The following is a 144,179-nucleotide window of genomic DNA, read 5'->3' on the forward strand; positions in this document are numbered from 1 at the left end:
TATCAACCAAGGAATACAAATTCGAACTACGAGGTACTGCCAGAAAACTTAAGTTTTAAAAACTTAAACGTAATGTCACCTTTGTCCTGAAACCAATCGTTTTTTTGGTAGGTGGTGAGTAAACATATATACACGCAGTCCGTAATACAAAGCCTTACCTTGTCGCGCTCCTGCTGATGCACACTTATGGAATTACACTTTTAATAATCATTACCTAGTTTTTAAAGCTTAAAAATATAGAAATCATTTTAGCAATGAAAATTTTATACAGGGAAACTCTTTATACGAGTGAGCCCTGAGAACATGTTAGTTGTAACAGTGCCCAGTAGTTCTAGTTACTTTCAGATTCTAAACCCAGGAGTTTTAAAATTTGTGATCCATGAACCATCTGAGTAAAAAGTGTCAACACTGATAAAAGTTGAAGTCTAAATTACCAGATTTTTATAATACACAGTTAATATGACAATTGATCAGCACTATCAACCTCAAAGACCTGTGATAATGACATATGAAAGCAGCCTAAACTGTATGCTTATTTGGGATCAGATATCTAGGAGGGTCACTATGTAAAGTAGATAAAAATCAGAATAAAAATCTGTTTTATGACTGGGATCTCTAAGGCCGCTATGTTGGCAGGTGGAAAACAAACACACCATTCACGGATGACCTAGCTCATCTTTCAAAAGGTAAAATATATATAATAACGCTGCTAAATAGTAGGTAACATTCGTTTCCTACATGCTATTAAAGAAAGTGCTTCCGAAACCACTTTTTTTATCCCACCCGTAAAATATGAGCAATGATTATTTACTTTTAAACAAAAATTACATAAATTCCTTTTTGGAGATAAAACTTCTGATAATAAAACATTTAAAATTTTATTAATCTTTATTAATGCTACTTCAGCCATATAGATGTGTTTGCTATGGATAAACTAAGATCGTGGTCTTATTATCAAGGGCAAATTCAGAATTAGTTGTCATAAATGAATATATTTTTTCAAAAATTAGTTTCTTATGGTTTACAATGCATGATATGGAAAGTTTAATATGTTAGATAATTTATCACTTGTCTAAGCTAGAGAAAATTGAATAATTAATAGTAATCTATAATGGTTCAATAGTTTTTCTTCTATAGATCTATCTTGAGTTTTAAGTTGTAAAATCAATAAAAACAATAGTTTTGCTAGGGTTTTATAGATAAGTTGACTCGTTTTGCTTCCCCAACCCCTATGGAGCAGCTTTCAGAACTGTTTGAAGACCCAGAAAATCCTACATGGTCTATGAAATGACACTGACACACACACGTTAGTATGATATCAAACAGACTACACTCAGATTCTGGAAGGAGTTTCCATGCAGGCAGATGTAAGGTCTCATTGCAAGGAAAGTATCTTTGGTCCTAAAAAGGACAGGAGATTTAGCCTCTGCCATTGTCTTGTGGAAGATGACTTAGGAAAACACCAGGGAATTCACGAGATCATTTTAAAGAAATGCATTTTGCAGGAAAGGCAATTTTTGGTTATTTTTAAAATTTAATTTTGTTTGGATTTTATACAAGCTCTCAAATAACGAGTGATTACATCAATAAGACAACTGTAGACAAAGAAAGAAGGCACGGTAGCTGTGCAGGAGTTTTTGGAATGTGCTGGGGAAGCCCAAGTCTAGCACATTGCTTGCAGCTCCAGTCACATGACTCCAAGGATGTTAGCAGAGGCCTTTTTAATTATATTCAGCTTTAAGGTGAGTGCTTTTCTAATAACTTATTAGAAAATCAATAACTGCATCAGAACTCATTGTTACCACAGTGGTTCCTTATCACCATGTATTTCATTGCTGACCTTGTTTTCTGTTCACAGGTGGTGGTGGTGACCATCTTGGTCCAATAAGTTGCTAATTTAGAAGTAAGCAGAATACACGTATATCAACACCCAGTACTAACCGTATTTTCTAACTCTATCCTAGCTATTGGCATTGCCAGCTTTTTAGCTTCTACATGACGTTCTGTGCTAAATGACTTGATGACTAAAGGGGAAGCTGGGATACTGAAAATAGATGTTACTGACAACATAGGATCAATTCAGAAACATGAAAATGGAAAACTTGGTAAATTCATGATGAGATTTATTCAGTAATCAATTTAGATTTTCTAGGAACTTGACCATGATTGCAAGTTCTTATATATTTTGAGCCCCACTTAGAAATGAATCTTTAAATATACCTTTATAACTGCACACTGGTTTTTCTTTTTTTCTGTTTTGTTTGTTTTGGCTGTGCCACAAAGCTTGCAGGATTTTAGTTCCCTGACCAGGGATTGAACCCATGCCCTCTGCAGTGAAAGCATGGAGTTGTAATCACTGGACTGCCAGGGGATTCCCAGAATTGCACAGTGTTGTCCTAAAGAAACATCTTACTTCAAGGATCAAAATACCTGTAATGTCTGAGGATTGACATATAATTAAATGACATTCCCAATCTAATTTGCTAAGAAGTCCAGGGTATGAGGTATTTAACCTTATTCTGCCATCTGAGAATCTACACCAGGTTCTGACCACACTATGCCTGTTTTTCCATTTACAAAATGCATGTGTGGAGAGGTGATTGCTCTGTATTTCATTAAAAAAATGGCCTCAGTATAACCATGTTTTATTTTAAGTGCACTAGAAACAGAATAAGTCTTTGCCACTTCCTGAACACCGAATTAGCAAGCTGCTTTCATGCAGTGACCTGTGTAAGGACAGTTTCATTGGTATCTATGCTTTCCTGTCCCACAGTGTTGACAGAGTGGCTACAAAGAAACATTAGACACTCAATATCTTGTAATAGCCTATAATGGAAATTAGTCTAGATTAATTAATCTAGGTTATAATGGAAAAAACCTAGTCACTGTGCTGTACACCTAAAACTAACACATGTAAATCAACTATACTTCAATTTAAACTAGACAGATTCAAAGAGTTGAGAACACATTATATACTAGAGAGTAACCCTGGGTCTTCTGCCTTCTAATATAAGGTCCACCTCATACTGATCTGGGGTGGCCTCAGCCTGCTGCAGGTTGGAGCGGGCCTTGGGTTTCCAGCCAGAAATTAAGGCCGGGTCACAGTGGTGAGAGCACCGGAGCCTATCCACTAGGCCAGTGGTCAGTGACCAGGCCACTGGCCCTTTGGCTTTCCACAGATGGAAAGTGGTGAAGCAAGTGAAGTTTTTATTAGGAGGAAGAGAATACAGTACATGTGGATAGACAAGGGGTTGACTCACGAGTCCCTGAGTTGTACCCTGGTGGCAGTCTGAATTACTTCTGTGGGGCACTTCTGGGTTTCCTTTGGCCAATCATTTTAATTTGCCTGGTTCACAATCCATATTTGGTACTTTTCAGGATCAAGGCTGTATATTGAACTAACACCCAAAAAAGATGTCCTTTTCATTATAGGGGACTGGAATGCAAAAGTAGGAAATCAAGAAACATCTGGAGTAACAGGCAAATTTGGCCTTGGAGTACAGAATGAAGCAGGGCAAAGGCTAATAGAGTTCTGCCAAGAGAACACACTGGTTATAGCAAACACCGTCTTCCAGCAACACAAGAGAAGACACTACACATGGACATCACCAGATGGTCGACACCGAAATCAGATTGATTATATTCTTTGCAGCCACAGATGGAGAAGCTCTACACAGTCAGCAAAAAAAAGACCAGGAGCTGACTGTGGCTCAGATCATGAACTCCTTATTGCCAAATTCAGACTGAAATTGAAGAAAGTGGAGAAAACCACTAGACCATTCAGGTATGACCTAAATCAAATCCCTTATGATTATACAGCGGAAGTGAGAAATAGATTTAAGGGACTAGATCTGATAGAGTGCCTGATGAACTATGGATAGAGGTTCGTGACGTTGTACAAGAGACAGAAATCAAGACTCTCCCCAAGAAAAAGAAATGCAAAAAAGCAAAATGGCTGTCTGAGGAGGCCTTACAAATAGCTGTGAAAAGATGGGAAGCAAAAAGCAAAGAAGAAAAGGAAAGATATACCCATTTGAATGCAGAGTTCCAAAGAATAGCAAGGAGAGAGAAGAAAGCCTTTCTCAGCGATCAGTGCAAAGAAATAGAGGAAAACAATAGAATGGGAAAGACTAGAGATCTCTTCAAGAAAATTAGAGATACCAAGGGGACATTTCATGCAAAGATGGGCTCGATAAAGGACAGAAATGGTATGGACCTAACGGAAGCAGAAGATATTAAGAAGAGGTGGCAAGAATACACAGAAGAACTGTACAAAAAGATCTTCACGACCAAGATAATCACAATGGTATGATCACTCACCTACAGCCAGACATCCTGGAATATGAAGTCAAGTGGGCCTTAGAAAGCATCACTACAAACAAAGCTAGTGGAGGTGATGGAATTCCAGTTGAGCTACTTCAAATCCTGAAAGATGATGCTGTGAAAGTGCTGTACTCAATATGCCAGCAAATATGAAAAACTCAGCAGTGGCCACAGGACTGGAAAAGGTCAGTTTTCATGCCAATCCCAAAGAAAGGCAATGCCAAAGAATGCTTAAATTACCGCACAATTGCACTCATCTCACACTAGTAAAGTAATGCTCAAAATTCTCCAAGCCAGGCTTCAGCAATATGTGAACCGTGAACTTCCTGATGTTCAAGCTGGTTTTCGAAAAGGCAGAGGAACCAGACATCAAATTGCCAACATCTGCTGGATCATGGAAAAAGCAAGAGAGTTCCAGAAAAACATCTATTTCTGCTTTATTGACTATGCCAAAGCCTTTGACTGTGTGGATCACAATACACTATGGAAAATTCTGAAAGAGATGGGCATACCAGACCACCTGACCTGCCTCTTGAGAAACCTGTATGCAGGTCAGGAAGCAACAGTTAGAACTGGACATGGAACAACAGACTGGTTCCAAATAAGAAAAGGAGTATGTCAAGACTGTATATGTCACCATGCTTATTTAACTTCTATGCAGAGTACATCATGAGAAACGCTGGGCTGGAGGAAGCACAAGCTGGAATCAAGATTGCTGGGAGAAATATCAATCACCTCAGATATGCAGATGACACCACCCTTATGGCAGAAAGTGAAGAGGAACTAAAAAGCCTCTTGATGAAAGTGAAAGAGGAGAGGGAAAAAGTTGGCTAAAAGCTCAACATTGAGAAAACAAAGATCATGGCATCCGGTCCCATCACTTCATGGCAGATAGATGGGGAAACAGTGGCTGACTTTATTTTTCTGGGCTCCAAAATCACTGTAGATGGTGACTGCAGCAATGAAATTAAAAGATGCTTACTCCTTGGAAGGAAAGTTATGACCAACCTAGACAGCATATTGAAAAGCAGAGATAGTACTTTGCCAACAAAGGTCCGTCTAGTCAAGGCTATGGTTTTTCCAGTAGTCATGTATGGATGTGAGAGTTGGACTGTGAAGAAAGCTGAGCGCCAAAGAATTGATGGTTTTGAACTGTGGTGTTGGAGAAGACTCTTGAGAGTTCCTTGGACTGCAAGGAAATCCAACCAGTCCATCCTAAAGGATATCAGTCCTCAATATTCATTGGAAGGACTGATGCTGAAGCTGAAACTCCAATATTTGGCCACCTTATGGGAAGAACTGACTCACTGGAAAAGACCCTGATGCTGGGAAAGATTGAAGGCGGGAGGAGAAGGGGACAACAGAGGATGAGATCGTTGGGTGGCATCACCAACTCAATGGACATTGAGTTTGAGTAAACTCCAGGAGTTGGTGATGGACAGGGAGGCCTGGCGTGCTGCAGTCCATGGGGTCGCAAAGAGTCGGACACAACTGAGCAATTGAACTGAACTGAGGATCCTCCCATGTGTTCACACGCATCTCTTAGCCAAGATGGATTCTACTGAAGAGGCCTGTGGGTAGCCTGTCATTAGTTAGCATCACTCCCCTTTGACCTCCAGGGGGAGCCTTTTTGCGCATATGTGGTCACCGAGGCCTCCTGACTTTGAGAATGTGAAATATGTGGTCTGGTCAGGGATCAGTCTCCTCCTTTAATTGTCCTACTCTTCTTGTCTTGGGAGTTTGGGGCCACAGGGAATGAATCTCCAATTGCTTTACCGTGTGTGTGTGTGTGTGTGTGTGTGTGTGTGTGTGTGTGTATAACATCTACTTCTTGCCTCAAAACTATGTAGAATAGCATGAGTCTAGGAAATTGTCTTTTCTTATATATCTCCATGCACTCCTTACGGTCAGGATCTTCTCCCCATGAGGATAAGCGATGTGAAGGAAGACAGTGCTGGAATGATTAATTTTCTTTGACTTAAAATTTAATATATGTTTGAAAAGTTAAGCTGCTACCTACATTTGGTAATGTTACAATCTTCTAATAGTGGTTTATCATGGCTGAGATACTATTTGTGTGTACACCTAAGAGCATCAGTAACATCCTTTTATAAAATTTCACTGTAGGGGTGATGTTACAGACCTTTGTTCTTAAAGCAGTAAGTGCCTTTGGTCCACATTTCCCTGGTTATGTGCTGTGTACATCTGTCTGCCTATCAAAGCTTATCTTGACTGAGAGTGACATGTCCAGGAGTAGAAAGATGGTAATAAAGATGCAAAGGGCAACCTGAGTCCCAATAAAGCAAGGTGAAGTGCTTTAACTATGGAGCTTGTTGAAGCAAGTGCTTCAACTTGAGACCCTCTGAAGCTTTCAGAATGCTTTACACACATCAAGTGTGTGCAGGTGTGTGTCTGCCTTACTTCAGTGGGTTAGGGTGTGAGATGCACTTTCCCTACAGTCATGTGGAGTTGTTGCAAACCTAAACTGGAAAAGAAAAGGGTGAGCCTACAAGAAGTTACTCTGATTTGTATAAATGTGGTCTTCATTACTGTATTACGTATTAGAGGTTTCTAAAAGTTGTCAAAATCTTGGCCATTAATTAATGTTGGACCCTTTGAGTTCAGTAGCTCAGTCCCTCATCACTGGAGGATCGTGGAGTTTGTACACGTGTGTGATGTGGGTCTGTGTTTACATTGCTTCTGGTCCTTGTATGGTTCACCTGAGCTCACCTGTGAGTTGGTGTTACACTGCCCCAGACTGAAAGCATGAACTGCCCTAGAGATTTAGATCCTAATGTTTATTCTTTGCCACATGCTGGTTACAAAGTCATAACCTGAAATGAAAAGATAGTAAATAGATGAAATAGCTTTTTTTGTTATTGTTGCAAGTTCAGTTGGCATCTGATCATTTGGATGCTGCTGCTGCTAAGTCGCTTCAGTCGTGTCTGACTCTGTGAGACCCCATAGATGGCAGCCCACCAGGCTCCGCCGTCCCTGGGATTCTCCAGGCAAGAACACTGGAGTGGGTTGCCATTTCTTTCTCCAATGCATGAAAGTGAAAAGTGAAAGTTAAGTCACTCAGTCGTGTCTGACTTTTAGCGACCCCATGGACTGCAGCCCACCAGGCTCCTCCATCCTTGGGATTTTCCAGTCAAGAGTACTGGAGTGGGGTGCCATCACCTCCGAAACATTTGGATAGATTAGTTAAAAATCCATATATCTTGGTAATTTGGACATATGACCATATCTTAGTGTTTAAATGACAGCAGTGTTTAAGATATAATCCAACATATCGACAAACTCATCAGCTCTCATTAGAAGGTCTTCAAGACTCTTATCTGAAGGTTTGTTCTGTAATAAGAAAACGTTAGTTTTCAGTTCAGTCGCTCTGTTCGAATTAGTTTGTCAGTTCAGTTGCTCAGTCGTGTCCGACTTTGCAACCCCATGAATCACAGCATGTGAGGCCTCCCTGTCCATCATCAACTCCCGGAGTTCACTCAAACTCATGTCCATTGAGTCGGTGATGCCATCCAGCCATCTCATCCTCTGTTGTCCCCTTCTCCTCCTGCCCCCAATCCCTCCCAGCATCAGGGTCTTTTCCAATGAGTCAACTCTTCGCATGAGGTGGCCAAAGTATTGGAGTTTCAGCTTCAGCATCAGTCCTTCCAGTGAACACCCAGGACTTATCTTTATGATGGACTTGTTGAATCTCCTTGCAGTTCAAGGGACTCTCAAGAGTCTTCTCCAACACCACAGTTCAGAAGCATCAATTCTTCAGTGCTCAGCTTTCTTCACAGTCCAACTCTCACATCCATACATGACCACTGGAAAAACCACAGCCTTGACTAGACGAACCTTTGTTGGCAAAGTAATGTCTCTGCTTTTGAATATGCTAACTAGGTTGGTCGTTACTTTCCTTCCAAGGAGTAAGCGTTTTTTAATTTCATTGCTGCAATCACCATCTGCAGTGATTTTGGAGCCCCCCAAAAATAAAGTCTGACACTGTTTCCACTGTTTAGGAGTAGCTAAATTTGTGCATTGAATTTATGAACAAAAAGTTTTTAAGTTTTTAACAAAAACTTAAAAGAGTAGTGTGCAAAGAGTAGTGTTGTTATTAACTAGATAATTTGAATTGCAAAACTATTTTCACGTGGAATGTTTGTTTTTAAGTTGATAGGTTTGCTTAATAGAAGTGTTAATTTAACTTTTCTTGTTTCCGTTATCACAATTTGTAAAACCTGATAGGAATAGTGGAGCAGGGGCTGAGGTTCTTTCTACTTGTATTAATTTTAAAGGATACCTATTCAATTCTTGATCACGTGCAGAGGTGCCTGCTATGTCTGTGACGCAACACTGGTGTGGCCGTAGACAGCGAGCCTAGTAGCCGCCGGGGACATCACTCCTTCGTCCATCATCCCCGCTCCCTTAAGTGGTGAAGGGGCAGAAAACAGACTCGCCTCGGGGTAACCCGAGCTCGAACCCAGCACGCAAGTCCTGGCTTCCTGAGCAGCTTTCTTAACACAGGCTCATACTCCTGTCCCTTCTCATTTGTTTGATGAGAAATGAGGCTTTCTTTAAAGGCAAGTTTTGAGAGTCCCAATGAAAAACAGGTGTGAAGTTTTTTTTTTTTTTTTTCAATAGAAATGGTTCCGGAGAGTGTGTATTTGCATAATGCCTGCAGGCCGCTCACCTGAGCCTCTTGTTGATCCTGTGGAAGAGAGAGGTTAGGCTTTTCTACTTGCAGACAAGCCAGCTCGCCCGGAGGGATGCGTGCCTTTGTTCAGGCTGGGTGACACGGAGCGCGGGGGTGACTGCCTGCCTGCCAAGCACGTGTGGCTCTGCCGTGCGGCGCGAATCAGGACGGCTGCTCCAAGAGCACCGCGAAGCCGCGCGGAGGGTGGGGGCGCCGGGGGGCGGCAGGAACCGGGCCCGCAGGGCCCCCAGCCCTTGAACCCCGCGGAGGGAAGGGACTGGCCAACTGACTCAAGATGTATTGGCTTTCATATTCTCCAACTGCACTTTTCAACCTGGAAAGGGCAGAAACACCCTGCAGAGATTGAGGAGGGTGAGAAGGAGCCGCTTTCCGAGTTGGACAGTGCAGCCGCCCAAGCGGATCACCGACGGGGCTGGGGTGTCTCCGCCCGCGGCCTGCCACCAGGCGGGCCCTGCTGCGGACGCCGGGGAGAGGGCTGCGCCTGAAGGGCCGGCGGTCAGGTCCGAGCACTCATTGAGTGGTGCGCGCCCGCGGCCTGTAGCCGCCTGCTCTCCTGCCTCTGCCTCATCCCCTCAGGTGCGGGGAGAATCCCAGTCTGCGCTGCGCCTCCGGCTCCGGAGACCCCACGGCCTGAGGCCTTGAGCCCCGCTCGCCCCGGGCGGCTGGACCACCTCCTCCCGGCTTGCCTGCTCTCCCAAGGTGGGTGTTGGCACTGCCCTAGTCGCCGTGCTGGCTGGCCTTGTGCCAAGCACATGTGAAACGTCATTTATTTGTCTAGTGGCCGCACTGTGTCTCCCTTGCTGCACGCAGACTTTTCTCTAGGTGCAGTGAGGGGGCTACTCTCCCTTGCGGTCGCTGGCTTCTCTCTCATCGGGAGGCTTGTGGGGAGCCTGGGTTCTGGGGCGCTTGGGCTTCAGCAGTTGTGGTGCGTGGGCTCAGTTGTCCCTCGGCGTGTGGAACCGTCCGCATCCCTTGCACTAGCAGGTGGATTCTTAACCTTTAGCTACCAGGGAAGTCCGAAAAGCACTTTTTTTTTTTTTAAACAGTTGGACTATAAATGGTGCCTAAGTCCCGTCTTTGTTTTAGGGGTCTGGGGTTCATTCCGTGCTTTTCCTTTGGGTACTGAATTCTGCATTCAGTTAGGAAACATCCCATTCAAGTTACTTCTCGTCCCCCGACCTCGCTGCCCTTCTGTTTCCGCCTGGAATGCTTCAAGTGAAAGTGAAGTCGCTCAGTCCTGCCCGACTCTTTGCGACCCCATGGATAGTAGCCTGCCCCAAGCTCCTCCGTCTATGGGATTTTCAAGGCAAGAGTACTGGAGTGGGTTGCCATTTCCTTCTCCAGGGAATCTTACCAACCCAGGGAACAAACCCAGGTCTCTCACACTGTAGACAGATGCTTTACTGTCTGAGCCACCAGGGAAGTCAAATGACGCTTCAATCAGCTACTTCTTTGTTCCTTGATCTGGAAGGACCAGCGTTATCCTTAGATTTGTTGTTGGGAAGTTAATGTACTCCAGGAAAGCGTCATGTGACCTTTAGGACCCATTCAAGCACGGACCCCAAAGTGATTCATGGTCCACATTTTGCTGGTTATCAGACCACAGGTCAACAGGGTAGGGTGTGTGCAAAAGGATGTTTGTACCCAGGCACCCTGAAGAGACAGGGAAGGAGCCAAATGAACAAATCAGCTCAGAGTCCAAAGCATATTCCTAGACGGCTTAGGACCAGAAGTTTTGGACTCCTTTCCTTCCCCCCGCCCCCCCCCCCCCCCAGTTTTAAACATTGTGTTAGAATATACAGAACATAAAATACACCATCTTCAGTTCAGTTGCTCAGGTGTGTCCGACTCCTTGCAACCTCATGAATTGCAGCACGCCAGGCCTCCCTGTCCATCACCAACTCCTGGAGTTCACTCAGACTCACGTCCATCAAGTCAATGATGCCATCCAGCCATCTCATCCTCTGTCGTCCCCTTCTCCTCCTGCCCCCAACCCCTCCCAGCATCAGAGTCTTTTCCAATGAGTCAACTCTTTGCATGAGTTGGCCAAAGTACTGGAGTTTCAGCTTTAGCATCATTCCTTCCAAAGAAATCCCAGGGCTGATCTCCTTCAGAATGGACATGTTGGATCTCCTTGCAGTCCAAGGGACTCACAAGAGTCTTCTCCAACACCACAGATCAAAAGCATCAATTCTTGGGCGCTCAGCTTTCTTCACAGTCCAACTCGCACATCCATACATGACCATAGGAAAAACCATGGCCTTGACTAGATAGACCTTTGTTGGCAAAGTAATGTCTCTGCTTTTCAATATGCTGTCTAGGTTGGTCATAACTTTCCTTCCAAGGAGTAAGCATCCTTTAATTTCATGGCTGCAGTCACCATCTGCAGTTAAGTTTACAGTTTGGTGGCATTAAATACTTCTACATTGTCACCACCATCCATCCACAGAACATTGTAAAAAAATATTTGTTTTATGGGTTGATGGGACTTTTAAAACCTTTTATTTGTTTGACTGAGTTGGGTCTTAGTTGTGGCATATGGGGTCTTGGTTTTCCTTGCGGCAAGTGGGATACCTGACCGGGGACTAAACCTGGGTTCGCTGCACGGGGAGCACAGAGTCTTAGCCATTGGACCTCCAGGCAAGTTGCCAGAACACTTTTATCTTCCCAAATTGAAATGCTGCCTCTATTCAACAGTGACTCCCAAATCTCACCTCCCCCAGCCCCTAGACCCCAGCATTCTGGTTTTTGTCTCTGTGTGATTTTTGCCTACTCTAGGGATCTCCTTTACATGGAGTCATTCAGCGCTAGTCCTTTTATGAGTGGCTTATTTTACTGAGCACAGTCCTCCAGATTCATCCATGTTGTGGTGTGTGTCAGAGTGTCCTTCCTCTTCAAGGCTGAATGATATTCCATTGTATGTGTTTCCATTTTCTGTTTACCCGTTCTTCCATGAACAAGGTGGCCGTGAACATGGGTGCCCAAAGGCCTCACGCATCTGCTTTCACTTAATGCTCAGGGCATATGGGCCAGTGAGGGTCAGCTGTGATGTGCACGTGATGAGGGAAGGGCAAGCTGCGCCTGGTGCAAGATGAGCCGTGAGTCCCTTCTTGGTGTTTTTCTGTACTTTACAAATTTTCTAAAATTTCACTCAGTTCTTTAAAAATACAAGGGGTGTGTCATCTAACAGTGTTACCAGTTGGAAAATGTGATTAAATCCAATTGACCCGCTCATAAGTGAGATCAGAGTGTCTGTCTGTGTCTGACTGACTTCACTTAGCATGGTGCCCTCAGGTCCATCCATGTTGTCACAAATGGCAAGAGTTTATTCTTTTTTATGGCTGAGTAGTATTCCTTTGTATGTATATGTGTTTATATAAATATATTAATGAAAATTATCTGTATATAATTATACTAGGCCTGTTAGTATTTTCTTTATATATGTAGAGGCTCCCGTGTTGGGTGCATAAATAGTACTTCTTGTTTAGTTGCTAAGTCGTGTCTGACCTGTAGCCCTCCAGGCTCCTCTGTCCATGGAATTCCCAGGCAAGAATACTGGAGTGGGTTGCCATTTCCTCCTCCAGCATAAATATTTACAAATGTTATATCCTCTTGTGGATTGACCCCTTAATCATTGTGTGATGCCCTTTGTGTCTCTTATCACAGACTTTGTTTTTAAAGTCTATTTGGTTTTAAAGCATAGCTGTTGCAGCTTTCTTTTGGTTTCCAATTGTGTGGAACATCTTTTTCTACCCCTTCATTTTCAGCCTATATGTGTTCTTACATCTGATGTGTAGATAGCATAGAGATGGGTCTTGTTTTTTTTTTAATCCATCAGCCACTGTATTTTTTTTTTTTTCAGTCAGTCTGTCTGTTGATTAGAAAATTTAACCAATTTAAATTTAAAGTTATTATTGATGGGTATATATACATTCCCATTTTGTTACCTGGTTTCTGACTGTTTTGTAGTTTCTCTGCTTCTTCTTACTCTCTCCCTTGTGGTTTGATGTGTTCTTAGATTCCTTTCTACTATGTATATGTTGTAGTTAAGAGTTATTTTTACTACTTTAGTTTCTTAACCTTCATGTTAGCTTTTATAAGTGATAAATCCATGTTTTGCCTTCTTATACAGTTCATGGGGTTCTCACAGCTGGTATACTGGAGTGTTTTGCCATTCCCTTCTCCAGTGGATCATATTTTGTCAGAACTCTTCACTATGACCCATCCATCTTGGGTGGCCCTAAATGGCATGGCTCATAATTTCGAGTTATGCATGAACTTGGGCGAACTCTGGGAGATGGTGAGGGACATGGAAGCCTGGTGTGCTGCAGTCCATGGGGTCCTGAAGAGTTGGACATGACTTGGTGACTGAACAACAACAACAATCCACTACCTTTACCTTTTTCAGTGAGAATTAGACTTCCATATATTTTCTTTTTACTAATTAGAGCTTAAAATCATTCTTGTCACATTTCTTGTAAGGCTGGTTTACTTGTGATGAACTCCATTACTTTTTGCTTGTCTGGAAAAGTCTTTATCTCTCTTTCAGTTCTGAATGATAACTTTGCCAAGAGAGTGTTATTGGTTGGAAATGTTTTCTTTCAGCACTTTGAATATATTGTTCTACTCCTTACTGGCCTGCAAAGTTTCTGCTGAAAATACTGCTGATGGTATTATGGAGCTTCTCTTGTATATAAGTTGTTTTTCTCTTGCTGCTTTTTTTGAAGTATAGAATTACAATATTACATTAATTTCAAGTGTACAACATAGTGAATACATATTTTTATAGATTATATACCATTAAAAATTATTACAAAGTAATGATTATAATTCCCTGTGTTGTACAATATATCCTTGCTGGTTATGAATTTTATACACAGTAGTTTCTGTAACTTAGTCCCATCCTGCTAACATGCTCCTTCCCATTTCCCTCTCCCCAGAGGTAACTACTAGTTTGTTTTTTCTATCTGTGAGTCTGTTTTGGTTTTGATATATATATTCATTAGTTTTATATTCCAGAAATAAATATCATTATAGTATTTGTCTTTCTCCATCTGATTTATTTCACTAAGTGTATTTTCTAGGTCCTCCCGCATTGCTGCAAATGGCAGTGACTCCTTTTTTTCTTATGACTGAGTAATATTCCATTGTGTGTGTGTGTAGTAATATCCCATTGTGTGTGTGTGTACAGTAATATTCCATTGTATGTGTGTAGTAATATTCCATTGTGTGTGTAGTAATATTCCATTATGTGTGTGCATAGTAATATCCCATTGTGTGTGTGCATAGTAATATCGTATTATGTGTGTGCGTAGTGATATCCCATTGTGTATATGTGTAGTGATATCCCATTATGTGTGTGTGTAGTAATATTCCATTGTGTGTGTAGTAATATCCCATTGTGTGTGTGCATAGTAATATCCCATTGTGTGTGTGCATAGTAATATCCCATTGTGTGTGTGCATAGTAATATCCCATTGTGTGTGTGCATAGTGATATCCCATTGTGTGTGTGCATAGTAATATCCCATTGTGTGTGTGCATAGTAATATCCCATTGTGTGTGTGCGTAGTAATATCCCATTATGTGTGTGCATAGTGATATCCCATTATGTGTGTGCGTAGTGATATCCCATTGTGTGTATGTGTAGTAATATCCCATTGTGTGTATGTGTAGTACTAGTCCATTGTGTGTGTGTGTGTGTGTGTGTAGTAATACCCCATTGTGTGTATGTATAGTAATATCCCATTGTGTGTATGTGTAGTAATATCCCATTGTGTGTATGTATAGTAATATCCCATTGTGTGTATGTGTAGTAATATCCCATTGTGTGTATGTATGGTAATATTCCATTGTGTGTGTGTGTGTGTGTGTAGTAATATCCCATTGTGTGTGTGTGTAGTAGTATTCCATTCTGTGTGGTATTTGCAGTGCTTCCCTGGTAGTTGCTTCAGTTTATATTCAGTTCATGTGGGTGGGCTTGTATGAAGACCGTGATTTGGTTCTGGAGCAGTAACACAGACCCTCGGTTTGCCATGAAACACGTGTGGGCATGCTTGATGCAATTGCTGGATCCACTAGAAGCAACACTTGTGTGGAGAGAGCTCTTCCCCCGGCACACTAGCTTGGGATCAAGAGGGTTCAACTCAAGAAATGTTTCCTTACAAAGCTCCCTGGGAAAGGGAATGTGGAAAACAGTGCTTGCTTCCTGGAGGGGGGACCATTCCTTAGGAAACTGTCTGGTAAGGCAAGTTCTCAATCCCTGAAAGTTATCTTTTTATGAAGATCCTGAAGAAAATAAGATAAATGAGGAAACATGGAAAAGGAACTTGTGTGTTGACCTGGGAGGTCTTTGGGATAAGAAATATATAGCAAGTTGATGTCAGAGGCAGAAAGGAATAGGTGTGGTGTTGGAAGAAAAAGTTAATCACCAAATAGTATTTCTGCCCATCAGGAAACACTTTTTGAAGGTTACCTGATATTAAGTTAGGATCTTAGTACCAGCATTTTCCAGACATCTTTGTGACTCACCAAAAGACGTCACTGCCAGTCTTTGGCTGCTCTAAAACTGAGACGCTACATAACCACTGATTGGTGGATAGGGTCTCCTTGTCGGCTGCAAGGCTGGTTCTTCTGAGGTGTTGCAGGCTCTGGGGCTGGCAACATGTGTCACTGCACTCCCCAGCTGGTCAGCCAGGTATGTTCCCCTGCATCTCTGACCCCACCCCTGAGTCAACGCAGAGCATGGATCCAGCCTTAGTCCCTGCCTCCCCAGCTGCCCCTCACAGCTGTGGGGTCACTCTAGAAGCACTGCTCGTGTCCCTCCCAATGGGAAGGGCTGTCTGTAGCCCAGCGTGTCAGGGAGGGTGTCGTGCAGTGCCTCATGCTGCTAAAGCATATGTGCTGTTTCTTCCAGGAATTGCTACTTGCTGCCATCACCTTGTCATTTGTAATTTACTGCATGAGTGGATCTTGATGTATTTATCATTGACAGTACTGAATGTATAAGTGTTATTGGAAAATTTTCAAACCAGGGTGTATTTTCAAAAAGCTGCATGGTTAGTTTTTCAGAAAAGCTGTTTCATATTGACTTCCAAAGAAGGTTCTGGACCTAAGACACAACCACCTCCTGTCAAATATGAGTGCAGTTTGTCATTTGAAATGCCCTACTGCCTACTTCAGTCTGAGCCCATTTTGCCCTCTGTAAAGTGGGGCTACTGGTGCTTGCCTGTGAAGAATGTGTGAGCATCAAGGGAACAAACCTGGCACACGAGAGGCACTTGGTAAACATTAGAGGCGTTTCATCCTGAGGGTACGTTTATCTCTGCTGATTGTTAACACACATGCTCTCCGATATTTAGAACCAGCTGGAAAATATTAAAAGCAAAGAAAGAGTTTTTATTCTTTGATATATAAAAACCAAGAAGACTTTCATGGGTATACAACATAGTTTTTTTTGTCTTTTTCTTTTTTTTAAGAAGAAAATTGCAGAAATATAGACTTGGGTAGAAAAATACACTCAAGCAGCTGCTCAAGACAATTTGTAACTCCTAAAATTATGAACAATAGCACACAAATCTCAGTATAAGCCTTTTTTTTCCTTAAAAAAATTATTCACATTTGTTTAAAAACTTAAGATACGGTAAGAAATATAACTTTCCTTCTTGGTAACACACCTTGTTTTTTGAGAAGATATTCAGTGACCAGCAATAACTTAGTGATAGAAACTTTGCCTTAGAGTTTTGGTTCTATGACACGTGTCATAGTAAAAGAAATACTTCCTACTCCTGGGGCCCCCAAATGCTCATACAGGTCATTGGAGCCCATAAACTTGGGGGTCCTAGACCTCAGAGGGGGAGCATCCTTGGTCTTCCCTGTATTTTAAGACCAAAACAAACAGTGATCCTGGCATACAAATAACAAAAACAAAGGTGCAGGAGACCACAGCTACTCAGTAAAAGCTATTTATGTCCAATAAATAGTTTCTAAGAGAAAAATAATTTTCTTTTCACTTAATGAATTCAGGAGAAATAAAAACATTGTGATACACGGTTTGACATCTGTTCTCAAACTGACATCCATAAAGTCAGTTCTGCCACTGACCAGCAGGGGGTGCTAGACCACAGGAGAAGCAGCTGCGTAGTTTCCCAAAGGTCAACCTACAAAAATACATCTACCTGTATTTACATGGAAACTTTTTTGGGTGAAAGTTTAGTTTTCAAAGGATAAGCGTAACATTTTCTCCTCAACACTGGGTTCAAGCAAAAAATACATATAAAATTTGGATGAAACATGAATAAACCTTTAAGATTACTAAATATGTAAATATTGATCGAATATCAAAGGGAAGTGACAATGAATTTACTCTGTGTTAAAAATCTTTACATTTCATGTGCCTTGTTATTTAAAAGGAAAGATGCAGAACGCATACATCTGAATGGCTGAGACCTCTCAGAGGCCTGAGTGACATGTGGCTGGCTTGGCCACCATTCCTCATGGAAACATGTCAAAACCACCCTCAGAGTCACAGTCCTAGGAACAGAGTGGTGTTTATCTCAGAGTAGATAATGGCTTTTGATCACAGATGGTGAGCTGCACCTTCCACTCTCTTCCAAAGTTAAATTCACCTTCAAGGGTCTCACAAAGTTGCCCACAAGGTGAGTCCCCCGCCACGACCACCATGACCACTTCACATGGGTTCTCTCTTCCCAGCGAGGTGTGGGAGTTCAACACCCACTTGGCTATTTGAGACAGGACTACAAACTGTGAAATTCTGAAATTCATCCTCTGCAGTCATGCTTAGTACAGGTTTGGGTGCACTTGCTCTTAAATTCCGGTCTCTGCCTTCTTGCCACATTCTGTCTTCACAGCCTTCTGGCCCATCAGCAGGATCAGTGCAAGTCGGCAGGAAGCACAGTGAAAACATGACGACTATTTACTGGGTTGGCCAAAAAGTTTCTTTGGGCTTTCTCATAGCATCTTACAGAAAAACCCGAATGAGATTTTTTGCCAACCCAATACAAAAGTAATTTAAAGGCTTCATTTTAAAAAAAGTATGTTTTTAAAATTTAAAAATGAAATATTTTCTGCACTTAGGTCATTTCTACCACTTCACAAAGGTGCTGGACCCTGCACCTGGGCCAGTATAGACTGTGCACGTGTGTGTATTTTATGTTCTATGGAGAAACTCTATAAAGTTTTTTTCTATTCATGAATTGAAAGAAAGAATAGGGTTATGGATGAAAAGGGAGGGATAAGTAAAAACAACAAATAGGAGGAGTGAAGTATACAATTTTTTCTTATTTTAAAATTGGAATAGAATTTTAGAAGTGTTTCTCCTTGGTAAACTGAGCTGTCTGGTTCCTGGCCCTACAGGGTGACCGCTGGCCCATGCTCCTCCACCCCTCCCGGGGGCAGGGCCAGGCTGTGGCGGGGGTCAGAGCGGAGGGAGCTGAGAAGCCTCTGGACGCTGCCCTCCCGCCCGGGGCTGTGTAGGCTGGGCGCCAGGCCTGCACCGTTGACGCGCGCGAGGCTGCCTGGAGGCGGCCTGGGGGCCAGCCGGGGCTCCAGCACGCCCTCGAGGACCACGTCAGCCTCCTCGTCGCTCTCCATCTCGTCCGGGGGCAAGTTCTGCAGGACATGGGCCGCGGGCAGGCTGTGGCGGCTGGCCGTGCTGTCCGAGGAGCGGCCGGAGCTGCCTGAGGCACGGCTGCCCCGCACCACGTTGTTCCTCTGGTTGGCAGGCTTGACCGTCACGATGAGGTTGTGGCTGTTGGCGATCATCATGTCCGTGACCTGGTCCAGTGTCTTCCCGGCCACCTCAATCCCGTTCACCTCCAGGACCTCGTCATCCACGGCCAGAAGCCCGGTGCTCTCGGCGAGGCCGCCAGGCACCATGCGGGAGATGAAGACGCCAGGCACCTTCTCTAGCCCCTGCGGGGCCACACGCACACTCGTGCCGTCACGAATGTAGAAGCCCAGCGGCTTCTGGCAGCCGTGCCGGTACAGCCTCACGCGGCGGTGCGTCTCAGGGAGGATGTCCACGTCGATGATGGAGGACACTGGGCGGAAGTCGTGCGGCAGGCCGATGTGCAGGTGTGTGCGCCGGCGGGGGCCATCTTCCCGCAGGGCCAGTGGGCGCCGCCGCCTGGACAGCGAGCCCGCCCCAAAGCTGCAGTGCTCAGCCTCTTCTGGAAAAGCACAGAGAGGACAGTGAGAGCACAGATCGGGGGCAGCGGGGAAGCACAAGTCAGGCTGTGCTGAACACTCAGAGCGTCAGGTAAGTCCTGACTTTCTGCAGCTCGCCTCCCACCACCTCTCTGATGTGTGATCCCAGGAAGTCTGAGACGGTGAGCAAATCAAATGGTGTAAAGAACTAACTAAAACACAGAACTCCCACACATGCCTTGGAGCTGAATCATCAATTCATTTTGTCACACGTCAGCTTTTGGGAGAGTCTCGGCTTCTTGGATGACATGCAGGCTACTAGCTTCACTAGTGGTTTTGATGAGCCCACAGCAATCCTGCCATCGGCCAAACTGGCCCAACAATATTCACCAGGCAAATGTTGGATGCCAAGTTCAAGCACAATCACCTCCCTAAATTCAGCTCTACAGGCAACCAACAGAATGGTTGAAAGGTTAAGACAATTAACAATAGATGCAAGGTTTAAACGTGCCTGACTGGATTCTGCAGTGACAGTGGAGCAGGGACACCAGGAATGGCCCCCCACCTGGACAGCAATGGCAGGGGCAGAGTCTGTCTGATGTAACTAATTTGGAACTTGAGAGTCTGTTGAAGGCTCAACTTCCAAGGGAAGAGCTGGATGCTAATTGCAGTCAATTCTGGGTAATTTCAACTCTTAGTGCAGTAGCAGCTACCTAGGCCACCCCCAGCACCCTGGCAGGCAGCTGTGCACTGATCCTGGAGCAGTTTGTGGGACCTGTCCTCCAAACATCAGGTATCTGCTCTGACTACTGATTGATCCTTCTCATCACAAAGGTGTAGACGGGTGGGTGGCTTTTGCTGCACCTCCCTGTGTTGTTGCAAGCCCCTCCCCTTCCACCTGAAGGAACATTCCAGAGAGTAAGAGGACTGGCACCCTTTCTCTCCCTTCATTTTTCACCTTTTCCCATTTTGGGAGCCAAAGCTTAAAGTCCAGGACATTGAAAACAGCTGCATATATAGGGAAAGTTAGAAAGTGACTGTGCATGCTCAAGGAAAGGCTCAGAAAGGACCTTAGAAGACCTTAAGTTCACACTTTAATGCTGATACTCAGCACAAAGACAGTCTACAACAATTAAAAAAAAATAAGAAAAGCAACCATAGCAAATCCTGGGGAAGGGGTACAATCTAATTTCCAGAGCTACCACATTATGAATCCCCATTGTTCAACAACAACAGACAATCACAAAACCTACAAAGAAACAAGAGTATGCCCCAACTCAAAGGAAAATCATAATAGAAACGGTCCCTGAAACAACCTGATGGCAGATTTACTAGACAAAGACTTTAAAACAATGGCCTAAGACATGATTAAAAATAAACAAAAAGATATAGAGCAAATCAACAAAACCATGTGTGAACAAAATGGAAATATCAAGAGAGAGACAGAAAACCTAAAAGGAAACTAAATTGAAATTCTGGAGATGAAATTACAATAATGGAAAGTAGTGAATGGGGGATTCCAAGGCAGATTTGAGCAGGCAGAAGAAGGAATTAGTGAACTTGACAGGACAGTAGAAATTATCCTTTCTGAGGAAAAACAACAAAAGGTTAAAGAAAAGTGAACAGAGCCTAAGCAATCACCAGGACATCATTAAGCAAACTGACATGTAGTTTGTGAAACACTCAGAAGGAGAAGCAGAGAAGGCAATGGCAACCTACTCCAGTACTTTTGCCTGGAGAATCCCATGGACGGAGGAGCCTGGTAGGCTATAGTCCATGGGGTCGCTAAGAGTCAGACACAACTGAGCGACTTCACTTTCACTTTTCACTTTCATGCATTGGAGAAGGAAATGGCAACCCGCTCCAGTGTTCTTGCCTGGAGAATCCCAGGGATGGAGGAGCCTGGTGGGCTGCCGTTTATGGGGTCGCACAGAGTCGGACATGACTGATGCGACTTAGCAGCAGCAGCAGCAGGAGAAGAGAAAAGGGTGGAGGGACTATTTGAAGAAATAATGGCTAAAAAGTCCCAAATGTGATGAAATGTGCAAATGTAAAAGCCCATGCTCAACGAACTCTAAGAAGAAGTCAAAGAGACCCAAGATGACAATATAATCAAACTTAATTAAGACAATGTAATTTTACATGCTCCAGAACCCAGAAGCAGTAATATGAAAGGAGGCTGGGGCAGACCCACCTGTTGATCTCAGAGAGTCTCCTGGGTAGGTAGAAGGCGACTGCAGATCACCCTAGGGACACAGGTGCTGGTGGCAGCCATTTAGGGGAACTCATTCTGTCACATGGACTCTAGCACTGGAAAGTGCCATCTTTGACTTCTCCCTCTAGCTTATTAGCTTCAGGACCCAGCCCATCCCCTGCCCAAGTCTGAAGGCACCAGCACTGGAACTGGGCAGGGACACAGCCCCACCTACCAGCATGCAGGTTGCCTAAAGACCCCCTGAGTCCACAGCTACTCCTGCAAACACCTTCTCCACCAGAAGGCCCTGGCACCACACACTGGAGCTACAGCCAGTGTTCCCCTAGGAACACTGCAGCTAGAGACTCCAGGACCTAGCTTTGCTCACCAATGAGCCTCAGAGCCCCCTGAGCCCTGGCCACCAGCAGAGAGACACCAGCCCCAGGAACACCACAACCAGAGACTCCAGGACCCAGCTTCACCCACCAGTGGGTGGACACTGGCCATAGGATTACTGCAGCTTGCCTTATCAGCTCTCAGGCAATCAGCAAGCTGGCCACAGTCTCAGGATATCTCAGGATCCAGCCGTCAACAACCCCTCCCCCCACCCCCCAACAGTGGGATGAAACCTGCTATGAAACCCCAATGGCCTTTCGGTGAGAGGCCTCAGGACCTGGCTTCAACCACCAGTGAGCCAGAACTAACCCCTGGACCCCCGGTCCCCAGAATCACTCACCTTAAAGCCAACAGCAGCTCTGAGATACCTTAGAATCCTCAGCCAGCTGCCCAAGGAGAAAGTCCCATTCACCAGCAGGCCGGTATCAGCTTTGGGATACTGGAGAACCTATCCACCAACAGGCCAACACTAGATCCAGGAAATCTGGTTCTGCAGCCATCCACCCTGGAACGAGGCTCCACCCAACAGTGAGCACTAGACCTGCAGGCAGGCAGGGTTCTGCAGCCAGCTGCCCTGTGACCTGGCTCTGCCACCCAGAGGCCAGTGGTCTCCACCCACAGTAGAGCCTGGCAAACCAGCAGACAGGGCCAGCTGCACCTACCAGACTGCCCATAGGGTCATCCTGCTGCAACAGAAGGGCCCACAAGCCCTCATGCAGCATATAGCTCTGGTGACCAGAGAGGTGTGTGCTGCGAGGAGCATGACATCTCCTAAAAAAGGCTGCTTCTCTAAGATCAGGAAATGTAACCAACATATGAGATACACAGAAATAAAAACAGCAAATTAGGCAAAATGAGGCAATAGAGGAACAGATTCCAAAAAAAAAAAAAAAAAAAAAAAAAACCCATAAGAACCAAGAGAAATAGAGATAAGCAATTTACCTGGTAAATAGCTTATGGTAATGATCATCAAGGTAATCAAAGAACTTGGGAGAAGAATGGATGAGCAGATTGAAAAGTTAGAAATTCTAAACAAAGAGCAAGAAAATATAAAGAATGATCAGAGACATATAATAACTAAAATGAAAATACGCTAGAAGGAATCAACAGCAGATTAAATGATACAGGTCTGGATCAGCGAGCTGGTAGACAGAGCAGTGGAAATCAGAGTAGTGCAAGCTGAACAGAAAAAAATAAGATGAGGATAGTTTAAGAGGTCTCTAGGATAATATCAACTGTACTAAGATTTGCATCAAAGGGGTCCCAGAAATAGAAAAAGGGGCTGAAAATACATTTAGGATATACTAGCTGAAAACTTCCCTAACCTGGGAAAGGAAGCAGACATCCAGGTCCAGGAAGTAGAAAGCCCACGCAGGATCAATCCAAAGAGGACCACACCAAGATAATTTGTAATTAAAATGGCAGAAATTAAGATAAAGAGAATATTCATGGCAGAGAATATTAATGGCAGCATTAATATTAAAGGCAAAAACAAAAGCAACACACAAGGGGTTTTTCAGCAGAAACTCGGCAAGCCAGAAGGGAGTGGCACCATATATTTAAAGTGATGAAAGGGAAAAACCTACAACCAAGAATATTCTACTTAGCAAGGTTCTCATTCAGATCTGATGGAAATCAAAAGTTTTACAGCTAGGCAAAAGCTAAAAGAGTTCAGCACCATGAAACCAGCCTTACAAGAAATGTTAAAAGGACTTCTTAAAGCAAACAAGAAAAAACTACAACTCGAAACATGAAAACTATGAAAGGAAGAAAGCTCACCAGTAAAACCAAATATATAGGAAAGATAGTAAACCTACCACATACAATGGTAGTAGGAAAGTTAAAAGACAAAAGTAGTACATCATCTGTATCTGCAATAGGTAGTTAAAGGATAGAAAAACAAAAAATATGTAAAATGTGATGTCAAACAGTAATTGTGGGGGGAGGGGAGTAAAACTGCAGTTGTTTAAATGTGTTTGGAATTGCGAGATCAACAACTTATCATCCCTCATGGTAACCACAAACCAAAAACCTGTAATACAAACAAAAGAAAAAGTTTTCCAAACATAACACTAAAGATACTATCAAAAGACAAGGGAACAAAAAAAGAAAGGATAAAAAAAGAGCTACAAAGCAACTCAAAATTAACTAAAATGACAATATGTACCTATTAATAATTACTTTCAATGTAAATGGACTAAATCCTCCAATCAAAAGATACAGAATGGCTGAATGCCTACAAAAACAAGAGCCATGTATATGTTGCAGGAGACTCACTTCATATCTAAAAACACACGAAAGGGGATAGGCAAAATTTATTCCATGCAAACGGAAATGGAAATAAAGCCAAGATAAGAATACTAGACAAAATCGATGTTAAGACAGACTGTAACAAGTAACAAAGAACGACATTAAGTAATGATCAAGGTATCACCCAAGTAAAACTATATAATAGTTGTAGATATATACATACTCAACACAGTAGCACCTAAATACAGAAAGCAAATGTTAACAGACACAAAGGGAGAAACCAACAGCAGCACAGTAATAGTGAGGGTCTTTAACATCCCACAAACACCAGCAAGGGCTTCCCTGGTGCCTCAGTGGTAAAGAATCCGCCTGCCAGTGCAGGAAATGTGGGTTCAGTCCCTGGGTTGGGAAGACCTGCTGGAGAAGGAAATGGCAACCCACTCCAGTATTCCTGCCTGGGAAGTCCCATGGACAGAGGAGCCTGGCAGGCTGCAGTCTATGGGGTTGCAAAGAGTCAGACACAGCTGAGAAACTAAACAACAACAACATAAACAGATCAGACAGAAATCATTAAGGAAACTGGTCTTAGATGACACATTAGATTACACGGACTTATAGAATTCCACCCAAAAGCACCAGAATATGCATTCTTTTCAAGTGCACATGGATAGATCACATGCTGGGCCATAAAATAAGTCTTGGTGAATTTTAAAACATTGAAATCATGTCAAGCATCTTTTCCAACCACTATGCTATGAGACTACAAAACCAACTACAAGAAAAAAAAAAAAAACTGCAAAAGACAAAAGCATGTAGAGGCTAAACAATATACTACTAAAGAACCAATGGATCTTGAGTAAGATGAAATAAAAAAATATTTGGAGACAAATGAAAATAAAAACACACTGATCCAAAATCTATGGGACACAGCAAACGTAAGAAGAGTTTACAGTAATACAAGCCTACCTAAGGAAACAAGAAACATCTCAGACAACCTAATCTTTCACACAAGGGAACTAGAAAAAGAACAAACAAAACCCAAAGTTAGTAGAAGGAAATAAATCATAAAGATCAGCAGAAATAAATGAAATAGAGACTTAAAAAATAGAACAGATGAAACTAGGAGCTGGTCCTCTGAAAAGATAAATAAAATTGATGAATTTTTAGCAAGACTCATCAAGAAAAAGCTATCAAAAAAGACAATTATAGGCCAATATCTCTGATGAGCATAGATACAAATATTCTCAACAAAATGTTAGCAAACTGAATCCAACAATATATTAAAAAGATCATACACCACGATTACACAGGATGAATCCAGGGAAGCAAGTATGGTTCCACACTCAAAGATCAGTCAATGTGATATAGCATTTTCACAAATTTGAAGGATAAAAATCATAGGATCATCTCAATAGATCCAGAAAAAGCTTTTGACAGAATTCAACATCTATTTATGATAAAAACTCTCCACAGTGGGCATAGAGGGAACATACCTAAAGATAAGAAAGGTTGGACCTTGTTTTCATCACCAGTCACAGCCACAACTGGGTGTTGTTTTTGCTTTGGCTCCATCTTTTCATTCTTTTGGCGTTATTTCTCCACTGATCTCCAGTAGCATACTGGGTACCTACCGACCTGGAGAGTTCATCTTTCACTGTCCTATCTTTTTTGCCTTTTCATACTGTTTATGGGGTTCTGAAGGCAGGAATACTGAAGTGGTTTGCCATTCCCTTCTCCAGTGGATCGCATTCTGTCAGAACTCTCCATCATGACCTGTCTGTCTTGGGTGGCCTTACACGGCATGGCTCATAGTTTCACTGCGTTAGACAAGGCTGTGGATGTGACTGGTGATGGAAGTTGCATAGGAACCTGGAATGTTAGGTCCGTGAATCAAGGCAAATTGGAAGTGGCCAAACAGGAGAATGGCAAGAATGAATGTCAAAATTCTAGGAATCAGCAAACTAAAATGGACTGGAATGGGTGATTTTAACTCAGATGACCATTATATCTACTATTGTGGGCAAGAATCCCTTAGAAGAGATGGAGGAACCATCATAGTCAACAAGAGAGTCCGAAATGCAGTACTTGGATGCAGTCTCAAAAATGACAGAATAATCTCTGTTCGTTTCCAAGACAAATCATTCAATATCATGGTAATCCAAGTCCATGCCCCAACCAGTAATGCTGAAGAAGTTGAAGTTGAACAGTTCTATGAAGACCTACAAGACCTTCTAGAATTAACACCCAAAAAAGATGTCCTTTTCATTATAGGGGACTGGAATGCAAAAGTAGGAAGTCAAGAAACACCTGGAGTAACAGGCAAATTTAGCCTTGGAGTACAAAACAAAGCTGGTCAAAGGCTAACAGAGTTTTGCCAAGAGAATGTACTGGTCATAGCAAACACCCTCTTCCAACAACACAGAGAAGACTCTACACATGGACATCACCAGATGGTCAACACTGAAATCACATTGATTATATTCTTTGCAGCCACAGATGGGGAAGCTCTATAGAGTCAGCAAAAACAAGACTGGGAGCTGACTGTGGCTCAGATCATGAACTCCTTATTGCCAAATTCGGACTTAAATTGAAGAAACTAGGGAATACCACTAGACCATTCAGGTATGACCTAAATCAAATCTCTAATGATTATTCAGTGAAAGTGAAAAATAGATTTAAGGGACTAGATCTGATAGAGTGCCTGATGAACTATGCACAGAGATTCGTGACATTGTACAGGAGATAGGGAGCAAGACCATCCTCAAGAAAGAGAAATGCAAAAAAGCAAAATGGCTGTCTGAGGAGGCCTTACAAATAGCTGTGAAAAGAAGAGAAGTGACAAGCAAAGGAAAGATATATCCATTTGAATGCTGAGTTCCAAAGAAGAGCAAGGAGAGATAAGAAAGCCTTCGTCAGTGATCAGTGCAAAGACATAGAGGAAAACAATAGAATGGGAAAGACTAGAGATCTCTTCAAGAAAATTAGAGATACCAAGGGAACATTTCATGCAAAGATGGGCTCAATAAAGTACAGAAATGGTATGGACAGAAGCAGAGGATATTAAGAAGAGGTGGCAAGAATACACAGAAGAACTGTACAAAAAAGAGCTTCATGACCAAGATAATCACGATGGTGTGATCACTCACCTAGAGCCAGACATCCTGGAATGTGAAGTCAAGTGGGCCTTAGGAAGCATCACTACGAACAAAGCTAGTGGAGGTGATGGAATTCCAGTTGAGCTGTTTCAAATCCTGAAAGATGATGCTGTGAAAGTGCTGCACTTAATATGCCAGCAAAGTTGGAAAACTCAGCAGTGGCCACAGGACTGGAAAAGGTCAGTTTTCATTCCAATCTCTAAGAAAGGCAATGCCAAAGAGTGCTCAAACTACCGCACATTTGCACTCATCTCAGATGCTAGCAAAGTAATGCTCAAAATTCTCCAAGACAGGCTTGAATAATATGTGAATCGTGAACTTCCAGATGTTCAAGCTGGTTTTAGAAAAGGCAGAGGAACCAGAGATCGAATTGCCAACACCTGGTGGATCATTGAAAAAGCAAGAGAGTTCCAGAAAAACATCTATATGTGCTTTATTGACTATGTCAAAGCCTTTGACCGTGTGGATCACAATAAACTGTGGAAAATTCTGAAAGAGATGGGAATACCAGGCCACCTGACCTGCTCCTTGAGAAACCTGTATGCAGGTCAGGAAGCAACAGTTCAAGCTGGACATGGAACAACAGACTGGTTCCAAATAGGAAAAGGAGTATGTAAAGGCTGAATATTGTCACTGTGCTTATTTAACTTCTATGCAGAGTACATCATGAGAAATGCTGGGCTGGATGAAGTGCAAGCTGGAATCAAGATTGCTGGGAGAAATATCAATAACCTCATATATGCAGATGACACTACCCTTATGGCAGAAAGTGAAGAAGAACTAAAGAGCCTCTTGATGAAAGTGAAAGAGGAGAGTGAAAAGTTACCTTAAAGCTCAACATTCAGAAAACAAAGATCATGGCATCCAGTCCTGTCACTTCATGGCAAATAGATGGAGAAACAGTGGAAACAGTGGCAGACTTTGTTTTTTGGGGCTCCCAAATCACTGCAAATGGTGACTGCAGCCATGAAATAAAGACACTTACTCCTTGGAAGAAAAGGTATGATCAACCTAGACAGCATATTAAAAAGCAGAGACATTATTTTGCCAACAAAGGTCTGTCTAGTTAAGGCTATGGTTTTTCCAGTAGTCTTGTATGGATGTGAGAGTTGGACTATAAAGAAAGTTGGTGCCAAAGAATTGATGGTTTTGAACTGTGGTGTTGGAGAAGACTCTTGAGAGTCCCTTGAGCTGCAAGGAAATCCAACCAGTCCATCCTAAAGGAAATCAGTCCTGAATGTTCATTGGAAGGACTGATGCTGAAGCTGAAACTCCAATACTTTGGCCACCTGATGCAAAAAGCTGACTCATTTGAAAAGACGCTGATGCTAGGAAAGATTGAAGGCAGGAGAAGGGGACAACAGAGGATGAGATGGTTGGATGGCATCACTGACTCGATGAACATGAGTTTGGGTAAACTCCGGGAGTTGGTGATGGACAGGGGGGCCTGGCGTGCTACAGTCCATGGGGTTGCAAAGAGTTGGACATGAGTGAGCGATTGAACTGAACTGAAGAAAGGTCATATAGGATAAGCCCACACCTAACATCATACTCAACAGTGAAATGCTCAAAGCACTTTCCCTAAGATGAGGAAGAAAACAAGATTGCCAACTTTCACCAGTTATATTCAACATTGTATTAGATGTCCTAAGCAGAGCAGACAAGAAAAAGCAAAAAGAGGAATCCAAATTGGAAAGAAATAAAACTGTCACTATTTAAAGATAACATGCTCCTATACATAGAAAATCCTAAAGATGCCACCAAAAACCTACTAGGCCTCATCAATTAATTCAATAAGGTTGCAGCATACAAAATTAATATTCAAAATGTTTCATTTCTATATATTAAGAATGAACTATCAGAAAGAGAAGTTAAGCAAACAGTCTCATTTATAGTCATATCAAAAGAGAATAAATTACATAGGAATAAATCCCAGGAGGTAAACGACCTGTGCTTGGAAAACTAGAAGACACTAACGGAAGGAGTTGATGATGACACAGATAGAAGGAAACATACGCTGTCGACTGAAGAGTCATCATAATACTGTGAAAATAACCGTGCTGCTCAGGGCAATCTACAGATGTAATGCAATCCCTGTCAAAATACCCATGAGACTTTCCACAGAACTACAACAAGTAATTAAAAAATATGTATGGAAACACAGAGAACCTGAATAGCCAAAACAATCTTGAGAAGAACAGAGCTGAAGGTAACACGCTCCCTGAGTCCAGGCTATTATAAAGCTATACTAACCAAAACCATATGGTACTGGCACAAAACAGACACAGATCAATGAGACAATAAAAAGCCCTTAAATAAAGTGTGGGAGGCAGGTGGCTGTGGCCTTGCCAGGCCGTGCTGGACCTCAGCACCCAGACACCTCACGCCTACAGGCCACACTTCCACCCACCCACTCCCCTCCGTTCTTGTAACTGCTCAAGTTGGGAAGCTCCAGACAAATGTAGAAACCAAGGCACATTCTGCCCGCCTGACAGAAAGCCCCTGCCCTGGTGCTCAGAGGGGTGTCCTCAGCTTTTCCTGCCGATTAGGCTAGGCCTGCGGGGAGGAGAGGGCCTCTCCAGGCGCCCCGCCTGCCGTCCAATAAGCCGGGTCCACTGTCCTCCGTCTTGTGCTGCTGACTCAGTTTCTCCAGACACAAGCTGAGGCGGTCTGCTTTCCTCCTAGCAGAGTTAACATCATGGAGAGAAGGAAGAGCTGAGGAATGAGTGTGGTTGCTGTCAGGATCACAGGAGAGCCCCCGTGACTGCTGCATGGTCACCGGAGGAGCACCCAGACCCACAGCACAGCAAGTGGTGCAAGCAGACTGCTGGCTTCTGCGTAAAAGAATTCTACAAATGAAAGGGATTCCAGACAGAAATGAGAGCGCGGAGGGGAACGGTGGGGAGGGTGAGTGGCCCAAGAACGTCCTTCTACCTTTCGGTGACGCGTACCCCACGGGTTGAGAAGCTCACACGGAGACTTTAATTAACCGTCACCCAGCTGCGTGCAAATACTGCCTCCAGTCTGAGCTTGTCCAGGGTAGCTAAGGCCAAGCAGCTCCCCTGCCCATGATTAAGCAGACATGGGAGCCTCCCGGAAGAGCTGCACTGCTGGATCAAACACAAGTCAGAACGAGTCTATTCTTAGAGACACTGGAAACGTCAACATTTAAAAAGTCTGCCACATAAGCTGAAAAACAAAATGTGCCACATATTGCAAAGGAATCTGAAACTCCTGCAGTTTTCTTTCCTCACTAGCTTTGTCCTGAAGCCTCAAGACCTGTCTCCTTAGACTGTTTTCCCTCAGTGCCCCTGATAAACTCAGTTCCTGCAGCGATCAGAACTCCCTGGAGGGTCCCCCCACCCCCAACCCCAGGCACTCAGCTCTCTCCACTCCCAGCTCTGATTCGCTGGGCTGCAGGAACTCAGATGCCACTTCCAGATGCTCCGTCTTGGCCCCCACCACCCCACCCCCTGTTTTCCTCAAAGGAAGCTGTCCTGTTAGCCCCCATCTCCCCCAAGAGTGCAGCCCCCGGGCTTGCTGAGCCCCTGTGGGGGAAGCATGGTGGGACGGCTCCAGGGGCACCCGAGGGCCACATACTGATCCTGCGCCAGGCATCGGTTTGGCATCATGGTGCTTTTATCAGGTCTGGTTCCAGAATCAAAGGAAGTTTAAAGAGGATTTTAAAGAAATGACTCAAAATAAATGCAGAGTCAGGCATAGGGCAGTGAGTCCTAAAGACCTCCCAGCAGTAAACTGCTCTAAGGATCAAGGAACGCATGGCTCGGGAGCCGAAAGCCAGCCTGGCACCTGCCAGTCTGTGGCCATATGTCCCTTCCTGCACCGCAATGGTTCAGCTGGTTCCGGAACCAAGATCTTGGGTGGGGCTGGGGTTGGGCTCAGGCCAGTCAGGGCCCCTCTTGGAGCTGTGGTCCTAGGACCCTTCCTAGAGGTAAACCTGCATTTCAGTTCTCTCTGGGAGGAAGGGGCTGCTTTAGGGTGTGGCACCTCCCGACGGCAGACACAGCTGTTCTAGCAGGGGGTGCACAGGCTCTGGGGGGCTTGCCGTGGACACTCAGCACATGTCTAAGCATCTCTGCTAATCATCCCAGGAGGGAAGCCCTGGTAGCCCTGGGTCACTGGGCCATCTTGGGGACGAAGGGATGCAGGTGCACTGTCTGTGCCATCTGCAGAGACCCCCGCAGACCAGTGTCAGGAGCCTGGAAGGAGAGCACAGGAAGCAGGGCTGAGGGCTGCTCACAGGGCTCCCGGGGCGCGGCCTTCTCAGAGGCTGTGAGCGCCACGTCCAGATCAGGGAGGGGCCCTGAACTGTGTCCGTGAACTAGAGTCGGCTTCTGGGGCTTGTGCTTCTCAGGTGACAACATCTGTTTTGACCAGCACAGAGGTGTCTTGTGTGCTTGTGTTCTGCTCCCAGTTGCTTGACTTTTCTTTTTTTTTTTCCCCTCTCCTCTTTCCACGAAAGATGCTAGTTGCCTACCTGCCCCCTGCCCCCGCCCACCCCCCTGCAACTTCAGCAGGACAGGCTCTGTCAACCCCGAGGCTGGCTCTCGGTTGACCAAACTGCAGATGGTGGTCAGCAGGTCTCAGGCAGTGGCCTCCACCTACGTCGGGGCCAGGGACTAACCAGCTTCCTAGCCTCTCTGCCTCCCACATAGGTTGGGTTGTGGGACGGCCAGCAGCCTCCTCCCCCAACCCCAAAAACTGACTGAGTGACAAAGCTTCCTTATAATCACACCTGTGGATCCACCCTTTTTGATAAACTCTAAGAATCTTTGGTCCCTTATTATTAGCAGTACTCACTTATAACCACCTCGCGGCAGAGTAGCACCTCGGGTCCTACATCTGCCAAGCAGGTGACGGGCCTGGAAGCTGCCCTGGGGTGCTCAGGTGAGCATCAGCCGCAGGCAGGTGGGCTGAGACACACCCGTCAGCTAGGTGTGCAGACAGCCAAAGAAACCTGAAAACAGGTGGGCCACAGGTGCCCATCGAGAGCTGGGAAGGTGGGAAGGAGCACCTCCAACTCGTACGGCGGTGGTTGCAGCGGGGAGGCTGGAGCACCAGTTGGGAGAAACCCTCCCTAACAAGCTCTCCAGTCCTCCAGCCCGGCTTCCCTGAATTTAAAACATGTTCTTTCAAAGTAAACTCCTCTCATGTGAGCTTCAGAAAGGCTGGGCACTTGACAACAAGCTTTCTTTTGACGAAAAACAAAACAAAACAAAGTAAGTCATTCCTGGGTGTCTGAGGGCTCAGGCCTCTTAAATGGCCCAGTGCCGTTGGCCCTCCATGTCTGTGGGTTCTGCATCCGCATCCTCTTCAGTCCTCAGTTCAACCAAATCCGTGGACGTGAGACTGCGGATACAGAGGGTCAACTGTTCTAGTTTCCCCCTGGGTACTGTTTTCGGTAACTTTGACATAGAATTCTTTAGGCCACTCCCCACCCCAAATCCAGGGCATGGAGCGTGTGTTGCTGGCCCTGACAAGGAGACACAAGGAAGGAATCAGCAGGATAGGGTTTAAATTTTCCTTCGAAAGACCCCAAAGCCATAACCCACTGCTCGGTCACCACTGTCGCTGTATCTTCTTCCCATGAGAACTGTCTCAGGCCGTGCCTGCCTGCTCCCCTGTGAATCCCTTGAGCAGGTGAGCATGGACGCAGCTAGAGGGTATCCCCACCCCAGGAGGATATTTCCACACCACCCTCCTCCCCTGCAAAATCTCTAAGACAGAGGAGCTTGCAGGCCCCCACACCTGCCCCAGTCCATGGAGAGGTGTCAGCACGGAGCGCCAAGCGGCACTGCCCAGCTGTGTGTTTCACCAGCCCGTGTTCCTTCCCTGAGCGTTTGCCTTAAACAGTATTGTGTGCTTTCTTGAGATAACATTCACATAACATAAAATTCACCATGTAAACCAATTTAAAAATTTATAATCCTGGGGATGTTTAGTAAATTCACAATGTTATGGAAACATCACCACTATCTAATTCCAGAGCATTTTCATTACCCCAGAAAAAAACACCATTCAAGACAACCTCCTCCCTCCAGCCCCAAGCAAATGCTCGTCTACTGTCTGTCTCTGTCGTCTGGACACTTCATATAAGTGGACTCATACAGTATGTGGCCTTCTGTGTCTGACGTCTTTCAGTGAGCTTTATATTTTCAAGTTAATTTCTTATCTACAGCTGAATAATATTCCGCTGTACAGATGGACCACATTTTTTAAATTCATGCATCCTTGATGGACACTTGGCTTGTCTCCACTTTGGGCCTTTGTGAACTGTGCTGTGTGAATGTTCTTGTGTGGACACACGTGCTCATTTCTCTCGGGTAGATAGCTAGGAGTGACATTGCTGGGTCATATGGTAACCAGAATTTCAACTTTTTGAGGAATCGCTGAACTATTTTCCGTGGTGGCCATGCTATTTTATATTCCTGTCGGCAGGGCGTGAAGGCTCTAGTTTCTCCACATTTGTTTCTCGTTGTCTTCATCTTTTCATGTGCTTATTGGCATCTGAATATCTTCTCTGGAGAAATGTCTGTTCAGATACTTTGCCTTTTTGTCATTGGTGAGGATTTTCTTTCTATTCTAGATACAAATATAAGGTATATGACTTGAAAATATTCTATTCTGTCGGTTTTCATTTTCTTGATAGTGTCCCCTGATACACAGAAGTTTTACATTTTGATGAATTCCAGTTTATCTATTTTTCCTTCTGTTGGGTGTGCTTTTGGTATTATATTTAGGAAGCCATCGCCTAACCCAGGGTCATGTCCCTGTGCATTTCTAAGTAAAGCAGCAAACAAAAGTAGCTATGGCCCTGGTTCTAAAAAACAGAAACATAAATAACACCGTGTGTGGGGGATCTGGTCTTAGGAGCTCTTTTCTGTCTGCCCTGCAGAAGAGGCCCAACACAAAATACCATGCGTTAATAGAAGTTGCTGGAACCAGCATGATGAGAATATGAGCAATGAAACCACACAATGCATTGAGTCCTGATTTGAAAAGTGAAGCACGGCGTTCCCTCCCAGTTTCCCAGCCTCGTGTGAGGGTGACGCATGCCAGGAGGCTGAACAAGTTTACCAGGAAGACAAGACTCAGACCATCGTCCGTGTTTTCTGTTAAAAATTTCCTCAAACAGATGAATCTTGAAAGAACCTCAAAGTGAAAATAAACTCAACTCTGAAACACTTTTCTCTGCCAAGAGGAAGCCATGCCCAAGTTCTGCGAGACGTTTGATCCACTCCCCAAAGAGTCGGCTGAGATGCTGTCAAAGCCCACTGTGAGCAGTGCTAGGTCCTGCGTGGCCAGTTCTGGGCAGCACCCAAGATTCTCCACCGAGATTCAGGGTCTAGATTGCTGGTGGGACCTCTGAGGTCAATGACCAGTGAAGCTTTATGGCTTCAGGACATGGAAGAAGCCAGGCTGAGGCCCAGCTGGGTCACTGTAGCCCACGGAGTGGTTTGCTCCTTCTGAGCCACCCTCGACCTCCACTGGGCTCCAGAGCAAGAAAGCAAAGGCGCATGGAGCCAGGAAGTCTGAACCACCCTCTCCAACCCACTCCAGGTGCTCAGGGCCCAGCCTCAGGCCCACAGACACAGGCAGGTCAGGGGGCCAGGAGCCACTTGGGTAACTTTCCTGAGGCCTGGAGAGGCCATGTCAGCTGGGATCACCCTTTCCCGGAGTCCGAGTTGGCTAAGAGCGTCCCACCCCTTCTCCTCAGTCCTCAGGGCTCCCGAGGCCCAGGGCACCTCCCTCTGAGGCTAGATGCAGACGCCACTAGGTACAGGACCCCGGTGCTCGCCTGCACACTGCTCCGGAGGTGGCAGGAGCGAAGACAGCGTCAGGAAGACTCACTCCCTCCTGCTGGTTCGTTCATTCAGTCCATGTACAGAGAAAGTGCTCGGCACCTGTCGGGAGCCAACACTAAACAGATTGGATCAAGTGGATTAAATACACAAAACAGAAAGAAAACGCCCCGACATTCCTGCTCCTTCCTAGTAAATGTCTCGTGCAAACTTTCCCAGGCTGTTTCGTGCACCTTACATGTATCTGTGTGGGGAGGTTCTCCAGAGACATGGAGCTGGTAGCACATGTGGACACAGACAGGAGAGGAGATTCATGGTGGTGTTTATGGAGGCCGGGCATCCCCCTGTCTGAGGGCAGGAAAGGCAGACCCTCCAGCCCCAGAAGAGAGGACCCCCTGGTTCACCTTTGCCCTCATTTGGTCGTCTGGCCGGTGGGGTGGTGGAGACTGGCCCCAGCCAGTCCCCAGTTCAGATGCCCATCTCTCCTGGAGACATGAGCACAGACACAGCCTCTCTGGGCGTCACTCACGGCAGTCAAGCTGACATGTACGATTAACCATAGAGACACAAATGCAGAAAATACACTGAGTAACACTTGATGTTTTGAGCGGAATGGGGAGCTGTGTTGGCTGCCAGGTGGAGCTGCTGTGCAAAGCGCCACAGGCAGTTTATTCTCAGTCCTGGGGCTGCAGCTGCACTTGGTGCTGCGTGCTGGACTCCTGTGAGGCCTCTTCACAGTGGAGGGCGTACCCTGGTGGCTCTCTTCTTCCTAGAAGGACACAGGTCCCCTCCCGTGACCTCATTTAACCTTAATTGCCTCCTGAAGACCCTCAGGTTGGGGTTAGGGCTTCGACGTGCGGCTCTGGGACAGAGTTGGGTCTGTGCTGCGTGTGCGCGGTTCACGGCCAGCTCTTTTCATTTACTGTATCTTCAGCGCCATCCGTGTGGGACAGGTCTTTGTCACTCTGCAATGTCTAGTGCACACTGCAGGGATAGGCCTCCGTACCCATGTTACCCCCCAACTGCTCTCTGTGGGGGCCCCCCACAGGCCCCCACTCTACGTGCCTCTCCGTGGGCTCTTCCTGGAAGTGAGGCTGCTGAGCTTTGGGTCAACACGCGTGGTGAGCCGCCCCAGGCCCGCTTCTGTGATGTCGCTGCAGGCAGCATCTCTAAATCCAGTGACCCTAACTGGCCATGAGCCCCAGCAACACACCGTGATGTCTTTCTGGTCAGAGAACAGGAAATCCTAAGCGGTTTTCTGAAGGAGGGGCTTTGGGAGGAGAGGAGAGGTTGGGTTTGTGGTGAGGATCAGCCTGGAAGATAGAGGAGGATGGGTCCTCTGGGGACACTCCTGCTGCTGACTCCAGGGCCTGCAGTGTAGACCAGGTACATGGGAGGGGCTGGGGGCCAGTGCTCTGCTGCTCCAAGAGGGCGTTGATCTAAGACAGAAGGGGCAGGGAACACAGTTCGGGGTATCCAGCATGGCTTCCTTGAATGTCATCCCCCAAGCCAAGCTGCAGAGGCTGCCAGGAGGGCGCGCTCTCTCCTTCCTCGGCCCCAGCCCCCTCCCACCTGGGGGGCCATGTCAACTCCAAACAGCCTGAAGGTTGCAGGCCATTTGCTCCTCTTGGGAAGAAGAGGGAGGAGGACAACCCGCCTGGGCAGATGGTTAATAAAGAACATGCCGAGTCAAGGGAAACACAGAGCCAACCGCCCGATTTCTTACATATTTGCAGAAGCCACAAAGGGGGACAGATCACAAAGCACCAATCGGAACTCGCCGTTCCCGCCTCAGGCCCATGTGGGAGGACTTCTTGCCAAGCCTCCCGGCCTTGTGCCCACAGCCTAGCCCACAGGGAGGGCCTGGCAGGAGGGCTGCAGTCATATTTTTGACTAGAGGGGAACATTTTTACTTGGTTACTCTGGGATCTGAAATCACTCAGGTGCGTCTCGGGGCTGCTGCCTCAGACACATGCGAGGCCAGGGCAGGTGAAGTCATCTTTCTCAGCTAGGCGCGCACGCCCCAACCTGCAGCAACATGCCTCCCGCCCCCTGGCCGTCGCGGGAGAACAGTTCTTCCTTGCCAGGACTGTGTCCTGCCTTCCATGGGTCACAGGCCTCAGTGTCACTGCAGAAGGGCTAACGGTGGGGCCCTGATGAATGCCCTGCTCCCTCTCCCCGGGTCCCCAGGCAGGTCTTGTCCGGAGCCTCCTGCCTCCGGGCCTGAGGTGCTGACCTCAGACAAGAAGCTCAGCTGAAGACTCAGCACCGTGCCCTCCTACAGTGTGGTTAAGCCACAGCTCCAGCTCAGCAACCGGGGAGCAGGCTGTGAGCAGCCGTTCTGTGGACCCATCGCTTCACGAAGCATCAGGAGATGGAGCTGGTGTCTCTCCCAAGAGGCACACTTTCAGAAGCCTGGAACCAGGGGCCCCGATGCCAGCCCTGCCCTCCGCCCTCACCTCCTCCGCCCTCACCTCCAGCTGGGGCTGCTGTGCTGGCTCGTGGCCCAGACACCACACCCCAAGACTAACAGTCGTGAAAGACCCTGGGTCTCGTCTCACCAGCCCCAGCACACTGGGTTGGGGGCTAAGCCTGATTCAGGCCCTCCACTTCATGGACATCGACCCCAGGAAGAGCTGTCCCCATCTCCCGCTCTCTCACATTTAGTCGTTTTTATGAAATAGGCAAGAGGTCAGATGAAATGAAACGTGAACCTTCAATTTCCAAGGAAAACACAGGGCCTCTCAGGAGTCTGTCTGAGGAGTAGGACGGGACTGCCAGGGGCAGAACGGGGTTGGACACTTCTGAAAAGCCAGCTCTCCAACCCACGTTGGAGCCGGTGGGTTGCCACCAGCTCATGGTGGGCTCCTGGTTCAGCTGCAGAGCAGAGGGTGTGGGAAGAGTATCAGGACTGAATCAGAGAGAAAGGGCCGTGTTCCATGGCTCCCTTGCCTCCGAGCGGCCACTTAAAGCCTCAGGGGTCGCCGGCCCCACCAGGAGGAGTGGAGCCATCCACGTGTCCACCCTTCCTGCCGGGGGCTGTGACTCAGCCTGTACTTACAGGACGCTACAGCGGGTACCAGAGGGGACAACTGTAATTCAAACAGCTGAAAATAACTGTTGGCAGAAAAGCCCATACTTAGAGCAGACCTCCTTCAGCAATTCCCACAGCTGGGCCCGACAGCAGAGGAGGGCACAGATGTGCCAGAGCGCGGCCGGGCAGGGGGTACAGGCCCTTGCCCCTGCCCTCAGCTGGCCCAGCTCTGCGCCCTCCAGGCACTGTGAGCCTCACAGCACCCGCCAGCTGAGTGCACACACACGGCAGCAGCCCTTTTTCAGCAGAGGCCGCTGGGCACTGCGTGATGCCAACAGGCAGATGTCTGTCTCGTGAGCCCACGGCAAAGGCCACCGATGCCACCCAGGTGCCTCACCAGCAGCCCCTGAGGATGAATACCCGCAAGCAGACGCAGGACCCTGCACACACTCAGGCCTGCCCTCCCCGGGTCCTCTACTCCATACACCCTGAAGACTCTGCAGAAGACACAACTTCACAGGGACCCTCAGTCCAAGAATCCAGAGCAGAGTCGAAGACCAGCTCGTGTTATATACGTGGCAGAGGCTCAAAGTCAAGTGAAACACCTGCTTCAAGAAGACGCTTTCACTGCTGGCTGAGCCATGTTCGGGGCGGCCCTCGAGAGCAGCGCGCCCAGCTGTGCAGCGTCACTGAGCATGTTCGGGGCGGCCCTCGAGAGCAGCGCGCCCAGCTGTGCAGCGTCACTGAGCATGTTCGGGGCGGCCCTCGAGAGCAGCGCGCCCAGCTGTGCAGCGTCACTGAGCATGTTCGGGGCGGCCCTCGAGAGCAGCGCGCCCAGCTGTGCAGCGTCACTGAGCATGTTCGGGGCGGCCCTCGAGAGCAGCGCGCCCAGCTGTGCAGCGTCACTGAGCATGTTCGGGGCGGCCCTCGAGAGCAGCGCGCCCAGCTGTGCAGCGTCACTGAGCATGTTCGGGGCGGCCCTCGAGAGCAGCGCGCCCAGCTGTGCAGCGTCACTGAGCATGTTCGGGGCGGCCCTCGAGAGCAGCGCGCCCAGCTGTGCAGCGTCACTGAGCATGTTCGGGGCGGCCCTCGAGAGCAGCGCGCCCAGCTGTGCAGCGTCACTGAGCATGTTCGGGGCGGCCCTCGAGAGCAGCGCGCTCAGCTGTGCAGCATCACTGAGCATGTCCGGGGCGGCCCTCGAGAGCAGCGCGCCCAGCTGTGCGCCGTCACTGCCGCCTAATTCCAGAGCACTGTCATCACCCCAGAAGCAAGCCCCAAGGCCTTCGCTGCTCCCCACCCCCACCCGAGGCTGCGACTTTGCTCATTTATCAATCACCCCAGAGTCTGTCTGTGCAAATATGAGCAGGTATGAACACAGACTCTTACCCGCTGCTCAATGTAACATCGTGTGCATACAATTCTGCACCCTGTGTTTTCTCCTCAGTACATCTTGAGGACCCAGATTTTAAGAGCTGAATAGGCCATCTTCCTGCTGTTTCTGAAGAGCTGCCTGGTACCCCGGCAACAAGCCAGGTCAGCAGAGGGGCTGGACAGTAGGGGCATCCAAGACGGAAAAACCATGGCAGCCAGGAACCACAGTGTGCATCCTTTTTGCATTCCAGAGGAATTTGTGGTCTGTCCAGGGACACTTTCTGATGCCGCCTTTAGGCCCATGGAAACTGCAGCCTGTGGGCCAGGCTTGTGCAAGTGCCCAGCTCCTCTGCTGACCGCCCCAGAGAGCCACAGCCTCCTTCACTCGCAGCTCCAGCTGTGGGAGGAGACGCAGAGACACCTGAACCTCTGAGAAGCCACATGACCTCTCTGGGACTCAGGTTTGTCCTTTGTAAAGGAGGGACAGGTCACCCCCCTCAGAGAGACCACGGACTCGAGGACGCCAGGCTTGCCTGTGAGGCTCCGCAGCCCCGGGAGTCTTCCCCGGGCCCTGCAGCCCATACGAAAAAACCAGCTCCTTTTGCAGGAAACAGGGCTCATTGAGTTCCTGCTGTGACAACAGCCCTGAACCTGACGCCTGACTCCTGGTGAGACACACACAGTCTCTGCAGCTCCCTCACCCCTGTCCTCGGGACGCCAGGACCCCTGCCAGTCAGTTACCACGGGGCCTGGCAGAGTGTCTGCAGAGCGACCCCAGCAGCTCACAGCACTCGAGGTTAACTGGTCTGCGGCACCAGTGGATGAGGAATTAAAAAGTAACAAAGGTGAGGAGGACGTATTTTAGTTTCAGAAGCACCTCACGATACAGCGTGGTCGGCAGGGATCTCCCAAGGGGCCTGAGGAGTACCCAGGGCCACAGGATCTGGAAACCTCCTCATGCAAAGCCCGGGGAGCTGCCGCACCGAGTGCAGGGTCCCCTCACCTTCTGAATTACGGCAATTCCACTGATTCTGCCCGCGCAGGAGATCCATCAGTGTGTGCTAAGTGTGACCACGTGCCTCAACAATGAGGGCCGCCAGAAAGCTGCTGGAGAGATGGTTTGGGGGTTCTCTTCTTCACGCTGACAAACCCTGAATCTAAACTTCAGTCTCAGATTCTGCCCTCTGATGGTCCTGAGCATCAGAAACATGCATCTGGTGTTTTCAGTGTCAACTGCACAAAGAAATTTCATTCACTAAAAGATGCTTAAAGAGACTGGGGTGGCTCCAAGGTCAAAGGCTTACTAGCTGCAGGTGGGAGCCACGCGGGCTTGGCCGTCACCTGGCTCCCCTCTCCTGAGTCTGGGAGGCGGAAGGAGGAAGGTTTGCAGGGAGGCAGACAGGCAGCACAGCTGTTGGCCGAGGGGTCCCGGTGTCTCAGGGGACTCTACTCCCAACACGCAAACACATGTCATGACACAGATTGCACTTGCCAGCTCACTGGGGTCCCAGCAAGAGGAAGACCAGTTAGGGCACTCGACCCTCTGAGTCACTGCTGATGATGCCCTGACATGTCCAGAGTTGCTGAGACTCCACATGCAGCTGAAGTCAAAGAAGCACAGCTCCCACTGCCGGCCTCCAGGCCGGGACAGTCAGTGCAGGGGAACCAGGGGGAGGGTCGGCTGCAGACACAGGCCCCAGGAAGGCGTGGGATCTCTGCAGGGACGTGACGACTCCAACTAGCAAGTGACGGTTATTTCCTAAGTGATTTACTGTTTGAAAAAGTGTAATCCCTCACCTTGGATTAGAAATTCTAACAGGACTGTAGATGTTTATCAGCTATAAATGTGCCCCATGGGCATTTTATAGGGATTTATACTTATATGGACAGAGGTACTTTTTGGCATTTGATTTAACTCCCTAAAACACACTATTTTTAATGGGTGCAGTTCCAGCTGGGAGACGAAAAGGTTTAGGAGGTGGGTGGTGTTTGCACATCAGTGTGAATGTGCTGAGTGCTCCTGACCCGTATGCTCAAAAATGGGTAAAATGGTCAGTGTGGTGTTGCCTATGCTTCCTCACAATGAAACAGCCTTCGATGTGGGTAGTGTCAGGACTCTCTCTCCTCTGTAGGCTGACAAGGCGCAGCTTTCCGGGGCACCTCCCTCCCTCTGTGGTTCTCGAGGGATGGGGAGTGTGGCGGGCGGGCTGGGGGCATGGCCTGCCCTGGTGTCCCCACAGAAGACAAGGCAGGAGTGAGCAGCTCCAGTGCCAACTGTCAGTATCGCCCTCATGTCTGCCTGCACCTGTTAAACGCTACGAGATAGCTCGGGTTTATGAGACCCCGGGTGCAGGTGGAGTCTAATGGAGACGCGGCTCTGGGCTGAATCACTTTTCCACCGGAGAGGGTGGAAAGTATAGAGAAAAGGGCAAAAACAGGAAGACAGATCACTATGCAAGAGGAAATCCAAATCTTGCTTACGTCTCTGGAAAAGAGAAAAGTTCACGATGGAAATGTTAATCTCTGGACTCCAAACCAGCACAGGTAAACCATTCCCATGAGAAGCACCTTGCGCTGAGGTCCCACTGAAGTTGCTGCTGCTGCTAAGTCGCTTCAGTCATGTCCGACTCTGTGTGACCCCATAGACGGCAGCCCACCAGGCTCCCCTGTCCCTGGGATTTTCCAGGCAAGAACACTGGAGTGGGTTGCCATTTCTTTCTCCAATGCATGAAAGTGAAAAGTGAAAGTGAAGTCGCTCAGTCGTGCCTGACTCTTCGCGACCCCATGGACTGCAGCCTACCAGGCTCCTCCGTCCATGGGATTTTCCAGGCAAGAGTACTGGAGTGGGGTGCCATCACCTTCTCCGCCCACTGAAGTTGACTGTATTCTAAATAAGGGCTCTCCTGGCGACAGGAAGACAACATGGTCGTGAGGTGGGGGCCCACCTCTGTTCCAGCTCCCAAGGCTGGGGCTTCCTCTGACTGCCGACAGTCACATGTCACACCCATCACAGTGAAATGCCTGGATGTCACCCCTGTACATCCTTTGTTGAAAGGTGCCAGATAAGCCCTCACCAGGGGCTATTATAAATAGATTCCAAACAATTTCAGTTGACAATTATGTTTGGAAGCTTTGACCTTTTCTGAAGCTTCAGTTTCATCATACACAGAATGAGAACAATCATATAGCCTGGTTTGTTGTGAGAGTCACATGATAGCTGGAAAGTCCTTGGTCAACAGCAAACTGTTAAATGAGCATTTGTTATGAGAGTAGAAGGGATAGGTGCATTCTGGGGCCATGAACACGAGGCGCTAGAGGAGCAGCTCTGACCTTCACCCGGGGGTCCTGGCTGCAACTGGGACAAGCATCTCACAAGCCCCTCCCCTCCCTGGGGCGCTGATGCCAGTGGTCTCCGGACCACATGGGAGCTACTTCTAAGGGCTCCCTGAGCGGGCAGATAACAGACAAGGATCTTAGGCAGGAATGGACATTAAAGGGAAACAAGCAGGCTGTGATGGAGTCGGCCAATGACACAAACATACAGAAGGCACAGTGTGAGATGCCCATGAGACACGCCTTGATGCACCGTAATACAAACGTGACGAGGATCCCTGAGGTTGCTGTGGGGCTGGGCGGTGCGTCAGGGGCCAGTCCTGCCTCTAAGCTGTGGAACCAGTAGGGAGTGATGGGCAGGGAGCCAGCCTGGCCCAGTGCAGCCAGAGAGAAAGAGGAGGGGGCAAGACAGGCAGAAGGCTGAGAAACAGTCTGCAGTGCGGGGAACCAGGCCAGAGTTTGGGAAGGAAGGAGAAGGAAAAGGTAAAAAGGAGCAAGCAAGCATCTCCAGAGCTGAGAGCTCAGGCCTGGAGGAAGGCGGCACAGGAAGGCTTCATCCCAGGCTTGGGGCCACTCTTTGAAAGCAGGGCTTCCTTTCCTCGGCTGCTGCCTGTTCACAGCGGTTCCCTCCTCCTCACTGGTGAGCCCCACTGAGGCTGCATCACTGTGGATGGGTGGGCTGAAGACACACCCTCTGGATTTCCACCTGCCTCCGGTCTCCACAGCTGTCCTCTGCCACGAGAAGCCATTTAAACAGAAATGGCCTGTCGCAAGAACACCCTTAGTGTCTCTGTGTGGGGCAGTTTCATGGGAGCTGCTCTGGGGCACAGCCTTCTCCCTGGGGGCGCCTATGGAGCCCCCACCAAGTGCAGCTTCTCCTCCAGCTGTCTTCATTCTCGTCCCGAAAGATTTCCCTCCAAATGCAGTGGCATTTAATTGGATTCAAAGCGATTACTAACAGGAATGAAAACAGCTTCCTCAGCTCACTGACCGTGAGAACACAGGCAGGTGTAGACTAGATGGGTAAGAAAGAAGATTTAAGTTTCCAGTATCCTGGAGCTTTTTTCCAACAAAAATGCATCAAATAGAAAACGCTTAAGATCTTTAAACAGTTAAGATGAATACTCATCAACTATTTCTCACCTAAACAAAAGATGTTTTAGCCAGCCACTGTTTTTTTTCCCTGCTCTGGGTCTTCGCTGTTTTGCTTGGCTTTTTTCTTGTTGTGTCAAGCAGAGGCTACGCTTCGTTTCGGGGCAGGGACTTCTCACTGGGATGGCTTCTCTTGTTGTGGAGCACAGGCTCTAGGTGCGTGGGCACAGTACTTGCAGCATGTGAGTTCTAGGGAGCTAGTGCTTCAGTAGTTGTGGCTCTTGGGCTTAGCTGCTCCATGGCATGTGGGATCTTCCTGGACCAGGGATCAAGCCCACGTCTCATGTGTTGGCAGGCAGATTCTTATCCACTGCACTACCAGGGAAATCCCTGTTTTAACCAGCCACTTTATAAACAAGGACACTCCACCAGTTCACAGAGCATCTGCTTAAACCTCCCCATGGTTCTGCATCAGCCTTGGCACAACCTGCACAGTCTGCGGGACCCGGCCACTTTCTGGAGCTGCAGTGGCCCCGCGACCTGCCCCCCAAAGGACAAACAGGACCAACCTGCTTGCCACAGCGCTAGAGACTCAGCAAGTCCAGAAAGGAACGGCCATATTCGCCGGCCTGAATGCTAGGTGGGCCCCGGGGCTCTGCCTCCGTGGGAGGTGCCCCAGCGCCAGGCATACAGGGGAGGCTGGCGGTGCAGTCATAGAGTCTATAGGCAGGGCTGTTCCAGAAGGCCAAAGAATCTCTCCCTTCTAAAAATGGGCAATGGCACATAACCCTAACCCACTCTGGAAACAGAAACACAGCCCTGTTATGTTACCAGAGGAGTCTGCTGCTTTCTGTTTAGACAGCTTTTTACAAACAGAAATCCTGCTCACACTGGCAACTTGACAACCAGGATTATCAGCTCAAACATGAAAAGAAAGCCCCAACCGTGCTTCTGTTTTTGGGCCTTATTTCCCATCAGACTGGAAATCCTTGAGCTCATGCTCACTGAAGAACCAGCTTAAACACACGTGTTAATTGTTGCAAACGACCCACTCGGACCAGAGAGGAAAACAACACCGTGACCACATTCAGCCCCATGACCCTCCGGCCCCTGTGGAAGCACGCTGCTTCAGCAGGTACCGGCCCCCTGCACGACCTCTCCCCTGGAGCCCTGTCCTGAAGGTCCCCCCGGGAGACCTGGCTGGGAGGGGCTCCCTGAACTGGGGGGTGTGGTCAGGCTGGAGTCCCCCGTGGCCCCAGGTGGTGCTGTCTTACCCAAGGGCAGCCCCTCACCCCACAGCGCTGCTAGACCCTTGCTGGCCTCACTGCAGCGTTCAGGAGGGTCAATTCAAAGCTCACGAGTTTTCATGCCACATAAGAACAGTCTTCAAAGGTGTGTTTTAAAAGACCCAATTCAAACGTCATTTTAATGCCCTGCTAAAGAGAGGCCCACTGGTGTAAATACACTTTAGTTAAAAATATGCCTTTTAATCCAGCAAGAACATTTCTACCAATTAATCCTGAATCTGACATGTATATAAAAGGTACAACACAGTTTACTATAGTGAAAAATTGGAACAGTTTAAATTAATATGGGATTAGTCACAGTTTGTTACATTCATACAATTGCTATGTCTGTTAAAAAGATGGTAAATACTATGTAATCTACAAGGAGTCAAAAATGTGATGCTAGACTAAAATAACCTCTGTAGTATGTGTATTATGACCCTGTTTATATAAAACTGTATCCGACTAGTTGTATCTACACCAAGGGGTCTGGAGGCGCCTCACCAAACTACTGACAGTGGTCGCCTCAGGCTGGTGGAGTTATTTCCATGTTGTTTGAATTTTCTTTTACAAATATGTTATAAATAGTAAAAAAATTTTAAACGTTTCTTTTTAAAGTAATTAATTTTTGGTTGACCTGGGCCTTTGTTGCTGTGCAAGGGCTTTCTCTAGTTGTGGCGAGCTGGGGCTACTCTTCGCTGCTGCACAGACTTCTCATTATGGTGGCGTCTCTTGCGGAGCACAGGCTTGAGGTGCTCGGACTTCGGGAGTTGCAGCCCAGGGGCTCAGAAGCTGTGGCTCGCAGGCTCGAGGCACAGGCTCAGAAGCTGTGTCACACGGGCTTTAGTTGCCTGTGGCATCTGGGATCTTCCTGAACCAGGCATTGAACCTGTGTCCCCTACGTTGGCAGGTGGATTCTTATACTGGACCACCAGGGACATCCCAGAAAAAAAGTAAAGCAAAACATTTTTTAAAACAAATGTTTTACAGAGGATTTAATGACCTAGGATATGTTTGTGATGTGTAAATATTTTTAGAAGAATCCAAATTATTAATATACTATGGGCTTGAAAGCATTGAAAAGTATATATGACTAGCAAGTAAATAAGAAAGGAGCAGATTCCAATTCCATCTGTGTAAACGCTCACTGTTTATACAGGGTGTCTGTGGGGTGGTCAGAGAACAGGCTCAGCCAGCTGTGTCTCCCTCCCTCCCAAAGGCCCAACTGGAGGAGAGGCTGCAGTGACACGGATGGAGGCAGCGCGTCCAGGAGATGGGGCGGCCCTGGCTGTCTGACGGCGCCTCCAGAGTGGCCAGCCTCCCCAGGACAAGCCCTGGACTCTTCTGGACAGTGCGTGGCTCGGGCTCTGTTTGCTTTTTAATGAGCTGCGTCAGCACATTCTCTCCCACATCCACTCCCACTCCAGGGTGAACACGGGGTTCAGGCGTTTTGTTTTCTGCACGTTCCCATGGTAGAGCAGTGGGAGAATTTTTGTCCTTTTTTATAATTAGAAAATAAAAGGAAATTCTCCAAACACGTAAACGTCCAGAAATCAGTGACAAAAAAGTAAATGTGTCTTGTGAAACATCTCCCATAGCAGAGGGTGTTTACCTGCAGGTTCTACGCCTGTTCCAAAAAGTGTGGCCACAGAGAGGAAGTGAATTCAGTGAAATTACATCTTTACCCTACCCTCAACACACAGCCTCAAAACCTTAGGCAGTATCTTAGGAAACAGAATAAAATGAGGAAAAAAATACAGAAATTCAGTTGTGGCAACTTAAAAGGTTACACCCACTGAATGCTTTCTGCTCAGCAGTGAACCCCTAACTCCAAAACCAAACACACCTCCTGCTACTTAATGCAGAATCCAAGAAAAGCATTTATAAAGCAGAAATTATAGATTCTGCCAGTATCTGTAACCAAATTTGCAACCAACTTATTTTGAAGAACACCTCTTAATTACTTTTTCTGGCAACTCACTTAAGTGACATCACAAGCAAATACCTTTACCTTCCTACTCTACCCCCAATCATACAGTTTCTGATAACCAAAAAAGTTTTAAAATGTATCTTCCTCATTCTAGGAACCCAAAAGAATGCCAGAATGCCAAGAGCAGTTAACAGACACATGCAAATGACCCATATTTATGTTTATTTTAAAAGTAAATAGTTGCTGAGAGTCCTCTAATTATGCTGGGAATCTTTTGGTATACTTAAGTCATCAAGCCTCCCCTGGCACTGTGGGAGGCCCCTTATCCCAGGGGCAGAGAGCCACTGAGATTCCATTAGGGCCCCTCCTCTGGTCGTGGTCTGGGGCCTGAAGGGTACAGGCCCATCTCATAGATGATAAGAACACAGGGGTCGCTAGTACTGGGAGGTTTTATTTTGTGGGTAAGTGGTGACAAGTGAGTGTCTGTACTTCCTGTTTATTCTGCTGAAAATAGAGACACTCCCAGTGCCTTTGCTGGTCTCCTCCTGCATTCCCTCCGCCTTGGGCCAGTCTCCCGCTGTTCTCACAGGCCCGGGGAGGACAGGAGTGTGTGTGTGGGGGGGGCGAGGGTGGGGTGGAGTGTGCCGGGAGAGAGCAGATTTTGACCAGATTTGGATTCCTCCACTGTGAGTACTTCATTCTGGGGACTGCTGTTCTTCTTAAGTGGGCAAAGCATTAAAGTGAAAGCTACAGTGACATCTCTTACCCTTCCACGGGGAAAACCTGCACAGCTTGTAACAGTAGACAGCCCTGGCAGAGGAGGGATAGTGTAGTAAATGCAGAAGGAAAGGAACCTGCAGATGTGAAGGCTATGGGCGTGGGTTTCATCTATGGTCAGCGAGCTAGATCCCAGGGGCCACAAATAAGCGTTCACGCGCTGCAACTAAGTGTCCCGCATGTCACAACTGAGATGCGGCACAGATAAAGGTGCATTTATACCTTAGAAAAGACACATGCCACTGAGTAAAAGACAACCCTCAGAATAGGAAATCCCTCTGAATGAGGGATTAATATCCAGATAAATAGAGAACCAAAACTCCACAACCGGAAACAACCCACCCAGTGCAAAATGAGCAAAAGACTTGAATAGATATCTCTCCAAAGAAGGCATATGAATGATGATTAAGCAAGTGAAAAGATGGTCAACATCACTAATAATGGGAAACACTAATCAAAACTACAGTGAGCTGCCAGCTCATATGCATCAGGATGGCTATTACCCCCAAACCAGAAACAGGTGTTGGTGTGCATGTGGAGAGACCGGAACCCCTACTCCCTGTTGGTGGGAATGTAAAATAGAACAGCCACTGTGGAAAACAGTATGGGGCTTCCTCAGAAAAATAAAAAATACAGTTACCATGTGACCTAGCAATTCCACTTCTAGGTTCATACTTGGGAATTGAAAGCAGGGTCTTGAAGAGCTTTTTGTCTCTCATGTTCACAGCAGCATTATTCACAATAGCTTAACGTGGAAGAAACCCACGTGTTCGTCAATGGATGAGTGGAAAAGCAAAATGTGGTAGCCATAGAATGTACTATTATTCAGCCTTGAAGGAACAGTAAATTGTGACATAGGTTACAGCATGGATGAAGTCTGGAGGACATTTTGCTCAGTCACTGAAATAAGCCAGTACACAAGGACACATACTGTCTAACATCACTTCTATGAGATACTCAGAGTTGTCAATATCATAGAGGCAAAAAGTGGTGGTTGCCAGGTTTGAGGGAGGGGAGATGGGGAGTCAGTGTTTAACAGGTAGAGTGATTCAGTTTTATGAGATGAAGTTACCGGGGCGGATGGTGGTGGGTGCTGCCCAACAGCAGGAGCATATTTAATTAGCCAGTGAGCTGAACACTTACATGGTCCCAACGCGAAACTATTCTTTTTATAATTGTATTTGTTTATTTGGCTCTGCTGAGTCTCTGTGGCTGTGCTGGCTTTTCTCTAGTTGTGGAGATGGGGGGCTACTCTCTCGTTATCGTGCACAGACTTTGCATTGTGTTGGCTTCTCTGGTTGTGGCCCGCAGGTTCTAGGCACAGGCTCAGTAGTTACGGCACATGGACTTGGGGACTCTGCGGCATGTGGGATCTTCCCGGATCCGGGATCCAACCTGTGTCTCCTGCATTGGCAGGTGGATTCTTTACCACTGAGTCAATAGGGAAGCCCCTACACTGCTAAATTTTATATGTATTTGAATACATTAAAAAAAAGAAAAATGTGGAAAATGTGGCACTAAATAGACCGTGAAAAGCACACACTTCTCAGTGTGAGCTGAAACAGGCAGGCAGAGCAGCGCCTACTCTGCCTCGGTGGGAACGTGCGTTGGCAACCTGTGCGCGTCCACAGACAGCCGTGAAAGCGCTGCTACAGATAAACTGGTCACAAACAGAACCCGCACACGACGCGGTGGATCATGCCTGGAGCCGTACAACACAGGCCGGTTTCGTCCACGAGGCCTTGCTTCCCAGCTGTACTGCAGGCTGGACCCCAGCGCTTCACTCCTTCTTATGGCTGAATAAAACCTTGGTGGGCCGATATACCGCATTTTGTTTATCTGTTCATCCACCATCAATGTACAGAAATTTATGAAGTAGATGACAGAGCGGGTGTGGTTACAGTAAAATCACAGAAATAGCATTTCTGTGACCCAAAGCTCAGAGCCCATGCTGTGGGAAAGGACGTGGGGTTGGAGAGTTCCCTCCAGGACTCTCAGGCCCGTCCATCCCCAGGAAGGACAGCCCCGTCACAGGGCTGGTGGGCCTTTCCTGAGCACGGCGGGCATCAGGGTGGTGCTGCTTCCCGCCTGCCGTCCGGAGAAGCGCAGCTGCCCCTGCCTCTCCCGGCAACAGCGATAGGATCGAGGGGCCAGGCTTCCTACACAGCAGGAACATTCTCCTCTTGAAGCCTGACAACAACCCGAGGTGGGCTCCCCCATAGAACCGGTGAGAACGGTAGGCTCAGGGGCCACCAGGCCGTAATAGAGTGCTGGGGAGGTGGGGGGGGGGGGATGGGGCAGAGGTAAGCGCCCCCTGCAGTCAGGGTCCCTGAGAGAGTGCTGGGGGCGGGGATGAGCACCCCCTGCAGTCAGGGTCCCTGAGAGAGTGCTGGGGGCGGGGATGAGCGCCCCCTGCAGTCAGGGTCCCTGAGAGAGTGCTGGGGGCGGGGATGAGCGCCCCCTGCAGTCAGGGTCCCTGAGAGAGTGCTGGGGGCAGGGGGTGAGCGCCCCCTGCAGTCAGGGTCCCTGAGAGAGTGCTGGGGGCGGGGATGAGCACCCCCTGCAGTCAGGGTCCCTGAGAGAGTGCTGGGGGCGGGGATGAGCGCCCCCTGCAGTCAGGGTCCCTGAGAGAGTGCTGGGGGCAGGGGGTGAGCGCCCCCTGCAGTCAGGGTCCCTGAGAGAGTGCTGGGGGCGGGGATGAGCGCCCCTTGCAGTCAGGGTCCCTGAGAGAGTGCTGGGGGCAGGGGGTGAGCGCCCCCTGCAGTCAGGGTCCCTGAGAGAGTGCTGGGGGCGGGGATGAGCGCCCCTTGCAGTCAGGGTCCCTGAGAGAGTGCTGGGGGACAGGGGTGAGCGCCCCCTGCAGTCAGGGTCCCTGAGAGAGTGCTGGGGGCAGGGGGTGAGCGCCCCCTGCAGTCAGGGTCCCTGAGAGAGTGCTGGGGGCGGGGATGAGCGCCCCTTGCAGTCAGGGTCCCTGAGAGAGTGCTGGGGGACAGGGGTGAGCGCCCCCTGCAGTCAGGGTCCCTGAGAGAGTGCTGGGGGCAGGGGGTGAGCGCCCCCTGCAGTCAGGGTCCCTGAGAGAGTGCTGGGGGCGGGGATGAGCGCCCCTTGCAGTCAGGGTCCCTGAGAGAGTGCTGGGGGACAGGGGTGAGCGCCCCCTGCAGTCAGGGTCCCTGAGAGAGTGCTGGGGGGCGGGGGTGAGCACCCCTGATATCAGGGTCTCTGAGAGAGTGCTGGGGGGCGGGGGTGAGCACCCCTGATATCAGGGTCTCTGAGAGAGTGCTCGGGGGGCGGGGGTGAGCGCCCCCTGCTGTCAGGGTCCCTGAGAAAGTGCTGGGGGGGGGGGGGGGGCGGGGGTGAGCGCCCCCTGCGGTCACGGAACAGAAAGGCAGCTGCTGGAGGCGAAGTCCCCCCGCGCTCGAAATGCTTACAAGAAGGTTAGAGCCCTGAGGCAGCTGGTTAATCTTTGGGCCACTTCAGTGAGGCCAGGGAAAAAGCAAAAGTACAAAGGACAGGACTCGGGGCCTGAGGCCGCACGTCCGAGCAGCAGAGCCGTGTGTGCGGCCCCACGGGCAGCGTCCTGCCTCCCCTGGTCAGCCGACGGCACAGGTGTGTCACGAGGGCGCCTGTGGTGCCTTCCACCCCACTGCACGTGCCAGCGGCACAGAGACCCGTTTCTTACCCACGCGCACGGCTTCACACCCACGCCTCACTTTCTGCACCTCGGGAGGTGACGCCACAACCTGGGATGGCCGGCAGAGCTGTGGACGTGGGATCTGGACAACACACCAGCCCTGGGAGCAACTGACGATACAACACGGAGAAGCCAGAATAAAGAGACGAGAGGATGGCGGGGATGCAAGCTAATGGAGATCAGTCCTGGCTGAGAGGGTCACAGGAGAACAGGCACCCAGACGTGAGGGGCAGTGGGTGCAGGTATAGCCACACAGGAGGGGCCGTGGAGGGCCCGAAGCCCCGGCGACTGCACCGGAGTGCCCGCGCCGCCCCACCCCAGTCTCCGTGAGGAAGTGGCAGCTGTGTTGACTTTTCGGGACCAGCAGCAGGACACCCCGGCTCAGCCAGGGCCGCAGATGCAGCGCTTCTGATCTGGTGCCAGAGAACCAGATCGAGGTGAGGTCAGCGGCCCCCATGCGGGCCCTCCTCCACGTCCCCTCCAACACCGCACACAGGAGGCACTGGCCGATGCTCAGCGCGCTCTGCATGTGTGGCCCCCTCGCCACAGGACAACTGGTGGCGAGCGATGTAAGAACACAGTCAAGCAGGGACTCAAGTGGAGGAGAGAGAACCAGGTCCCCGGGCCCCATGCCAGCAGCTCTGGGCTCCGCGTCTGGGCCTTCCGCCCGCACACTGCTGCTGCTTCCGGTGGGAAGAGCCCACAGCCCCAGGGACTAAGGCCAGTCTCCCTCCTCCCCAGACGTCGGAGTCCGCAGCAGAGAACACTGTGAGACGTGCCCCCGCCCACCACACTGCTCCCCCAGGGCGGCGCAGAGGCCCCTCAGGGAAGGAGGGACAGTCACCCCACGGGAATTGGAAAGTGCCCTTTCCCCACGCCAGGCCTCCCCTGCTCGTGTCCTTCTCTCCAGGACGGTATTTAGAATTGTTAAGGTTCTCCCAAGTCTAGAGACAAGAAAACAAGTCTAATGTGCAGCTTTGAGGAGTAAATCCACCGGAGTGCTCCCACCTCAGTCATTAACCTGTGTTAGCGATTTATTTTCACATAAAGTTATACTGCTGTTACAGGCCTTCAGAGCTAAAAACCAACCAAAGTTATAATCTAAAGTTTACATTTTTTTCCAACCCTAAAAAGACAGTGGAAAACATATACTAACAACCTTTACTTTAATTCTTGGGTTACTGGCTAATGACTCCGGTTAAAATACTGAAAATATCAATGTCATTTTCCCTCAGTATTTAAAAATCATGAGTCAACACAATTTCAGGTGGAAAATGCAGTTTAAATATTGTTAAGAATATTTTCTAAGAAATTAATGTTGACCAAACAGATCTTAATTTCTTTAGTCTCTCATCAAAGGCTAGAAAACAGAGTAAGTGGGATGGGCGGAGGGGATATATATATAATTTGTGTTGTTGTACGGCAGGAACCACACAGCATTGTAAAGCAATTTTCCTCCAATTAAAAAATAAATTAAAAAAAGAAATCAGAATAACATGGTTCTGAAATGACAGACGAAACTGGAAAGTGTATTTATTTTTTAAATGAGCGCCAAGCAGGAGCATGGGCTCAGCCTCTTGAGTACCTCGTTTCTGGATGAAAACCCTGAGCAGGGGGTTTGCGCTGGAGACGGCCTTGCAGAAGTTGTCATCGTTGTTGATGGGCAGCAGGTCGCCATGCACGTCTGCATAGCCAATGGTCACCTCGGTGTTGGCGATGTGGTGGGTGTGCACGACGAGCTTGTAGAAGTCTTCGAACCTCCCAGGCTTCTGGCGGTCCAGAGAGAACCTTCGGAACTCGGCTCCAAACTAGGAGGAAAAAGATAGCGGGCGCGTGAACAGCAGGGACGGGCATCGGAGATGAGGCGTCATGACCGGGCCTCCCGGAGGCCTGGACATGGCTGCATCAGCACCCCAGTCCTCGTGGAGCCTTGAGAGAAGGGAGACGGCAGTGTGGGGGAACAGTTCATGCACATGGACCTCTGTCCTGCGCACCCCAGGAGAGGTGTGCAGCTCAGGCTGTAGGGTGGGGGCCCCTCCCTCACTGGGGACCCTGGAGCATCCCCAGGCTGGGCCACACTGTCTGCACAGCCCGGGACAGCCATCAGACACTCAGAGGCGTGAGTGAAGCAAAGGCCAGCTGCAACTTCTGAACTCTCCCCTAAGGGGAATGGGAAGTCCTGGGCAGTTTTAATATTAAGGAAGGAAATGACTGGATATGATTTGCATTTTAAAAACACCAAATGGCTGCACTTCAAAAGGATCACAAGTGGCAGCAAAATTGAAAGAAGAAAAGAACCTGGTGAAAACCATGCTTCACAAACCTCTGGGAGGCAGGAGCATGGGTTCTGGCTAAAAAGACAGAGCAGGTCCCTTTAAAAAAGATGCAGCTTGGCCCCGCTCTGGGAAACAGCCGGGCCCACCTCTTTCCTGTCAGCCCCTGGCTCTGACTCAAATGCCCACAGCGTTGCCTGCAGACCTCCAGGCCACCTGCTAGGCGTACCCTGGGTCACCTCCCGCAGGCTGACCTGTCCAGCGATCTAAGGACACAGCCTGTTTGTTTGGCCTGAGGCCGCTGGCTTAGGACACGCTGTTGTTCCTCACTTGGCAAAAGGGAACTTTATTCATCAGGCAGGACAGACTTTGTGCTCTTCTATATAACTGAAAACTAATTACATTGATTCCAAAAAACACAAAAATGAAATGTCTAATGTTTACATAAAACTAATAGTTACATCACCTAGACATGTCAACTACAAGGGCAATGCAACTCAAACCATGCAGGTGTGAGTGGCTCTAAAATGTGGGGAGGCATCAGTCATAGAGGACCTCCGAGTTCTGGAACTGGCTAATTTGGAATGCAGCCCAAGAATGTGCATTTTTCACAAATTCCCAGGAGAAGCTGATGCTGCTGGTCTGGGAATCACGCAGATAAAACCACTGACTTAAAGGGAATATCACCAGACCTCAACTTACACAGATCTCTGAGAAACAGTCTCAGATCCCATTTCCCTTTTAAAAAGCAAAGGAAAACACTATTCTTCATTGCCCCTGGAATAAAAAACTTCAAGTTTGGGAAAAGCCACCTTCAGTGGCTAATTAAAGTAAAGCCTGCTCCACACGCTGAGGTCCAGGGGCGCGGTCTCCTCCATCCCCTTGCCCTCTCCCCGTTACTTCTCAATATTTTCTCCAAGCACGCTCACATGAGCAGGCTGCCAGGCTGCCGGGGAGCAAGGCACACCCCCTCTTACACACAGGGAGACATCCTAGGCTGGCAAAACTTTTCAAGACACGAGATCAAGCAGACAACACAAGTTTAATGTGATTTCTTTCATAATCAGTTATCCAGTCACATCATGATGTTTATTTCAATAACAGTCGCCCATCATCTTTCCTGTTTGATATCTCACATATGCTAATTTCCAGAGCAATTAGTTTTTATCAACACTTGCCTCATTTTCACTAAATACACAAGAAGAGTTTAATCATATCTAATGAAACCAGTAAGAATATTTTTGACTTTTACCTATAATTCTCAGTCAAATATTCCCCCAAACTGGACACAACACATTCACTTCCCCCCAAGGGACATCAGACACCTTGTCCCCCCTGCCTCACTACTAGCCTTAGGCCACATCTTATAATTTAAGTAATGAGAAGCAGCGTGTATTAGATAGGTTAGTTCTGCAGTGTTATAGTCCTGACTGCACTTGGTATTAATCTCAGATGAAATTCAATTTGTTTCGTAGTTCTTTTAGTACTTTTCCTCAAAATACACGTTAATTTGAAATGCAGATGAATTCTGACTTTTTCCTGACAGAAAGCCAAGTCTGGTTCGTGTTTGATAAAGAGGCTGGCTTTGTCAATCCAGCTGTATGTTGGCTATGCTGCATATGCTGAATGAGTTCCAAAGTTGGGCAAAAAGAAGTGTGAAATGTGAGATGATAAAAGCATTTCTTTGAACTTTTATTATTGTGGCAAAATGCACATAAAATTCACCATCTTAACCATTCTTAAGTGTACAGTTCGGTGGCATTAAGTACATTCACATTGCTGTACAACCAACGCCACCATCATCTGCCTTCACTCTTTATCTTGTAAAACTAAAACTCTGCTCCCATCAAGCAGTAACTACCATTTCTCAGCTCCCTGACCCTGCAACCACTGCTGTGCTTTTGCTTTTTCTCTCTCTCTACATATGTATAGATTTCTCTCTCTCTCTCTATATATATATGTATATGCATAAAATTCATTATCAGATACATGATTTGTAAACCTCTCCTCCCATTCTGTCTTTTACTCTGTGGTGCTGGGAGGGAAAGATAAACTTTTGATACAGTTCTGTAACTTACTTCCTAACCTAGGCCAGGCACAGTAATGCAAGTTTTTCTTAAAACTTTCCTTGAAATTGGTAGCTGTTTTACAGGTTGATTATGGAATAATGTAACAGACGAAGGGGTGAAGCTCAGCGGCTACCCTTTCATGAGTCCTGCTGTGGAGACACTGTCCACAGTGAGATACTGAACACGTTAGGATGTGAGTCTCCAGTGAATTTCAATTTTGGTTCAGTATTCCATAGGGATCCCTCTCCCCTAATGCTGTGGTCTTCACATGTGACATATCCCGTCAAGAATTTTGGAAAAACCTACTAGTATAAAAGGGATAATACACCTTTAAGTTGGCATCTAAATTTTTCATAATAAAAATAAATAGTTGCAAAGGATATAATTTCCAGCTGTGCTGTGCTTAGTCCTTAGTCGTGTCTGACTCGTTGTGACCCCATGGACTGTAGCCCGCCATGCTTCTCTGTCCAAGGGATTCTCCAGGCAAGAATACTGGACTGGGTTGCCATGCCCTCCTCCAGGGGACCTTCGTAACCCAGGGATAGAACTCAGGTCTCCCACATTGCAGGCGGATTCTTTACTGTTTGAGCCACCAGGGAAGCCCTAATTTCCAGCAAGCTGTAAATATTTTATTTAAAAATAAATATTTTATCATATGATCTTTTAAATATAGTCAATGAAATCTAAATGCCATAGTCATTTGCTACTACCATCATGCATTTTAAAATAGAATGAACGAGCTTTTTTATAACAATCAAAAAATCCAACAAGGTTGTTTCTCTTTGATCTCTGGTTTCCATTGCACTGCCCCAGAAGAATTTAATCCTGATATATATATATATTTTTTTTCCTCAGTTCATATAATTCATTGCAGTTAGCACACAGTTTAAAAATTCACCAACACACCAATAGTACAAAACTAAACAGCATTATAAGTTATTCCCCCCTCAGGAAAATAAAATATACTATGATTGTCAAAGCTAGATGTCAGTCTAAGTTTTAGAACAAAGGAAGAATGTGAGACTAATAAAAGGAAAAAGCAATCACTTACAATGACCACAAAAAGAAAATCCAAAAGAAAGTCCCTTTTCTCACAGACATTGGTTGTTTTCTCTAAATTAATAAAAATTATCTTAACATAAACTGTACTTTAAAAAAAACTAGAAACTCTTCAAGTAACTAAAGATAATGCTCCAAGGCCATTTTCACAGCTTTTGTTTTGTTTTGTTTGTTTGTTTGCTTTAAATGCCATTACAGCCAAATTAACACACATTTGACCAAATATGTCCCAAACAGTCCAGCAACACACAATGGAGTTCTCCATTCAGTATCTTAAGCACAAAAATAGGCTATGTTTACAGTAGTTAAGGCGATCAAATTTTAAACAAAAGCAATTAAAAAAAAAAGGGAAAAACAGCAAACGTTTTCCATGCTACTCCCATAGACCTTATTTGTAAGCGCTAATCCTGATCTTTTATCCTAATAATTTATGCTTGGTTACCCTATCACTCTCCTCTACAACAAAATTAGATAAATTGAAGTTAAACATTACCCTTGAGGCCGTAAGTCTCTCTTTGTGAAAATATTTCAAAGTTGTTTCTATTGGGAATAGAGTTTTAGTTTTGAAAAATGGAAAGTGTTCTGGAGTAGATGCACAACAATGTGAATGTAATTAACACTATAAACTGTACACTGGGCTTCCCTGGAGGCTCAGCTGGTAAAGAATCCGCCTGCAGTGCGGCAGACCTGGGTTCTATCCTTGGGGGGGGGAAGATACCCTGGAGAAGGGAAAGGCTACCCACTCCAGTATTCTTGCCTGGAGAATTCCATGGACAGAGGGGCTTTGCCGACTACAGTCCATGGGGTTGCAGAGAGTCGACGTGATTGAGTGACTTTCACTTCACTTCACTTCAAACTATATGCTAAAAAGTGGCTGAGATAGTAAATTTTATGCATGTGTATTTTATCACATTTATAAATCAAGTAATGTAAAAAAATCGATTTTTACAGTAAAAAAGTTTCTAGATTGAGTCTTTGCAATTATTAAATCAAATTGGAACATAGTTATAAGATTTGCCAAATGATTATTAGCCTTCCAAAGTAAACATTTAAAAAATCTTTAGTTTAATGAGAAGTATTGATTGCTAAATGTGGCACGGGTAGCACTGATTCTTCTGGGGCTTCTCATTGTCATGGTGTTGGTACTGAGAGACCTTTCATGTAACAGGAGGAGACAGCAGTGAGAACTCTGAAGGCATAAAGATGCTCAGCCTGTGAGTCTCACCAAGTCTTGTGCCAGAAATATCCACAGAGCAGCCTATGACTAGAATTATTTCAAACAGTCCATTAGACGACAATTCAATTAGGACCACATTCAAGTTTGCTGAAAACAGATTTGGAAAATATGTGACTTGGAAGATTTATTGTCCAGTCATTAAAGCCATTCACTTTTTCAATTTCTGGTAATTATACCAAGAATTATATGGCAATGAATTGTGCCAGTTAATTCCTTCATTTAGAGGAAAGCTGTCTGATCTGATCTAACGTGAAAGTAAAAATAGAAAATTAAAAAATAAAATGGTTTTGTCATATTGAAGCTGGACCCTTCCCTAACACCATTATAAAAAATTAACTCAAAATGGATCCATGGTCTCAATATAACACATACAACTATAAAATTCTTGGGCAAAAACATAGGGTGAAAGTTTCAGGACACCGGGTTTGGTGATGATTTCTTGATATGACACAAAATGCACAGGTAACAAAATAAAAAAAAGACACTAGAATTCTTAAAAACTTAATTTTATTCATCAGAGGACAATATCCACAGAGTAAAAAGGCTTTGAAAAGGGGTGAGCACAGTCCTACCTTTATTTCAGCAGAATCCTAAGAAGGTCAAGTCCCTTACATAAAATGCTGCAATATTTGAATGTAACCTACACACACTCCACATGCCCATACTTTAAATCAACTCCGGGTCAGTTCAGTTCAGTCATTTAGTTGTGTCCAACTCTTTGCGACCCCATGGACTGCAGCACGCCCGGCCTCCCTGACCATCACCAACTCCCGAGTTTACTCAAACTCATGTCCATTGAGTCAGTGATTCCATCCAACCATGTCATCCTCTGTTGTCCCCTTCTCCTCCTGCCTTCAATCTTTCCCAGCATCAGGGTCTTTTCAAATGAGTCAGCTCTTCACATCAGGTGGCTAAAGTCTTGAAGTTTCAGCTTTAACATCAGTCCTTCCAATGAATATTCAGGACTGATTTCCTTTAGGATGGACTGGTTGGATCTCCTTGCAGTCCAAGGGACTCTCAAAAGTCTTCTCCAACACCACAGTTCAAAAGCATCAATTCTTTGGCACTCAGCTTTCTTTATAGTCCAACTCTCACATCCATACATGACTAATGGAAAAACCATAGCCTTGACTAGATGGACCTTTGTTGGCAAAGTAATGTCTCTGCTTTTCAATATGCTGTCTAGGTTGATCATAACTTTCCTTCCAAGGAGTAAGTGTCTTTTAATTTCATGGCTGCAGTCACCATCTGCAGTGATTTTGGAGCCCAAGAAAATAAAGTCTGTCACTGTTTCCACCGTTTCCCCATCTATTTCCCATGAAGTGATGGGACCAGATGCCATGATCTTTGTTTTCTGAATGTTGAGCTTTAGGCCAACTTTTTCACTCTCCTCTTTCACTTTCATCAAGAGGCTCTTTAGTTCTTTGCTTTATGGCTTAGGGGTGGTGTCATCTGCATATCTGAGGTTATTGATATTTCTCCGGGCATTCTTGATTCCAGCTTGTGTTTCCTCCAGCCCAGCGTTTCTCATGATGTACCCTGCCTATAAGTTAAATAAGCAGGGTGACAATATACAGCCTTGATGTACTCCTTTCCCAATTTGGAACCAGTCTGTTGTTCCATGTCCAGTTCTAATTGTTGCTTCCTGACACGACTGAGCGACTGAACTGAACTGACCTGACCTGCATACAGATTTCTCAGGAGGCAGGTTAGGTGGTCTGGTATTCCCATCTCTTTCAGAATTTTCCACAGTTTGTTGTGATCCACAAGTCAAAGGCTTTGGCATAGTCAATAAAGCAGAAATAGATGTTTTTGTGGAACTCTCTTGCTTTTTTGATGATCCAACGGATGTTGGCAATTTGATCTCTGGTTCCTCTGCCTTTTCTAAAACCAGTTTAAACACCTGGAAGTTCACAGTTCACATACTGTTGAAAGCCTGGTTTGGAAAATTTTGAGCATTACTTTACTAGCGTGTGAGATGAGTGCAATTGTGCAGTAGTTTGAGCATTCTTTGGCATTGCCTTTCTTTGGGACTGGAATCAAAACACCTTTCCCAGGGCTGTGGCCACTGCTGAGTTTTCCAAATTTGCAGGCATATTGAGTGCAGCACTTTCACAGCATCATCTTTTAGGATTTGAAATAGCTCAGCTGGAATTCCATCACCTCCACTAGCTTTGTGTATTTTGTTCTGTGTATTTAACACAATTTTTCAAAAAGACCTAGGGTTCCTTATCAAACGGGGTAATTCTAGATAAGAGTCAAGAAATTTGTATGAGCCTAAAATCTCATCCTTCTAAGAGGCAAGGAATTATCAAAGACTATTAGGGTCATATCAAAAGGACTCAGGAACTAGTTTGAATAATCTCCCAACAGTGGATCATTTGTGTGTTTATCATTGATAAGGATGATAATTTCTGGAAGTTTCCTAGGAACCAATCTACTTTTTTTTTTAAATTATGGCTGTGCTGGGTCTTCGTTACTGTGCAGGCTTTCTCTAGTTGCTGTGAGTGGGGGGTTACTCTGTGTTGTGGTGTGTGGGCTTCTCACTGCAGTGGCTTCTCTTGTCGAGAGTATGTGTTCAGTAGTCGTGGTCTACAGGCTCAACTGCTCTGTGGCATGTGGAGTCTTCCTGGACCAGGGATTAAACCCATGTGCCCTGCACTGGCAGATGGATTCTTATCCACTGTACCACCAGGGAAGTCCCAACCTACTATTTTGAAAATAAGTAAATAAAAAGAAAGAATCAAGCATTAATATTTGCTGAATTTTACAGCTGACCATACCTGTTATTCCTACAATGCTGTTGTTGCTGCTGCTAAATTGCTTCAGTCATGTCCGACTCTGTGCGACCCCATAGACGACCTCCTACCAGGCTCCTCTGTCCCTGGGATTCTCCAGGCAAGAGCACTGGAGTGGGTTGCCATTTCCTTCTCCAATGCATGAAAGTGAAAAGTGAAAGTGAAGTTGCTCAGTCATGTCCTACTCTTAGCGACCTCATGGACTGCAGCCTACCAGGCTCCTCTGTCCATGGGATTTTCCAGGCAAGAGTACTGGAGTGGGGTGCCATTGCCTTCTCTGTATTCCTACAATAGAATAGTAAAAATGGCAGGGGAGGGTGGAGTTAACGTCTTTAAAATTTTTAGTTATCTCAAATGAAATAAGGAACTCAGTAAGCAAAAATGAATCAGTCTTTAAATGAAACTCACTTTTATTTCCTTTAAAATATTAAGTAATAAAATGACCATTATAATTTCAAAACAAAGATTTATCTATCTATATCTATCTTATCTATTTTGACACTCTTTTCCTTCAGGAAGAAGGGATAGTTCTGACAAGTGCTTGTTGAATGAATAATACCTAGAACTCAGTTGCTACAAACATAATATGCTATTGAGTAAACTATGTTTCCGATAAAGTTCTTTTTCACTGAGAAGCCTTTCCTTGGCCAAGAAGCAAAAAGGCAAAAAGAGTGGTAGAAACCCAATAAAGCTAAGAACTTGGGAAACACAAGTTATTTGTTGTCCTAAAAGTTAACCTTGAAGTACTTCTAAAACAGTGGAGTAATGATCAGCAAAAATCTGCTCCTCCATAAAAGCAATGAGAGCACTGGCAAAGAGAGTAAAAAATCCAACTTTTTGAGAATTCTGGAAATTAATCAAAGGTTTGCAAGCAACAATGCAAGGTGGGTTTATTCCAGAAAAGCAGCTGAATCTCAGAGTGGCAAGCTTTATGGTGTTTTAACTTCCTGTCCCCTGTTCCTCAGCTTTGGAAACCAGCAGCCTAATAGTTTCACAGGGGGCAGACTGGTTTGGAGCTCGCCTCAGAGCCCCGTATGCACAGAGCTGTCATCATTAAACCTGTTTCACAGGTCCCTAGAAAAGCCCTGTTCACAGGGTTTGTCTTTGTTTGACTTGAGTCAGAACTCACTTGTTGGGAAAAGCCCTTTCCTCAGGACATTTGTTAAGAACAATCAGCAGCAATTGTTTAATGAATAAAGATTATATGGTACAAGTTTCATTTTTAAATGGAATTTTTACAATGTGATGGAAATTATCTTTTTTTTTAAAATCATTATTTATTTGGCTATGTTGGGTCTTAGTTGTAGCACGCCCAGTCTTTGTTGCCACATGTGGGATCTTGTTCCTGACCAGGGATCGAACCCAGGCCCCCTGCATTGAGAGCTCTGAGTCTTATCTACTGGACCACCAGGGAAATCCCCAGAAATTATCTTTTGTAACTACATTTATTAGGGGCTTCCCTGGTGACTCAGATGGTAAAGTGTCTGCCTACAATGCAGGAGACCTGGGTTCAATCCCTGGGTCGGGAAGATCTCCTGGAGAAGGAAAGGGCAACCCACTCCAGTATTCTTGCCTGGAAAATCCCATGGGTAGAGGAGCCTGGTAGGCTACAGTCCCTGGGGTAATAAACTACATTTATTACAAGAAAACTTAGATGTAAACTTCAAAATATATTGGCTTCCCTGATAGCTCAGTTGGTAAAGAATCCGCCTGGAATGCAGGAAACCCCAGTTCAATTCCTGGGTCAGGAAGATTCCCTGGAGAAGCAATAGGCTACTCACTCCAGTATTCTTGGGCTTCCCTTGTGGCTCAGCTGGTAAAAAATATGCCTGCAATGCAGGAGACCTGGGTTCAATCCCTGGGTTGGGAAGACCCCCTAGAGAAGGAAAAGGCTACCTACTCCAGTATTCTGGTCTGGAGAATTCCATGGACTACAGTCCATGGGGTCACAAAGAATTGGACATGACTGAGCAAATTTCACTTCACTTCACTATACAGGTAATTCTCAAAATTCTTTTCACGGGGTTGTAATGTATGAAGATTACTGCATAGGGCATAGGAATTGCCACAAAAATACCCGAGTCAAGGTACCAGCTAGGACGAAGACAATAAAAAGGAATGCTGGTGATACTCACCTCTTAGGATGACTACTATCAAAAAACAGAAAACAAGTGTTGGGGAGGATATGGGGAAATGGGAACCCTAGAGCACTGTTGTTAGGGATGTAAACTGATACATCCACTATAGAAAACAGTAGGGAGGTTCCTCAAAAAATTCCCCAACCAGGGATCGAACCCATGCCTCCTACAGTGGAAGCATATAGCCCTAATGACTAGACTGCAGGGAACTCCTGGAAGTTATTGTTTAATGGGTATGCATGCATGCCTGCTAAGTTGCTTCAGTCCTGACTCTTTGTGACTCTATGGACTGTAGCCTGCCAGGGATTCTCCAGGCAAGAATACTGGAGTGGGTTGCCATGCCCTTTTCTAGGGGATCTTCTTGACCCAGGGATCTAACCCGTGTCTCCTGAGGCTCCTGCACTGGCAGGCACATTCTTTACCACTAGTGCCACCTGGGAAGCCCATAACGAGTATAGAGTTTGAGTTTAACAAGATGAAAAGTTGTGAGTATAACAGTGTGATGACTGTACAACAATGTGAATGCACTAATACCATTAAACTGTACCCCTGAAATGGCTAAGATGGTAAATTTTACTACAATAGAAAAATAGAGGAACATTTTTGAAATGCTGGGGAATGAGTTGTCCAAAGAAGGCTTTGATAAGCTCTGATATATTCCTGGAAATATATAAGTGCACATACAGGTGCAGGACTGTGGGCATGGTCAGGAAAGACCTGAGAATGTTGTAATCTCTCATAGCTGGCTGACTGTGAGATTCTGTGCAATCAGGAATTGAAGGCTAAAGCCAAGCTGTAAACTGCTGGAGTGCTGAAGATGTACCCTAGTACATAAATATAAACCAAAGGACAGGAGACTTATTGGTTCAAATCATTTAAAGATATCTATGTCCAATCATCAGATGACCATTTAAGCTAAATGAGCAGAGCTTCAGTGGTCACATACGAGGAAAAATACACTTTACAGCATTAACCCAGGAGAGTTATTGAACAAACAGTAGCAGCAACCACAAACCTTTGAGGGAACAGTCTGACTTTCAGAGTTATCATATCATATTATTTAAAATATTTAGTTTTCAACATAATTATGAGATATACAAAGAAATTGTGAAAAAAGCCTAAACAGAGTTAAACACTCAATGCAAACTGTCCTTGAGCTGGCCTAGAAGTTGCACATACTAGACAAAGATTTTTAGATAAACTATTATAAATACTTACAAATAACTGAAGGATACCATATACAAAGAACTAAATGAAACCATAAAATGATGTCTCACCAATAGAGAATAATAGAGATGAAAATCTTTTGTTTGAAAAGAAACAAATAGAAATTCTAGAGTTGAAAATTGTAACTGAAATGAAAAATTCCCTAATCTTAACAGTAGATTAGACATGGCAGAGAAAGAATCAGCAAACTTGAAGATAGGTCAATTGAGAGTATCCAGTCTAAGAAGCAGAAAAGAAAAAGAAATGAAGGAAAATGAACAGTCTTAGAGATGTACTATCTGTGCCATACTATCAGGCATACCAAAGAACACATCTGGAAGTCCTAGAGGAGAGTGAGAGAAATAAAGGCTAAAGGATATTTGAAGAGACACTGGTCATAAACTTCCCAGATCTGATGAAAAAGTTTAATTTACATATCTCAAAGTTCAACAAATTATAAGTAGGATAAACTCAGGCCCACATTTAGATGCATTATAGTCAAACTACCAAAATCCAAAGTCAAAGAGAAAATCTTGAAAGCAGCAAGAGAATAACAATTTGTTGTGTACAAATGATCCTCAATAAATTAACAATTGTCTTCTTATCAGAAACCACAGAGGCTAAAATGCTGCAGAATGACATGTTCCAAGTTGTGGGTGGAAAAAAAAATCAACCAAGAATTATATATCCAGCAAAACTGTCCTTCAAAATGAAGGCAAAATGAGAGATTCCCAAATAAACAAAAGCTAGGCAAATCTGTCACATGGAACATTCTCCAAGATAGATCCTATTTTAGACCCTAAAACAAGCCTTAATAAATTTGAAAGGACTGAAATAATACAAAATATGTATAATTCCAACCACAATGGAATGAAATTAGAAATCAACAATGGAGGAAATTGGGGAAATTCACAAATATGAGGAAATTAAACAACACACTCAATAAATAACCAATGGGTTAAAGAATAAATCACAATAGATTAGCAAACACAGAGAGATTAAAGAAAATGAAAACACACCATACAAAAATTTATGTGTCTTGGCTAACACAGTGCTTAGAGGAGATTCACAGCTATAAACAGCCATAGTGAAAGAAAAAAAAAAATCTCAAAACAATAACCTAAACTACCACCATTCAGTTCAGTTGCTCAATCTGTCCAGCTCTTTGCAACCCCATGGACTGCAGCATGACAGGCTTCTCTGTACAGCACCAACTCCCAGAGCTTGCTGAAATTCATGTCTATCAAGTTGGTGAAGCCATCCAACCATCTCATCCTCTGTCTTCCCCTTTTTCTTCTGCATTCAATTTCCCAGCATCAGGGTCTTTTCAAATGAGTCAGTTCTTTGCATCAGGTGGCTGAAGCATTGAAGTTTCAGCTTCAGCATCAGTCCTTCCAATGAATATTCAGGACTGATTTCTTTGAGGATTGATGGGCTTGATCTCCCTATAGTCCAAGGGACTCTCAAGAGTCTTCTCCTACACCATAGTTCAAAAACATCAATTCATCAGTGCTCAGCTTTCTTTATAGTCCAACTCTCACATCCATACATGACTATTAGAAAAACCATAGTTTTGAAAACTACCACCATTAGAAACTTTTTAAAGAAGCACAAAAGTAATCCAATTGCAAGTAGAAAGTAAGAAATTATAAAGATTAGAACAGAATGTGATAGAGAATAGAAAAAATATAGAAAATAACAAAAGCAAAAATAGGTTTTTGAAAAGATCAAAGATCAACAAAATTGATAAATTTTAGGTAGGAGGGTCAAGAAGAAAAGATTTGGAGTACTAAAATCAGTAATGAAAGAGGAAACATTACTATTGAGCTTAAGGAATTAAGAAGGTTGATGTATGGCAAAACCAATACAATATTGTAAAGTAATTAGCCTCCAGTTAAAATAAATAAATTTATATCTAAAAAAAAAGAAGGATCATAAGCATCCTAGTAGTAACAATCATACCTAACACCCAAGAAACTCCTTGAAGAATTGACTGACTCTAGAAATGGTATACAGAATACACAAGATGAGCCTGGGAAATTTTATAATACCAGACAGTAAGAAAGTGCTAAAAGCAAAATACCTAAGCATGGGGATATGTCAAACAGAAATACGAACCAACTGAAAAAGCTCCCAATTGCTGAAGCTGGTATAATATGAGCAACATAATCAGTAGTGGTACAGGATTAAACTCAGTGTACACAATAAATGTCCACATGTCCATAATGACATAATAAATGGGTGAACAGTAATTGTGAGAGAATAGACAGATCTATCATGCAGAATAACTCCAAATAATTGATGTAGATACACACCTTCAAGGAGATAGAACATACCCCAGAGCTCATCCCGAATACTGTATGGAAAGTGAGAGAAAGAATAAGTGGAGAAATGGGGCAAACATTCCCAGCCATGTCATCAAGGTCAACAGCAATAGTAACGGGCCGTGTTGACAGTGTGCAGTCTTGATAAGATGTGATGAAAATGGCGCTTTACCTCTGTGGTCTTCCTCCCCAAACCAGTACTCTCTGTACAGTAATGAGAAGCCCAACAGGCACATCTCACTGAAGGACAATCCACAAAAGATAGTGGATTTTTAAGAAGTGACCAACACTCCTTAAAACTGCTCAGGTCCCTGCTTGAGCTGCTATAACAAAATACCATGGACTGGCTAGTTTAAACAATTTTTTTTTTTTCTCACAGTTCTTGAGGTTGGAAAGTCCAAGGTCAAGGTGTTGGCAGATTCAGTATCTGGTGAGAGTTCTCTTCCTGATTTGCTGATGGCTGCCTTCATACTGTGTGTCCTCACATGATGGAGCACTGTTGTATCTTTTCCTCTGGATATTAATTGCATCATGAGGTCCCCACCCTCATGACCCTAATGTAACCCTAATTAACTCCCAAATGCCATCAAACTGGGGATTAGGGGTTCAGCATATAGATTAAATTCAACATTCAACTTATAGAGGTAATAAAAAACAGAGCATAATTCTCATGGTCAAGAGGAACCTAAGGAGATATCACAACAAATATAATGTATCCTGTACAGGATTTTGAAACACAAAGCTAAAAAGAATATTAGATGATGACTAAGGAAAAATAAATATGCATTCCATTGAAATGTATCAATATTTACAGACCTATTATAACACATGTACCATTAGATTTTATTAACATTAGATAGTAATAACAGAGGAAATTCGATGTGGTATACATATGGAAATTCGCTGTACTATTTTCTCAACTTTTCTATCAATTTAGAGTTGTTCTAAACTTAAAAGTTTTCTTTTTAAAAGTATGACAAAGGAATGCTACTAATAACTGTACGTCAACAAGTTTGATAACCAAGGTGAAAAGGATAAGTTCCTAGAAATACACAGATTACCAAAACTGACTCAACAAGAAATAGACAACCTGATTAAACTTATTACAAGATATTTAATTAGTAATTTTGAAACTGCCCACAAAGAAAAGCCCATGTCCATATGGCTTCACTAGTGAATTCTAGTAAACATTTACATAAGTAACACCAATCTTCACAAATCTTCTAAAATGTAAAAGAGGAGGAAGGAACATTTTCCAGCTTATTCTTTGAAGCATTACCCTGTGAAAGCCAGAAGAAGACATTATAGGAAAACTACAAGCAAATATCCATTGTAAATAGAGACTCAGAGATTCTCAACAAAATACTAGTAGGCCATATCCAGTAAAGAACTATACAAAAAGAACAATACATTATGACCAGTGAGATTTATCACAGGGATGCAAGATCAGTTTAACACCTGAACATCATGTAGTATATAATAGTAATAAAGAACAAAGCCACATGATCATCTCAGTAGATGCAGAAACAGCATTTGACAAAGAGATGGTTGGATGGCATCACTGGCTCGAAGGACGTGAGTCTGAGTGAACTCCGGGAGTTGGTGATGGACAGGGAGGCCTGGAGTGCTGCGGTTCATGGGGTTGCAAAGAGTCGGACACGACTGAGCGACTGAACTGAACGCAACTGAACACATTTTAATGATCTAAAATACTCAATGAATTAGGAATATAAGGGGACTTCTCCACCCTGATAGAGGGCTTCTAAGAAAATCCATAGGTAACCTCTGGAAATTAAAGGAAATGGCAACCCACTCCAGTGTTCTTGCCTGGAGAATCCCAGGGACTGGGGAGCCTGGTGGGCTGCCGTCTATGGGGTCGCACAGAGTCGGACACGACTGAAGTGACTTAGCAGCAGCAGCAGCAACTAAAATTAGAGTCAGAGGGAGCTCTCATGCATTACCGCGCACCGTCATTTGCACACACTGATCTTCATGTGCACACCCCACAGGAAGAAGCATACCTTGCACTCCCAAACAGGAAGTGACTACATTACTAACCCAAAGGAAGAATTTCTCCTTGCTCAGCAACAGTCCTGCCAGTGAGAAACATCACAGCTCAACCAATGAGAAGCCATCACCAGTCTGAACCACTACCTTCCTCCAATGAACTTTCACTTAGAACAGACCCTGCAACTTCCCCATTTTCCCCATAAAAGCAGATTCCCTTCCTTTGTTCTCTGAACATGCCTGTGGTTTGCCATAGATTGCATGCTCATATTGCAATTTTTTGCTGTTTCCAAATAAACCCTGAAAGTGTGTTAGTTGCTCAGTCATGTCTGACCTTTTGCAACCCATGGACTGTAGCCCACCAGGCTCCTTTGTCCATGAAATTCTCCAGGCAAGAATACTGGAGTGTGTAGTCATTCCCTTCTCCAGGGCATCTTCTGCACCCAGGGATCAAACCTGGGTCTTCTGCACTACAGGCAGATTGTTTACCATCTGAGCCACGAGGAAGGTCCCAACACCTCATGCTTAATGGTTAATGACAGAGATTTTCAACCTGAGATGTGAAACAAGGAAAGAATTTCCACTTTCACAACTACTGTTTAACATTGTGCTACAGGTTCTAGCCAGGGCACCTAGGGAAGAAAATAAAAGACATCTGGATTGAAAAGGAATAATTAAAAATATGTCTATCCCCAAATGATAAAAATGGTAGAAAGCTCTAAGGAATCTGCAATAATTACTTATTAGACCAAATAGATGAGTTCAGTATGATTGCTGGGTACAGTATCAACACATGAATATAAATTTTATTACTGTACACTAGCAATGAGCAACTGAAAATGAAATTAAGAAAATTTCATTTATAATAGCATCAGAAAAGATTAAAATATTTAGGAATAAACATAACAAAAGAAGTGAAAGACTCATACACTGAAAACTACAGTTTACAGAGTACTGTTGAAAAATTAAAGAAGACCTGAATAGTGTGAGCACATATAGAGACATGTAGAAAGGACAAAATAAACAGTCTTTAATTCATAAAGTAAGACTTTTTGGGAATAGTAGCCATCTTGTTCTTTATTTCTTATATATTACCTATAATTCTCTGATGAGTTCGCATTTTGCCAAGTATTTTTCTCAAAGTTATTGGCAGACATCTTCAGGAAGCAGATGGTTACTTATGGCATGAAAGGAACGAGGGAAGGAAGGAAGGAAAGAAGGGAAAAAAGATTCAATGTTTATGAACTGGAAGACTGTTAATACTGTTAAGATGGCAATAATCCCCAAATTAAATACAGATTCATTTCAAGCCCTATCAAAATCATAGCTGCCTTTTTAAAATAATTGGCAAGCTGTCCCTAAAATATATATGGAAATGCAAGGGACCCAGAAAATCCACAAGATTCTTGAAAAAGAAGAACAGCAGGGATTCATGCTTCTGAATTTCAAAACTTACAGTGTACTGCTGGCATAAAAGTAGACATATAATCAATAGAATAAAATTGGGAGTCCAGGAAAATAACCCTTACATTTGTGATCAATTGATTTTGAGAAGAATTCTAAGACAACTGAATGGCGGCATAGAATAAACTTTTCAACAAATGGTGCTGTGGGAATTTGATACTCACAGGCAAAGCAATGAAGTTGGACTCCTACTTCAGAAATAGATTGAAGGGCCTAGATCTGATAGATAGAGATCTAAATGAATTATGGACGGAGGTTCGTGACATTGTACAGGAGACAGGGATCAAGACCATCCCCATGAAAAAGAAATGCAAAAAAGCAAAATGGCTGTCTAGGGAGACCTTACAAATAGCTGTGAAAAGAAGAGAAGCAAAAAGCAAAGGAGAAAAGGAAAGATATAAGCATCTGAATTATAAGCAGAGTATAATTCTATGCAGAGTATAAAAAAGATATAAGCAGAGTTTCAAAGAATAGCAAGGAGAGATAAGAAAGCCTTCCTCAGCAATCAGTGCAAAGAAATAGAGGAAAACAACAAAATGGGAAAGACTAGAGATATCTTCAAGAAAATTAGAGATACCAAGGGAACATTTCATGCAAAGATGGGCTTGATAAAGGACAGAAATGATATGGACCTAACAGAAGCAGAAGATATTAAGAAGAGGTGGCAAGAATATACAGAAGAACTGTACAAAAAAGAGCTTCATGACCCAGATAATCACAATGGTGTGATCACTCACCTAGAGCCAGACATCCTGGAATATGAAGTCAAGTGGGCCTTAGAAAGCATCACTATGAACAAAGCTAGTGGAGGTGATGGAATTCCAGTTGAGCTATTTCAAATCCTGAAAGATGATGCTGTGAAAGTGCTGCACTCAATATGCCAGCAAATTTGGAAAACTCAGCAGTGGCCACAGGACTGGAAAAGGTCAGTTTTCATTCCAATCCCAAAGAAAGGCAATGCCAAAGAATGCTCAAACTACCGCACAATTGCACTCATCTCACACTAGTAAACTAATGCTCAAAATTCTCCAAGTCAGGCTTCAGCAGTACGTGAACTGTGAACTTTCAGATGTTCAAGCTGGTCTTAGAAAAGTCAGAGGAACCAGAGATCAAATTGCCAACATCCGCTGGATCATGGAAAAAGCAAGAGAGTTCCAGAAAAAGATCTATTTCTGCTTCATTGACTATGCCAAAGCCTTTGACTGTGTGGATCACAATAAACTGTGGAAAATTCTGAAAGAGATGGGAATACCAGACCACCCGATCTGCCTCTTGAGAAACATATATGCAGGTCAGGAAGCAACAGTTAGAACTGGACATGGAACAACAACAGACTGGTTCCAAATAGGAAAAGGAGTACGTCAAGGCTGTATATTGTCACCCTGCTTATTTAACTTCTATGCAAAGTACATCATGAGAAACGCTGGGCTGGAAGAAGCACAAGCTGGAATTAAGATTGCCGGGAGAAATACCAATAACCTCAGATATGCAGAAGACACCACCCTTATCACAGAAAGTGAAGAGGAACTAAAAAGCCTCTTGATGAAAGTGAAAGAGGAGAGTGAAAAAGTTGGCTTAAAGCTCAACATTCAGAAAACGAAGATCATGGCATCTGGTCCCATCACTTCATGGGAAATAGATTGGGAAACAGTGGAAACAGTGTCAGAGTTTATTTTTTGGGCTCCAAAATCACTGCAGATGGTGATTGCAGCCATGAAATTAAAAGATGCTTACTTATTGGAGGGAAAATTATGTCCAACCTAGATAGCATATTCAAAAGCAGAGACATTACTTTGCCAACAAAGATCCATCTAGTCAAGGCTATGGTTTTTCCAGTGGTCATGTATGGATGTGAGAGTTGGACTATAAAGAAAGCTGAGTGCCGAAGAATTGATGCTTTTGAACTGTGGTGCTGGAGAAGACTCTTGAGAGTCCCTTGGACTGCAAGGAGATCCAACCAGTCCATTCTGAAGGAGATCAGCCCTGGGTGTTCTTTGGAAGGAATGATGCTGAAGCTGAAACTCCAGTACTTTGGCCACCTCATGTGAAGAGTTGACTCATTGGAAAAGACTCTGATGCTGGGAAGGATTGGGGGCAGGAGGAGAGGAGGACGACAGAAGATAAGATGGCTGGATGGCACCACTAACTCGATGGACGTGAGTTTGAGTGAACTCCGGGAGTTGGTGATGGACAGAGAGGCCTGGCGTGCTGCAATTCATGGGGTCGCAGAGTCGGACATGACTGAGTGACTGAACTGAACTGAACTGAACTGGACTGCAAGGAGATCCAACCAGTCTATCCTAAAGGAGATCAGTCCTGGGTGTTCTTTGGAAGGAATGGTGCTGAAGCTGAAACTCCAGTACTTTGGCCACCTCATGCGAAGAGTTGACTCATTGGAAAAGACTCTGATGCTGGGAGGGATTGGGGGCAGGAGGAGAAGGGGACGACAGAGGATGAGATGGCTGGATTGCACCTGACTCGATGGACATGAGTTTGAGTGAACTCCGGGAGTTGGTGATGGACAGGGAGGCCTGATGTGCTGCAATTTAGTTCATTTCAGTTCACTTCAGTCGCTCAGTCATGTCCGACTCTTTGCGACCCCATGAATTGCAGCATGCCAGGCCTCCCTGTCCATCACCAACTCCCGGAGTTCACCCAGACTCACGTCCATCGAGTCAGTGATGCCATCCAGCCATCTCATCCTCTGTCGTCCCCTTCTCCTCCTGCCCCTGATCCCTCCCAGCATCAGAGTCTTTTCCAATGAGTCAACTCTTCACATGAGGTGGCCAAAGTACTGGAGTTTCAGCTTTAGCATCATTCCTTCCAAAGAAATCCCAGGGCTGATCTCCTTCAGAATGGACTGGTTGGATCTCCTTGCAGTCCAAGGGACTCTCAAGAGTCTTCTCCAGCACCACAGTTCAAAAGCATCAATTCTTCGGCGCTCAGCCTTCTTCACAGTCCAACTCTCACATCCATATATGACCACAGGAAAAACCATAGCCTTGATTAGACGGACCTTTGTTGGCAAAGTAATGTCTCTGCTTTTGAATATGCTATCTAGGTTGGACATAACTTTCCTTCTAAGGAGTAAGTGTCTTTTAATTTCATGGCTGCAATCACCATCTGCAGTGATTTTGGAGCCCCCAAAAATAAAGTCTGACACTGTTTCCACTGTTTCCCCATCTATTTCCCATGAAATGATGGGACTGGATGCCATGATCTTCGTTTTCTGAATGTTGAGCTTTAAGCCAACCTTTTCACTCTCCTCTTTCACTTTCATCAAGAGGCTTTTTAGTTCCTCTTCACTTTCTGCCATAAGGGTGGTGTCATCTGCATATCATGGGGTCACAAAGCATGAGACATGACTGAGCGACTGAAATGAACTGAACCTAAAACTGGATCCAAGACATAAATGTGAGAACTAAAATTTTAAACCTCTTAGAAGAATACATAGGATTAAATTCATTACTTTGGTTAGGCAATAATTTCTTCAATATGATACTAAGCATACAAAACAAAAGAAAAAAATTAGATAAATTGGCCTTCATCAAAACGGAAAACTTCTGTGAATCAGGAATATGAAAAGATAATCTACAGAATGGGAGGAAAATTAGCAAATTATATATATAATGGACTTGCACCAAAAATATATAAAGAACCCTTAAAACTCAATGACAACAAAAATGGGCAAAGGACTTGATAGACATTTCTCCAAAGAAGATATACACATGGCAAATAAAAACATGAAAAGATGTTCAACATCATTAGTCATTAGGAAAACACAAATCAAAACTGTAATAAGCCACCATGTCGTCCACTGGCATGATTACAATCAAAGAGATAGGGGACAGGGCCTTCCCAGGCTGTCCAGTGGTCAAGATGATATGCTTCCACTGCAGGGAGCATGGGTTTGATCCCTGGTCAGGGAAGTAAGATCCTATGTGCCATCTGATGTGGAAAAAAAGAGACAGAAATGACAATGTGTTGGTAAGAATGTGGAGGAATCTGGACTCTCTCATATATTTTTGTAGGAATAGAAAATATGTCTGTATTTTGGTGATCAGTTTGGCAGCTCCTAAAAATGTTGAACAAAGAATTGCCATATAGCCCAGGAATTTCACCCCTAGGTATGTACCCAAGATAAAGGAACACATAGGTCCACACAAAAACCTGTACATAACAGCATTATTCAGAATAGCCAAAGAGGGAAAACTACTCAGTTGATGAATGGATAAACCAAAAGTCATACATACTCTTATTCCTGAATATTATTCATCCATGACAAGGAAAGAAGTATGACAAATTTGAACCTTGAAAACATTATCTTAATGAAAAACATGAGACACATCAGATCATATGTTATATGATGCTATTTATATGAGATATACAGAATAGGCAAATTCATAAAGAGTAGAGTAGTGGTTTCTAGGGACTAAAGTAGTAAGTAATTGAGAATGGCTGCTAATGGGTATGGGGTTTCTTTTTAGGCTGAAGAAAATGTTCTAAAATTAAATAATGGTAACGACTGCACAACTCTGAAAATACTGAAGTGAAGTGAAGTGAAGTCACTCAGTCGTGTCCAACTCTTTGTGACCCCGTGGACTGTAGCCCGCCAGGCTCCTCTGTCCATGGGATTCTCCAGGCAAGAATACTGGAGTGGGTTACCATTTCCTCCTCCAGGAGATCTTCCCGACCCAGGGATTGAACCCGGGTCTCCCGCATTGGAGGCAGACGCTTTAACTTCTGAGCCACCAGGGAAGCCAAAAATACTAGACCCTACTGAATTTATACTTCAAAGGTACGAATTTTACTTCATATGAATTGTAGTTTATAGGGCTTTTTGACGTTTCACTTCAAAGAACAATTTTAAAAATTATTTATTTATTTATTGTTGGCTGTGCTGGGTCTTCGTTGTTGTTTGGGCTTTTCTCTAGTTGCAGCGAGCAGGGGCTACTCTCTAGTCGCGGAGCATGGGCTTCTCATTGTGGTGGCTTCTCTGTTGGGGAGTATGGGCTCTTGGTCTCTCGGACTTCAGTAATTGTGGGGCATGGGCTTAGTTGCTCTGCAGCATGTGGGACCTTCCTGGATTAGGGATGGAACCCACATCTCCTGCATTGACAGGCAGATTCTTTACCACTGAGCCACCAGGGAAGCCTAAGAATAATAATTTTTAACAGCCAATTGAAGGCTTTTTGGAAGTTTGTGTTGAGAAATATGGAAACTCCAGAAGGCGGTGGCAGACTGGTTGGTGCACATGGTGGCCCTGCTTTTGCTCCAGGCAGATGGAAAACACTAAGAGACTAAGGGTCCAGGCATCCCCTGTCAGCACACATCAGTTTAGACGATGAAGATGTATTAAGGACTCAGGGAAGCCCCCACTCCCATTACTGCTGGCCCTTGCAGAGGAGAACAGGACGTGAGACTTCATCAAAGCTGGAAGGGCAAGCTTTTCCAGTTTGAATTGGTCCAACAGTGTTGAACTGGTAGGGAAGACAGAGGGCAGGCACTCTGAACAGGGTAGGACTTGCCTTCTTCACATGCCCATCTCCACCCTGACCCCAAACTGCAAAAGGCCCTCAGGCCCTCTTGTCCAATGTAGAAGCTAAAACTTTATATGAATGATGCTTTTGGAGCCACAAGTCTCTGACAATACAAATGTATTTTCATCATCCAAAGTCACGTCACTGTATGGTTCATTCATTACCACTACCATAATTATCTCTTACTTTCCAGGTTAACAATGTAAACTTTTCTTTTTCTTGAGACCTGAGGAGTTCTCTCTACAGTTATCCATATGTTTAAACAAATCCCTTTTGTATGGAAACATTTAGTTCAGCACATGCCAGGCTCATTTGGTATGCACTGCAAGTCTTGCTGGCTGTCTTCATGCCCGCAACTAAACCATAAGTTCCCCCTAGAAGTGCACTTCTGAACTCCTATGCTGAGGGGCTCGGAGAGAGATCTGCCCAGAGCCATTGAGCTGTTGGATTCCAGGATGGAAACAGACTCCATCTCCTGACTCTGGTCCTGTGTTCCGTCTGCAGCACTAAGCTACTGCCACTTCAACCAAAAAGCTCATTCTTTTTACAACTGAAATCATGGTCCCCAGGTTTCATCTTAAAGTCACTTAGCTACTTTCACTTAAAAACTCTAGCATGTTTTTGATGATTGAGATGCACTTCTGGCTTAATACTGGAATACCATTCCCAAAGAAACCTAGTCTGAGTAAAGCACCCTCCTGCTGATCTAACATCAAAGGAGGGAGAGGAAAATCATAAATGGTATTGTCTTCTCACCTCAGGCCTTCATGCTGTTGTCTTTCTGTCTTGGGAGGGCTCCTATACCTGACCCCATGTGGTGCCCCTTGGTGGCCCCAGGGCCACTGCTTCCATCACCTGGGGAGAGGCTGTGAGAGGTGACGGTGCACACGGGGCTGTGTCTCTGACAGCTCTTTGGGGGCAGGAAGCACACCACATTCTTGTAGCTTTCAAGCTGCCCCGTCCTCGATCCCTGATATAGGTAACTGATATCCAGAGATGTTTCTGGTCACTCTCTGCAACCGTATCTGACTCAACCACCCCCAACCCCCAGCTCACCTTCCCTTTCAGGTTGCTGCTGCTGCTGCTAAGTCGCTTCAGTCGTATCCGACTCTGTGCGACCCCATAGACCGCAGCCCACCAGGCTCCCCCGTCCCTGGGATTCTCCAGGCAAGAACTCTGGAGTGGGTTGCCATTTCCTTCTCCAATGCATGAAAGTGAAAAGTGAAGTCACTCAGTCGTGTCCGACTCTTCGCGACCCCATGGACTGCAGACCACCAGGCTCCTCCATCCATGGGATTTTCCAGGCAAGAGTACTGGAGTGGGGTGCCATTGCCTTCTCCGCCCTTTCAGGTTAGTTTTCATAAAAAAGGGGGAACTGAACTTTAAGGACAAATGTCTGCAACTCTGAATGTCTATCCTCCTTCATCATTTCCTTAAAATACTCTTAAAAAAAAACCACAACAACATTCTTTTCCCTCCTGCATACACAGCTCATGGTAATCTTCACCTCGGAGGCAGTCCACAGAGCTGACTACTTGTGCCCGTGAACACAGTCACTCTGGAGAAAGCAGCAAGATTCATGATGGACAGAAAAGAAGGAGGGAAATCAAGGTCCAGTGTGTGGTGTGACACTGAGGTGCCCTGGGAGCCCAGGGCTCACTGTCCTGCAGCCATCCCAGCCCCACCTGGGCAGACCCAGTGACTAAAGCTCTGCATGGGGGAGAGGACGCTCCTCAACCTTCTCCAACATGCTTTTTTTTTTTTTTTTTAAAGAAAAAGTAGGATCACAGAGCCTGGTATATTTTTCTTTATGGTGTGAGTGGAATAGAACCACACAGCTCAAAATTCAAAAGGTATTCAGTGAACAGTCTCCACAGGAACCAATGATTTCAGTCCTCTGTTCCTTCAAAAGGCATCTTGTGTACGTGAGAACAATATCTGTGACCTCGTCTCTGACAAGCAGCACGCTGTCCACGCTGGTCTACTCTGATTTTTTTTTTTTTCACTTATCTGCTATACTTGAAAAACATTCTTTTGCTGGATGTTTATAGTCCTAGGAGGTAGGTAGGTATCTTGAACTTGCAGGTGCTCCTGAACATGAGAAAGGTCAAGTTGTCTGGCTCCCGTCTTGTAAGTGCCACAAGGGACATCTCGTTGCTACAATAGCAGTACTTTCCTTGGAAAATCCTTCAGGGCTAGACTCTTCCAGTGATTCTGAAACTGCCCCAGTCTTGAGGGACCAAGAAGAATCCTAGACATTCCAATATCCACCGACTGCTCCCTGGCAGGAGCCTGGGGCTGAAGCACCCAGGATTCCTTCTTAGCTTGTTCTGTCGTGAAATGTTGTGTTTATCGTGAACATACTCAGGGCATCGAAGGAGCTATTGTGTTCTTTCACAGACGAATGGCCCCTTGTAATTAAAGTCTATCTTACGACGTGAAGTTAAAAGGAAGCCCATACATTACTCACCTTCCCAGCTCCTCAGTGCAGATAGAAACCCAGCCAAGCACTCCGGACCCTGCAGCAGAGGCCCCGCCCCCAAACAAGGCCCCGCCCACCGAGGCCCCACCCCCGAAGCCCCACCCATACCAAGGCGCCACCCCAGGCCTCTCAGGCGAAAGCAATCACAGGACATCAGAAGCACAGGTAGATTCGGATGGAAAATCATCATCAAAATATGCACAAAGGTGAAAAGTGGAAACTGTAAAAGCTCATCAAACAGATGAAGCATGCTCCCAGGATGAAGCCAACAGAAGTGCTGTATTAGAAAGGGTTGAAGGACTCAAGGAAGCCTTTACAATATGGAAAGTGAGAGAAAACACAACCCAAGGGTAAGTCTCCAATGTGACCCAATCAGATCGAAAAATATTGTACTCGGGCTGAACACAGAACAAAGCAGCAAGGCCCAGCCCCAGGCCTGGACTCCTGCCTGTGCCACGTTCCAACTCCTGCTCAAGGTCTCTTAAGCAGCAACGCCAGCAACATCTCGGACCTGCTGGAGATGCATGACCTTAGGCCCCAGGTCTAGGGACTCAGAATCTGCAGTCTAACAAGATCCCCAGGACTCAGATGCACATTCGAGTCTAAAAAGCTGTGTCATGAACATCCCAGTAAGCACCTTGCTAGTTACTGTTATAGGCTAGTTTTAAGAACCCATTCAGATTCCACTGAATGCCCAGTATGGCCCTGGGCTAGTGTTGAGTGTCTTCACAAGGCTGACGGTTTGTTTGAGAGCCCATTGTTGAGATGTTGAACAGTAATCGCATGTGCAAACGTGTAAGGACAAACTGAGAAAAGTACACAAAGACGCTGTATGACAGACGTAGGCCCTGGTTTAAACTGAGCCTATCAGGAAAGCAGTAATCAGATGAAGAGAGGGCCAGAGCGCGCCCCACACCGCAGCCCGGGACCAGGGGAGCAGGACTTCACTGCGCGCCAGAGGCCACAGGGCAGCCCCATGGGCTGTGATGCCTCACGTCCTGCTTGCTTTTCATTAAGGTGGGTCCTGGAGTCACAATCAACACAACATCCAACCGTGAAGGAGAACGAACACGTCAGGGCCACTTCAGGACAGGGCCAAGGAGCATGCGCACACACGCATGCTGTGTAAGAAAACCATGCAGAGACGTCCATTTGTGGGACGATCAGGCAGCACAGGCTGCCAACCTCACGAGGCATCTGCCAGAGCGTGGGACCTGCCAGGGGGTGACCTCCGGGGCGGACACGTCGGGACAGTTTAAAATCAGGCCACAGACCTGTGAGTCAGATGGGGTGGAGCGGACAGCCGAGCCTGGCCCCTTGCTGTGCCGCGTCCACCCACCTCAATCCGGAGCAGTGATGGCGTGGCTGTCAGCGCCTGCAGAACTGCTCAGACAAGCAGCGGCTCCTTCGTGAGACTGCCAAGCAGCTGCCGGGGGCTGTGTGAGCCCTGCGTGTGCTCCACACGGTGTGCTGTCCAGGTGACAAGCGTGATCTGCACCTATGGACCCAGGACTGCTGAATGTAGGAGTGGGGCAGGGCCGAGAAGGGAGCAGAGAGATCTCGGGACACGGCTGTGGTCCCGACGGTGGGAGAGAAGGTGTGGTCCGGGCCAAGCTCTCCTCACAGCACCCCAGAGGTGTCGCTGTTCCCATTTTACAGACCAGGAAGCTGAGACCCAGAAGGTTCAACAACTGTGCACAGGCACAAGGCTACTAGCAAAGAAAGGACCTGAGGCTGACACAGGAGAGTGTCTAGACGAGGTCCAAGGAGCGCCAGTGGGGGCGTGAGAATTCCACGAGAAGGGGACGCCCCATGTGGGAGGGCCGACACCCAGGCCAGCTGGCAACGTGGACAAAGGGGGCCATGGTGGGCAGGAGAAGCCTTCAGAATTTTTATTTATTCCAAATTTATTCCAATAATTTTTATTTATTCCAATTTTTATTTATTCACTATAAATTAGTGAATTTTACATTGTGATAGCTGATTCATGACTAAGTTTAGAAAATGAAGCTAAATCTCTCATGTCTGTCTGGGTATATGTATGTGTCAGTATGTGTCTTTGGATAATATTGCTATGGTTAATTTGTAAATGAGCTCTATTTAATTGGCTTGAAGAAAAGTAAGTGCTTACAAATCAAACAATTCTAAATATAAGAGAAGTTAAGTGAATTTCAGGTTCACTTGAACTGGGAAATATTCAGTATTAAATTAATACCTGGTATTCTCTTACAAACTTATCAACAAGAAAATAACTCAATGTTACTCAAGATCCCCTTGAGGAGGGCATGGCAGCCCTCAGTATTCTTGCCTGGAGAATTCCATGGACAGAGGAGCCTGGTGGGTTACAGTCTACAGAGTTGCAAAGAATTGGATACAGCTGAAGTAACTTAGCACACATGGTGGGCGGAATACCATAGACCAGAACCAGCTGCTCTAGAAGCTGAGGTAAAGGTGCAGGGAGCCCTGCTGTTGAGGTGGAGCTGGCGGGCTGGAGGGTCCACCTGGGCCAGAGTGTGGAGGTCAGTGCCAGGCTGCTCATCTGTCTCTCCTTCATAGCACTTCCCTGGAACAGAAATGCAGAAATCCACTCAGGCAGAAGCCTGGAGCCCCAGCCCGAGTAGGGAAGCAAGGTCACATCTGGACCTGAGCTCAGGAAAAGCGCCTGGAAAAGAGGCAGTGTCCAGGGGCGGGATGGGCTGAGGGGACGCTGCCTGGGTCAGTGGTGCCTTAGCAGGCAGAAGGCAGAGGCATCAAGAGGCAAGGCCCTGGATGGAGACCTAGGTTCAAACTCCTGACTCACCTTGAACTGGCGGGTGACTCTGGATCATTTAAACTTCTCCAAGCATAGTTCCTCCTTTGTAAAAGAAGGACACAATATATTCCCCAGAGGGCTGGTGTGAGTCCTGAATCAAATCCGTGTCCTGAGTGAGAGTCCATCGAACAGCAGCTTGCACTTGATCACTTTGTTCCAGAGCTTGTGCTCTTCTTGGCCAAGTGCACGTGGAGAAGGTGTACAGGGCACACCAGGCTTCCACACGCACCCCAGGGCTGCCAGAGCCCTTCTCAAACACCCAGACTTGCAAGCACCACACAGTGAGACCTCCGCCCGTGTGGTTTATAAAAGACAGAGCAGGAAGCATGTCCCTACAGGAGCACACCCCTCTTCAGTTAAGCCACCTTCCTAATTTCTGAATACGAGTCATGACTTTTTTAGGCCCTGTCCCTTCCATCACTGGCAGTTATTTTTCAGGGTTTTTTTTTTTTTTTCCACAAGGAAACCACTTTTTTATTACTCTGTGAGAGAAAAGTGGTGCTCAGGAGCATGACCTTAACCCCGATCTCTAGACGGGGACTCAGAGCTGAGCTGAGCAGAAGCTGCCCATCCCAGCCTTGCAGCCCAAGGGGCCTCTGCTCGGTCACTGCTGACACTCTGAGCACAGCTGCAGAGGGGGGCTCTGCCTGCAGCACCCCTTCCGCCCCCAGCAGATTGCACACAGGCCAAAGTGCATGGGGCGGCCTCAGAGAGGGGGATTCTCAGGACATGGGAGGGATACTGAAGAGGCAGTGCAGCCCTGAGCCATGTCCTGGAGGGGCTGGGGAGGGAGAGTGAGCGATACACGCTGTGGCTGCAGAGCAGTCCAGACCAGGTAGGTGTTGTCCGTTTTCCACGAGATGGAATCAGGGGATAACAAGAACTAGGTGAGAAGCAGGATGGCAGAGCAATGGAAGGTTGCTGGGGCCTTGTTTGGGGCGAGTTAGCAGCCTGGTCCAGACCCCAGATCTTCCTCTCTGCAGCCCACAGTTATGGTGTCATGAGCATCATGGAAGCACCTGAGCTGAGTGCCCAGTAGAAGGGCTGGCACAGAGCCGATGCTCTAAGAAAGGACATTGTAACCCCAAGCTGAGAGAAGGACTCAGGTGATGTGACCAGGTGGCAACTGCTCCTACCAGGCTGGACCAAGCTCTTAGGGCAGGGAGGGAGCCCAGAGACTGTGGCCCCCCAGAATTCTTTCCAGGAAGAACCACAGGGCAACCTCAACAGTGCACGTTGGCTTACTCTCCAGGGCCAGGTGCTGACCCTCCTCCGATGAATGGCTGTGACTGGGTGGTGGAGAAGAGGCATTGTGAGGAGACAGACAACACCTACCTGGTGCGGAAGCTTGCGTGTGGTGCTCTTCCTCCCTCCCCAGCCCCTCCTGGACCCTCAGCTCACCACTGACAAGCAGTGGGTCACATTCCTGGAAAACTGTTCCCAGTTTGGGGTGGGGGAGCGCAGTGACTCCAGCTCCAGGTGAACAGGGACAAAGCTGCTCCAGGGCAGCTCCTCTCCTGAGGGTGGAGCACAGCTGCCCCAACACATCATTTCTCACAAAAGCATTCTGACCTGTGGAGCCTCGGCATCACCTTCTGGCAAAAGGAGCGCGTTCCTGTGAAGGCTGGGGGCCCTGCTCATCCCTGCAGCTGCTGCTGGAGCCAGGGGCTCCTCCTCCACGAGAGGGGCCACACTACAGGCAGAGTATTTGTTTTGTCCCATAGCAACACCCCGTTATTATTCCAGACCAGCGAGGGAAGCAAGGTCATGACGTGTGGGCGGGGAGCCAGTGGCTCAGGCCCCCGAGCCACAGAAAACAGGATGCGAACAGTACTTTAGTCTCCCAGTTTCTCTAGCTCAGCATGTAAAGACGACAGCTTTAGTGGCCCGCGTGGTTTTCTTCCATGGCCCTTACCCAGGGCCCAAGCACAACAGCACACCTCCCAGGAGAGGCCATCTGAGGGGGCTTTCTGGGCCTGTGCATCAGTCCCCCGCGTCCTGTCTCGGAAGCAAAGGTGCAGAGAGATAAGCTCTGCATACTGATGGACACACAGTCCAGCTTTCGACAGACAAACTGACGTGATGAAGTGGAAAATAAACATACCCAATCACTAGGCAGGACTTTTAGGAGGAACACAGAAATTCCCAAAGGCAAAGGATGTGACTCACCAACACCCTCAGGTGTGCGAGTGGGAAGCTGCAGGAAGACACAGGCAAACCCCAGGTGAAGGCCACCTGAAGCGCGTGGCCCCACAGCCCACCACCGTCAAGGCTGCTGTGGGGTCTTCATTCCACACGTGAAAGACAACTTTCAAAAGGACAGCTGTTCACCTCCATCGAAGACACTGTGGCACGTGCTGTCCTGGACCCACTGAGCACCATCAGGCCCGACCCTGTTCACCTGGTGTCTCAGCCCCCCAGGAGGGCTGCAGCGGGTAACGGAACGCACAGGACGGCATGAAAGCTGTGAGTCAAAGTGCAGAATTAGAGGAAGGGCTAGGAAAGCATTTCAACTCGGTAAACAAATCCCTGATTTATTTTGATTTAGTAATCGACAAGTAATTAATAAGCCATGGTTCAAGGCCTTCAGGAACTCCTGAACCCTCAGACCTCTGGCAGCAGCTGCTCCACCCCGGTCCACTCAAGGCCAGGGCTGGGGTCTGTACAGGGCTCCGGGGCAGCACACTGGGCTGGGAGGAGGCTGACCAGGGCTACGCCCAGCCAGCTCACAGCAGCATCGAGAACCGCTAGTGGAATCCAAGAGTGTGTTGAAGAGGAGCCCAAAAGGAGGCTTTGGGTCCCTGAATCTCCATCCATACAGACAGATGCATAAGGAATACTCTGAATCCATTAAAAAAAACCGATCTCCGGACGCACACAACATGGATGGACCCTCTGGACGCAGAGTGCACTGTGACATTGAATCTGAGCACCAGCATGCTCACCCTGGTGACAGAACCCTGACAGTGGTTACGCTGGGGGTGGGTGCTGACATGGAGGGACCTTCTCAAACGCTGGAATGTTGCACACTTACTGTGATGTGCACAGTGCTCACCAGGTGTGCAAACATGTAAAATTTCATCAGATTGCACGCCTGAGATTAGTGTGTTTTACTGTCATGCACAGCTTCCCTGGTGGCTCAGATGGTAAAGAATCCATCTGCAAAATAGGAGACTGGGGTTTGATCCTTGGGTTAGGAAGACCCCCTGGTGAAGGAAATGGCTACCCACTCCAGTATCTTGCCTGGAGAATCCCATGGACAGAGGAGCCTGGTGAGTGAGCTACAGTCCATAGGGTTGCAAAGAGTTGGACATGACTGAGCCACTAACACACACACACACACACACACACACACACACACACTGTCACGCACACTGAACTCCACACAGGAATGACTCGGGTGTCACATGTGAACAGGTCCCTGAAAAGCAGCAGTCTCAGCCTCAAGGTACGGCAGAGCTTTCTGGGCAAGTGCAGGAGAGGATCTTTTTCCTGGGGATGGTCTTGATTCCTGTCTCCTGTACAATGTCACGAACCTCCATCTATAGTTCATCAGGCACTCTGTCTATCAGATCTAGTCCCTTAAATCTATTTCTCACTTCTACTGCATAATCATAAGGGATTTGATTTAGGTCATGCCTGAATGGTCTAGTGGTTTTCCCCACTTTCCTCAATTTAAGTCTGAATTTGGCAACAAGGAGTTCATGATCTGAGCCACAGTCAGTTCCCAGTCTTGTTTTTGCTGACTGTATAGAGCTTCTCCATTTTTGGCTGCAAAGAATATAATCAATCTGATTTCAGTGTTGGCCATCTGGTGATGTCCATGTGTAGAGTCTTCTCTTGTGTTGTTGGAAGAGAGTGTTTGATATGACCAGTGTGTTCTCTTGGCAAAACTCTATTAGCCATCACTTCATGGCAAATAGATGGAGAAACAGTGGAAACAGTGGCTGACTTTATTTCTGGGGGCTCCAAAATCACTGCAGATGGTGACTGCAGCCATGAAATTAAAAGACACTTACTCCTTGGAAGGAAAGTTATGACCAACCTAGACAGCATATTAAAAAGCAGAGATATTACTTTGCCAACAAAGGTCCATCCAGTCAAGGCTATGGTTTTTCCAGTAGTCATGTATGGATGTGAGAGTTGGACTATAAAGAAAGCTGAGCACTGAAGAATTGATGCTTTTGATCTGCGGTGTTGGAGAAGACTGTTGACAGTCCCTTGGACTGCAAGGAGATCCAACCAGTTCATCCTAAAGGAGATCAGTCTTGAGTATTCATTGGAAGGACTGATGTTGATGCTGAAACTCCAATACTTTGGGCACCTGATGTGAAGAGCTGACTCATTTGAAAAGACCCTGATGCTGGGAAAGATTGAGGGCAGGAGGAGAAGGGGATGACAGAGGATGAGATGGTTGGATGGCATCACCAACCCAATGGACATGGGTTTGGGTAGACTCTGGGAGTTGGTGATGGACAGGGAGGTGTGGGGTGCTGCAGTCCATGAGGTCACAAAGAGTCAGACACAACTGAGCGACTGAACTGAACTGAACTGAACTGCAGGAGAGGATCAGGTGCAAGGGCAGCCTGTGGACCCAGGGAGGCCAAAAAAATGAAGAATTAACAGGGATGAGCAGTGCAGAAGGGTCCAGGTGGTTTTTGAATTCTTTAAGCAGCATTTTTTTTTTTTTTTACTTTCCTCAAGTAAAATTCAGGGAAGGCAATGGCATCCCACTCCAGTATTCTTGCCTGAAAAATCCCATGGATGGAGGAGCCTGGTAGGCTGCAGTCCATGGGGTAGTTAAGAGTCGGACATGACTGAGTGACTTCACTTTCACTTTTCACTTTCATGCATTGGAGAAGGAAATGGCAACCCACTCTAGTGTTCTTGCCTGGAGAATCCCAGGCATGGCGGAGCCTGGTGGGCTGCCGTCTATGGACCCCCGTCTATGGGGTCGCACAGAGTTGGACATAACTGAAGCAACTTGGCAGCAGCAAGTAAAATGCTACACACTTTCCCCAAAATATACAGCAGATGCTCTGGCTTGGGATGGTGAAAGGAGCCATTCCCTTGTCTCCTCTGCCAACAAGCATCTTCACAGAGCCCCAGAGGAGCACAGCCTTTGGAAGTCGGAGAGCTGGACGGTGGGGTGTGGGACACACCTCCCGGAGCCCAGGAACCAGAGGAGAACTGAATGAGGGGATTGGGGAAAGGGTTCAAAGGTCGCTGATGCCCCAGCTGTAACAGTGAGTGCCCAGTCCTGCCCCACCCAGTTCTGTGGGTAACAAGGCAGCTCTGAAGGAGGCAGGGAGGCTGGTGCCGTCTCTAGGGAAGGGGTATGAGCCCTGCATAGGGAGATGTGTGGGGCTGGCTCTGAGGAGGTGCCCTGAGCCCCCGAAGCTGTCAGCCTAGAGTCTAGCACTAAGGAAATTAGGTGACACTATCAACGTGGGCTTAAAAAAATAATAATTTTATCTATTTAATTGGCTGTGCTGGGTCTTCATTTCTGCGTGAGCTCTCTCTAGTTGTGGTGAGCAGGGGCTACTCTCTAGTTGTGGGGTGCGGGCTGCTCACTGCGGGGGCTTCTCTGGTTGCAGCTCCCAGGCTCTACAGTGCAGGATGGGTAGTTGTGGCACATGGGCTTAGTTTCTCTGGCCTGTGGGATCTCCCTGGACCAAGGATTGAACCTGTGTCTCCTGCATCGGCAGGCAGATTCTCTTCCACCTGCGTCACCAAGGAAGCGCCCAATGTGGACTTTTAAATCAGCTTCCTTTGGATTTCCGAAGCTTCTTTTTTGTTTAGCTCATTTTGTACCGCTTCTTTCCCTTCCCTCCGTGGCACTAGTGAGGAGGGGACAAGGCCCCTGAGCCCTCTCAGAGATGCCCTGAGGCTAAGTCAATTAGTGAATCCAGCTTTGGTCACCTTCCTCAAAAAGCAGTTCCTTTCTAAAGTACCCTAAAAGACCACTGCTGAACTAGCCATTGTTGTTCAGTCTCTATGTCGTGTCCGACTCTTTGAGGCCCCGTTGGCTGCAGCATGCCAGGCTCCCCTGTTTTTCACTGTCTCCTGCACTAGTAGCTATCTGGAAAACCTGTTCCTCATCTGAATTTAACTCGAGTGACATTTACTGGGCACCTACTTCATGCAAAGCCCTGCTGGTCACTTCAGATACTGAATCTTTCCTTGGAGCATACTACTGAGAAATGCAGGGCTGGGAGAGAACTAGAGTCCCCAGGTGAGGAAAACCGGAGACCGGAGGAGCCCAGCTGCTCCGGGAAGCAAGGAGGGGAGAGGGCGCTCTGCCTCAGCTCCAAGCGGCCTGCGCAGGTGCCGCTGCCGCTGGTTCCAGAGAAGCTGAGAGCAGCTCCTGGAGGCCCGAGCACCACGACTGCTGCTGCTGTGCGGGCGGGCGGCAGGGGGACTGGAGACCTCAGCCTCCAGCTGTGACCCTGTGGCTCTGGTGATACTTCGGGCATCAGAATAAAGGACCCCCACGCCCACCCACTGCCTACACACACAACTGGACCTTCGTTGGGCCATTTGCTTTAAAGCTGGGGATAGTGGCTATCTTGGTTACCTTTGTACCCCAGCATGAACCCCATGCCTCACATACAGTAGGTGCTCAGTAAATGAATACACGAGTGGATGGTAGACTTTTAAGAATACCTACTGGAGAGTGTACTTCCCTTGAGGCCACACAGCTAAAACCTGCTTCAGGGATGGAAGCAAAATAGAACTTCCTTCCTCAGAGCACCAGGCCTAACCATTCCAAACTCCGGATCCAGAGAGCCCAAGGGGTCTGTTTCATTCTACATGGGAATACCTCTGTCAGTATCTGGACTGGACTTGAGGGCTTGTCAGAGGAGGCGGGGCAGGAACCCTCCTTCACTAGGGCCACAGACAGTGTGTGGTAGAGACTGGAGTCTGGAGCCGAACAGCCTGAGTTCTCCGACCTGGGCCAGCTGAGTGGACCCCCCTGGACTTTTCAGTGTATAATGGGGGTGATAATAGAACCTATCTGGCAAGGTTGTGACGGAGAGTAATGAATTATTGTTTGCAACTAAAATGTATTTATGAATATATATATATGTGGTTAAACTTATTTTAATGCTTCTGGGACTTCTCTCATGGTCCAGTGGCTAAGACTCCATGCTTCCAATGGAGGGGGCCCGGGTTCAATCCCTGATTAGGGAACTAGATCCCACACGTTATAACTAAAAGATCTTTCACAGTGCAACTAACACCTGGTGTAGGAAAATTAAAAAAAACATATATATATTATATATATGTATATATAATATATACACACACACACACACACTAAGTTGCTTCAGTGATGTCCAACTCTCTGCGACCCTATGGACTATAGCCTGCCAGGTTCCTCTGTCCATGGGATTCTCCAGGCAAGAATACTGGAGTGCGTTGCCATGCCCTCCACCAGAGGATCTTCCCAGCCCAGGGATCGAACCCACGTCTCTGATGTATCCGGAACTGGCAGGTGGTTCTTTACCACTAGTGCCAATTGGGAAGCCCATATATATATATATATATATATATATGTATAAAGAAATACTTCTGGATGCAACCTGTTCACAGAGGGCAGTGTCCAGCCTGGACCCTGTGTTCAGGGGCGCCTCAGGAGGGTTGCAGGGTATGTCCTGGGGCTTGGAAGGTGTACGGCACCTCTCGTTGCTCCTCAGGATCACAGTAGGAGGAACCTGCGAGAGGAGGTAGGGAGCAGTAAGCAGGTAAGCAGTCCATTGGACTCTAACCGTGCTGCAGCTGCTTGGCCCCCGAGGTCCGTTTCAGCGATGCTCTGATGTCACTCCGGGCTCCCTCCTTGCTTGCCTCTAAAAGTCCAGGAGGCCCCTCTGTGAGAAAGGGGCAAGATGCTGCTCTCTTTCTGCTGATTCACAAACAGTAGCCCTAACCCTAACCCTGACCCTAACCTTCTGACTCCTCAAAGCAACTTGAATGGTTGCACCTCCCAATCCCTGACATGCCTTCCCTGCCCTAAAATTGGAAGACCCCTCTATCTGAAATGTCACAAGTCCCAGGAAAGGGCTGGAACCTCTGCTAACTGGGTGCCCCCAGGAAGGTCCACAGGGGCTTTCTGCTGCTCACAGGGTGTGGGCAGCACCACCATCCATGCCCACCAGATGACACTCCCCACCTGGGTCTCTGATGACAGTCTCCTCTGGACGCAACTTCCCAAATCAAGTCACCAAACCTGTTTAAACACAGACGTGCACGATACAACAAAACCAGAATCTTAAAAGGGTGTAGCCGCACATAGAGGTGAGTCAAACCGTGTCAGGCGGTTCTCAACTGGCCCGCAGGAGGCAAGTGCCCAGCCATCGCGTGGGGAGGGCATGGCCCCTGCTCCAGCCCCCAGATGCAAGGGCATGGCCAGGCAGAGACAAAATCTGGGACCACAGAGTGCACTGACACCTAGCAGCATCTGCACCAATTGGAAAATCTCCCGTGGATGAGCAGGTCCATAACTCAGTGAAAAATAAGATCACTGACAAAAGAATGCAGGAAAGAATATGGCAGCTAAAAATAGACACAGAGATATCTAACACATATCAGAATATTCCATTCACCAATAACCCAAGACTACAAATTAAAACAGTGGGGTAGTGTTTCACTTATCTAATTTGAAAAGAATAAGAAAATACCCAGTACTGGACGGTATACCAGAGGGAGGGAGGGGATAGACACGAAGCAGGGTGTACACGTTTATAGAAGAGAATTTCTGGAAGAAAATTCAGCAATATGTGTTCAAAGTCTTAAAAGTTTGCCTATGTTTCACTTAGTAATTTCATTTCTAAGAATCTGTCCTAAAGAAATAATAAAAGTCCTGCAGCGAAGTAAGAGAATCAACATCTTTATAAACTTGGTGTGCTCAGTAATGTCCGACTCTTTGTGACCCCATGGACTGTAGCCCACCAGACTCCTCTGTCCATGGGATTTTCCAGGCAATAGTACTGGAGTGGGTTGCCATGTCCTTCTCCAATCCCTGACATGCTTTATATACTTCATATGATATACATTCTATATGTACTGTTTATATAAACATTTAAATGCAAAGTTGTTATTCACAACATTGTTTACTCTAAAAAAATGGAAAATAACCCAAATAGGATATTGGTTAGGTTAATTATGGTTCACATATAAGATGGAATACTATGTATTCATTTCAAAAATATGTCTTCTGAAACTATTAATGACATAAGAAAATACAACACTTCACTGTTAAGTTGAAAGTGGAACGCTGAAGGCTACAGAAAAATACACCTATAAAATATGACCCTGATTCTGTCAAACGAAGACATCTGCATGTACAGATGCACATAAAGGGTCAGAAGGACATGCGACCACGCTTGGAATGTGAGAATTACCTCTGCTTTGTGCCTGTTGTGGTTTCCACATCTTCCACAATGATAGTGTATTTGTTTAGAATACAGAAAAGTTTCCAGCAGTAGGGCTTCCCTGATAGCTTGGTTGGTTAAAGAATCTGCCTGCAATGCAGGAGACTCTGGTACAATTCCTGGGTTGGGAAGATATGCTGAAAAAGGGATAGGCTACCCACTCCAGTATTCTTGGGCTTCTCTTGGGGCTCAGCTGGTAAAGAATCTGCCTGCAATGCAGGAGGTCTGGGTTCGATCCCCGGGTTGGGAAGATCCCCTGGAGAAGGGAAGGGCTGTCCACTCCAGTATTCTGGCCTGGAGAATTCCACGGACTGTTCAGTCCATGGGGTCGCTAAGAGTCAGACTGAGAGACTTTCACTTTTCAGTATCTAAACCAAGCAGCCCAAACTGGATTAAAATCTTTAGTAGTGTTATTCTCCCCCCACACAAGGGACACCAGAGGCCACGGCTGTGTCATATAGCCCTGGGCCCCCGTCACCAGTACCAAGGCCACAAAACGAGAGGAACGTGGGGAAGGGGCGTGGGATGGAGAATGCTCGGCCTGCAAAGGCGGCTTGGCAGGAGGAATGTCAGGATAGCACTGATTCTTGGAGAAAACACTTCAGGTGTGGGAAGCCACAGAACCAGGGCCCCAGAGGCCAAAGGAGAAGATGGAAGAGAGCTGCCTGCTAAGGAAGCTGGGACACCATGGACCTCACTTAAGGCAGGGGTCTCCAGGTGGGGGTGGAGGAGGGGGGTGCAGTGTAGAGCACACTGCGGAGATGGGGAAGCTGTGTTCCTTTAGACTTTTCAGGCATATGCAGATGCTGGTGGGGCTGATGAGACAGTCACACAGTGAAATCTACTACAGAGCTCACAATGGCCTGTGTGGCCTTCTGTCTTTCCCTCACACAGCCAGTCAACTCCAACTACTTGGGCCCTGTAGACTCGTCCCCAGCACTGGACTTCCTGCTATCCCTCTGAAGGGCCAAGACTGCTCCCCTTGGCCTGAGACATTCTCCCCAGACATCAGCATAGCCCCTTCCCACTGTAGGTCTTCTGGGAAGAGAGGAAAAAGTCAGATTGAATGTGAAATGGCAGCCCCGTTACCAGAACTGGGGAGTCAGAAGTGCATGCAGCCGGCTGGGAGAGGGACAGACAAATCACAGGTATTTGAGAGAAATGCTGGGTAGAGTTAGGGGCTATCTGATGGGGGAGAGCCACCAGATCCAGACAGTTTCTCTGTCTCAAGGCTTTGGGAATTGACCAGCTGTGGCAGAGGGCTAACACCAACAATTCTGCGAGGATCAGAGGTAATTTTCAGACCTGATATCCTGAAATGCCACAGAGTCTTGATCTGCAGTGCTTAGCTCTTATAACTGTGGGTGCTTTGCAGTTTAGAGGTGCTTTCCCATTCATTGCCTCATTTGATCCTGTCGGGCTACCAGAATAGGTTCAATGACCATTGTACAGATGAAATGACTAAGGCTCAGAAAAGTTAAATGACTTGCCTGAAAGCTCACAAGGTTGGGTGGTAGAACTGGCTGGATTTTGGCACGATTTTCTCCACAAGCAAACCCAGGTGTTATGGTGAACCATTTAGATTGGATAAAGACATCACTGTCATAATGGTTTGCCTCCCATATTTTGACAAGAGCAGCTGGAATAAGGCTCCCTGCAGAGATGGACCCTGTGGGTGGGTGAGAGAGTGGTACAGAAGGGGGAGCCACGTGGCCCCACTGGACAAACAGTAAGGCAAGCCGCCTATCCAAAAGGGCCTGGGGAGGTGGTGTTGTGTGTAACCAGCCAGCCCAGCAGGGCCCAGCCTGGTGTGGCCCTCCAGGACTGTTCCCAAATTCAACGAAAACTTTCCCCCTCTGCCACTCACCCCTGGAGGAGCAGTCACTGCATCTGAACTTGAACCCAGGCTCGGGCCATGGGGCAGCCCTCCTTCTTCACTGGGCGTCAAGGAGGAGCGGCAGCCTGAGGTAACCCACTGGGCCACCAGAACACCCATGGCCCCCAGTTCCCCGGGAGAGGCAAAGGCAGACTCTTACTCTTCAGGCCTCAGGGGTCCGCAGTGTCCAGAGTGCATGACTGCAGAATAAAGGCTGGTGAGGGCATTTCCTCCAGGGCTAGCCCTCCGGACTTGCATCTGGTCAGGCAGCTGCCTGCCACCATGGCTGCGGAGCCCAGGGAATTCGGCCAGTGAGACTCGTGAACGGCCTGTGCTGTTCATCACTTAGAACCACACGGCCACCTTGCAGGGGTGAAAGGCTGCCAGGAGGTCCCCTCGCGACGGAAGTGGTCCTTGTGGAGACTGCTGGGCCTCAGGAATGCACGCATGACAAACTGCGACCTGAAAACCCCGCAAGGCCCTGGATGTGACACTGTGATACAAGATGGCACCTGTGGGAAGTCTCTGTGTTCTTTCTCACAACTGCCTGTTAATCTATGATGATCCCAAAATAAAGAGTTAAAGTGAAACACCATGGGTGCTCAGTGGCTACTGTCAGGGGACAATGAGTTCTAAGAAGCCACATTCCCACTGAGTTGAAGAAACGTCAGTTATTTGGTGCTCCCACTCAGGCTTGTTGGTTCTTCCCCCCACACAACTCACAGAGGTCACTTTTGATTTGGGGGTGTGGGGAGTTCTGGGGCTAAAAAGAGATGAGTGCTGGGCCAGGGTCACAGAATTAGCATTGGAGGTAATTAGAAATGAAGGTTCATAAATAGACTGCCTAACAAGATGTGATGAAATCCCACAACTCATTCTGTGGGATTCCTGCAGAGAACCCCCATCCTCGGAGGAAGCCCTGGAAATCCTACACCAAAGGACCCCACCTTGATCCGTACGGTCAGCCCAGACAGGGGCCATCGGGTTAGTGTTCCCAGAGAGCGAACCAGGGCACACACGCCGGCGACCAAGTGTGCACAGATTTGGAGGTCAGAGCCCACCCTCGGGTCTGGCCCCTCTGCCACCACTCAGGTTCTCCTCCTTGCCTGACCAAGCCAGGCGCGGGGAGCGCCGAGAAAGGGCGAAAGCCGATCCCAGGCAGCAGTAAGCCCGAGGCCCCCTCCTCCAGGACCCTGAACAACTGCTGCTCTTCATCTGCGGCAAGGTCCACCCCTGAGACCCTCGCAGACAAAAGCTTCTGCCGCGAAGGTGCCGCCCCCGCAACGGGCAGAAGCGCCAGATCCTATCAGCCAATTATCCAAAGCGCACAGCCACCCGCAAGTTCGGGCACGCTTGGGCCGGGGCGCGGGCAGCGGGAGGGGCCGCCGGTCCGGCGCGCCCGGGGAATCTGGGCCTGGGGCGCGTCGGGAGGCTGAGGGGCTGGTACGCAGGGCCGTGCTGGGGACCGGGGGTCCGGTCCGGGGATCGAGGACCCGCTGCCTGTCTCCCCCTCGCCGGTTCCGAGGCTCCTCCGCTGCGAAGGAGGCGGCGCAGCCAGGGCCCTCCCCCGGCCCGGGCCCCCAAGGCCCCTCCAGGGCCCCGAATCCGATCAGCCCCCGGGTCGCCCCGGAAACATCGCCCCTCCATCGCGCGGTGCGCCGGATCGCCGCCGGCTTGTGGAACAAAAGAGCCACTCTTGCGAAGGGTCCGGCGGCCGCGCGGCCCTCTGAGCGCCGGGGCTCGAGCCGAACCTTACCGGGCTGCTGGGCTTTGTGCGCGCGCAGCGGCGGGAAGGACTGAGGGACCCCGGCGCATCTCACGGACGCGCGCCGCGCTCCGAAGTTGTGGTCGGCGCCGGCCCCTCTCGCGCCGCCCAGTCCCCTTCGGGGTGCCCATTCATTCGTGGGGCGGGAAGGGGGGCTGCGCAGACTGCCGGCCCCCGGCTCACCTTGCTCTTGACTTCCACCGCGCTGCAGTCGTAGAAGCCCAGGGTCTGAGACTTGTGGAAACTCCGGTTCATGGTTCCGGCCCCGCTTAGCCTTGGCTTCGCCCTCGCTCTTCCCTATGGGGACTGCAGAAGAACCCTGGGTGCGCCACCCGCCGCCGTGGCCCCGGCCCCGGCCCCTGCCCGCGCTCGCTCGGCCGCGGGGCAGCTCGAGTGCAGCGGCCCGAGCAGGGCTGGCCGCGCGCCTTGGGCACTCCAGGGGCCGCGCGCGGGAGGAGCGGGGTACGGCGGCGCGCGCCGCCCCAAGGACCCGCCCCCCGATACCCTAGAACCCACGTCCCGCCCCGAGCCCGGAGGATCCGCCACCAATCCCTGCCCAGCGCCCAGAATACCCGCCGCCAGTCCCCGCCCCGGGCCCAGAGCACCCGTCCCCCGAGGACCCGCCCGGAGCCCAGAGGACCCGCCCCACGAGCCCCAAGGGCCCACGTCCCGCTCGGCGCCCCGTAGACCCGCCGCTAATCCGGTTCCCCAAGGACCGGCCCGGCGCCGAGAAAACCCGGCTCACGTCCCGGGGACTGGCCCCACGAGCCTCAAGGCCCAGCCTCGCGCCCTGAGGACCCACCCTCTCAGTCTGGAGGACACGCCCCCCGTCCCGAAGACTCACCCGACGCCCCACCCAGGGCTCGTCGGCCCGCCTCCGGAGAAGCCGCCGCCAGTCCCCGCCCCGAGCCCCGCCCACGGGCCCGCCCCCGAGGACGCCGCTCCCGGGTGGGTGCTCACTCCAGTCCGCAAAATCAAGAGCCGGGGAAAGAAGCCCGGTTGACTCGCCCGGGTCGCCCCATTCCCACCTCGGCGCCCACACTTTTTCTCCCTTGCTCGCTTCCGCCAAGATTTTGTTAGCATCCTTCCGTCGTCCAGGAAAGGGGTCTGTTTGGGCTGATTTTTAACGTTGTCTTGGGTGATACCGGACTCACGGAGGTCTGACCCCCCTTGGGTCCATCTGTCCGTTAGAGCTGCCAGGTGGTAGATGGTTTGGGCAGAGGTTCTGCACGGAGGCAACATTCTAAGGCGTAGTCTAGCACAGGCCAAAGGTAAAGTGTTCGGAAGGGTCAGAAGCACCTATAGGCCTGTCTGATGAGAAGGAAGACTTCTGCCAGGGCTGGTAGAAGCAAAGTAGAAGAAAGACGCCGTCAGTTGTGAGCAATGTCATGGGTGTTTCCTATCTAGAGCGCTCTGGAAGCGGGGCTGCGGAAACCGAAATCCTCGCTCTTGAGGAATCTCTGATGAAGCCAAGAAAAACACAGGACAAGTAGGTGCTTCAAGAGTGCTGTGAAATCGTGCTACACAAACTTACAATCCTATTTAGTAGATTATATATCACTTTTTCTTAGTTGAATTAATTGGAGAAAAAGGAAGAAATACAAACGTGCTAATTATACATACAGAGGGGTGTATTAGTTAAATTTATGGTTTTAAATGTAATAAAAAACAGTATTAGAACAAAAATATAGCCTCTCCAAATTTTCAGAACATTCTATGTATATATAGAGTGCGAACTAATGCAAAAATATTGTAAAATTCTTTAGAATTTAAAATTTTAAATTTAAAATTAAAAAATTCTTTAGAATTTTAAATTCTAAAAATTCTTTAGAATGTATAAAATTCATTATAAAATTCTTTAGATAGGGACTTACCTGGTGGCCCAGTGGTTAAGAATTTACCTTCCAGTGCCGGGGACGGGGTTTCTATCCTTGGCCAGGCAGCGAAGGTCCCACATGCTGCCCAGCAGCTAAAGGGGCACGTGCAGCAGAAGGAGCTGCAGACTGCAGTGCAGAGCCCCTGCAGCCAGAAAGCAGTTCCACAGACAGAAAACACAACGTAAAATAAATAGGAACTGAGAGTATATATATCTGCCTGCCTATAAATGTGAATGAGATAAAACACACCTATTTTAAGACTTCCAGATTTGTTTATTGAGTAATACCCAGTCAAAAATGGTAAAGGAGATACAACTACAACACAGTGACATAGAAAGGATGAAATTTAAAATATCAGTGAAAGAGAGAAAATGGGGTTCTTAATTTAAGATTATGTGGCTTTAGGGACAAAGGCATTACCCTATTTAATGAAAATGAGATACCACAGAGGAGAGGATTTTAGAAAAAAATAAATCGTATGGACAAAAAAATTTTTTTAAGGATAATGTTATTCCTTACTCCTGTTAAGTTTACTCAGCTGTTATAAACTCTTCACAAGACTTTGGAATCTCTTACATGATATTTAAGTAAAAGGCTCTATTTTTTGGAACACATACACACAATGAACCTTTATAATGAAAATGGTGGTATGCCAACATGAAGATCTAATATATGTAAATACTGCATTGATCAGCATTCACAAAATAAAATGACAGGAAATAGAATGTGAAATTAACTACTGTACCTTTGTTAAAATGCGCTGTGCTGTGCTAAGTCGCTTCAGTCATGTCCGACTCTTTGCAACCCTATGGATTGTAGCCCTCCAAGCTTCTCTGTCCATGAGATTCTCCAGGCAAGAATACTGGAGTGGGTTGCCCTGTGCTCCTCCAGAGGATCTTCCCACTCCAGGGATCTAACTGCATCTCCATTGTCTCCTGCATTGTAGGCAGATTCTTTACCCGCTGGGGCTTCCCTGGTAGCTCAGATAGTAAAGCATCCGCCTGCAATGCAGGAGACCCTGGTTCAAACCCTGGGTCGGGAAGATCCCCTGGAGAAGGAAATGGCAACCCACTCCAGTACTCTTGCCTGGAAAATTCCATGGACGGAGGAGCCTGGTAGGCTACAGTCCATGGGGTTGCAAAGAGTTGGACACCACTGAGCAACTTCACTTTCTTTACCCACAGAGCCATCAGGGAAGCCCATGAATTCATTGTGAAATAAATCTGGAGAATTCAAACACAAAATAGAAAAAGTTAAAATCGCTCATACTACTTAGCAATCAACTCTATTACCTTTTGGTATATTTTATCTTTATTTCTTTTTCTGTGTATATAGCTGTGAAAAAAAGAGAAGCGAAAAGCAAAGGAGAAAAGGAAAGATATAAACATCTGAATGCAGAGTTCCAAAGAATAGCAAGAAGAGATAAGAAAGCCTTCTTCAGCGATCAATGCAAAGAAATAGAGGAAAACAACAGAATGGGAAAGACTAGAGATCTCTTCAAGAAAATCAGAGATACCAAAGGAACATTTCATGCAAAGATGGGCTCGATAAAGGACAGAAATGATATGGACCTAACAGAAGCAGAAGATATTAAGAAGAGATGGCAAGAATACACAGAAGAACTGTACAAAAAAGATCTTCATGACCCAGATAATCACGATGGTGTGATCACTGACCTAGAGCCAGACATCCTGGAATGTGAAGTCAAGTGGGCCTTAGAAAGCATCACTATGAACAAAGCTAGTGGAGGTGATAGAATTCCAGTTGAGCTATTCCAAATCCTGAAAGATGATGCTGTGAAAGTGCTGCACTCAATATGCCAGCAAATTTGGAAAACTCAGCAGTGGCCACAGGACTGGAAAAGGTCAGTTTTCATCCCAATCCCAAAGAAAGGCAATGCCAAAGAATGCTCAAACTACCACACAATTGCACTCATCTCACACGCTAGTAAAGTAATGCTCAAAATTCTCCAAGCCAGGCTTCAGCAATATGTGAACTGTGAACTTCCTGATGTTCAAACTGGTTTTAGAAAAGGCAGAGAAACCAGAGATCAAATTGCCAATATCTGCTGGATCATGGAAAAAACCAAGGGAGTTCCAGAAAAACACCTATTTCTGCTTTATTGACTATGCCAAAGCCTTTGACTGTGTGGATCACAATAAACTGAAAATTCTGAAAGAGATGGGAATCCCAGACCACCTGATCTGCCTCTTGAGAAATCTGTATGCAGGTCAGGAAGCAACAGTTAGAACTGGACATGGAACAACAGACTGGTTCCAAATAGGAAAAGGATTACGTCAAGGCTGTATATTGTCACCCTGTTTATTTAACTTATATGCAGAGTACATCATGAGAAATGCTGGGCTGGAAGAAACACAAGCTGGAATCAAGCTTGCTGGGAGAAATATCAATAACCTCAGATATGCAGATGACACCACCCTTATGGCAGAAAGTGAAGAGGAACTCAAAAGCCTCTTGATGAAAGTGAAAGAGGAGAGTGAAAAAGTTGGCTTAAAGCTCAACATTCAGAAAACGAAGATCATGGCATCCGGTCCCATCACTTCATGGGAAATAGATGGGGAAACAGTGGAAACAGTGTCAGACTTTATTTTTCTGGGCTCCAAAATCACTGCAGATGGTGACTACAGCCATGAAATTAAAAGACGCTTACTCCTTGGAAGGAAAGTTATGACCAACCTAGATAGCATATTCAAAAGCAGAGACATTACTTTGCCAACAAAGGTCCATCTAGTCAAGGCTATGGTTTTTCCAGTGGTCATGTATGGATGTGAGAGTTGGACTGTGAACAAGGCTGAGCGCTGAAGAATTGATGCTTTTGAACTGTGGTGTTGGAGAAGACTCTTGAGAGTCCCTTGGACTGCAAGGAGTCCAACCAGTCCATTCTGAAGGAGATCAGTCCTGGGTGTTCTTTGGAAGGAATGATGCTAAAGCTGAAACTCCAGTACTTTGGCCACCTCATGCAAAGAGTTGACTCATTGGAAAAGACTCTGATGCTGGGAGGGATTGGGGGCAGGAGGAGAAGGGGACGACAGAGGATGAGATGGCTGGATGGCATCACTGACTCGATGGACGTGAGTCTGAGTGAACTCCAGGAGTTGGTGATGGACAGGGAGGCCTGGCATGCTGTCATTCATGGGGTTGCAAAGAGTCGGACACGACTGAGCGACTGATCTGATCTGATCTCATCTGATTGATATATCTTAAAAATTTTGATCTTTTTTTATCTCATGTTATATAAAAAGCATTTTCATTAAATGTTCTTAGAAAATATTGTTTTTAATATTTGAATACAGGTATAATTTTAATCATTTCATTATTGGATATTTAGAATGTTTCCAATGTTTAGATTTTATATAATCCTCTGTTTCTTGAATTTACTTATTTCTGATTTCATTAGAATCAACTCCTAAAAATGAAAATACTAGGCCATAAAGCACAGATATCTCTAACCTCTTCAATACAAATTGCAAAATTGCAGTACTTCAAAAATAATTTTTATTTCCTTTTAATAAATATGCTGTTGGATGCCAGGGACTATGATCAAAGAGGCAGCGATTTACAGTCCCTGCTCTTAAGAGAAACAGCAGGCTGGCCAGAACTTGAGTTCTAGAACAAGTGAAGTAAGCAGGCAGACAGAAGAAATGCTCAGAGATTTCTGCAGAGTCAAGAGGAGACTACTCCAGACAGCACACTGAGCATGAGCATTGTTCTGACAGCTAGAAAGGGATCAACCTGTCGTCTACACAAAGTCTCATCATTCCAGGTAGAACCAGAAAATGTGAAAGATACACACTGGGCAAGCAGCAGAGCAAACTGTATAGAGAAGTGCTGACTTTCTCTCAGAGGGAAATTTCCTAAGCTGAATGCAGGTTTTCAGCCCCAAGGACAGTTGCAGGTTGCTGCTGCCGCTTGTCCCCCGGGGTAGGAGCAGCTCTGGGCGTGCTCACGGGGTGCTCCCGCCCAAACGTTCTAAGAAAGAGGGAAAGAGGCTGAGGGCAGATGAGCAGTTCCCTGGATGGGGGAAAGAGGAGGCTGAGGCCACAGGACTTGGTGGAGCAGCGGTCACCTCTGCCACGCTGGTGGCCTGTGGTCAGAGCCCTGCCACGTGTCTGCTCAGCGCCGTCAGTGACCCCCAGGCCTGCTGCAGCCTTTCCTACCCATCTCTCCTCTCCTCTGTTGCAGTCTCTTGTCGGTTGGTGCGATCAGCAGGAGGAAAGGCTGGGAACACTGGCTGGTTGTGCGTGGAGGCTGAGCATCCAGCTGAGACCTGAACAAGGTCCTTGAGGGCTCCAAGCCTGTGGGTGGGTTCAGTGTAGACAATCAACTTGCCTAGCAAAGTCTTTCAATGGGAAAATCTCTTCAAAGTCCAGAAGCTTGATTGAAAACCTCCCTGTGCATCCTGACCTGACTGGCACCATGGGGTCATGGAGCCTTGGGAGGCCTCACTGGGAGGCTGTCTGCGGCTGGCAGACGCAAGGTACATGCTTGCCCCCCAATCCCGACATAAGATGCCGTTCTGTTAGTCATCACTGAGCTGGCTGCCTCAGTGGGGTGTCCAGAGCTGTGAGTGCCGTTAAATGAGAAGGCCCTCAGCAGGGGGCTGGGAGCACGGGGAGGCCTTTTACTTCAGACGTGCGTCCTGCAGGCACCCATGAGGGCCCTGGGTCTAGGCAAGCTTGGACCGTCCTCTCAGCTGAGCCTCGGCCTTCTCTGTTTGTGAGGTGGGCACCGCGGCTCTTCCCTCACCCACTTCCTGGCCGTATCCTGGCAGCAAAAGAACACCACGTGGCCCCACTTTGAAGTCTTTAAAGAGGTCTGTCAGTCAGAGTGGCTGCACCTTCCCTGAGCCGCGGCTGGGTCTCGTGGAGAGGGTGTCGGGAGTCTGCATGGAAGGCCCAGCTGCAGAGGTTCACACTCCCCATGTGTACACGGCTACAGACTAGTTACAGACAGAGACCAAGAAGGAAAATGGGCAGGTGTAGGGGTGCAGTCCTCCTCATGTCTATGGCTTCAAATAGTCCATCCGAAATTGGTACCCATCCCCCCAGTATCGAGGGAAACATGCCACAGACCCAGGGAAATGTGTTTCCCCAAGTCCTGGGTATGCCCTCACAGTCATCAGTATCCAAAATGGAAGTAGCAGTAGATTTAAAATCCTAAGCACTAGGGACTTCTCTGGTGGTCCCGTGGCTAAGACTCCACACTCCCAATGCAGGGGGCCCAGGTGTGATCCCTAGTCAGGGAGCTAGATCCCACAGGCTGCAACCCAGAGATAGTATCCTGCAACTCAAGTCCTGCATGCTGCATCCAAGAACCAGTGCAGCCAAATAAATAAATGGAAAAAAAAGGATATCTTAAAAAAACCCCCAAAACTTCTAGGTATTTGAAGACCAAAGGTGTTTCATCAGAATGAAAAGGGATTTAATAATGAAAACACAGAGATAAATTGATTTTAAGACCCTGATAACAGACAGGAGAAATGTCAACCTCACATGAGTTACTGAATCAGCAGTTAGGATTTTTGGATGCCAACTGTGGTGGAGAAGAGACTCCAGTCCCACCCCCGACTCCAGAGTGCCTGGTGAGTCCTGCCTGTGGTCGCCCTGGGCTGACCAGAGCAGGAGGGCAAGTGCGGGGCTCCAGAGCAGAACCATGTGGCCCTCCCTGCCGGGACACTCAGTGCCCAGGACAGCCCTACACAGAGCAGTTCAGTCCAGAATGTCAGCAACGCTGAGGGGGAGAAGCCTAGGCATGTGTAATGCCAGCCTGCAGAGAAGGAGGACAGCCCATCCCTCTCTCTGCCCACGAGTCAGGGACAAGCCTCTCCTGTAGCTTGGTGAGACTTAAGGACATTTTGTTGTCCAGTGTTTGTGAATGACCTGGTGGCCTGGCCTCAGGAGTTGGAAATCGAGGGCCTGCTTAACTCCCCAATTCCCTGCCCTCTCCTCTGCTGTGGAGCAGGGTCTGAAAAGCCAGGGGGTGCTGCTGGGCTTGGTGCTAGCAGGCTTGGTCTTGGTCTCACTGGTAATACACAATGTGGAATTTGGGGTAGAAAGAGACAGACTGGGCCAGTTAGTAGTGAGGTCGTGGCTGCTCTGTGGAGAACCCTTTAGTCACATGGCTCTGGGGTCAGCTGATAAACAGAGGTCTGACGAGGACACAGACTCACACCAAGTCTGCAGCCCAGGCCCTTCAGAGTGTGCCCCTTCAGACGGCTCTCCCAGCCAGACACCCCCACCTCGACCCTCAGTGTGTTGCCAGCTCTGCCCTGGACATCTAGGGGTAGTGAGGGATGTGATGTCCATCCCAGACTAAAGTCCAGGTCAGAGGGGTCAGTCAGCCTGAGGCGGAGAGGACATAGATCCATAGGTTAGTGGCGAGTATCTCTTGGGATGGAATCACAGGGAGTTTTGACTTCCTCTCCATTATTTTCTGCATTGTAAAAACATCTGCATGAGCTTACATTTCTGTAATCAAGATCTTCTTAGAGTGGAAGCTTAGTGGGGCAGCTTTGCAAAAGGATCCTGCCCGACTTTTGACCCTCTGTGTGAAGCTGGGGGCTGGCCAGCAGTGCTGACCTTCTGAAACAACTTAAAACCTGTAGACAGGGCACGCTCCTTTCTGGGACACTTGAGTTCTGTGGTTCTCAGTTTTCTCAAATCACTGCAGACAGTGACTGCAGCCATGAAATCAGAAGATGATTGCTTCCTGGCAGGAAAGCGATGACAGACCTAGACAGTGTGTTAAAAAGTAGAGACATCACTTTGCCGCCAAAGGTTCATACAGTCAAAGCTACGGTCTTCCCAGTGGTCATGTATGGGTGTGAGAGCTGGACCGAAAAGAAGGCAGAACACCAAAGAATTGATGCCTTTGAACCGTGGTTCGAAGAAGGCTGGAGAAGATTCCTGAAAGTCCCCTGGATAGCAAGGAGAGCAAGCAAGTCAATCTTAAGGGAGATCAGCACTGGATATTCCCTGGAAGGACTGATGCTGAAGGTGAAGCTCCAGGATTTTGGTCCTCTGATGCGAACAGACGACGCACTAGAGAAGTCGCTGATGCTGGGAAAGGTTGAGGGCAGGAGAAGAGGACGGCAGAGGATGAGATGGTTGGACAGCATCACGGATGCAATGAATATGAACTTGGACAAATTCCGGGAGGTGGTGAGGGACAGGGAGGCCTGGCGTGCTGCAGTCTATGGGGTCACAAAGAGTCGGATACGACTGAGCATCTGAACAACAACAACAATGTCCACAAATGTCCACAATTGCCCTTGGAGAATGCCACTCTGGGCACAGACATGTGCTAGAGAGGGGTGATGCTGCTGTTGCCCATCACAGTTCAATCTCAAAAACTCAGAGCACAGCTCTTTGTTTCATGTTTTCCTTCGCCTCTGTGGATGTTGGCCGGCACTTGGCCTTGGCCCACGGGGCATGTCATCTTCAGTGTGTTGACTGCAGAGCCAGCGCCCTGCTGTGGACTTGTGCTCGAGTGCAGGATGCAGCTGTGAGGAGGTATCGCTGCCCCTCCTTCCCAGGCCCATTTCCTCTTGTCCAGTCCCAAGGTCTGTCTCTGCTTTTCCAGTGAAACCAGCTGCTTCCTGTCTGCTGGGACCTGGGCTCTCCCGTCTGTCTTCAGTTTTCTGTGTGCTCATAGCTGGGTAGAAACCTGCCTGGGGTTGTTTTTCAGGCAAACTTGAAGTAACTTGCCCACATAGATTAGTTAAGAGCCTGTAAGTCTTGAGGGGATTTGTGGAAAGGTCCTAGCAGAGTCTCCAAGAACGCAAGGAGGCAGTGGCTGGAGCCAGGTGAGCCACAGGTTAAGGACGTCTGGGTCTCGTTGTGTGCGAGGGTGGCTACGTTCCCGCACTGCCCCACCTCAGGCCCTCATCCGTGAAGCAGACGTAGTGATGAGAACTCCCCTCATGAGGTTGTCGTGAAGATTAACAGGACACACAGAGCAGCCCCTCACGCCAGGAAACACCTATGTGCGAGCCATGGTTGTAGCCTGATGGCTTCCCTTTTCTCCACCAGCTCCTTCTCCGGTGGAAAGCAAGGAGGGGCATGTTAGGGGGAAAGAAGACCAGAAGAGAGGAGCAGAGAGGTCCAGGGAGCAAGGGCTTCTGTTGCTAGTGAATGGGTGGGCGTGGGGTCCAAACTCAGGGCTCTATACCAGAGTGTGTGAGCAAGGGGCTGGGGTTGGGAGCAGAGCATTTACCAACCTCAAGTAGGTCTGGACAGAGCAGGAAGACACCAAGTCTCTGCTGCTACAATCCCAGCTATAAAGGCCCAAGGCAATGCTTCACCCTCCTGAGTCCCTGAGAAGTTGGGAGGTGCTGGTGCAAGGGCACAAATTTCAGTGACGCCAGACGAATAAGTCCTGGAGGTTGGCTGTAAAATATGGCTCCTGTACTTCACAATACTGCACTGTGTACTTAAAATTTACGATAAGATGTATCCTATCTTAAGTATTCTTACTGTACACATAAATGATGATGATACTGGTAATTATAAATAAATGTTTATGGTGTAGACTGTGGTCATGGCTTCATGGATGTAACCTATTTCCAAACTCAGCTTAAGCGGGTTTATAGAAAATAGATAGAATAGGGCAGAATACAGCCACTCACAGTAAATATGCAGGTAAATGTAGTCATGGTTCAACCTTAGCTCGGGGCTGACAGTCGGTCCCACAGGCACTTAGCTGGTGGTTTCTGGAGTCAGCTGCTCCCCCGTCTCAGCACAAGGGCTGGCCCATGCGGAGACCAGCTCCAGGTGGTGCCCCTGACAGAAGGTGGGCTGGTCACAGACACTTGGTTTCGGTGACTTGCTGTTCCCTCCCATACACACCCTCTCACTGTCCTGGTCCCTAACCTTGAACTCCTGGAAGAAGCTGGGTTTGAAGATTCCTGAAGACATTTTGCAGCATGCAGACCTGTTTTGTCATCTCCCTTGTGTCTGGAGATGAAGGTGGGAAGACAGTACTCTAAGAAAACAATCCTAAACACCAGGCGAGCTCACCCTCAGGTGCCTCAGACTTTAAAGAAATGGCAAACTAAGCAGCTCATTTTATACATGGCCCTCTTTAACTACACATCTATGCACATAAAAGGAAACTGTACCAAAATAAACGTTATAACTGAATGTTTGCTTTGCAAAAGACACTTTAGTGTAAAAGTCCCTAAGAAAATGTGTTTTTGAAAAGGACCAGAAATGTGTGAAAGTGCAAATGCAAAGTATGATTCATGGGTAAAGAGCTGTTTCCTAGTAACTCAAGGTGAAATGAGTGGACTGTGCGATTTGGACTCCAGCTGCATCTCGTGACCGCCCATGTAAGTGTGTTGGCAGGACCTCGAAGGGCTGGCTGGTGGGCTTCAACTGGGAGGATGGTGGGCATCCCTGTCGCTCTGGGCTCAGCAAGACCTGAGGTGAGTGAGGAGGGAGTTGGGTGGAGGTGGGTGAAGACACAGTTTTTCCCAGAGCTGTCTCGAGAGGTGGCCTGTGTCCGGGGAAACAGAAGGCCAGAGCAGGCCTGGGTGACCCAAGGTGCTGGCTGATTGTCTTGAGCTAGGCCAACCGTCATCTCTTCCTGGTGCTTGGTCAGCTCCTCAGCATCCCCTGCCACTTGTTTCCTGGTCACACCGACCCCTGTGCTGTTCAAGGAAACCTTTGTGTCCACCTCCTGGAGCCTCTACAGCTCCACCCGATCTGGCTGGCCCTGCACACCGCCTTGGCCCTCCTGTTGTCTGAGTTGTTCCCCTGAATGTTTCCTCTCGTAGCACGTGCCACACCACATTGTCATTTTCTGTTTCTCTGTCTGTCCTTTCCACTGGATGTGAATTTCCATTGGGTGTGCTGGCTGACTGACGATAGCTGCCTGGATCCTGGACCGGCAGTCCTAGAACAGGATGCGCAGGGCAAACCTTTCTCTCTATGTGCCCCCAGCCTCGGTGGGTGCAGGGCCTGGGACAAGGTGGGGCCTGGGATTTCTTGGTCCTTCCAGGTGCAAGTTGTTGTATGCAAGTGGATTCTGCATGACAACATCGTCTAACCACGTAACATGGCATTTAGTCTTGTATAATAACTGTTTGCAAATAGGAATACCCATCAATGTTTGAATTCCCAAGGGATTTACGAAATAACTGACTAATTCCCAGTGAAAAATCATCCTTTTGTCTTCAACTACAAACTGGTTCCAATGGTTATTATGTAAAATTAAAGGGTGAAAGACAGACAGAGCAGAACCACCCCAAGAACAGCAGTTCCAGGGAGTTCCCTTGTGGTTTTTCCCCGGCTTCCCCTGCAAGGGGGCACCAGTGTGGTCAGGAAACTAAGATCCTGAAAACCATACCATGACACCAATAAATAAGCAAATACAAATAAAACCAGAAAAATAGCTTTCTAAAAGAAGAAAAAGAAAAGAAAAGAAAAGCAGTTCAGGACACAAATCAGAGTTGGTAAATCGAACTGATGTGGAGTGTAGGCCTGAACTGCCTCTGTTCCCACAGTAGCTCCTCATGAGACCACGTAACCTGGGGGCTGCAGTGAGCACTCCTAGGTCCACGTGTTGTGGGCTCTTAGGGGAGCACGAGTCTGAATCCCCCTCGACAGAAGAGGCTCCTTGGGCCAGCCCTGCAGCTGAGCTCCAGCGAGCGACTGAGGGTTAGGCCTGCCCAGGGTGATGCGTGAGGGAGACTGCACCCCGCTGCAGTCATCCCTGCAGCCGAGGGAAACAGAAGCAATCTGTCCCTATACTTAAAGTGTTTTTTGTAGATAAGTTATGTTCTGAGATATAACTATAAGTTATTGTTTAAAAGAGCCATCTCTGCCAAGAATTTCTTAAATGCATTTATTAAATAGTCACTGGTCACCAAGACTTTAATCTGTAAAGGTGGGGGTTAGGAGAAAATCAAGTGGGTGACTCTTTTATGTGAATATCTGTTACTGATATATATATATATACACACACACACATATATATACATATGTTTCCTAAGAAAACATCTCTAAGATATGTTTTGTCTGGATAATAGGAAAGCATTACTGTAATATTTGACTCAGTTTGTGGTTATATATACAGGGCATCCTAAATTATTTTCTGGAGAAGAAGAAATGAATTTATTTTAGGATTTCCTTTGCTGTGCAAATGCTAAGATTAATTAGGCACAATTTGTTTATTCTTGTTTTGTTTTTGATTATTGTAAGAAGTAGATCCCAAAAGAACTTGCTGTGATTTACATCTTCCTTATATTTTCCTCAGGAGTTTTATAGTACCCATCCTTAGGTTTAGATCTTTAAACTGTTGGGAGTTTAATTTTGTGTGTGGTGTTAGGGAGTATTCTAATTTCACTGGCCTTTTCATTGTTTGAGAAAGCGCCACTCTGTCCTCCAGAGTGGCTGTTCGCAATTTGCATTGCCAGCATCAGTGTGGGAGGGTTCCTTTTTCTCCATACTGTCTCCAGTATTTATCCTTTGTAGGGTTTCTGCCAATGGCCATTCTGACCACTCTATGGTGATACCTCGGTGTGGTTTTGGTTTGCATTTCTCTAATATTTAGCAATGCTGACATCTTTCTTTTCATGTGATTTTTTTGAAAGGGTGTGAGTGAAACATGTCTCTTGAAATTGGCTTCTTGAACTTCTGCTGTGTATTGGATTTTTTAAAATTAATGACCATGCCTATGACATTTCTTGAGGGCAGGTGAGTTTTACTTACAGCCCTGCAGGCTGTGTGAACATTAAATGCCCATCAGCACACCTTTTAAGTGCTTCCCGGTGGTTCAGATGGCAAAGAATCTGCCTGCAATGTAGGAGACCTGGGTTCAATCCCCAGGTTGGGAAGATCCCCTGGAGAAGGGAATGTATACCCACTCTAGTATTCTTGCCTGAGAAATTCCATGGACACAGGAGCCTGGCAGTCTATAATCAATGGGGTGGCAAAGACTCAGACACAACTGAGCCACAAACACCTTAAAAGTTGCTGTTACAGTGAATGGCTACAAGATGGCAGCATTTCTTCATGCCCCAATTTTTTTTTCTTTGGTAATTTCATTTTTATTGTTGTTCAGTTGCTCAGTTGCGTCTATTCCTTGCAACCCCATGGTCTGCAGCACACCAGGCTTCCCTGTCCTTCACTAAATCCAAGAGTTTGCACAAACTCATGTCCATTGAGTTGGTGATGTCATCCAACCATCTTGCCCCCTTCTCTTCCTCCCTCAATCTTCCCCAGCTTCAGGGTCTTTTTCAATGAGTCAGCTCTTCAAATCTGGTGCCAAAGTATTGGAGCTTCAGCTTCAGCATCAGTCCTTCCAATGAATATTCAGGGTTGATTTCCTTTAGGATTGACTGGTTTGATCTCTTTGCTGTCCAGTTCCGTTCAGTTCAGTCACTCAGATATGTCTGATTCTTTGCAACGCTGCGGACTGCAGCACGCTAGGCTTTTCTGCCCACCACCAACTCCCGGAGCTTGCTCAAACTCATGTCCATGGAGTTTGCAATGCCATCCAACCATCTTATCCTCTGTTATCCCCTTCTCCTCCTGAAGAGGAAAAGTTAAAATTTTACTTCCTTCTGCCTCTGTAACTCACCTTGCCCCTTGCAAAGTCTGGATCACGTAGTCTCACAAAGTGGGGACTTGCAATACTAGGAACTGGGGTTTATCTTACACACCCTTTCCTGCTCTTTGCAATCACCCAGTCCCTGCCAATCTGTTTAATCATGTCTGTCCAGGTCAGGCATCCCCCTCCCCATCTTGACCACTGTTCCCATGCGTGCGAAACCCCTCAGTTTAAACCAGCCTATTAACAGCTAGTGTTGTCCACTACAGTCTGTCTATTAAAATTCTGCAATCCCTTTGTTCCGGGCTCAGAGCTTGGAGTGTTAACTCCTCTGGGCCCGCTGGCATAATAAATCTGAGTTCTCCAACTCTCCAAGTGTGGTGCTTGGTTTCTTGAGTACTGGTTTCTGCAACATTTCTGAAGGCCCCAGCGAGATTCCAACCACGCTAGGCCCTTGAGGCGCTGGACTGGTGGCTCGGCCAGGCTGGAGTGAAGGAACCCCGAGATGAAGGAGGAGGCGCGCCACCTGAAGGTATTCCGGGTTCTCTTTTGGACCGGCGTTCCGACTCTCCAGACAGCCGAGCCCCAACCGTACTCATTGGAGGGACGGACCAACTCACCAGGAATGGCCACAGGATAAGGTAAGGCCCCAGGGCCAATCCCCAGGCAGGAACCTACCCCAAAGGGTGGAAGAGGAGACTGATCACCTCCTTGGACTCCCAGGAAGGGAGCATCAGATAGGGAGACCTGGGGACTCAGGGTAAGGAAAGCATTGTGATAGCCTCTGATGATTGTGAGTGCGTGATGGCTGATTGAACAGAGTGAGAGAAATTTTTCTTTTTGGAAACTACAAAACCAATTCTTTTTGCATTTGCAATTAAAAACAATGAGCTTGTAAAAAGACTTGCCCAGGGGAAAGCTTGAAGTTAACCCTTTCCATGTCCTTGAAATACACAGCCAGCTTTGCCTGAGACCTCAGCCTTGGGCAAATTAAAACTTCAAGTGAAGAAAAAAAAGGGGTCAAAGATATATTTTATTTTATTTTTGCAAAATGCAGCAAACATTTTAATTTATTCATGAGAAAAGGAAGTGTTCAAAAGGGTATGCATTTCAAGTTATTGCGGGTTATTTGTGAGATAATTTCTGCAGGTAAAACATGTTTAAATATAACCAACAGTAGCGTGTCAGTGTTGGAGAAGGCAATGGCACCCCACTCCAGTACTCTTGCCTGGAAAATCCCATGGCTGGAGGAGTCTGATAGGCTGCAGTCCACGGGGTCGCTACGAGTTGGACATGACTGAGCGACTTCACTGACTTTTCACTTTCATGCATTGGAGAAGGAAATGGCAACCCACTCCAGTGTTCTTGCCTGGAGAATCCCAGGGACGGGGGAGCCTGGTGGGCTGCCGTCTATGGGGTTGCACAGAGTCGGACACGACTGAAGCGACTTAGCAGCAGCAATAGCAGTAGCGTGTCATTGTAATTAAAATCATGACAAAAATCTCTCTGGTCATGTTGCCCACGACAAATTACTATGATGTTGTATGTTTTAGGGCAAGATGTCAATACAACATAAATCCCGTGGCATTTTGGTTTTCTTCTAGAGATTAAAGCTGTTTTTTTCCCCCCTTGGGATAAATGCAGCAGCAAAACACAAACCAGTTGATCAAAAAAAGCACTTCTGCCGTAAGTCCAGTAATTTTCAGGACACATCAACTGATAGTAGTTTTGCCATTCCCAGTTCTTTTAAGGGTTACATCTCTGCACTCTTGCCTTACGTATGTCTGTAAAAGCTTGTTCTCTGTTAAGCCAGTTTACTGACTACAGCCTGGATGAGAGAATTTAGTTGGTTGGTCCATTTATCTAGTGCAATATATCGGGCACCACCCCTCTTCTGATGATCCAGTTCAAGGAGTTGGTTGACTTGATCAATTCGGCCATGTATAGTGTTATCCAATATGCACTGCACCAGCAAGCTCTCCGTATCAGCTATGTCTACGTTTACTACTGCTAAGTCACTTCAGTCGTGTCTGACTCTGTGCGATCCCATAGACAGCAGCCCACCAGGCTCCCCCGTCCCTGGGATTCTCCAGGCAAGAACACCGGAGTTTAACTCCTTAGAAATAAAAGGAATATATATTCTTGTGTAAAGCTTAATTAATTTTATAAACACTTGTGTTCTGATGTTTTGCAAAAGCTCATCAATGTGTTCCCTTATGAAAGGATCATCCATGATGTTGCTGTGATTTGTTTTTAGAATCTTTTCATATTCAATGATGTCATTATTCTGATAGGCACTTACTAAATTCGTCATTGCTAGAATTTCTTAGAATGGACTGGTTGGATCTCCTTGCAGTCCAAGGGACTCTCCAGAGTCTTCTCCAATACCACAGTTCAAAAGCATCAATTCTTCGGCGCTCAGCCTTCTTTACAGTCCAACTCTCACATCCATACATGACTGCTGGAAAAACCATAGCCTTGACTAGACAGACCTTTTCTGGGACCCAAAGGTATATTTTAAATCTCAAGCAGAAAACTATAAGATCTCAGTCAGTCAGTCTGTCTGGATTTATGTATGTCTCACTATATATCTTTTTTCTGATAATATTGTTGAAGTTGTAAATGAGTTCTAATTTAATTGGCCTAAAGAAAAGTAAGCCCTTACAAATCAAACAATTCTAAATACAAGAAAAATTAACCTAAAAAAATTTCAGATTCAAGTGAACTTGGAAATATTCAATGTTAAATATCTAGTATTAATGTTTGTTTGGTAATCTAATAAGAAAGTAAGATGTATGTTTTTAATAAATAAAATATAAAAAAATAAAATTACATTTTATAAAGGGAAAAGAAAGTAGGTCTGATTTACACATAGCTGTTACAGAAAGTGATTAAAAGGTTTGTGGAAGGTGGACACTGAAAAAGTTTTGTTCATGGTTCAGTTCAGTTCAGTTCACTTCAGTCACTCAGTCGTGTCCAACTCTTTGCGACCCCATGAATCACAGCACACCAGGCCTCCCTGTCCATCACCAACTCCCGGAGTTCACTCAGACTCACGTCCATCGAGTCGGTGATGCCATCCAGCCATCTCATCCTCTGTTGTCCCCTTCTCCTCCTGCCCCTAATCCCTCCCAGCATCGGAGTCTTTTCCAATGAGTCAACTCTTCACATGAGGTGGCCAAAGTACTGGAGTTTCAGCTTTAGCATCATTCTTTCCAAAGAAATCCCAGGGCTGATCTCCTTCAGAATGGACTGGTTGGATCTCCTTACAGTCCAAGGGACTCTCAAGAGTCTTCTCCAACACCACAGTTCAAAAGCATCAATTCTTCGGCGCTCAGCTTTCTTCACAGTCCAACTCTTACATCCATACATGACCACTGGAAAAACCATAGCCTTGACTAGATGGACCTTTGTTGGCAAAGCAATGTCTCTGCTTTTGAATATGCCAACTAGGTTGGACATACTTTCCTTCCAAGGAGTAAGCGTCTTTTAATGTTCATGGTTAGGACTGACTAAGTTTAAAATAAATTTAATTAAGTTTACCTAAATGAGTTTAAAGTAAACTTGTGGAAAAACTTAAATTTGGCCTTTCTCTCTGTTAAGAGGACATACTTTCTTCAGATGTTGAACTACTTTTAATATTAGATTTAAGTTTTTTTTTTTTTTACCTCTTAATTGACCTGTTTTATATTTGCCTTTGAAATCTTTTGTTAACTTTGGCTGAGTAAATAACTATTATTTCATGGTAACTTATATGATCCTACCTGACTGAGTATTATAAACCCTTTTGATATTTATCGACAAAGCTTCCTAAATAACTTGATTTCTAGCTAACTTTGGGATGCTTCAGAGGGCCCCTGAGACATCCTAAAGAGCTATTAGGCTACCTGGGTTCATTGGACATGTTAAATTACATGGGAATTATTGTTGAAGGGGTGATAAATCTTTTAAGGTTATACTGTATGGTTGATGTTACTAATATAGATATCCTAAAATTATGTAAAATTCATATAGATCTGATATGCCCTGATAAAATATGGTCAATTATAATTCTAGTTATCATATTAAAGTGTTATGAGCAGGTTTCTTTGTCAATTGCAATAGAATCAGATTTTAAACATGCCTTCTATGGTTTTACTCTCATGTTTTTAGAAGAATATTGCTAGTTCTTCAAGATTTATGGAAAAGAGTTTCTAAGATTAAACAGATAAACAAATTTTGTTATTAATAGTAAGCTGGTACCAGATTGGAATTTGGTCTTCTCTCTGTTTAGAGAGCAAAGTTTTCTTAAAATGCAGCTTTTGATAACAGATTATGAATTTCTTTGCCTGTAAGTGATTTATATTTGTTTTTAAAATCTTTTTGTTACTTTGGTAAAATAAATAAACATTATTTAAGATTATGGTATTTGTGGACAAAGCTCATTCTGCTTCTGCAAAAAATAACTCCTCTTGGTTAGACTTTTACTATTTTGATATCCTTACAACATGGTGATAGTCTGCTCTTAAATCAGGAAATTAAAAATGGATAAGCAACAACTGAAAATCAAAGAGCCAGGGCTATGGGAAATCCAAGATGGCTCCTTGGCTTTTCCCAGTTTCCTGACCTTATTTTTATTTGATGGGTTAAAAGCCTTACCTGGCTATACTGTTAATGCCCTCACAATGAGTTCTCCAAAAAAAAAAAAGAAAAGAAAAAATGATGTGTCACTAAGTATTCTAGTTTTGTTAATTAAGGTCTGTGCTTACTAAGACTCACTTCTGAGATAGTTCCTTGTTATGTTATATTGCTAAAAGTTTTAATTAAGTTATTAAAAAGAACACTCTAAGATTGTTTCCAAAGCTTATCTCAGTAACCAGTCTTTGGATAAAGGTCAGATGCTCCATGATGTGCAACCAGGAGATTAACACTTGGCTATAATCATTTATAGAAATAGAGGAAAACAACAGAATGGGAAAGACTAGAGATCTCTTCAAGAAAATCAGAGATACCAAGGGAACATTTCATGCAAAAATGGGCTCGATAAAGGACAGAAATGATATGGACCTAACAGAAGCAGAAGATATTAAGAAGAGGTGGCAAGAATACACAGAAGAACTGTACAAAAAAGAGCTTCACGACCAAGATAATCATGATGGTGTGATCACTCACCTAGAGCCAGACATCCTGGAATGTGAAGTCAAGTGGGCCTTAGAAAGCATCACTACGAACAAAGCTAGTGGAGGTGATGGAATTCCAGTTGAGGTATTCCAAATTCTGAAAGATGATGCTGTGAAAGTGCTGCAGTCAATATGCCAGCAAATTTGGAAAACTCAGCAGTGGCCACAGGACTGGAAAAGGTCAGTTTTCATTCCAATCCCAAAGAAAGGCAATGCCAAAGAATGCTCAAAGTACTGCACAATTGTACTCATCTCACACACTAGTAAAGTAATGCTCAAAATTCTCCAAGCCAGGCTTCAGCAATACGTGAACCGTGAACTTCCAGATGTTCAAGTTGGTTTTAGAAAAGTCAGAGGAACCAGAGATCAAATTGCAAACATCCGCTGGATCATGGAAAAAAGCAAGAGAGTTCCGGAAAAAACATCTATTTCTGCTTTATTGACTATGCCAAAGCCTTTGACTGTGTGCATCACAGTAAACTGTGGGAAATTCTGAAAGAGATGGGAATACCAGACCACCTGACCTGCCTCTTGAGAAATCTGTATGCAGGTCAGGAAGCAACAGTTAGAACTGGACACGGAACAACAGACTGGTTCCAAATAGGAAAAGGAGTATGTCAAGGCTGTATACTGTCACCCTGCTTATTTAACTTCTATGCAGAGTACATCATGAGAAACACTGGGCTGGAAGAAGCACAAGCTGGAATCAAGATTGCTGGGAGAAATATCGATAACCTCAGATATGCAGATGACACCACCTTTATGGCAGAAAGTGAAGAGGAACTCAAAAGCCTCCTGATGAAAGTGAAAGTGAGGAGTGAAAAAGTTGGCTTAAAGCTCAACATTCAGAAAACGAAGATCATGGCATTTGTTCCCACCACTTCATGGGAAATAGATTGGGAAACAGTGGAAACAGTGTCAGACTTTGTTTTTTTGGGCTCCAAAATCACTGCAGATGGTGACTGCAGCCATGAAATTCAAAGACGCTTACTCCTTGGAAGGAAAGTTATGACCAACCTAGATAGCATATTGAAAAGCAGAGACATTACTTTGCCAACAAAGGTCTGTCTAGTCAAGGCTATGGTTTTTCCAGTGGTCATGTATGGATGTGAGAGTTGGACTGTGAAGAAAGCTGAGCACCCAAGAATTGATGTTTTTGAACTGTGGTGTTGAAGAAGACTCTTGAGAGTCCCTTGGACTGCAAGGAGATCCAACTAGTTCATTCTAAAGGAGATCAGTCCTGGGTGTTCTTTGGAAGGAATGATGCTAAAGCTGAAACTCCAGTACTTTGGCCACCTCATGTGAAGAGTTGACTCATTGGAAGAGACCCTGATGCTGGGAGGGATTGGGGGCAGGAGGAGAAAGGGACGAACGAGGACGAGATGGCTGGATGGCATCACCGACTCGATGGACGTGAGTTTGAGTGAACTCTGGGAGTTGGTGATGGACAGGGAGGCCTGGTGTGCTGCAGTTCATGGGGTCACAAAGAGTAGGACATGACTGAGTGACTGAATTGAACTGAACTGATCATTACCTGACCTGGAGAAGGAAATGGGAGCCCACTCCAGTATTCTTGCCTGGAGAATCCCATGGACAGAGGAACCTGGCAGGCTACAATCCATGGGTTTGCAAAGAGTTGGACATGACTGAGCACAAACACACACACACACACAATCATTACTTGAAGATTCATGATACAGTATGTAGAAAATCCTAAAGACACTGGCAAAAAAGAAAACTATTAGGACCCATCAATAAATTCAACAGAGTTGCAGAATAAAAGTCATATACAGAAATCTGCCCTACCTTCAGCTATTAGTTTACCACTTGAGTACCATATATGTCTCTGAACAGCTATTTTTGTATCACTCTTTGATGTAGAGGTTAATAAAATGATTGTTAAAGGAAAGGAAAGGAAAATGAAGTCGCTCAGTCATGTCCGATTCTTTGTGACCCCATGGACTGTAGCCTACCAGGCTCCTCTGTCCATGGGATTTTCCAGGCAATAGTACTAGAGTGGATTGCCATTTCCTTCTCCAGTGGATCTTCCTGACCCAGGGATCGAACCTAGGTCTACCACATTGTAGACAGACACTTTACCGTCTGAGCCACGAGGGAAGTCCATAAGGGAACTTAAATGCACGTCACTTCATCAATATTTTTATTTATAAAAATATTTTGGTTTTGCTTCGCTAAACATAGTGGAAACTATAAGATGGAACATGATAACTCTTTAATACCATCATAATTATGAACTGAAGATAAACTTCTGGTGTAAGATCATCAAAGAAACTAAGTAACTGAGGATTTCAATGGTGTCCTGATGAATCAAATTAGTTTAGAACTGGACCTAGAAATTCACTTTTTTTCTTCCTGCAGAATCCATTTAGAGAAAAAAATAAATGATTTTATATGTGTGAAATTATACAAATAATTGAAATCTTGTTGCATAACATGCAACTTCAGAAATGAAATCACAGACAGTTAATGAGGAAAAAAAGGCATTGGTTAGTAACATACCATTGAAAAACTGTTATATTCCAAAGTAGGAAGGTGAAGGAGATTGTTTCAGCAGTAAAGAAACATTAAAAATAATTAAGGGTAAACAAATTAATAAATAATCAGTATATTTAATAAATCTATTAATTTCATAAATTTAGCAAGAGAAATAGTAACATAAAATAATTAAGTGGAGAGTCCTTTTGAGTTTCATTATATGTCTGATTTGACAGGAGGAAGATGATGTAGACTCGGGGTCACAATAAATCATACTAATAAATCATTTAACCATTCTGATACGATCAATTTGCTGCAAGCGTGAGGAATTAAAGTTCGGCCTTTTCTAAAGTTGTTACAGCATCCATGGGGGAGAATACAAAACTAGAAATCTAATTAATCTCATGCTTGCATAACACAGAAGAGTGAGGGCAAATGCCTTAGAGATTTAACGCCCAACTGTCACTAAGTAAAAATTAAGTGTGATCTGTCTATACTGTTCACCTGCAGAGGCAAGCACAGGAGAACTTGCTCATCGAAGGTAGGTTTCTGAGTTGCCAAATTTGAAGAATGAAGAATAAGAACCTTAAATTTCAAAAACTAAGGAATCGAATATTTAGAGACTTGTAAATGAACACTTTATTTACTTATTTCCTTTGGTTAATAATCTGTAATCTAATGGAAAAAACATTGTATTTTTTAAAATTAATTTATTTATTTTAATTGGAGGCTAATTACTTTGCAATATTGTGGTGGTTTTGCCTTACACTGACATGAATCAGCCATGGGTGTACATCTGTCCCCCATTATATTTCTTATTAAAGCAGGACAAATCAGATTTATTTTGATTAGCAAACAATTTTACATATGTATATCTTAAACAAAATTAAGGGGGAAAGTTGGATTTTTTTTTAAGCACTGTGAAAAGGTATAACAAAGATTTAAGATTTTTTTGAATATTTTAACAGTAAAAAGTGTCATCTTGTTCGTGTTGTGTGTGCTCACTCAGTCATGCTGACTCTGTGACTGCAAGGACTGTAGCCCAACAGTCTCCTCTGTCCATGGGGTTTTCCCGGCAAGAATGCTAGAGCGGGTTGCTATCTCCTTCTCCAGGGGATCTTCCTGAGCCCCAGATTGAACCCGTGTCTCCTGCATTGCAGGCAAAGTCTTTGCCGCTGTGCATAATGGCTTATTACAATACTAATACTATTAATAACTTGTGCAAATTCAATCCATAAAACCACATACCATATTTACTCAAGTCTAAAGCAAAATCAGTTCATCATTCATACTCCAAATCTCAAATATCAACAGAGTGCACGCACACACAAGCACTCATGTGGTGCTGCTACTGCTGCTGCTAAGTCGATTCAGTCGTGTCCGACCCTGTGCGACCCTGTAGACGGCAGCCCACCAGGCTCTCCCGTCCCTGGGATTCTCCAGGCAACAACATTGGAGTGGGTTGCCATTTCCTTCCCCAATGCATGAAAGTGAAAAGTGAAAGTGAGGTCGCTCAGTCATGTCCGACTCTAGCCACCCCCTGGACTGCAGCCTACCAGGCTCCTCCCCCATGGGATTTTCCAGGCAAGAGTACTGGAGTGGGGTGCCATTGCCTTCTCTGCACTCATGTGCACAATCATATAAACATAAACACAAATAGAAGCTTATATCAAATATATGTTTGTTACTTTGTCCCATCTATTTTTAATGAACAAGCCAGGTTAAAATCTAAAGGGATGAAAATGCATTAGCTAAAGTTTTTTGTTTCTGCTTGTTTCTAGAATTTTTCTTTATCTGGTCAAGAGACATGTCCTTTGGCACCAGACTGCTCCTGCACGTAAGTAATAATGTGGCAAAGCAGTAAAATATTTCTAGAGATAATTTTACTAAAATATATCTAATGCTCAGTATCTACATTAAAAAGTAGAGCAGAGACAATAATACCATATTGTTCATTCTTTCAAAATCAGAGATAAGTTCATTCTGTCATTATTTAATACACAATAATAAGCAAACTGGGCTCCCCAGGTAGCTCAGTGGTAAGGAATCCGCCTGCAGTTCAGGAGATTGGGGTTCTATCTAATCTCTTGATTCGGGAAGATGCCCCGGAGAAGGAAATGGCAACCCATTCCTGTGTCCTTGCCTGGTAAATCCCATGGACAGAGGAGGCTGGTAGGCTTCAACATTGAGTTGAAAGAACCAGACATGTCTTAGCAATTGAACAAGCAAACGAACAAATAAACACATTATGATTCGTAAATACTCAAGAAGTGTAATCACTTGTATTCTTAGTTGGATAGGTATCTGTAAAATATAAGGTTGAAAACTCCAACCTTATCTTTAATTAAAGTGTTACTTTCATATTATGTTTGACATGCAATGAGCTTTCAGTAAAGAACTGATTGCTGAGATAAAGCAGGGAAGGTTCCAACTAATCACATACATCATAGATGACATCCAAATTTAGAGTCAGACTTTCTCAAAACTTCTATCCCACAGTTAACCTTTTAAAATCAAATACTGGGAAAATTTGTATGGGCTATTTTCTCAGAATAAAATGTACTGGAATTAATTTTATCTGATTTACAGATAATATTTTGTCTCAAAAAGAGTGAAAACATTGATCTGTCATTGTCTCAGTCATTTCTGGAGCATTTTAACAAGAAGAATAAAGAAGAATGGATGGAGAAAATTGCACTTCCTTGAAAGAATTCCTTCTCTTGGGAATTAGTTCAGTTCAGTTGCTCTGTCCTGTCCGACTCTTTGTGACCCCATGAATCGCAGCATGCTAGGCCTCCCTGTCCATCACCAACTCACGGAGTTCACTCAGACTCACGTCCATCGAGTCAGTGATGCCATCCAGCCATCTCATCCTCTGTCGTCCCCTTCTCCTCCTGCCCCCTATCCCTCCCAGCATCAGAGTCTTTTCCAATGAGTCAACTCTTTGTATGAGGTGGTGAAAGTACTGGAGTTTCAGCTTTAGCATCAGTCCTTCCAAAGAAATCCCAGGGCTGATCTCCTTCAGAATGGACTGGTTGGATCTCCTTGCAGTCCAAGGGACTCTCAAGAGTCTTCTCCAACACCACAGTTCAAAAGCATCAATTCTTCAGCGCTCAGCCTTCTTCACAGTCCAACTCTCACATCCATATGTGACCACTGGAAAAACCATAGCCTTGATTAGACGGACCTTTGTTGGCAAAGTAATGTCTCTGCTTTTGAATATGCTATCTAGGTTGGTCATAACTTTTCTTTCAAGGAGTAAGTGTCTTTTAATTTCATGGCTGCAATCACCATCTGCAGTGATTTTGGAGCCCCCAAAAATAAAGTCTGACACTGTTTCCACTGTTTCCCCATCTATTTCCCATGAAGTGATGGGACTATCACCAGATGGTCAACACCAAAATCAGATTGATTATATTCTTTGCAGCCAAAGACGGAGAAGCTCTATACAGTCAACAAAAACAAGACCAGGAGCTGACTGTGGCTCAGATCATGAACTCCTTATTGCCAAATTCAGACTGAAATTGAAGAAAGTAGGGAAAACCACTAGACCATTCAGGTATGACCTAAATCATATCCCTTATGATTATACAGTAGAAGTGAGAAATAGATTTAAGGGACTAGATCTGATAGAGTGCTTAATGAACTATGGACTGAGGTTCGTGACATTGTACAGGAGACAGGGATCAAGACCATCCCCATGGAAAAGAAATGCAAAAAAGCAAAATGGCTGTCTGGGGAGGCCTTACAAATAGCTGTGAAAAGAAGAGAAGCGAAAAGCAAAGGAGGAAAGAAAAGATATAAGCATCTGAATGCAGAGTTCCAAAGAATAGCAAGAAGAGATAAGAAAGCCTTCCTCAGTGATCAATGCAAAGAAATAGAGGAAAACAACAGAATGGGAAAGACTAGAGATCTCTTCAAGAAAATTAGAGATACCAAGGGAACATTTCATGCGAAGATGGGCTCGATAAAGGAGAGAAATGGTATGGACCTAACAAGCAGAAGATACTAAGAAGAGGTGGCAAGAATACACAGAAGAACTGTACAAAAAAGATCTTCACGACCCAGGTAATCACGATGGTGTGATCACTGACCTAGAGCCAGACATCCTGGAATGTGAAGTCAAGTGGGCCTTAGAAAGCATCACTATGAACAAAGCTAGTGGAGGTGATGGAATTCCAGTTGAACTATTCCAAATCCTGAAAGATGATGCTGTGAAAGTACTGCAGTCAATATGCCAGCAAATTGGGAAAACTCAGCAGTGGCCACAGGACTGGAAAAGGTCAGTTTTCATTCCAATCCTAAAGAAAGGCAATGCCAAAGAATGCTCAAACTACTGTACAATTGCACTCATCTCACACACTAGTAAAGTAATACTCAAAATACTTCAAGCCAGGCTTCAGCAGTACATGAACTGTGAACTTCCTGATGTTCAAGCTGGTTTTAGAAAAGGCAGAGGAACCAGAGACCAAATTGCCAACATCCGCTGGATCATGGAAAAAGCAAGAGAGTTCCAGAAAAATATCTATTTCTGCTTTATTGACTATGCCAAAGCCTTTGACTGTGTGGATCACAATAAACTGTGGAAAATTCTGAAAAAGATGGGAATATCAGACCACCTGACCTGCCTCTTGAGAAATCTGTATGCAGGTCAGGAAGCAACAGTTAGAACTGGACATGGAACAACAGACTGGTTCCAAATAGGAAAAGGAGTACGTCAAGGCTGTATATTGTCACCCTGCTTATTTAAATTATATGCAGAGTACATCATGAGAAATGCTGGGAATTAGTAGTAGCCCTGTAATCAAAGTGACTCTATTTACCACGTTTCTGGTTGTTTATCTCATTATTCTTGTTGCAAATCTCGGGTTGATCGTTTTAGTTAGAACAGACCCCCAGCTGCACACATCCATGTACTTTTTCCTCAGCCACCTCTGCTTCAGTGACCTCTGCTATTCCACAGCCATTGGACCCAGGATGCTGGCAGGCTTCCTCATCAAGAACAAATCAATCCCCTTCTATGGCTGTGCTCTGCAATTCCTGATCTTCTGTACCTTTGCAGATTCTGAGTGTCTACTGTTGGCCGTCATGGCCTACGATCGGTACATGGCTATTAGCAACCCCTTGCTTTATACAGTCAAGATGTCTGGCAAGGTGTGCTCCCTGCTGATGGCTGGGGTTTATATGGTGGGAATATTGGATGCTTCGATAAATACAATATTAACCTTCCATTTATGTTTCTGTGGGTCAAATGAAATTAACCATTTCTCCTGTGATGTCCCTCCTCTCCTCTTGCTATCTTGCTCAGATACACAGGTCAATGAATTAGTGATATTTATCATTTTTGGCTTCATTGAACTGATCACCCTCTCAGGTCTTTTTGTGTCTTACTGTTACATCATCCTAGCAGTGATAAAGATCCACTCTGCTGAGGGGAGGTTCAAGGCTTTCTCCACCTGCACCTCCCATCTAACTGCTTTGGCAATTTCCCAGGGAACTCTGCTCTTCATGTATTTCAGGCCAAGTACTTCCTACTCTCTAGACGAAGACAAAATGACCTCCTTGTTTTATACCCTTGTGATTCCCATGTTAAATCCTCTGATTTACAGCCTACAGAACAAAGATGTGAAAGAGGCTCTGATGAAATGTAAAAATAAAACACGGTTCCATTGAAAATTTGTTTGTATACATCTTCCTCCCAATGTTACACAATAATTTATGAAAATGAAAATTGGTTTGACTAATGTTGTATGCGGAGAAGGCAATGGCACCCCACTCCAGTACTCTTGCCTGGAAAATCCTATGGATGGAGGAGCCTGGTAGGCTGCAGTCCATGGAATTGCTAAGAGTCTGACACGACTCAGCGGCTTCCCTTTCACTTTTCACTTTCATGCATTGGAGAAGGAAATGACAACCCGCTCCAGTGTTCTTGCCTGGAGAATCCCAGGGACGGGGGAGCCTTGTGGGCTTCCATCTATGGGGTCACACAGAGTTGGACACGACTGAAGTGACTTAGCAGAATGTTGTATGATTCCATTTGTATTTATACTATCTTCCAATCCTAGCAATATGTGTGATTTCCGAAATGCCACAGGTTTCATTTTATATCTTAAACTTCTGTTTAATACTCCTTATTTGTGGAAAATTTTCAGACTCTTTATTTGTCAAATTTGTTTTTCTTCAGTCTTTATATGTATTTTTTTTTTAATTTTCTGAAAGTATTTTCTAAGTTGCTGTTGCACTCTATGTGGGCTTTATTTCATTGTGACTCCATCTGCTTTTCTACTAATGGATCTTGCCATATAATGGAAGTGACCAATGTCAATTAAATAATTATTAAAATTATTTCTAACAGACTGTAATTACAACATAATATAAAAAGCCTTGCTGTTGGTCAGTCACTGTGTCCAACTCTTTGCGACCCCATGAATTTAAGCATGTCAGGCTTCCCTGTACACACACATAATCCTAACATCATTTTTACTTAAAAACTAAAAGCCAAATAGTGTAGAAAACATCCAGTTATCCCTATGGAATGTAAATATGTTGAGATTTTTGCTGTTTTTACAAAATCTTTGTTTCATGAATGTGTTTAATGGAGAGTGTTTGTGTTTGTGTGTCTGTGTAAGTGTGTGAGGGGGAATGGGTATGCATTTGTTTTCTAATGTATTGAATGAAAACAAAGTGGCTACATGAGGATTGGTGAACTGGGAATTAGGAATGCTTGCAGATCAGAGGCATTCACTGTTTCTGAATAAGTATAATATTGGGCATTAAGGTAGAGGGGGGCCAAAGGCAAACTATTCTAAAGGTCTATATTCCATGTGCAATCGGCTTACTTGTATGAAATATCAGATGGTAAATTACATCATATCTGTTACTTATTCCTGAGAGACTAAGGGTTCACCACCCAGGGACCAGACACAGAGATGATTATATAATCTGGGTCAGGCAGGAGGCAATGCTGAGCCCTCCCACAGACAGAACGGCATGCAACGAACAAATCAGGAGTTCTGGGACAGGCACTGATATCTTTGCTGTTTCTTTGATTTATATTTGAGATTTCCTTATTTTTTAATGCTTTTTTGAAAGAAGGTATTTTATATAAACAAAGGAACATATGAAATAGTACACACATTTTTATTTTAGTTAGTTGTACATCTTGTTTATTTTAAATGCATATAAATAGGGAATATAAAAGGAGCAAACATGAATTATGGAAATGGTCAGATGTCTTTTACTATTTTACAAATTTATCTGTTATACTATGCATTATGTATAACATACATATTATATTTCTATAAATGCTTTAAGTTTTAAAGGAAAGTATTTTTGCTTAATTATGTTTTTCTAAGCAGATATACGAGTTACATCCTAGGGTTGAAAACCGGCACAGTGATCACTAGACCACTGTTCCAATGCGCTTCTCTATCCCTCATCTACATGCAATTCCTGGTTTTTAAATTCTCCTAGAACATAAGAGGACAAGTGGAGGAGAAGGGAATGGCAGAGGATGAGATGGTTGGATTTGGTGATGGACAGGGAAGCCTGGTGTGCTGCAGTCCATGAAGTCACAAAGAGTCAGACCCAACTGAGTGACTCAAGTGACTAACTGATGACATTATATATCACATAATTGGTTTGGGTAAAATATAACAGTGGGACATAGAATTCCATTGTCCTTCCAAAGACACGTAGTTCTTAAACCAAAGAAAGGCAGAACTGAGATACTGAAGAGAAATCTGGCTCAAATAAAATAATCAAACAGTATTAAAATTTTTAGGGAATTGGAGTGGGGCCACAGCTCAGATGTGAATGTCTCTGAGGTTACAGAAGTGTGACCATGAGAGTATTTATATTATGTGTCTTACGAAACCGTTATGGCAGAATACAAAGTGTGGAAGAGAGTAGGTTAGGGCAGAAAGGACTCACGCAGCAAACCAAGCCTTCTTCCTTGCCTCTATGACCCTTGCTACCAGCATCTCTGCAACTGGATCTCAAATGCTCTTCATCATCTCCCCAATATAACTGCAACTTCCAAGCAGAAGAATGGTCAGCACTGGCATGTTACTCTATGTGCATCTCAGCATTTAGTTCATAGAGCCCCTTCCACCCTCTTATACAAAAATCACCACCCTCTCTGTCCCAGCAGGTCCTGAATCATGAACCATCTATCCGTCCTATAATGAGGTTGGAGGGACTTGAGAGGTTAATGGGGAAGTGAGGACTTCTTATATTCAGAACTGGCTATAGTTCTGCCCTCTCCACAGGGGGAATAAGAAAGCAATATATTCATCACTTGTGCTTCTTACTTACTACTCTTCTCTAATACAGGGTATAACAACATTTCTACATCATTGAAAAGCAAAACAAACCAAAAAACCCAGCAATCTTGTCAAAAGACAAGTTATGTGAACCACCCAATTATCAGATCCTTGCTTCACTCAGAGCACATCATTTTGTTAGTATCAGACAGAAGTAGCAAAGTGTTAGTCACTCAGTTGTGCCTGACTCTGTGACCCCATGGACTGTAGAGACCACCAGGATCCTCTGTTCATGGAGTTCTCCAGGCAAGAATATTGGAGTGGATAGCCATTCCTCTCTCCAGGGTATCTTCCTGACCCAGGGATCAAACCCAGGTATCCTGTATTGCAGGCAAATTCTTTGTCATCTCAGCCATCAGGAAAGCCACAAACATGGTCATAAATACTACACAAGTTGGATTGGAAACAGTCTGATTTAGTTCGGATGAAAGGGCACTGCAAAACTATACAGTGCTTTGCAAATGTATTGCTGTCAATTTTTTTTTTTTCATTTAAACAAAATTGGAGAATATTTCTGAGTCTGTTGGCCTCATGCAGTCCTAGGAAGGTCTGTCTCTTTTCTTGATTACTTACATCTACAAAAGGACCAGGGGTTTAACTATAATGATAGTAATATGACATATTTACCCTCCATTTCCATTTCCTCTTTCACAACCAGGGATTTCCCAACAGATCTGAGTGATGACTGCTGAGAACTGCAGTGTGGCTACTAACTTCACATTTCCAGGGCTTTCAGACAGAAGGCACGTGCAGCAGGGGCTCTTCGTGCTCTTCCTGCTGGTTTATGGCGTAACTGTGGTTGCCAGTGTCGGGATGATCCTGCTGATCAAGGTGGACCCCAGACTGCACATACCCATGTATCATTTCCTGAGCAATCTTTCCTCCTGTGATGTCTGCTACTCCTTTGCTGTCTCTCCCAAGATGCTGGCTGATTTCCTATCTGAGCATAAGAGGATTCCATTTGACTTGTGTGCTATGCAGATGTATTTCTGGGGGACATTTGCAGATATGGAAAGTCTCATGTTGGCTGTCATGGCTTATGACCATTATGTAGCCATTTGCAATCCACTTCTTTATATGGTTTCCATGTCCAGAAGACTCTGTACCCAGCTAATATCTGTTGTCTACGTGGAAGGTTTGGTAGATTCAGCAATACACACCTGTTGTACATTTTGATTATCATTTTGCAGTTCTAATGTCATCAATCACTTTTTCTGTGACTTCCCGGCCTTGCTAGCCCTCTCCTCCTCAGATGCATCCATCAATGAGATAATGCTGCTCATATCCAGTAGTTGTGTTGCGGGGACCAGCATTATCACTGTCCTCCTCTCCTACAGCTACATCAAAGCAACCATCCTGAGGATGAACTCAGCCGAGGGGAGACACAAAGTTTTCTCTACGTGTGCCTCCCATTTAACCGCTGTGGCTATATTTCATGGCACGCTCCTGTCCATGCATTTCAGACCCAGCTCAAGTTACTCCATGGACACGGACAAAATAACCTCTGCCTTCTACACTTTGTCATCCCCATGTTAAACCCACTCATCTACAGCTTAAGGAATAAGGATGTGAAAGTTGCCATTAAAAAAGTAATCAGTACTAAATTGTGTTCTGAGTGATACAGTGTTTTCAACCAAAACTATATATGTAAAGATTCTGAGAGCTGAAGTTCAGGAGCTGATAGATATTTGTAGTCTCATCATTACAGTCTTCTGGATATTACCCACTAGTTACCTTTGTGCATAAATTGAGTGTTGAAAATAGTCACTGGTGATCTTAATTTGTCTCCAGACTAAGAAAGGGGAGCAATATGCTGTTTTGAAGAGAGGGTCTTTTTTATACCTCTTTCCTTGGGTAAGCCTCCTGTGAGATAGCATTCACCAAGCTATCCCTCCACCTATGTCAATTCAACTTACCATCCTATGATTCCAGTACATTTTTTAAACAATATGTTTAATAAAGTTGCTCAGCAATAAGAAAATATTAGTGAGTCAAATAGTTTTTTTTGTACACTTTTTATGTACTTGTAAGGCAATGGCACCCCACTCCAGTACTCTTGCCTGGAAAATCTCATGGATGGAGAAGCCTGGTGGGCTGCAGTCCATGGGGTCGCTGAGTCAGACACGACTGAACGACTTCACTTTCACTTTTCACTTTTATGCATTGGAGAAGGAAATGGCAACCCACTCCAGTGTTCTTGCCTGGAGAATCCCGGGGACGGTGGAGCCTGGTGGGCTGCCGTCTGTGGGGTCGCACAGAGTCGGACACGACTGAAGACTTAGCAGCAGCAGCAGCAGCACTCTGTAACTGTGTCATCATAGCATGTAAAATTGTAGAGGCGGTGAATGAATGCTTTCATATACAAAATAAATTCATAAATAAATAAGAATAAATATAAAACCATATGTTGTAATTAAAACCTCGATAGATGCAAGTTCCTTTCCTTTCTTTTTCACCCATTATCTATTTTGATATTTATATTGCTGGGCTTCAGAATGCCATTCAAAAACACTTACTGAATAAATGAAGGAGGACCCCTTGCATTATTAAGCAAAGGAGTCCTTGTAAATTTACCAAATAAACTAGCAAGAACCCCTCCCTTTATTTCACTTTATTCTAGTACATTTACTGTGCCTTCCAGATGATAAAGAACCTACCTGCCAGTGCAGGAGAAATGAGATGTGGGCTTGATCCCTTAATGGGGAAGATTCCCTGGAGGAGGGCATGGCAACCCACGCTAGTATTCTTGCCTGGAGAGTCCCATGGACAGTCAAGCCTGGTGGGCTTTAGTCCATGGGGTCGTTAAGAGTCAGGCACAACTGAAGCAACTTAGCACACGTGTGTAAAAGAAATACGTCTCTGTTTCGTGCCTCCAGACTCAGTTGAATGAGTAACAGACACAGGGATCACAGGGATTGACAGAACTTCATGAATACTCTATTCCTTATAATTCTGCCCCAATAATATCACTAAGTAACCTTAGAATCATGTGCACTAGATTGCTATTACACTTCAGAGACTGGTCATCATCCTGTGGATGTTCTATCTTGCCAATGTTGCAGAGAACAGATACGGTGCTCTTCACAGATGCACAGAAACTCATGATTAGAAGTTGGAGGATGAAGAACCTGGTCTTCTTTAAAGGTCACTGGAACAGACAACTCCACCTCTTGAGGTGTTCCTAGCATTAGACTTTTGCTGTCGTTGTTTTTAGTCACAAAGTTGTGTCTGACTCTATTGTTGCCCGCCAGGCTCCTCTGTCCATGGGATTTCCCAGGCAAAAATATTGGAGTGGGTTGCCATTTCCTCCTCCAGGGGATCTTCCCGACAGAGGGATTAAACCCGCGTCCTTTGCATTATTAGGCTGATTCTTTACCAGTGAGCCATTACCTCAGTTAATATTAAAAAAAAAAAGATAAAAAGCCCAATTGCTATGTTTTAAATGAAAGAGAAAGTTATCATCTTAAGTATTGGTATACAGGAAAATAAGAAACAAACACAAGGTAATGTTTAGAATTAATTATATTTGCATGATTGATATTGGCTCTCTGTGTATCTGCAACATGTACTGGGACTTATTCTAAACAGAATTTTAGTAGTAGTCATCAAAATATGGCTTTTCCAGTCGTCATGTACAGAGGTAAGAATTGTACCATAAAGAAGGCTGAGTCCAGAGAATAGATGTTTTTGACCTGTGGTGCTGGAGAAGACTCTTGAGAGTTCCTTGAATAGCAAGGAGATCAAACCAGTCAATCCTAAAAGAAATCAACCCTGAATATTCATTGGAAAGATTGATGCTGAAGCTGAAGCTCCAATATGTTGGTTACCTGATCCAAAGAGCCAAATGTTTGGGAAAGACCTTGAATTTGGGAACAACTGAAAGTAGGAGGAAAAGGGTACAACAGAGAATGAGATGGCTGGGTGGCATTGCAGACTCAATAGACATGAGTTTGAGAAAACTCTGGGAGATGATGAAGGACAGGGGAGCCTGGTGTGCTGCAGTCTGTGGGGCTGCAAAGAGTTAGACACGACTTAGTGAATGAACAACAAAATATGCCGTGAAACGTTGGGACCAGATGCCATGATCTTAGTGTTTTGAATGTTGAGTTGTAAGCCAGCTTTCTCACTCTCCTCTTTTACCTTCATCAAGAAGCTCTTTAGTTCCTCTTCACTTTCAGACATCAGAGTGGTATCATCTGCACATCTAAGGTTGTTGATATTTCTCCTGGCAATTTTGATTCCAGCTTGTGATACATCCAGCCCAGCATTTCTTATGGTGTATTCTGCATATAAGTTAAATAAACAGGATGACAATATACAGCCTTGTCATACCCCTTTCCCAATTTTGAACCAGTCATTTGTTCTATGTCCGGTTCTAACTGTTGCTTCCGACTCACGTGCAATTTTCTCAGGAGACAGGTAAAGTGATCTGGTATGCCCATCTGTTAAAGAAAGTAAATAAATAGTCTTGTTTAGGCTTCAGAGACAAAGCAGAGCAGGCCTGTGACCTTGCTTCTAACCTACCTGGGCACTGCCCTGACTGGGAGTGACCGCTATGAGTGCAAGACTTGCAGCCCCATAGATAAGATGGGGGAGGAATCCTGAGATAGTTAAGCCCCTGGAGGGGGCCTGGCCAACCAAGCCCCAGGCTTCGCCACATTCCAAGTTTTCCATGGCAAAGCCAACAGCATTATCTTGAAACCAGGCTTGCAGTTTGGTCCCAGATTGATGAATGTATCCGTTTGAGTCTGTCCTGGGATTATAAGTCAAAATCAGGACAGTCTTTGAAGTCTCACCCACAGAGCAGAGCGGAGGTACTGCCTGGGACCTTTTCCCAGTTGGGACTCCAGATGTCCGTGACATGGGACTTCCCAGTGCTGTTTGAGTCTGGAGGTTGGTCAAAACCCAATTTGGTGATGTATCCTCTGCTCTATTAATGTTAGTATCTTGAAAGTAAGCTAAATAATTGTCTAATAAATATCTGCATTATATATTTGTATATAACAAGTGGGTTACTTTGTTAACAAATCCTTTGAACCTGAGAAGGAAGTGAAAACTTTTGGAAAATACCATCACTTCTAAGATTTTTCCACAGATTTTTGTGATCCATAGTCAAAGGCTGTAGCACAGCCAGTGAAGCAGAAGCAGATTTTTTTTTTGAAATTCCCTTGCTTTCTCCATGACCCACCTATTTTCTTTTATAACTTCAAATAATTGATTTTTTTCTCAGTATATTTTATATATCAGTACCTCTTAATTATTGTCCAAACCCCTTCCACATTCAATGTATTTTGTTAAAAACCTATTAAAGATAGTCATGTCTATTAAAAATAAGCTTATTTGTGTTATGTAAAATTGTATTCTCTGGCCATCATTTACATTTAAGGTGCTGAGGTGCTTAGTCAGTCAGTACTGTCTGACTTTTGCTGAGCCCATGGACTATAGCCCACGAGGTTCTTCCGTCCATGTAATTCTTCAGGCAAAAATACTGGATTTCCTTCTTCAGGAGATCTTTCTAAACAGGGATTGAACCCTAGTCTCCTTCATTGCAGATGGATTCTTTACCATCTACCCACTGTATGTTTAAGGAAAAAAAGATAGACTTTAGTTTGTTCCTTTAACTTTTAATCTAATGACACTGTATTAATGCCTTTACATATGATAAGGAAACCAGGATTTTTTGCATTTGTTTCTGTTTATTTTTGTTTTAATGTAATGATTAAGATGTGAGAGAGGTGAGCATTCAATCTGGATTTTTTTTTTTAAGGTGGGGTACAGTTGCTTTACAATGTTGTGCTAGTTCTGCTGTGCATTAATCAAATCACCTATGTGTGTACATATATCCCCCCCGCCCTGCCCCTCCGCTCTGGCACCACACCCCTCTAGGTCACCACAGGGCATCACATTGAACTCCCTGTGCTGTACAGCAGGCTCCCACTCGCTATCTGTTTTACATAAGGTTGCACAATCATATAAAGCTTCATAACTCCCTCAGGGACGAGCCCTGAAAAGAGATGGCATCATTCACAGCACCAGGTCATGAGTGGCGTCTTCAGGACCCATCTTTATCCACTTCAGAGGCAGGTCATCCAGGGTTTTAGATCTCACTACACATCCCATCATCATGTCATGTTTGGAGTTCTTTGCCCTTAGGACTGGTTTTTCAGGACCCTGCATTCACTCATTGTCCCAGCTGAGCAGAGGTTACTTCACAGTGATCTACGTTGGACACACCATTCCCAAGTCAGTCCAAATGCCTGAAACAACCTTAATGATGCAATTCCCTGGTTGCACCTTGCCAAGAAGCAATTTGGCTAATAAATCCCAGAGTACTTTTCTTATGTAATTCTCTGGTCCTGCCCCAAGGGCCATGGTTGAAATGGCACATTTAGCTGCAAAGGAAACAATGTCTATCTTTTGTGATGAACTCACGCACTTAGGACATTTCCTGTTCCATGTTTAGGACAAGACACTTGATTCTCATCACCTTACGGCTACCATTCCATTCTTCCCCACCGAAAGCCAGCATTGCCCGCACCTCACCTTCACAGTGATCCGTATTGGCAAAATTCTACTTTTAATTTCTATTTTATATTGGGTTAGAGTTGATTAACAATTTTGTCTTAGTTTCAGTCATAAAGAAAAGTGATTTGTCATACAAATCAGTGTATCTATTCTTTTTCAGATTATTATCCCATATAGGTTATTGCAGAGTATTGAGTTCCCTATACTATAGAGTAAGATCTTGTTGATTATCTACTTTATACCTAGTAGTGTGTTTATGTTGATTCCAACCTTCTAACTTATCCTTTCCTCTGAAAAAACTACTGTTAAAGATAGTTTCCACTGCAATAAATGCAACTCTGATGTAATTTATAACACAGCATACATTTTCAATACCGAAGGCTTTCTTCTCTCTTGCTAGTTCACCCTCTCCCTGACTACTCAACCTCAACTTTGAGTTTAATACTTTATATTGTCCAGTCCTATTTCCTCTCTGAGTCATTTGTCAGCCTCTCATTAAGGTATCATCCCAACAATTTTAGGCTTAATTTACTGTCTCTGACTCCCATTGTACGGCCTCCTTCAGTAACTGTGTGTAATGAGATTGAAACTTAGGTCCATTCTTTTCTCACAGTTCTTTCCTTCTACTCTGCAATTGGTATCCCCACAAATAAGCATAACCAGGGATGGTGGTTAGGTCATATACAGAATGATAGGAGCCATGAGATCATACTGGTGGAAAGTTAGTTAGCAGAGTTTGTTGAATCAAAATTGTAACAGCTCTCATTGATTTGATAAGTATGTGGCTCTTTCTTCAGAGGCAGCAAATTTAACTTAGCTTGAAAACCTCTCTAGAAATAAGGTATGAACTGGAGAAGCAATTTCACCAGCATTGTGTCTGTATAAACACTCAACTTGCAGTAACTGTCACCTTCAACAAATCACTTCCTCCATGGGCCTCATTTCCACTGGTCAAAAGAGAGTTATGAATGCAATAATCACTATTGAACATTCCAGCTACCACGTGCTGTATCTATGTCAATATACCTCTATCAATAATTTCTATTTGGGATGATTTAAAAGGTATAACAGAGGGATGCGGTTCTCTCTCTCTCTCTATATATATATATACATACACATATAGCAATGGATGGAAAAAATTACATCTCCAGTCCAGTAGGTTACAGGAGGCTCAATCCCATTAATCTAGCCCAATTAACTGACCTATATAGAATTTTGACTTTAAGAGACATTTCATTAAAAAGGATATTCATATAAGTTGATTTCCACCTTTTTGTGTCATCAGGGAATCAGATATTCTACACAAAGGATGAGGATTGAAAAGGCAGACAACAACAGTGTTGTTTAAGATGTGGAAGGGCTTCCCTGGTGACTGAGATGGTAAAGAATCTGCCTGCAACAGACCTGGGTTCATTCCCTGGGTCAGGAAGATGCTCTGGAGAAGGGAATGACACCCCACTCCAGTATTCTTGCCTGGAGAATTCCATGGACAGAGGATCCTGGTGGGCTACAATCCATAGAATCGAAAAGAGTCAGACACGTCTGAGAGGCTAACACAAGATGTGGAAAACATAGATGATTCACACTGAAATGTCATAGTGGAGGTGTGAATTGACATACTTTATAGAAAACTGTATGAATATTTACTAAATCTAAATTTTATTTTTAAATTTTAAATAGATAGTTACCTATACAGTATTATGTTTAGGGACATCATTGGCATCAAGGAAGTTTGTTTAGATACAGATTTTTTATCTCACTTGTTTATCTCTAAGTCTTGCATTTTAGATTCAACCTTCAGTCTCTCCCTCCATGTCTTCATGATTCTAGAAGGTATTCTCTATTAATGCCCAAACCTCTGGGGAAGCAATTCATGTTATTCAATTGTCAGTAGCGTACTGCTATATGTTACAGATTTAGGGAGAACTAGCCCTTGTGGCCTGGATGGGCAGTCAGGTTTGTGAAGATAAGATGGGGTTCTGTCCAAACAGAGTGTAGCCTGAGGAAACATGGTATTCTTAGAGAATGAGAAGCATCTGAGAAAAATACATCTGGAAAGACATCAGGTTATGGTGACGATGTTGACTTCACTCCCTCCAAATACACACCAGAGAAATAGAGAATGGAAATAAATTCTTAATGACCACAAATACATACATGCTGAAATACTTTTAGCAATTACATAGGGTTTTTGAGATTTTTCTTGTCAATATCTGCCACAGAAGTACATTTGGTATTTTCATATTGAGGTCATCACATAAAGAAGAGAATACACTAAGGAAAAGCATTAATAATTGTAACAGAAATCTCTTTTATGAAAATTATTAGTTTAATTGAATTTTGTCTGAAGGATATTCTAGCTTTATAGACAGCAAGGGGAAATACTATAACAGTAAGCAATATGAAGACATAAACAAAAATAACTGAAAATCATTTGTTTTGTATTTATTCCAAGTTAGAGCTCAGAAGAAATATAAAACTTACTGAATTACTGGAATGCATAACCTGGTACATGCCTTGCACATCTTTTATTGTTTGCTCACATTTTGCATTTACACATCTGTGACAATTAAATTAACTGCATTAAGACTGAAGTTGTAGAGGTAATATACATGACTATAGTACATTTGGGAAGAATATTTATCACCTATAGGTGTCTAAAGAACAAGTAGCAACCTGTGCTCAGAAGTATACAGCAATGACCCACGTGTGATAAAACACTACAATAGATGGATAACGCAGAGATCACCTCCTCAAAACTGTCAGGTTGTACAATGGCAAGGGACACCACTTCCTTTACTTCCTATTCCTTCCTGAAACTGCAACGAAGTGGTCCCCAACACCACTTTCTCTTCACCCCGACATTGATTATTTTCGAGTCCGTGTAATGTAACTAAAACAGACGCCCTCCCAGTGTGACAGCGCTTCCTAGTTGCCCCTCTGCTCTCCGCCACTGCTGGATTCCTCCTTGGTTTAGAAATGGGACTTGTATGATCCATCAGTCCTCCCAGAAATCTAACAGCCATATGTCATGGTTTTGTGAGTTTTCAAGTGTCACTTTAACATAAACAAGCCATAACATCTGAGAGACTACTTAGAGTTATATTTTAAGACAAATTTGTTTCATTGTGCTGTATTCAGGAATCTATTTTTGAGGTATTTCTATGGAAGTAAAGAAACAATGTCTACAGAGTTGCAGAATATTATTCCCTCTGGGCTTCAATTTCTGTTTCATATTATGAAGCTATTAGGTCAGGATATATGTGATAGTATGTCAAATCTATAACATGCAGTGAAAATTAGGTAATATAAAGTGAGTACAGGTGAAAAAGCAAAAATTGCAAGTTTTAAGTCATTTTAATACTCTTTGCTCCTGAACATCATTTATAGAATTTACTTATTTATTTTTGTGATTTGAATTCTATTTATTTATTTATTGGCCTGCCATGTGGTATGTGGGATCTTAACCCACGCCAAGGGCACCAACTGGAACCCTCACCCTCTGTGGTGGAAGTGCAGAGTCTTAACCACTGGACCCCCAGGGAAGTTCCCACATAGAATTTATTTTAAGAAATATCTGACTTTGATAAACTCTGTTGTTGTTGTTCAGTTGCTAAGTCATGTCCAACTCTTTGCAACCCCATGGACTGCAGCATGCCAGGCTTCCCTGTCCTTCACCATTTCCTGGGGTTTGCTCAAACTCATGTCCATTGAATTGGTGATGCCACCCAGTCATCTCATCCTCTGTCATCCCCTTCTCCTCCTGCCTTCAATCTTTCCCAGAACCAGGGTCATTTCCAATGAGTCATCTCTTCCATCAGGTGGCCAAAGTATTGGAGCTTCAGCCTCAGCATTAGTCCTTCCAATAAATATTTAGGACTGATTTCCTTTAGGATGGACTGGTTGATTTCCTTGTTGTCCAAAGGACTCTCAAGAGTCTTCTCCAACACCACAGTTCAAAAGCATCAATTATTTGATGCTCAGCTTTCTTTAAGGTCCAACTCTCACATCCATACGTAACTATTGGAAAAACGATAGCTTTGTCTATACTGACCTTTGTCAGCAAAGTGATGTCTCTGCTTTTTAATATTCTTCCAGAATGGCTGTGATCCCAAAGTCTACAAGCAATAAATGCTGGAGAGTGTGTGGAGAAAAGGGAACCCTCTTGCACTGTTGGTGGGAATGCAAACTAGTACAGCCACTATGGAGAACAGTGTGGAGATTCCTTAAAAAACTGGAAATAGAACTGCCTTATGACCCAGCAATCCCACTGCTGGACATACACACTGAGGAAACCAGAATTGAAAGAGACACGTGTACCCCAATGTTCATCGCAGCACTGTTTATAATAGCCAGGACATGGAAGCAACCTAGATGTTCATCAGCAGATGAATGGATAAGAAATCAGTGGTACCTCAAAACAGGGGACACATACAGACTGAAAGTGAAGGGCTGGAAAAAGATTTTTCATGCAAATAGGGACCAAAAGAAAGCAGGAGTAGCAATACTTATATCAGATAAAATAGACTTTAAAACAAAGGCCGTGAAAAGAGACAAAGATGGTCACTACATAATGATCAAAGGATCAATCCAAGAAGAAGATATAACATTTATAAATATATATGCACCCAACACGGGAGCGCTGCAGTATGTAAGACAAATGCTAACAGGTATGAAAGGAGAAATTAACAATAACACAATAATAGTGGGAGACTTTAATACCCCACTCACACCTATGGATAGATCAACTAAACAGAAAATTAACAAGGAAACACAAACTTTAAAAGATACAATAGACCAGTTAGACCTAATTGATATCTATAGGACATTTCATTCCAAAACAATGAATTTCACCTTTTTCTCAAGCACACATGGAACCTTCTCCAGGATAGATCACATCCTGGGCCATAAATCTAGCCTTGGTAAATTCAAAAAAATAGAAATCATTCCAAGCATCTTTTCTGACCACAATGCAGTAAGATTAGATCTCAATTACAGGAGAAAAACTATTAAAAATTCCAGCATATGGAGGCTGAACAACACGCTGCTGAATAACCAACAAATCACAGAAGAAATCAAAAAAGAAATCAAAATTTGCATAGAAACTAATGAAAATGAAAACACAACAACCCAAAACCTATGGGACACTTTAAAAGCAGTGCTAAGGGGAAAGTTCATAGCAATACAGGCATACCTCAAGAAACAAGAAAAAAGTCAAATAAATAACCTAACCCTACACCTAAAGCAACTAGAAAAGGAAGAAATGAAGAACCCCAGGGTTAGTAGAAGGAAAGAAATCTTAAAAATTAGGGCAGAAATAAATGCAAAAGAAACAAAAGAGACCATAGCAAAAATCAACAAAGCCAAAAGCTGGTTCTTTGAAAGGATAAATAAAATTGACAAACCATTAGCCAGATTCATCAAGAAACAAAGGGAGAAAAATCAAATCAATAAAATTAGAAATGAAAATGGAGAGATCACAACAGACAACACAGAAATACAAAGGATCATAAGAGACTACCATCAACAATTATATGCCAATAAAATGGACAACGTGGAAGAAATGGACAAATTCTTAGAAAAGTACAACTTTCCAAAACTTGACCAGGAAGAAATACAAAATCTTAACAGACCCATCACAAGCATGGAAATTGAAACTGTAATCAAAAATCTTCCAGCAAACAAAAGTCCAGGTCCAGACGGCTTCACAGCTGAATTCTACCAAAAATTTAGAGAAGAGCTAACACCTATCCTACTCAAAGTCTTCCAGAAAATTGCAGAGGAAGGCAAACTTCCAAACTCATTCTATGAGGCCACCATCACCCTAATACCAAAACCTGACAAAGATGCCACAAAAAAAGAAAACTACAGGCCAATATCACTGATGAACATAGATGCAAAAATCCTTAACAAAATTCTAGCAATCAGAATCCAACAATACATTAAAAAGATCATACGCCATGACCAAGTGGGCTTCATCCCAGGGATGCAAGGATTCTTCAGTATCGCAAATCAATCAATGTAATACACCACATTAACAAATTGAAAAATAAAAACCATATGATTATCTCAATAGATGCAGAGAAAGCCTTTGACAAAATTCAACATCCATTTATGATAAGAAAGCAGGAATAGAAGGAACATACCTCAACATAATAAAAGCTATATATGACAAACCCACAGCAAACATTATCCTCAATGGTGAAAAATTGAAAGCATTTCCTCTAAAGTCAGGAACAAGACAAGGGTGCCCACTTTCACCATTACAATTCAACATAGTTTTGGAAGTTTTGGCCACAGCAATCAGAGCAGAAAAAGAAATAAAAGGAATCCAAATTGGAAAAGAAGAAGTCAAACTCTCACTATTTGCAGATGACATGATCCTCTACATAGAAAACCCTAAAGACTCCACCAGAAAATTACTAGAACTAATCAATGACTATAGTAAAGTTGCAGGATATAAAATCAATACACAGAAATCCCTTGCATTCCTATACACTAATAATGAGAAAACAGAAAGAGAAATTAAGGAAACAACTCCATTCACCATTGCAATGGGAAGAATAAAATACTTAGGAATATATCTACCTAAAGAAACTAAAGACCTATATATAGAAAACTATAAAACACTGGTGAAAGAAATCAAAGAGGACACTAATAGATGGAGAAATATACCATGTTCATGGATTGGAAGAATCAATATAGTGAAAATGAGTATACTACCCAAAGCAATTTATAGATTCAATGCAATCCCTATCAAGCTTCCAATGGTATTCTTCACAGAGCTAGAACAAATAATTTCACAATTTGTATGGAAATACAAAAAACCTCGAATAGCCAAAGCTATCTTGAGAAAGAAGAATGGAACTGGAGGAATCAACCTACCTGACTTCTGGCTCTATTACAAAGCCACAGTTATCAAGACAGTATGGTACTGGCACAAAGACAGACATATTGATCAATGGAACAAAATAGAAAGCCCAGAGATAAATCCACGCACATATGGACACCTTATCTTTGACAAAGGAGGCAAGAATATACAATGGATTAAAGACAATCTCTTTAACAAGTGGTGCTGGGAAAACTGGTCAACCACTTGTAAAAGAATGAAACTAGAACACTTTCTAACACCATACACAAAAATAAACTCAAAATGGATTAAAGATCTCAACGGAAGACCAGAAACTATAAAACTCCTAGAGGAGAACATAGGCAAAACACCCTCTGACATACATCACAGCAGGATCCTCTATGACCCACCTCCCAGAATATTGGAAATAAAAGCAAAATAAACAAATGGGACCTAATTAAACTTAAAAGCTTCTGCACAACAAAGGAAACTATAAGCAAGGTGAAAAGACAGCCTTCAGAATGGGAGAAAATAACAGCAAATGAAGCAACTGACAAACAACTAATCTCAAAAATATACAAGCAACTCCTACAGCTCAACTCCAGAAAAATAAATGACCCAATCAAAAAATGGGCCAAAGAACTAAATAGACATTTCTCCAAAGAAGACATACAGATGGCTAACAAACACATTAAAAGATGCTCAACATCACTCATTATCAGAGAAATGCAAATCAAAACCACTATGAGGTACCATTTCACACCAGTCAGAATGGCTGCGACCCAAAAGTCTACAAGCAATAAATGCTGGAGAGGGTGTGGAGAAAAGGGAACCCTCTTGCACTGTTGGTGGGAATGCAAACTAGTACAGCCACTATGGAGAACAGTGTGGAGATTCCTTAAAAAACTGGAAATAGAACTGCCTTATGACCCAGCAATCCCACTGCTGGGCATACACACTGAGGGAACCAGAAGGGAAAGAGACACGTGTACCCCAATGTTCATCGCAGCACTGTTTATAATAGCCAGGACATGGAAGCAACCTAGATGTCCATCAGCAGATGAATGGATAAGAAAGCAGTGGTACATATACACAATGGAGTATTACTCAGCCATTAAAAAGAATACATTTGAATCAGTTCTAATGAGGTGGATGAAACTGGAACCTATTATACAGAGTGAAGTAAGCCAGAAAGAAAAACACCAATACAGTATACTAACGCATATATATGGAATTTAGAAAGATGGTAACAATAACCCTGTGTATGAGACAGCAAAAGAGACACTGATGCATAGAACAGTCTTATGGACTCTGTGGGAGAGGGAGAGGGTGGGGAGATTTGGGAGAATGGCATTGAAACATGTATAATATCATGTATGAAACGAGTCGCCAGTCCAGGTTCGATGCACGATATTGGATGCTTGGGGCTGGTGCACTGGGACGACCCAGAGGGAGAGTATGGGGAGGGAGGAGGGAGGAGGGTTCAGGATGGGGAACACAGGTGTACCTGTGGCGGATTTATTTCAATATTTGGCAAAACTAATACAATATTGTAAAGTTTAAAAATAAAATAAAAAAAAAAGAAATTGGTGGTACACATACACAATGCAGTATTTATTACTCAGCCATTAAAAAGAATACATTTGAATCAGTTCTAATGAGGTGGATGAAACTGGAGCCTATTATACAGAGTGAAGTAAGCCAGAAGGAAAAACACCAATACAGTATGCTGCTGCTGCTGCTGCTAAGTCGCTTCAGTCGTGTCCGACTCTGTGCGACCCCATAGAAGGCAGCCCACCAGGCTCCCCCGTCCCTGGGATTCTCCAGGCAAGAACACTGGAGCGGGTTGCCATTTCCTTCTCCAATGCATGAAAGTGAAAAGTGAAAGTGAAGTCGCTCAGTGTGTCCGATCTTCGCGACCCCATGCACTGAGGCCTACCAGGCTCCTCCGCCCATGTGATTTTCCAGGCAAGAGTACTGGAGTGGAGTGCCATTGCCTTCTCTGCCAATACAGCATACTAACACATATATATGGAATTTAGAAAGATGGTAACGATAACCCTGTGTGCGAGACAGCAGAGAAGACACAGATGTATAGAACAGTCTTTTGGACTCTGAGGCAGAGGGATAGGGAGAGGGTGGGATGATTTGGGAGAATGGCATTGAAACATGTATAATATCATATAAGAAACGAATTGCCAGTCCAGGTTCAATGCAGGATACAGGATGCTTGGGGCTGGTGCACTGGCATGACCCAGAGGAATGGTACAGGGAGGGAGGTGGGAGGGGGGTTCAGGTTGGGGAACAAGTGTATACCCGTGGTGGATTTATGTTGATGTATGGCAAAACCAATACAATATTGTAAAGTAATTAGCCTCCAATTAAAATAAATAAATTTAAATTAAAAAAATAAGTAAAGATAAAAATTAAAAAAAATATATTGTGCCTAGGTTGGTCATATCTTTTCTCCCAAGGAGAAAGCATCTTTTAATTTCATGACTGCAGTCACCATCTGCAGTGATTTTGGAGCCAAAGAAAATAAAGTCTGTCACTGTTTCCATTGTTTCTCCATGTATTTGCCGTGAAATTATGGGACTGTATGCCATGATATTAGTGTTTTGAATGTTGAGTTGTAAACCAGCTTTTTCCCTTTGCTCTTTCACCTTCATCAAGAGGCTTTTTAGTTCCTCTTCACTTTCTGCCATAAGAGTGGTGTCATCTGCATATCTGAGGTTGTTTATATTTCTCCCAGCAATCTTGATTCCAGCTTGTGCTTCATCCAGAGCAGCATTTCACATGATGTACTCTGTACAAAAGTTTAATAAGCAGAGTGATAATATATAGCCTTAAGGTAACTCCTTTCCCAATTTTGAGCTAGTCTGGTGCTCCATGTTTGGTTCTAGCTGTTGCTTCTTGAGATGCATCCAGGTTTCCCTGGAGGCAGGTAATGCAGTCTGGTATTCCCGTCTCATTGAGAATTTTCCAGTTTGCTGTGATCCACACAATATGAAAATGCAGAAAGATGATAAATTATATATTTTTAATTTTCTCACATCACAGGTTTTATGGTATTAATAATTGAATATACACTAAGTGGTGTTATATGTATATGTATAATTCATTACATAATTCATTGTAACATCATTTTTATTTAAAAATTAAAAGCCAAGTGGTGTAGAAAACAAAATCTAGTTATCCGTAGATAGTATATATATGTTCAGATATTTGCTGTTTTTACAAAATCTTTGCTTTGTGGATGTGTTTAATGGGATGCCTGTGTGTCTGTGTAATTATCTAAGGGTGAATGGTTGTGCATTTGTTTTGTAATTTACCAAATGAAAATAAAGTGCCTGTATAAGGATTTGTGAACTGGATATAAAGAATGCTTGGTGATTGGTATCATTTAACTGTGTCTGTATTCCATTCACAATGAACTTACTTGTATGAAATGCCAGATGATAAACTACATCATGATGTCTGTTAATTATTCCTGAGAGACCAAGGGTTCACCACCCAGGAACCAGACACAGAGATGGTTATATAATCGAGGTCAGGCAGGAGACAATGCTGAATCCTCCAGCAGATAGAACTGCATGCAACAAACAAGTCAGGAGTTCTGGGACAGGTACTGATATCTTTCGTATTTCTCTGATATATATTTGAGATTTCCTTAGGTTTTTAATCCTTTTTTGAAAGAAAGCATGTTATATAAACAAAGGAAGATATGAAATATAGGCAAAACTTCATTTTACTTACTTTTTCCAATCTTTATTTTAAATCAATATATTTGTTATTGTTGCTCAGTTGCTAAGTCATGTCTGACTCTGCAACCCTGCGGACTGTAGCACACCAGGCTTCCCAGTCCTTCATTCTCTCCCTGATTTTGCTCAAATTCATTTGCACCAAATTGTGTTGGTGATGCTATCTAACCATCTCATCCTCTGCTGCACCTTTCTCTTTTTTCCTAAATCTTTCCCAGCATCAGGGTCTTTTCCAATGAGTTGGGTTTTTTTCCCAATGAGTTGGCTCTTTGCATCAGGTGGCCAAAATATTGGAGCTTCAGCTTCAGCCCTTCCAGCAAATATTGAAGGTTGATTTCCTTTAGGATTAACTGGTTTGACCTCACTGCAGTCCAAAGGACTTTCAAGAGCCTTCTCCAGCACCACAATTTGAAAGTATCAATTCTTCAGATATACACAGATAAATATACATAGTCCAACTCTTCTGTGATCCCGTGGACTGTAGCCTGCCAGGCTCCTCTGTCCATGGGATTTCCCAGGCAAGAATACTGGAGCGAGTTGCCATTTCCTCCTCCAGGGGATCTGCCTGACCCAGGGAGCAAACTCATTTCTTCTGCATCTCCTGAACTGGCAGGCAGATTCTATATCACTGAGCCACCTGGGAAGCCCTACGTTCAACTCCACTTTTCTTACATTCTCACAGAATGTAAGAGGATGGGTATGACATTGTATATCACACAGTTGGTTAGGGCAAAGTATAACAAGGGGACATAAAATCCCATTGGCCCCCCTAAGACAAGTGACTCCCAAATCAAGGATGACTGGCCTCAGAGATATTCAAGAGAAATATGGATCAAATTAAAGAATGAAACTATTAAAATTTTTAGAGACTGGGATGGGGACACAGATCATGGATGATTGTCTCTGAGATTCTTGGACTGTGAACATATGAGTATTTGTATCATCTGTCTTACATAACTGATCTTGTGTTAAATATATCAGGTTGAGAAGAGTAGGCTTGGTCAGAAGGATCCAGACAGTAAACCACACTGCCCTTCTTGCCTCTCTGTCATCTGTGCTATCAGCATCTCTACAACTGGGTCCCAGACATTCTTCATCATCCCCCCTATGTAGCAGCAGCTCTTAGAGGTGAGAATATCAGCCCTGGAATATGACTGCCTCTCCACTCTAACATTTCATACATAGGCACCCTTCCACCCTCTTACCCCAAAGCTATCACCTTTCTGCTCCAGTGGGTCTTCACAAACTGTCTATCTCTCATATACTAAAGTTGAACAGACCTGAGAGTTTAATGGGGAAAAAGAGTTCTTGTTATGTTCAGAAACTTGCCATAGCTCTTCCTGCTCCGCACTCATGGAAGATGAAGAAATTGCAAAGCAATATATTTGTTATCTCCATTACTCATTAACTATATTTCTCTATTACAGGATATGATAACATCCATACATCATTGAAACAAAACAAAGCAGAGATCTTGTCAGAAGACTAGGGTTATCTGGACCAACTAATTGTAAGACTCTTGCCTTCAATCTGAGGATATAAATTCCTTAATATTAGATTGAAGTAGGAAAAATGGTCATAAATACTATACAAATTGATGTGGAAATAGCCCGATTTAGCTTAGATGAATTTGTGCTGCAAACACGACAGTGGTTTACAAATGTATCATTATTATTATCATTTTATCAGTTATATCAAGTTGGAAATATTTCCCAAAGGGTCAATTTAACTTCAAGGCATTATTTATCTCTCCTTCTAATTACTAAAATATAGAAACAAATAGCAGTTTGGCAATTAAGACAGTAAGATGATATTAACCCTCCACTTCCATTTCCTTTTTCATAACTAGGAATTTTCACGTGTGAGGGATGACTGCTGAGAACTGCACTGTGTTTGCTGACTTCATATTCTTAGGCCTTTCCGGTAGACAAGATGTGCAGCAGGGGCTCTTCGTGCTCTTCCTGCTGGTTTACGGCATAACTGTGGTTGCCAATGTCGGGATGGTCCTGCTGATCAAGAGGGACCCCAGCCTGCACACACCCATGTATTACTTCCTGAGCAATCTGTCCTTCTTCGACATTTGCTATTCTTCTACTATCTCTCCCAAGATGCTGGTTGATTTCTTATCTGAGCAAAAAAGGATTCCATATGATGTATGTGCCATCCAGATGTACTTTTTTGGAGCCTTTAGAGATGTGGAATGTCTCATGTTGGCTGTCATGGCTTATGACCGTTATGTGGCCATTTGCAATCCACTTCTTTATACAATTGCCATGTCCAGGGGAATCTGTACCCAGCTTGTGGTTATTGCCTACATCGTAGGCTTGGTTGATTCAGCAATCCATACCTGTTGTACATTTCAGTTGTCATTCTGCAATTCCAATATCATCAATCACTTTTTCTGTGACATTCCACCCTTATTAGCCCTTTCCTACTCAGATATGTCCATCAATGAGATAATGCTGGTCATATCCAGTAGTTGTGTTTTGGGGACCAGCATTATCACTCTCCTCCTCTCCTACAGCTATATCATAACAACCATCCTTAGGATGAGCTCAGCCGAGGGGAGACGCAAAGCTTTCTCTACATGTGCTT

The 144,179-nt window shown here is 45.2% G+C and overlaps 3 protein-coding genes, 1 long non-coding RNA gene and 1 pseudogene across 4 annotated transcripts in view; 3 read left to right on the forward strand and 2 right to left on the reverse strand.

The window, feature by feature from the left end:
• Positions 1-16,413: 16,413 nt before the first annotated feature.
• Positions 16,414-94,801, reverse strand: PARD6G (par-6 family cell polarity regulator gamma). The gene is made up of 3 exons (XM_006079564.4): positions 94,203-94,801; positions 53,121-53,343; positions 16,414-19,226 (listed from the first exon to the last, which is right to left on the reverse strand). The coding sequence occupies exons 1-3, from the start codon at positions 94,272-94,274 to the stop codon at positions 18,406-18,408; spliced, it is 1,116 nt and encodes a 371-aa protein (XP_006079626.1). The 5' UTR covers positions 94,275-94,801; the 3' UTR covers positions 16,414-18,405.
• Positions 77,445-84,161, reverse strand: LOC123331104. The gene is made up of 2 exons (XR_006547568.2): positions 80,933-84,161; positions 77,445-80,695 (listed from the first exon to the last, which is right to left on the reverse strand). It is a non-coding gene; the product is annotated as an uncharacterized LOC123331104 (long non-coding RNA).
• A 24,001-nt stretch (positions 94,802-118,802) lies between the features above and the next one.
• LOC102415370 (olfactory receptor-like protein OLF2) lies at positions 118,803-121,797 on the forward strand. Its single transcript, XM_045164047.1, has 3 exons — positions 118,803-118,859; positions 119,722-119,723; positions 120,921-121,797. Exons 1-3 carry the CDS (start codon positions 118,803-118,805, stop codon positions 121,795-121,797), a joined length of 936 nt encoding a protein of 311 aa, XP_045019982.1.
• Positions 121,798-125,129: 3,332 nt separating this feature from the next.
• LOC112581402 lies at positions 125,130-126,067 on the forward strand (annotated as a pseudogene).
• A 17,385-nt stretch (positions 126,068-143,452) lies between these two features.
• The window catches only part of LOC102411305 (olfactory receptor 8U9-like), a 939-nt gene continuing 212 nt past the window's right edge, over positions 143,453-144,179 (forward strand). Inside the window, exon 1 of the mRNA XM_045164091.1 lies at positions 143,453-144,179. This exon is cut by the window's right edge and continues 212 nt beyond it. Within this exon, the coding sequence (XP_045020026.1) occupies positions 143,453-144,179 (727 nt within the window).

This window comes from Bubalus bubalis, chromosome 22 (assembly GCF_019923935.1).
Source record: "Bubalus bubalis isolate 160015118507 breed Murrah chromosome 22, NDDB_SH_1, whole genome shotgun sequence".
NCBI classification, from domain to species: Eukaryota; Metazoa; Chordata; class Mammalia; order Artiodactyla; family Bovidae; genus Bubalus; species Bubalus bubalis.

Bases quoted from the DNA above. Each gene is read 5' to 3' on its own strand.
- LOC102415370 (XM_045164047.1), top strand. From the start codon at position 118,803: ATGGATGGAGAAAATTGCACTTCCTTGAAAGAATTCCTTCTCTTGGGA.
- PARD6G (XM_006079564.4), bottom strand. From the start codon at position 94,274: ATGAACCGGAGTTTCCACAAGTCTCAGACCCTGGGCTTCTACGACTGC. The intron at 53,344-94,202 runs GTGAGCCGGGGG...TTTTCCTCCTAG, and splicing joins CGGTGGAAGTCAAGAGCAAG to TTTGGAGCCGAGTTCCGAAG. The intron at 19,227-53,120 runs GTACTCAAGAGG...GTGCTTTTCCAG, and splicing joins GGTTTTCATCCAGAAACGAG to AAGAGGCTGAGCACTGCAGC.